Consider the following 144,179-nt stretch of genomic DNA (forward strand, 5'->3'; position numbering starts at 1 on the left):
GGTCAGTCTGATCTGGCTTAACCTCTCTAAGGTTCCTCGTCATGCCCATGAGTTCCAGATCCTATGGTTCCTCACTCCCTGCCTGCTCCTCCCCTCTTAGGGAGCAGGCCTCCCCCCAGGACCCCACGTCTGCCTGCTTCTGTGGATCTGAATACCCCTGCCCCTTTCTACCCAACACACTCCTGCTCATGCAGGAGGGCTCCAGGGTCAGCCACCAACAAGGCCCCCCGGCTCCCTGCTCAGCCTGAGCTCTGGGCCTGGTATCTAGGATTCTTCTACCTTTTGTGTGCTTCCATTACTGTTCCACTCGTCAGTCTGTCACAGGAGACAGTGATCCCAAGGACAGAGGCCGTCATGGAGTCCCCTGGCAGCCCAGTACTGCACAGTAGCTGTAACAGCAGGACCTGCAGCTTGGCTGTGCTCTCAATCAGTGAAGGAAGTCCTGCGAAGTTGGGGGAGGTGCAGACACAAAACAAATTTTTGTCCTTAATGTCCCCTAGGAGTCATCAGAATGGTCAATATTTCGCCACTGAAGTACATTTCTCCATCTCCATGGCCACCCTACACCACCAGCCCAGCGCTCCCGCCCCTGCCCTGCCCTGCCTCTCACCTGGACGATGCTCTAAGTGTCTAACTTGTCCCTCTGATTCACTCTTCGTGCTGCAGCCTGAGTGATCCTTCTAGAATATGACTCAAAGCGTGTCATTCTCCTGCTTCAACCCCGGTTCCCATCCCACCCAGGATAAGATCCCCGCGAAAGCACACGCGCCCCGGTCGTCCAGCCCTGCCTACCTGTCTACCAACACCTCCCCCTTTCCGTGCACTCAGCCGCGCTGTTTTTCTTTCAGATCTTGAAACACGGAGCTAGGCCATATGGTACCTTCTACAATGTAAAAAATCAGACCTTTCCTGTGGATGGAGCCCTTTGTGAGCTCAAGAAGCTCCCCCTTTTCCTGGGCAGATGCAGCCCTAGAACAGGGCATGTGACCTGGTGGGTGGCCTTGGGCTGGACCCCAGCCCCCAGACAGGGGGCGCTTGCATCACTGAGCCACACAGAGTGGCCCTGCTGGAACTACCTGGTTTCCTCCCACCTCAGGGCCCTTTTACCTGCTGTTGCCTCATTAAGCACCTCAGCTACGCCGGGGGCATTTGAAGAGAATGTTAAGATTTCTGGTGTTCCAAAATTCTGCACCCATTTTAACCAAAACCTTTTATCTCTCTTTATTTCACACTTTGGCCTGTTTATGTTTGTTAGTCCTTCTTCTTATTTGCCTGGTAAGGTCAAGCCAGCTAATCCTATTAATTCATTTTTTTAAATGTCACATAACGATCACTTGGTGAAGGCGATCGGAAGGGCGTGACAATTATCTAAGCTTTGTAACATCAGCGGTCTCAAACCAACAAACTATTTTCCCGCCTGTTACTTTGGGGAAAAGTTGACAGCCATAGAAACAGGGCGGGTTTCCTCATCAACCACCTCCCACGCTGACCACGGGTCGCTGCAGATTCCCTGAAGCGGCTGACATCCCCCCCCCCCCCCCCCAGCCTGGCTAGCTGGCTCAGGATGGGAAGGTGGGATTCAGGGCTCCATCCCCACCACTCTAAGATTCTGCTTCAGTAGGTTTGAAAGCAAAGGCCAGGAATCCCCACCCTCCCCCCACCCCAGAGATTCTGATAAACCAGATTTGGGGACTGCTGCTCTAAATCTAGGGCCCTGTTAAAAACGGACACTTCTAATGACACATCTTCAGAGGAATATGAAATCTCACTCACGTGGCAAGTGCTGGTGGTATCCAGCACCACTGTTCACGCGGTACCCTCGGCCGGGGGGCTTCCTTAGGTCAGGAAAAGGAGCAGGCGTGTGTGGTCAGCCTGCTGGGTTAAAAAGGAGTTAACAGGGCTTCCCTGGTGGCGCGGTGGTTGAGAGTCCGCCTGCCGATGCAGGGGACGTGGGTTCGTGCCCCGGTCCGGGAAGATCCCACATGCCGCGGAGCGGCTGGGCCCGTGAGCCATGGCCGCTGAGCCTGCGCGTCCGGAGCCTGTGCTCCGCAACGGGAGAGGCCGCAACAGTGAGAGGCCCGCGTACAGCAAAAAAAAAAAAAAAGTCAACATCCCTCATCAGTGATGCATGGGAGCTGGTGGAAAAATACCTGCTCTCCTGCCCCACATAGGCTGGCAGAGGTCCCCACCTGCCCACAGCAGTAACCCAGAGGATAACTCCATCTTTATTGGTTCCCTTCCCTCTCACCTGCCCAGCCTCTTCCTTGCCCTGCCCTCCCCTCGACACTCGGCTGTGCATTAGTGACCGTGTGAGTGTATTTAAGCGCACGTGCATTTTGAATGGGTGTACCTTACACTGTCCCCACGGTCACTTTCAGCAGGACCAGGGTGAGGGGCGTGAGGCACTCACTCTCAGAGGCTGAACCTGCTCTTATAGGAGCGGGACCCACGAGCACCTTCTGAAAATTTATGTCCTGGGCTGTCCTCCTTGCTCACCCTCGTCTCGCCCCGACTTTCAGGCAATCAGAATACACACATCAGGCAAAACCAGCCATTCCAAGTAGGTATTTTGTAGAGTGTGTTGTACTGAATGTTTCTTCATTGTTTTTCAGAGACAGTCACCCTCTAAATGGAGGACCCTTTAGCACCAAAACCCTGAGGCATTAGGCTCATTCTGCACGGTCAGAAGGCTGCTACGGTGATGTAAGACGGCACAACTCTTCTAGGATGATGGCAAACGTCAGCCTAAAGGCAACCTGGGAAGCCCGCCTGCGTTAGCCCATCGTCGCTGGAAGACTCCAGGTGGGCTTTAAAATTAAAAAATCCTGGTTCAGAGAGGACTGCTGGGCCTGCCGAGCCTAGCCCGGAGTTTATTAGCACAGTTAATATTGCATGCAAATAGATTTCCCCGCTTTGGTCATGCCAGTCCACTAATTCTGCCCCTTGTCTGCTGTATCTTTATCCCTGGCAGGTTAATCCTGCCAAATGCCTTCGCTGTAGCACATGTCACGCCGTGCCTATGGCCAACAATACAATTTTGCTAATCCTGTTTTATCAGCTTTGTGGCCCTGTCTGCTCAATCCGATGGTGGAAACGGCACACACGAGGTTTTCTGCCAAGATCTTTCTCCTGCTCTGGCACCCACCCCTTCCCTTTTTTAAAAAATATGGTTTCAATTAAATGGTCTGAAAGTCGGCCACAGTGCTTGGACAGCTGCCAATGCCAGTGTCTTTCAGACAAGGGTGTCAGGGCTCTCAGCGGGCCTCCAAACTCTTCACAGCAGCCTCACCCAGCCGTCAGCTGACTGTGCTAAACGGGAAGGGTTAAAACAGGAAAATCCGCTCAAGACTGCTTTTTCCTGGGCCTTGAAGATGACTGAATAGAGGGCATCCGTCTCAGCCGGTATTTCTGGTGTCACCGCTTACAGAGTCCAGTGGAATCATTCACATGAATTATTAGAAGAGGTGCATCCTTACCTGCAAACACCTTTGCCAGGTATCCACCTGCCACAGGGAAGAGAAGCATCTCAGGCCCCACGGTGTATCGCTCTTCTAGTCTGTGGCCTTGTAGCCAGATTCGCCCAGGTTCAAACCCCGGCTGGACCACTTCTACCTCTGCAACCTCAGGCAAAGTCCTTTCCTCATCTGTAGAATGGGCAGAACCTGCCGCATACGATCGCTTTGAGGGTTCAGGGACTTAATACACGCTAATCACTCAGAAAGGTGCCGGCACACGCAGAGCAGGCACTGGGTAAATGGAAGCTAATATGATCACAGACTGAAATTTGTCAAAACTCTGTCATTTACAGCTTACTGTAGCACACATGTGAAGTACACGGTCAAATTCCACATGGACCTGTCTTTCAGGGTCTTCAGATGTAAACTCCACTCTTTTGCCGGCTAGTACAGGAAACTGGCTTTGAGGAGCCCTTTCCTGTCCCCCATGCCACTGGTCTCTGTGTTACCCCTGGCAGCACTGGTGGGCAGGAAGAGGGGTTCTAGGTGGACAAGCACAGGATCTGTGATTAGATTCCCAGGGACTGAGTCCTAGCCTGTTACTATGCGACTCTGGGCAAGGTAGTCAACCTTTGAGACTTACAATCCTGACACTAGAAATGGGGGGACTTGGTTCTACATGGCAGGTGAGGACTAAGTGAATAAGCACGTGGGAGGTGCTTGGCACACTGCTAAGAACACAGTAATGGCCCCGTAATGGCCATTATGGTTACGGAGTCTTCCCGCAAGGTGCCAGGTTTCCCTCTTCATTCTCTATCCATCTGCCTCCTCGTCGCCCCTCAGCTTGCATGGAGATGTCGTGAGAATCACGTGGGATCATGCACGGAAAGTAGCATAGGGTCTGGCTTCCAACACAAGCTCAGGAGATGAGGCCACGTTCACTGTTGTTAAACCGTAGTTCTCCCTGGTTCATTTCTTACCCCAAACGTCCTCAGCTCCGCATAGCCCTTTTAGCATTAGTCTGCGCATTAGCCTTTAGTCTGAGCCCTGCTAAGACGTGTGAGTGGTTTGTAAATGACAGTGTGCACGTGTAGGTTTAAAACTGCCCTGGTATTTGGACAGCGCTGACTGCGCATTCTGACATGAGCGCTTAGACATTTTCGTGATGACCTCGAGGGTGGAGAATTAAACCTATTTGATACTGGATGTGTCAGGACAGGATTTTTGCCCCGGATGTGAAGAGAACTTTCCAACTGGGAGGAGCTGTATTATATGCTTTCCTTGGCAACCCAGCCACTGAACACACTCCTGGATCCTGCTAGATCTTCTAATAAAGTCTAATAATAAAGTAAGTTGAGAACTTACTTTGTCGTTGTTATCAGGCTTGATACTCCACATTCATTGTCTCGTTGAATTCCAGTTGAGGTGAGACGGTACTGTTTACTGATTTCCCACTTTAAGGAAATGGAGAAATGTAAGTGCTAAACGACTTAAAAAAAAAAAAAGAAAAAGGAAAAGGAAAGTAGAGGCTCGGAAATGACAATGAACTTACCGAGAGTTGCAGCTAGAAAGTGGCTGCAGAGCTGTGGTCTGAGCACAGGGCTGCTGGCTCTCCAGGCCACTAGGCTACATCATCCATCTTTGCTGTGATGCCGTTGCTTCTGCCGAGCATCTGAGTCCACGGTGGACCTCCTGAATTACCAACTCCCTTTAGCATTTATTTGTTCCAATGTACAGCTATGCCAAATGCAGTATTTTCCCCTTCCTTTTATTTTTATTCTTTATAAATCCTGTAATTAGGTTTTTTTTGGGGGGGGGGGCGGGATATGGCCAAAAAAACCCCTCGACTCCTTTTCTGCAAAAATTAGGAAATTCCAGCCTCTGGCATTTCTCTAGTGATTAGGAAAACCCTATATATCCTAAGCTTACTGCATAGATCTTAATCTGGTTTTCACTTGCCAACATCTTGAACAGAATGGGTTTGCAATACTTCACGCTAATTGAAACATGATGGAATCAGGCTATTTGCAAAAATGAGCAGTTCTGACCCTCTGGCCTCTGGGGCTCAGGTGAGTCCACCCAGGCACACCTGTGCACTGCCTTAGCGAGAATTCCTGCCGAGCGCAGCCCATCCAGCTCAGGTCTTGAGAGACCCCTGCTTACCCAGCAGAATGCAAACAGCTCTGAACTTTGCTTACTGGCTAAAAGGCAGCCTCCGCTTCCCACTGCTTTTCGGGCGGCAGGCTCAATCACACATCCCCGCTCATGATTAATCTCTCAGTGGCGAAGCTTCTCCTTGGGATGGATTGCTGTATCTGAGTGCGGTCTTCTGCGGGGAGGGGTGGGAGGAAAATAAAGGCTGGGAACAGAATAATAAGCGCCCGACGTCTGAGGAGGCTGCTCTGTGCCACGTGCTGCAGGAAGCTTTTTTCAGTGGTTGATTCACTGTCAGAAAATTCGCTTTTGCCGTGAATGCTATTTAGCATCATGGAGGAAGTTTATGATTTCTTCTTTCCTACTGCGTGAATCTGGTGCCTTAGTTAGGGGTGTGTGAGTGTGTGTGTTTCCTGTTCTTTTTTAGCCAAATCAAAGTTGGCTATTGTAAAGCAACCCTACTCTAACGTCAATTAATAAAAAAAAAAAAAGACCGAAAAAAGTTGGCTAATTCCTGCCTCTTTGGTGGTTCTAGGGTTGCACTCAGCACTCATATCCTGTCAGAGGAATAGAAAGTACTTGGGTTTCTTTACTCGAAAGGATTTCACCGTGACAATTTCATACAACCGACAGAGACCTGCTTTTGACTCTGCTCTCTGGACTCTGCTTTTCTAATTCTTCGCTGAAATTGAAAACGCTTGAGGGTTGTTGAATTTTTAAAAACACTGTGGTCATCTCAGTTCCTGGGTTTCTTGTGAGGGTGTGTGTGGGGGTGAGGGATGATGATAGGTGACAATTCCACAGGCATTCATCAGAGGAGGCTAAGGCTTGCGGCACTAAAAGCTTCCAAAAGGGTTGCCAGCTTCTTGACCTTCCCTGAATAATGCTGTTTGTTACTATTTTAGGAACCAAGCGAAATGCAGGAAAAAAAAAAACCCTTGTTTTAAAGAAACCCAGTAGGCGGAAGCCTCTGTTTATACAGAAACCACCTAAGGAGTGACTTCTTCAAGAGATCGAGGACTCCGTTACAAAGCACGTTTCCTTGATGCCTTGAATATCACGTGGGAGACGCACATACTTCCTTGCATGGACAGGCCCACTGTATCAAGAGAGGCACATCTGCATTCATCTCTGAAAAGGATTTCTTTTGAGAAAGCACCTCCCTTCCCTGCAAGACCCCGGAAGACATATTGACAAGAGCAGGATTAAGCCACGCTGACAATGGGAGGATTATTTCCTAACCTGGTGTGTGACAAATGCCTATTAATAAATGAACAAGACAGACCTGTCTCCATTTTCTCCCAAAGCCCCCTCACCCACTGACCAGAGCCGAGGCGTCCATGCGGTCACTGACGTTTCCTGTCCTGCCGCCTGCCCAGGCCCCAGGGAGGGTCCTTCTGGGCGCATCTGAGACCCGGGGGCCCGGGCCTCCAGCGCCTGGGTCAGGGAAGCTGCTTTGACTGCCTCCCGGCAACGCCCCTCTTGCTTTGTTCTTGGCATTTCCATTGACAGAGGACAAAATGCTTTCTTGTCAGACAAAAATGCACACTGGGGAAGCTTGCCCAAGCAGTTTTTCTCAGGGAAGAAAAGAAGTTGTTGTTTGAAAACCTTAAACTGGCATTGAGACCTCAGAGGCCTGACTGGGCAGCTCTGGTTCTCAGCAGACCTACTTTTTCTGTTTTGAAAGTCCTGTTTCCTCCTTCACTTCCTGGCTGTGGAGCTCCGGGGACATTCCCCTGCAAGGTTCTAAAGGCCTCTGTCACCACGGGTCTGCATTCTCCTCTCTCCATAAAAAAGAACAAAATAATGCCATTTGTAGCAACATGGATGGACCTAGAGATGATCATGCTAAGTGAAGAAATTCAGACAGAGAAAGACAAATATCATATGATATCACCTATAGGTGGAATCTAATAAAAAAATGGTACAAATGAACTTTTTTACAAAACAGAAGCAGACTCACAGATCTTCAAACGTGTGGTTACCAAAGGGGAAACATGGGGGGAAGTGATAAATTAGGAGGTTGGGATTAACGTATACACACTACTATATATAAAATAGATAAGCAACAAGAACCTACTGTATAGCACAGGGAACTCTACTCGATATTCTGTAATAACCTATATGGGAAAAGAATCTGACAAAGAATGGAGATATATATATATATATATATATATATATATATATAAAAATAACTGATTCACTTTGCTGTATACCTGAAACTAACACAACATTGTAAATCAACTACATTCCAATAAAAAAAAAATGCAGCAACTAATGTCCTAAGGAGCCCTTTGAATGAAACGGTTTAACACAGTAGCAAAGGGAGGTTCTGCTTCTGAACAGAACGATTTACCGCTACGACACCAAAAAATACTCAGGAAAAGATAATGAGGAACGGTAGGGGGTAGGGGGTTATTCAGAGGAGCAGGAAGGTGGTGTAGACCAAGGCAGAGGGTAGAATTCAAGGGTGGGGTGGGGTCCATGCAGCTTTCTTGGAAATACTATTTAAAAAACTTCCTTGTGTAATTATTTATTGGTGAAATTAAATGAGGACTACTTAGACAAATATTCCTGAGACCTTGCTCAAAGTAAAGGTATTGAAACCATAGGTATCGTAAGCATTTAAAGACAGTATGGTGAGAAGGGGTCCACGACACAGAAAAGATCAAGGACCCCTTCCCCCTAAGGATGTGGATGCCTTGGGAGGGTGGAGATCAGCATGGATGTAAAGACGCAGCCTCACCCTCAGCTGCTGCCGCCACCTGACCTTGCTGCATTCAGACAGTCTGGTAATACTGTCCACATGCTCTGGCTTTACTCTGTGCCTCAGTTTCCTTCTCGCTAAAGCGGGAATAACAAAACCCTTGAACCTCACGGTCAGACATCATGTGCCTTGCCCACGGCCACGGCTACAGCCAACTCAGAACCCTTATCATGAGGCCCAGAAAAAACCCTACTGACCTGTAGGCACTGTTGAGCCTCTCCGTCCTTATTCTGGATACAAAACAGGATGTCCAGCCTCCTTCATTCTGCAAGAAATGTCCAGAAAATGGTCACCCTCATAGATACTCTAACTTCAGACTCAGCAAAGGCAACCTTAGGGCTCAGCTGAATTTCTTAGGGACTATTGTGGCCCAAAGAAGATGCACCTTTATCATTGACCTGCTGTCTTAACTCTGGGCTGAACAACTGCGGGTGGACGTGGGTGTGCATGAAGGTGGGGAATCCTGCCAGCCTGGGAACTCACTGCCGGATTCTCTTCTGCACTTGCATATTTTTAAAGACAAAGTGACAGGGCACAGCTAACATTATCACAGCACCCTTAAGTGCCTCTTAGCTCTTGCTTGACGCAATGCTTCTAGTGACGTGCTTCCATGGGTCTTTTAAGCATAGGGAGCAAACGGACGAAGAGTTTCCCGTTTTAGGGCCCAGGCGCTCTCATCCACCCCACCTCCCCTCACCCCTATTCCACATTATTAAGGGAAAAAAAAGCAGGCGGGACGATGATGCAATACTCTTTAGACAAAGTACCAAGCCTGCAACCTAGCTGATGCCATTCCTTTGTCCTCTGACTCCCAGAAGCAATAGCTGTAGACCTGGAGGCTCTGGAGAAGGCGGGGTGGGGCTTTCCAGGGAGGCTCTGGAGAAGGCGGGGGTGGGGGGTAGGGGGGTGGCTTTCAAGGGAAGCGGAAGAGAATGGGGGAAATGAGAAGACCCTTTGCGAAGTTTGTTTTTTCAGCTGAAGATACATACACCTGACCTCCGTTCCCCTTGTCTTCAACAGGTACCAAAACGGGAGAAGGGGAATGGACCACGGTTTATGCCCATTTTGCAGATGGGGAAAACTGAGGCAATGGGGCCTAAAGCAAACTTTTCGGTGGGGGGGCAGCCTATCAACCTTTATGAAAATCACAGGTTGGTGGGGGCCATACATATTTGGTAAGTGTCTTTAACTTTTCTTCGAAGCAACTTTCATTTCATAGTTAATGTTTCTCATTTTCTTTACTCTTATGATGAGTTCAGACTAGCAAAGTGAAGAGGAGATAAAAAAACGAGGTGGCTCGTCTGGGCCACAGCATTTATCCAGACTGAGTCAGCGGGAAGTTCGGGGCAGAGGACTGCACTGCCCTCCAGAAGGACTTGGAGGGAAGGCTCGTCACAGTGATACCCAGAGTGCCAGACAGACGTTTCCCAATATCACTTCTACTGCCTTTTTCAGTTTGAATCCCCTGTTAATAGGATGATGGTGGATGGCTTACGGGAGGATATGAGATCATGACTTGCTTCTTCAGGGGGAGCCCTGGAGTCAGAAGGCAAGAATTGCCGTCACTTACCCTCACGTGACCCTGGCCACTTACTCATTTACCCCAAGCTTCAGCTGCATCACGTAGGACAGGAAACTGGGTTATCATGTCTGAGCAAGGCAAGATGTGCAAGTAATGCTTTGCCATTTGCGAAATGCTCCCCCGCATCCTCTCCCAAGCACGTTTAGCTATGAAACACTGCCCACCTTTTGTGGCTGGTTCTGAGTGTCTGACCACCTTGTACTCATCAAATAGAGGGCAGTGTGGCTGGAGGCCCGGGGGAACTCACCCAGAGACCTCCTGGGTACCTGGGGTGGAAGGGTAAATGTCAGTGAGACAGACTTCCAATGATTAGCCGACAGTTTCCTCATCCGTAAAATGGTGACAACGGCAATTCTCCTCCTTGGCCACTAGAGGGGATAAAAGAGAGAATCCTTGGGCTTAACAAACACACACAGCCATCATCATGAACAGCATCGGGCAGCTCACCCGTTGGTGCCCCTAACCCTACAGAGAGAGGCCCAAATACCGCAGTGGGCAGTTCCTACAGCCGGCTCTGCTCAGGGAGCCCTGGGGGAGTGCTGTACACGCTTGGCACACTCCTTCTAAATAATGCCTCTGCGCTCAGAGTTCATTACGCCGAAGATGACATGTTGGGTAGACCCATTGATGGTTTTGGAAGTGTTCTTCTCCAATATCAAAGATTAGGAAGAGAGAGAAAAAAGGATCAAAGTAGAGGCATCCAGTTGATTTATAGCCAAGACAGGCTACACAGTGTTTAGCTATAGTAAAAGCAAAGAAAAATAATGGAGTAAGGAAACATTATACAAATAATGTTGGTAGGAGAGCTGGTCAGCAACACTGAGAAAACATTTTGATGGTCATTAGGTCACGGTGCCACCTTGTCCCTATAAGCGAGCAGGACCCTATGGGGCCTTCTTGGGACAGACCCCGCCCCCATATCCTCTGCTGTAGCTCCTTTTTGAAGTACCTAGGTAACAGTATCTGCTACACGTTTCCTGAGTCGTTTTGCAGATGCGGAAACCCTCACGAAATGGAAGAAATGAACACATCCCCTCCGGAGCCTGGCAGAAGCCAGGAAATATGTGCAACAACGTAGTGCCTTTTTACTTCACCTCACCATCAACCAATCAGAGACTCGTGCATGAGCTGATTACATATCCTGGGACTCCCCTCCCTTGCCTGGCCTTTAAAAAGGCTCTGCTGAAACCCATCGGGGAGTTCGGGCTTCTCGCGCATTAACTGTCCCAGGCTCCTCGTCTGGAGCCTTGCAAGAAACGCTGCACTTTCTCTCAGCAAACCGCGTGTCAGTAGGTAGGATTTACTGCGTGCAAGTGAGTGGACCCAAGCTTTGGTTCAGCATCCCTGTCCGTGTCTTCTGCCACGCAGTGACCCCATCATCCCTACTGAAACATCTCAATGGCTGCATTCCCCTGGCATGCCCAGCCTACAGAGTTCAGCCTCCCCAGAGCTCTTTGGAGTAGGAGTGGCTGGTGCCCCCTCAGTAACGTGCTTCACAGGGCCTGAGCAGGGGGTGTCTTCTGAGCCTGTTTTGGGGACAAGGTGAGGAAGTGGGTGTGCAGGGCACATATGATAAATGCACTCCAACCCGCCGACCTCGCTAAGCCTTGGATGCCTTCCTTCGATGCTGTGCCAGGGACATTCTAGAGCCCCACTGAATGTAGAACCATGAAGGCCAACTTTCAGCCAACCAACAAAGCAATCTCTTAGAGCCACTTCCAGCTGCTTGAGCGAACACATTCCATCCTCCTTAATCTAATTTCCTTAGAATCCATTCCTACCTGTGTTCTTCAGGTTTTCTAAATTAGCAAAATCTTGCAGTTCTTTCGGGGGAACGCCCCTTCTGGCCTCTCCCCACGTCTGTGCTCTGGCGGCCGTGCTCTGGGGACTAGACGCTACCCTGTCCACCTCCTGAAGGTCTAGGCTGAGGCAGGACTCCTGGGCCCCAAATCTTTCTGCTCCCCCACTTACCACCTGTGTTTCTGCCTGTAGAGACGGTTCTCTGGGAAGCGGAATTTGCTGACAGAGATGCTCAACTCGATTTCGGTGTTTTTTGCCAGAGATTTTACTTTGCTTTTGAAACTGAAGAATCCTTTCGATCAGGAAGAAGTCCCAGAAGACGGAGTCTTAGGAAATGCCCAGAAGCTCCCTGGCCAGACAGGGCTGCTTTGCGGGGTTTCAATATTTACTGTAAAACTCCCACCTTGGTACTCTCTCCAGATGCCGAAGACCTGGAATTGTTATCAGAGACAGACTGTGAGCTCAGGTCTGCTGAGGAAGGTAGCGATGTTCTGGACCAGCTGCGGGCTTCTGGAAATGCTTCTGTGGCCGTAACCACGTTTCACCAAGCCTGACTGTGCCGGGTGGCCCGGGTGGCCCAGTGGCTCCACACATTTCCTGTCCAAGCCTCCCAGTAACCCAGGGAGGGAGGTATCGCCCCCTCTTATGGATCAGGAAGTGGAGACTGGGTCTCACCCACGTGCTTCCCCGACATCCATATGTGCTCCCAATGGCAGTGATGACAAGGCAGGGAGGTTGGTTCTGTCCTCCCCAGATGACAAGACAACAAAGCTGGATGGTGGAGGGGGGTGAGGGGAGGTGAGAAGAGAGAGTGGGGCTTCTGGGTTAGTCTGGGGGGATAGGACTTGTGCTCTGGCCATGGTCCTCCAGCCCCCAGACACTGGCAGGAAGTGTCGCTCTGCCTCTTCTCACAGACTGGCAGGTTGCCTACTCTCTATTGCTTTTCCAAATTCCCAGGATGCAGAAGGGAGACCAACTCAAGCCATTCCAATTTTACTCCTACTTCAGAAGCACCTCCTTAAATGTTAGCTTTGAAAAGCCTAGAATTGGCAGCAACATGGATCTTTCCGATTATCTAAGAGTTGAAAAACTCATGCTGCTTCTGAAATGTACACGAGGAAGTGCATGAACTTCTAGATGCAAAGCAACCCTCTGTCGAACAGACTCGGTCTCGGGCTCTCGGCCGCCATGTTAGATGCTTTCAGACTAATTACTGACCAGAAGGACACTAAGTTAAAAAAATTTTTAGAACAATTCAACACCAGTATATAAGTGTAATAAGAACTACTTCTTTGTCCAATCATCTTTTAGCAAGTAACTTCAATTCTAAATAATTATTTGAAAATTGTTGGAAATAGTTCCAAATAGTTGGAAAATTTCTCAAAGATAAGGCTTTGGTGAGAGAGCTGGGACTTTAGGTCAGACAGACCCCGTACGTGTGATCCTTCACTGTGTGGTGTCTTGGGAAAACCATGAGAGTTCAGTCTCCTCATCATATAATGAGGATGGTAACCCCTTCAGAGGGCTGTTGTAGGGATCAAACTAGGTAAGTATGGGGTACAAATGTTATTAACTAACAGTGAGAACAGTTGAGCCCAACACACCTCAGCTTTTATTCTCTTTGCCCCTGGGACTCTCACTCTGGTCACAGCAAGAGAATTTTCGCACATGTCCTAAGCATTCCTGCAAGAGTTTCCTTCTGATTCAGTGTCTTAAAAAAACTGCCTTGGACACAAAACCATTTGGTAACCAGTGATTCAAAAAAACAAGCAAAACACAGGTAAGCACCAAAGTCAAGTTAACAGCCTGGTCCTTGGTACTTGAAGGGAAAACCAATTTAATCTACTAGACTTTGAACACGGAGGCTTCCTTCACGATGATTGCTGGACAGAGTGTTAATTGTTACCTACACAACCGTAAAATTAGTCAGCAACTTCCAGTTAAGCTCCTATGCCAAACAATGAGAGAATTAGCAGAAACTAAATCCTCCCAATCAGGCTGAAGAACAGATGAGAACTAAGGACATGGCATGTGTCAGTCATGAAGAAGGTGAGGATTTAAATCCCTGGGGGACAGAATTCTGCCGGTGCTTCTGTCTTTATCCTGCTCTTCTGATACATCCCACACTGGGAGTTTACAATGCAAAGTTGCAAAGGCAGGGTTGTACGGGGAAATGAGAAATCACAGCTCGGCCTGTGGGTCAGCAGTGTCTGGTTTCTGTCGGGATGGAACCCAGCGGGAAGGGGGACAGACTCTAAAAGTACAGCTACTGAGACTCGGTTTCAACATCCCAGCTGAACCGCAGCCTTAGACGCCGCAGCGCAGCTGCTCACTTACTTTCCTTCCACGGAAATTGCATCTGCTCGACAATGCAACCTACATGCAAAGAAACCCTCCTCCAGGTGGAGGCTGCTTTGAGCCTAATTAACGACAACAGGTCATCTCAACGTGGCAGGCTGATTCTGTTTTGGGTTTACTTTCAATTTGGGTTGTCGTGAACCGAATCCATTGGGAAGGGATTACGGAACACTTCCCCAGCCCTCTCCACACACACAGAGCCTCCCACCCTTCCCCCATCCCTAGTCCTTGCTGCTGGGACTAAATCTACAAGCGTGCAAGTGCCATTAACTGACATTCATCAAAACACTCTCCATTGTTCGCAGACATGAGCGGCCGAGAGGTGGAAATTACTTGGCATTTCATTTTAATCTGTATTGAAGACTTGCCTGACAAAACATATTAAGTGTAAGAATTGCCGGCTTGGGAGTGAAGCTATGTTTACGGCCTGCCCCCATCTTCCTCTGCTAAAGGAACAGCAACGACACTTCCCCCATCCTTCCCTACCTTCTACAGCTTACCTGCCCCTACCCCGCCATCATCATCCACGAAACCTTAACACTGAATTTTCCTTGGCGAGTGCAGCTTTTGTTAGCAGTGCCTGTAAAACTGTAATCAACACCCTGTGCCTCTGCAACCAGCATCTGAGATTAAAAACAACAACAACAACAAAACCCCAACAAACTCTGCCTTTAATAGGGTGTTATCGGTGGCATCTCCCTCGGCGTGCTACCCTGTGGCCACGTAGCTGCAGACCACAAGGCTGTGTGCTTCTCCGGAGAGAGACTGTCACCAAACACCTCTGACAAGGAATGGATGCCATGCTAATGGATGCGCATAATTACCAAGGGACCCTGATTCCCCCTGCTGCATCCGACGGTTGCCGAATGCAACAGCGTACGTACAGTGCTCGCCATGCTAGCGCATTTTCTGGGGACCCTCAAGTTTACACTTTTATCGTTCATGGTAATTTCGCACGGTACTGAAAAACAAAAGTCATTAAAGTCTCTCAGGTGTGGAAGCCTGTTTATTTTTCCTTCTTTTTCGGGTCTCTTTCTAGATGAGGAGGCTGTTCTCGGGGTAAGGCACAAGGTGAGTGGTCCACATTTTCTATTGCTGTGGCTGGCCAAGTTCAGACCCAGGGACCCAGGACAAAGAGAAACGATGGCAGACCTATGGCACAGAGGGTGGGGGGCTATTATAGGTCAGCAGGGGACCGCAGGGACACCTGGGCTTTGCCCGTTTTATGCCTTCTTTGCTCAGGGGTCTACTGATGGTGCCAACTGGTGCTGCCAGAGCATGGGTGGGGTGCAGAAATCCTGTCTTATGTGTTTTACTGTGATGAAATCTGTGCCCTGGGCCATTCCGGAGTTCTGCTTTTGGAAGAATTTTGGATTTCCAAGCTTTGAAGTGTCACAAGCTCCCCCAGGCAGGAAGTTTGACATTTTGGCCTTGCTTTGTTGACCTTGGTGAGGGTTATGAGGGCCATGGTCTCTCCAGGGAGGCCTCTGTTGTTCTCCACCTTGGCTGGAAATACATCAGAGGTGTTCATTTCAGCCCTTTCATTGGGCCTTTGCCATTTCCAGGATTTGGGGAATCAGGCGATCAGAGCAGAGGAAAGGAGAGGAGACAGGTGCTTCATGTCCTCCCCCAGGGAAGGTACAGGCATCAAGGCCTCAGCCAGTGCTCCCCTGGAGGGCGCTCCCCCATCCCTTCAAACTGTGAGCCCTGGGTGGGTCTGGCCAGGGCTGCCCGCGCGGTTCTCGTGATGGTGTGAAGACCACAGGAATCCCGAGGTGTGTGCGTGGGGCGGCGGGGAGGAGCGGCACCAGGGGAAACCACTTCAGAGTGATGGAGAAGCCGCCCACCTGGGTGAAAGCCTGTGGCCTGGATGCCGTGGTCCTATCCCACCACAGGCATCAGACCTGCCTTGCTACCTCGCCCCCAGGTAAGCATCTTCGGTCAAGTTTTGGTGAAAGCGTATACGTTTTTTGCAGTGTGTGTGTGCTTTTCCATCATAGACAAGATAGAGCTGCTCACTGCTGAATTCATAACGTGACTATCTCAGGCTGACACCCCAAGAGAAGAATCCATTTTTTTTATGAGGGCTTGGAGGCTTGGTACCAGTCACGCCCTGAACAGATCCAGCCCTTCTTTCCTCTCATGCCCCATCCAGGTTACTATGATGCACCTGAAAAATTCATACCTTTGCAGCTCAAAGATGTGACCTTTTGAAAAGATCTGAGAAGAATAACACCCACCCCGCTTTAAGTCATCATTTCAGTCTGTTACCTTTGGATTTGCAAGATAAATACTATAAGAGACTTGCATATGGCCCGTTTTTAAGGGCAGATGTGAATGGAATGGTAATTACTTGCTAAGAGTCACAGAGAATCACTGGAATTAACCATGTGGTGTAGTCACATCGTGTCTAGAAAGCATAAGCAAGACAACGCTTATTCTACTAAATTTGTTGTGCATAGCTTTGATTCTTTGTCATATAAAAAGTACATTAGGGCTTCCCTGGTGGCGCAGTGGTTGAGAGTCCGCCTGCCGATGCGGGGGACACGGGTTCGTGACCCGGTCCGGGAAGACCCCACATTGCTGCAGAGCGGCTGGGCCCGTGAGCCACGGCCACTGAGCCTGCGCATCCGGAGCCTGTGCTCCGCAACGGGAGAGGCCACAACAGTGAGAGGCCCGCGTGCGGCAAAAAAAAAAAAAAAAAAAAAAAAAGTACATTAAACAAATAATAATGCTCTATTAGCTTCCCTTGGAACAAACGGAAAGTCTTTTTCTTCAGGAAGGTAATTCCGCAGATTATCAAATGGAGTCTTGTCCAGTTCCTTGACCCCTGCCTGTAAGATGAGGGCATCCAACTGAGACGACGACTGGGGAAGCCGGGTGATCACCCTCCCCATTTCCCACCGCCTTTCATACTGGCCTGTTTGATTCTCATCACGGTGCTTCCTGCCATCCGGAACTACGTCTTCCTGGCTTTACTCACTAGTACATCACGTGACTCTCCGCTGGAGCATAAGCCCCGTGAGGGTGGGAATCTGGTCAGACCTGTCACCTCTATCTCCAACTCCAAGAGCAGTGCCTGGCCTAGAGTAGATGCTCAAAGCGTGCTTGTTGAATGAATGAATGAATGAATGAGAAGCAGCGGTACTGTTCCACAGAGCTGACCACGCTCCCCTTGATCTTTGCAATCCCCCTGGCTTTGCACAGAGCGGGGCTGAGGAAGCAGTCCAGGAGAGTCTCATGGAAGCTGAAGGAGAGCAGGGGAGAACCTAAGCTCTGAATTAATTAAGCTAAGAGCTATAAATCAAGGAGAGGCACCAAGTTGCCATGGTTAAAAACCTCAAGACCCGGGTATCACGGCCTAGGGACGATTGCTGTGATGCTTCCAGTCTGCATTTTTAAGACCGGAAATAAGTGCAGAAAAACAGGAAGGGAAAGAGTTGTAGAAAACAACGAAGGTGAGGCACCAAGCAAAGAGTCACATAGCAAAGCCCAGAAGAACCGTGTGATTCTGTCCAGGATTTAAAATGTGCGTGTGCCTTTGGGTGTGGGTGAAACTGGCCCACCCCAGTGAAGGCCCTGGAGGACTCAGACACGAACCTCTTCAGTTTCAAGGACAAGAAACAGACCTTTGCCTATTTCTTCTTCCAGATCCGACCACGGGTAAACATAAACTCTCACACGCATGTCACGTATTTCCCACAAAAATTTCTCTTCACCTAACCCATCATTCAAAACCTGGGTGTGGCGTAAGTTTTGACTTGCAGACAAGTAGGCTATAGATTTAATTCACTGGCCTGAATGTGAACATCCCTTGTAAGTCTTATTCACTGGTTTCTCTGCCTTGCCAGTGACGTCTGCTTGTGATTCCCAGCCCTTCCATTTATCAGCCAACCTTTCTATAGTTAAGCAGCTAAAGTTGGTTATCAGTTTAAAAACTTAACTTGCTAATAACTACTAGTAATAGAAGAACATTACCTAGCTGAAATACTTTTGGTCATGTATGTGGCCTTTTCTTTCATGAGCTCTTACGTCTCTAAAACACTTAGAAAGGGGAGGGAAAAAAATAGGTTTTGGGCCGAAAGGGTTGCTTTCCTATTTTGGAATGAGTCCCTGGATACTTTGTTAGGAAATGCCTACTGTGTGCTGAGTGGGGACACGCCAGAGGGCTGAGGTCAGAGCCCTTGGCACATGGCAGGGCTGCCGGCCACGCCCAACCACAAGCCACGGTCGACCCAGCCACAATTTGGGGTGACAGGGCTCTGAGGTTTGCTAACCATCTTCCGCTGCATGATCCTCTTACGAATTTAGACTATTTAAAAGAGTATCGCAATTAATGATGGAAAAATAGGTCCTCATCTAATCATGAGGAAACGTCAGAAAAACCCCCAATGAGGGACATTCTCTGTTCTCTCTTAATGTGTCAAATGTGACAAAAGAAAGGCTGAGGAGCTGTTTCAGATTACATAAGAGCAAAGAGACATGACACCCAAATGCAATGGGCACTACTGGACTGGATCCTGGATGCACTGAAAAAGAAATTGCTTTCAAGGATATTAGTGAGACAGATGGCAAAATCTGAACATGGACTGTGATACTCCGTCAATGCAATCAACACAGTACTAATACAGCAGCATCAATACAATACTATTATATCAATGTTAAATCTCCTGAATTGGATATTGTATTTGATTATGTTGTCAGGAAATACAAGCTGAAATATTTAAAGATAAACTAACTCTCAAATCGTTTAGGAGAAAAATGTCTGTGTATATAAGTACGTGTATATGTGTGTGCATATATAAATGTCTGTGAGTGTGTGTGTGTATGTGTGTGTGTGTGTGTGTAAGAGAGAGGGAGGGAGAAAAGTGATAAAGCAATTACTAATCTGGGTCCAGACTATGTAGAATTCATTGTACTATTCTTACAACTCTTTCTTAAGTTTAAATTATTTTATTTTGGAGGGAATAATTTTTCATTTTCTTTTTCACCTTCTCTTTGGAAATATGTCATCTGTAAATACAGGCAACTGTGGGGCGTTTCTTCTCAATATTTTCAAGGAGGCGGAAAAACGTCATACCTGAAGTAACTGACATCACATTGAACGTCACGGTATTTCTTTAAACTCCAATATTATATAACCCCAGTAATTACTTCATGTACTACACAATCTTAAACTGTTTCTTAATTTTCCATCTTGTTGAAAAGCTGCTTTGGGAGGAAATATATTTTACTTTTATATGGAAATAGATAAAACAGATGGTTTATACATTTTTCCCCTTAGTATCGTGTGGCTTAATTAAAAAGGAAGGGCATTATGTGATTTAAGTCAAAAAAAATAATTCCTAGTAGTCACTCAAAGCGTCTTCCTGCCCCTGCCCCTACCTGGCAATTTCCGGAGCTAGGGGGGCTGGATGTCTTTGGGAAGCCACCCTACCTCTCATTTATGTCTAGTCATCAAGGGATATTCACTTTTAGCAAGCAAGGTCAACACAAATGTTGCGGATCTGACACTAAAACATCCTTTCTTCCATTCAAATGGCAGATGATCAAAAGGATACAAGCAAGAATATTTTGCCTGGCACACGGCCTAAAAGTTCTAAATTTATGTATTCTATTTTTGCTTCTTTCTCAAATTGGATTAGTTACTAGGCAACTGAAGTATTTAATTTCATTTGCTAATAGTTACATTTTAATAGAGGCAGCTAGCCTACATGACCGACGCTGCCAATACAAACACAGCCCCGGCTCCAGCCTTGTCGGGCAGTAGTACGCACCCCTTGATTCTGGTTGCAGACAAAAACACTACTCGTATTCTTGCCTTTTACTTATTTGACTTTTAAGTACAGGAACAGGGATGTCTATTTTGGAATTCTTTATAGAAAGGATATTTTAAGTGATTTGTTTTCCTCACTCAAAAAGCTACCTGTTTGACTCGCAGACATAGAGAACAGACTTGTGGTTGCCAAGGGGGAGTGGGGGAGGGATGGACTGGGAGTTTGGGATTAGCAGATGCAAACTACTGTCTATAAAATGGATAAACAACAAGGTCCTCCTGTATAGCACAGAGAACTATATTTAATATCCTGTGATAAACCATACTGGAAAGAATATGCAAAAGTATATATATATACGTGTGTGTGTATGTGTGTGTGTGTGTGTATATATATATATATATATATATAAAAAACTGAGTCACTTTGCTGTACAACAGGAATCAACACAGCACTGTAAATCAACTATACTTCAATAAAATTTAAAAAAAAACCCAACAAGCCATTAAAGAAAAAAACAAGCTACCTGTTTCTGGCATCCTAAATAAACCCTCTTTTAGATTTCTGGTTCAAGATGGCAGACTGAGCACATATGTTTTCTTCCCCTCAGCAAGAAGGAAAATCAATCCTTAGTAGCACTGAAAGGGCACCATCAGTGACACAGACATACTGGTAGGTGGGACAGGTTGATAGAAAACCTAGAGTGGGGAAAACTGCTACCCCAAACAAGCCCAGCACAGCAGCAGGCTCGGTGGAGTCTTCTCAAGGCTGTGTTGAACCCCTCCAAATTCAGGGAGAGGGCAGACCACGGGGGCACTTAGGAGGGAAATGAGTTACAAGATAGGCTCTAAATAACCTGGACCAACATGTCCTCCCCCTTCCCCCAGTGTGTAGAAGGCTGGATGCAGTGTGTTGTGAACGTAGCTCTTAAAGAAGGCTGGGAATTGGCCAGGGTAGGGGCTACCCTCCTGGATTCTGAGTCTAGAACATCAGGTAGGGAGTACGAAGCTCCTCAGCAGGCAGAGTCGAGGGTAAGGAGAGGAAAATAGAAACATGAGCTGCACAGAAGTCAGCTATGGGAAACTGCTTCACCTCAAGGCAAAGCTTCCCTGCGGGGCCCCATGAGGGTTCCCAGCTGGCCTGCCTGCTCTCTTCCTAAATGCCTTAAAGGGAAATCTGCTGTTACGCCCCCCACAAACTGACTTACGGTCTTAGCCATCCCTCCCATTCAGAAGAGGGATCTGCAGTGGAAACCAAGCATATGACTGCTGAGGAAACACGTGACGGTTACCAACATCAATCCACAACTTTCTGCATATTAAAGAACTAGGAGACATTTGAGGAAATATTTTCCATAATAGAGAAAGACGAAAACAACCTGAACTGGACTCCAATGCAGAGAATAGAACACACACACACACACACACACACACACACACACACACACACACACACACACACACACACACACACACACACACACAATTGTCATCTTCAGAAGGATACTGCACTGAGAAAACCCAGAGTAGGCTGTTGTGAAAATGGAGCCATTGAGAGCAAGAAACAGTCCTTGGAAGCTAAAAACGGGTAAAAATTTGCTCAAGATTTTGTCTCGTGGGAAGGGTAGGTTACAAATTCTGATTTAAATTACATTTTCCTATAAGTGATGAGAGTTTGACGCTCTGCTTTCAACAACTAAAGAAGAATAGGACGTAGAAATTCCAAAACACCAAAGGAAAAAAAAAAAAAGAAAAAACATTATGAGTACAACAATATCGAAAAGGGAGGCATGTTAAGTAGGAAATGAAAATAAATGACAGGGATAAGTTCAAACATACCAATATTTATAATAACTACAAACAGTTTAATTTTCCTATTAAAAGACAGACTTTGTGACGGGAAGTACTTAGAACTGAGCTTATGTTATTTACAAAAGACTTCAAATGGCACAAAACAGAATGACTGGAGATAAACCTAATATATGTTATCAAAAAGAAAGCCAAAAAATTCAGTCTTAATATTAGATAAAAATAGAATTCAAGGTCAAAAGCAAAGGGACTATTTTACATGGATTAAAGATACAATCTAGAAGATAATAGTCACAAAGCTTTATCACTGAACACCACAGCATGGAATTATGTAACAAGGGTTAGAAATGCAAGCAGAAACTATTAAATCCATGATCATGGTGGGAAACTTTAGCAGGTCCTTCTCAGAAAGTGATAGATCAAGTAGACAAAAAAAATAGGTAAGGATACAGATGATCTGAATACACAATCATCAAGCTAGATGAATTTCAAATTTAAACTCAGTTCCCAACTAACAGACAGCGTATGTTTAAATTTTCATGGAGCAGTTGAAAAAGCTGACCAATTATTTGGCCACAAATAAAATCTCAATAAAACTCCTGGAAGAGAAAGAGTACAGGCCTCTTGGAACTCTAACCCAAGAATTAATTTATAAAAGAAAATCAAGCAGAGGGGGAAGGGAAAGTTGGGGCAAAGTGAGAGTAACATCAACATACAGACACTACCGAATGTAAAACAGCTAGCTAGTGGGAAGCAGCCGCATAGCACAGGGAGATCAGCTCCATGCTTTGTGACCACCTAGAGGGGTGGGATAGGGAGGGTGCGAGGGAGACGCAAGAGGGAGGGGAAATGGGGATATATGTATGCATATGGCTGATTCACTTTGTTGTACAACAGAAACTAGCACAGCATTGTGAAGCAATACGCTCCAATAAAGATGTATTTAAAAAAAAGAAATAAAAATAAATTGGAGACCACGTAGCAATGAATGATCATGACAGCACTCAGCTCAAAATCAAAGAGGGACTCCATGTTTCACGTGCATTTGGAAAACAAGAAAGATTAAAACTGCACTGAACAATCATCTCAAGAAATTGTTTAAAAAGAGCTCAACAAAGTAGAAGAAAGGGAATCAATAAAGATAAAAACAGAAACTGATGAAACAGAAAACAAACAAGTCAGTTTCATCATTAAAACCAAAAGATGTTTATAAAGACCAACCAAAGAGACCAGGCTGTGGGGGGGGGAAAAAAAGTAAACAAAATAAAATGAGAACTAATAAAGAGGATATAACTATAGATGTGGATTTCATTTCAAAATTATTAGAGAATATATATGCAAATTCCAATAGATTAAAAAAATAAATTTGAAAATAGAAATAAAATGATTTTCTAGAACATATAAATGACTACAATGACTCAGTAAGAGGCAGGAAACCTGAAAAGACCAGTAACTATAGGAAAAGAAAATTGAAAAGGTAGTCAAAGTTTACCTCTTCCACCTCCAACCCCATCAACCAGGTCCCAGGACCAGATGGTTTTACTACTCACTCCTTCTTTTTTCTCACTTTTAACACCTTTAAAGTTTAAAGTACATGTTAATTCCTGTGCTAGACTGCTGTGGAATGTCGAAAATATGTAAAGATTCTCAATTTCTTCTACAAACCTAGTATAACCTAGATACCAAAAATGGATAGGATGGCACTAACGTAGCAAAGTACAGACCAGCAACTCAAAGTGCCTATGAAAGTCAGACAGGACATTGAATAAAAAGAAATTTAATATTTAATAGGAAATGTAGTAGGGATTAGAAGCACAATCTTATTAATGCATACGTGAGCAAAAATCCTAAATACGGTAACCAATCAAAATTAGTAGTGACCAAAAAAAAGTAAAAAAAAGAAAAATTAGTGTCTTAACAGAGTAATACACCATGACCTAGCAGTGTTTGTCCTATGAATGCAAGGAAGACTCAACATCAGAAAAATTTATTATAATTCTATTATTAATAGATCGGAGGAGAAAATCACATGATCATCTTGGTAAATTCAGTAAAGGCATTTAATAAAACTGCACATCCATTCTTAATAAAAATTCTTAATAAGTTCAGAGAAAACATTTATAAAGGATATAAACAGAAACCTACAAAACAATCTACTTAACACTGAAAGATTAGAAGCAAGAAGGATGGATGCCTGTCATTGTCACTGCTCTTCCACATTACACCGCTGGTCTTGGGCAAGGCAGTGATGGAATAGGAAGTGAGGTGTAAATTTTGGAAAAGAAGAGAAGAAAACATAGTTCTTTTCAAAGTATGTGACTGTTACCCTCCAAAATCCAAAACCATCATTTGAAAATGACTAGAACTATTAACATTGTTCAGTAAGGATCTCTTTATCTGTATCTCTATATCTCTACATCATGGAGATAGAGATATGAAAAGTGGAGAGAAGAAAGGAGACTGGCTAGGGACGTTGGGTGCCAAAGAATGACATGGTGGTGAGTTTCCCGGGTTGTCTTTTTGCCTCATATATTCCAGACTTGGAGGTGAAGAAGCCAACAACTTGGAAATGTCAATAGGTACAGACAAACATATTATAAAAAAAGCTGCTCTTTACAGCCAAAGGACCAGAAAGGGGTATCCTAGCAAGACAGAAAACTTTTAGACAGTAACCGATCTACTCTAGCCAAACATTGCAGAAAAAACTGGGACCCCACTCCAACCAGCAAAGACCAAGTGGGAAACCTAGACTTTCAACCAGGCCAGGCTGTGCTAGGTACCCCGAATATACCCCACCTCCACCCCTGCTAGAGCGGTGTCAGAAGAGGCTGAGTAGGGAGCCTGAACTTTCATTACCACCCATTAATAATGAAGTACACCTCTTCCTCCATGCTGGGGTGGAGTCAGGGGAAGGCAAGGACTTTCAGCAGGGGTAATGAGGCAAGCTACTCTCCCCAAACTGAGGTGCCAGGGCTGGCCATATGAAGAGCAACAAAAGGCACTCATATCCTTCCCAGACAGGTGATATCAGGTTTAGTGGGGAGTTGACACCTCCACTGCTGCCCAGAAGGAGCTCCTTCTTCCTTTGGGTATCAACAACAGAGGCTGAAAGGGAAACCTGGACTTCTACAATCACCTGGCAGTAGCGAGGTGATGCCATTCCTTCCCCTGCTGGAGCAGTGTTAAAAGTAGTCACCTAAAACAGAAAAAGCTTTGAATAAGATTCTGAGTCTCATAAAACCCAAAGTGTCCTGGTCTCAATCTAAACTCACTTATACCAAGAAGCAGGAAAATTTCAATTTGAATAGATAGACAGATAGATAGATAGATAGATAGATGCCAACACTGAGATAACAGAGATGTTAGGATTATCTAATAAAGATTTTAAAGCAGCCATCGTAAAAATGCTTCAATGAGCAATTAGGAACACTCTTGAAACAAAAAAACAACAGCCTCAGTAAAGAAACAGACTTATAAAGAATAATAACCTAATGGAAATTTTAGAACTGCACAATACATTAATTGAAATAGAAAGCTCAGTGGATGGGCTCAACAGCAGAATGGAGGGGACAGAGGAAAGAATTTCTCATCTGAAACCAGGGAGGTCAAGTAGAAAGCGGCACAACATTTTTCAAGTGCGTTTCAAAGAACTGCCAACCCAAAATGCTATACCAGTGAAAATATTCTTCAGGAATTAAGGGCAAATCAAAGCATTCTCAGATGAAGGAAAACTAAGAGAATTTGTTATCGATCCTATAAGAATGGATAAAGGAAGTTCTCTAAACACGGAAGAAATGAAAATGAAGGAAACTTGGAATTAGGATAAAAAAATGGAAGTAAAAATATGGGTAAATACATTATCCCTCTCCTCTTGAATGTTCTAAATTATGTTTGATGGTTGAAAAAATTATAGCACTGTCTGATGGGTTCTAAATGTAGGTAGAGGAAATAATTAAGACAATTATAAATAGGGGAGGGTGAAAGGATATAAAGGGAAGTAAGGTTTTTATACGTCACTCAGACTGGTAAAATGCTGATACCAACAGATGATAAATTACATATATACACAAGTACACACATATACATACATACATACAAGCTTGTAATACCTAGACAATCCACTAAAAAATCTATACAAAAACACACTCACAAACACTATAGATAAATCAAATGGAATTCTAAAAAAATGTTCAAGTAACCCACAGGAAGACAAGAAAAAGAAAATAGAGATGAAAAAGAGAGGGAGAAAGTACAAGCAGAAAGGAAACAAAATGGCCAACTTGAGCCCTAACATATCAATAATTACATTAAATGTAAATGATCTAAATATACCAATTGAAAGTCAAAGATTGGCTGAGTGGATAAAAGAACATGACCCAACTATATGCTGTCTACAAGGAACTCCCTTCAAATATAATGTTAAAGACAGGTTAATAGTAAAAGGATGGAAAAAGATATATTATGCAATCATTAATCGAAAGCTAGCAGGAGTAGTTATACTGATATCAGGTAAAGTAGGCTTCAGATTACCAGAGACAGAGATGAATACTACATAACATCAGAAGGGCCAATCAATCAAAAAAACAGAAAATCTTAAATGTGTGTGCACCAAACAACAGAGCTGCAAATATGATAACCAAAACCTGACAGAACTGAAAGGAGATACAGAGAAATCCACCATCAGAGTTGGAGACTTCAACATCCCTTTCTCAAAAGTTGATAGAAAAACTAGACAGAAATAAGCAAGCGTATAGAGGAACTCAACATCATCATCTACCAATAGGAACTAATCAACGTTTACAGAACACTCCACCTGACAGCAGCAGAATGCGCATTCTTTTCAAATGCTCACGGAAGTATTCAAAGAAAAACAATACCTAGAGCCAAACGTCAACAAACTGAAAAAACAAAACAAAACAGAAACCATACAGAGTATGTTTCTGACCACAATGGAATCAAACTAGAAATATTGTAAATAACAAAAAGATAACCGAAAGTTCTCTAAACACTTAGAAACTAAAGACTTCTAAGCGATCCATGGTTGAAAGAGGAAGCCTCAAGGGAAATAAAATACATAGAACTTAATTAAAATGGAAATACAACATATTAAAATCTGTGAGACACAGCTAAAGCAGTGCCAAAAGAAAATTTTTTAGCACTAAATGCTTATTTTAGAAAAGAGGAAAAGTCTCAAATAATCTAAGCTTCTACCTCAAGAACCTAGAAAAAGAGCAAAATAAACCCAAAGCAAGAAGAATAAAGGACATAATAAAGAGCAGAAACCAGTGAAATTGAAAATAGAAAAATAAAGAAATGAGAAACAAAAGTCTGATTCTTTGAAAAAACTTAGTAACGCTGACAAATCTCTAACAACACTGATAAAACAAAAAAGAAAGAAAACACAAACTACAAATATCATGAATTAAAACAGAGGCTATTACTACATACCCTGAAGATATCAAAAGGATAAGGAATTACTATGAATAAATCTACACACATAAATTTGACAACTTAGATAAAATGAACCAATTCCTCAAAAAATACAAACTACCACAAACTCACCCAATATAAAGTAGATCATTTGAATGGCCGTATAAGTATTAAAGAAATTGAATTTGTAATTTTAAATCTCCCAAAGAAGAAATTTCCTGGTCCACGTAGTTTCCTAGGAGAAGTCTATCAAGGAAGAATTAACAACAACTGTATATATTCTCTTCCAGTAAATAGAAGAGGAGGAAACATTTCTCATCTTATGAAGCCAATATTATCCTAATACCAAAACCAGGCAGGGACAATATGAAAAAGAAAACTAGAGATCAATAGCCTTCACAGAAATAGATGCAAAACTCCTTAACAAAATATTAGCAAATAGAATTCAACAATATATAAAGTAATTATACACCATGACCAAGTGGGGGCTTATTCTAGGGGTACAAGCCAGTTCAACATTCAAATATCAATCAACGTAATCCACCATATTAACAGGCTAAAGAAGAAAATTACAAGATCATATCAATTAGTGCATAAAAAGTATCTGTCAAAATTCAACACCCATTCAAGATAGAAACACTTGGAAAAATAGGAACAGGGGGGAACTTCCTCAACTTGAAAAAAGGCATCTACAGATTGTCGTAGAGTTAACATACTTCATGGTGAAAGACTGAATGCTTTCCACAGACATGAAACAAGGCAAGGATGTCTGCTTTCACAACTCCTGTTCAACACAGCACTGGAAGTTCTAGCCAGTGCACTAAGGCAAGAAAAAAGAAATTTATAAAGAACAGAAGGTAAGAAATAAAACTCTATTTCTAGGTAACATGAGATTACGCACAAAATCCCAATCAATCTAAAAACAAAACAAAAGAAAAATGAACAAATAACTCCTGGAACTCATAAGGAATTTCAGCAAGGTCACAGAATACTAGATAAATATAATAAATATACAAAAATCAATTGTATTATTATATGCTAGCAATGAACATGTGAACACCAAATTTAAAAATATACCATTTACAATTGCTCAAAAAAAAAGAGAAATACATATTAATCTAACAAAACCTGTACAGAACTTGCGTGCTGAATACCACAAAATGCTAATGAAAGAAATCAAAGATCTAAATAAATGGAGAGACATACTATGTTTATGAATTTGAAAATTCAACATAGTGAAGATGTCAAATTCTGCCCAAGTTGATATAGGTTTAATGTAATTCTTTACAAAAGCCCTCTACTTTGTAGCTCTAGACAAGATTATCCTAAAATTTTTACATAAAGGCAAAGGTAGTAGAATAGCTAAAACAATTGTGAAAAAGAATAAAGTAAGGATCACTCTGCCTGATTTCAGGACTTACTGTAGAGCTATTCTATGGTATTGGCAGAAGGAGAGACACAGAGAGCAATGGAAAGAATAGAGAACCCAGAAATAATTCTACATTACTGCCTTACTGATTTTTGACAAAGGTGCAAAAGTAATTCAGTGGAGGAAGGATGGCTTTTTTAGCAAATGATGCTGGAGCAGCTGGACACCCACAGATAAAAAAATCAACCCCCTGAACTTAAACCTCACATCTTATACAATAATTAACTCAAAAGGAATGACAGACTTAAATATAAAATGTAAAACTATCAAACTTAGAAAAAAACATGGGAGAAAATCTTTGGGATCTAGGGCTAGGCAAAGAATCCTTAGATATGACGTGACACCATAAAAGAAAAAAAAAGTTGATGATTGGACTTTAACAAAATAAAAACCTTGTGTTATATAGGCTGGGAGAAAATATCTGGAAGCCACATATTCCACAAAGAAGCATTATCTAGAATATACAAGGAAATCTAAACTCAATATTAAAATCTCAAACAATCCAATTAGAAGGTGGGCAAGAGACATGAACAGACAGACATTTCACTGAAGAGGATGCACAGATAGCAAATAAGCACAGGAAAAAACGTTCAACTCAACTTCCATTAGGGAAATGCAAATTGAGACCATGATGAGCTATCACTACACACCTATTAGTCCAGATGAAATTAAAAACTGTGACAGCACAAGATGCTGGAGAGGGTATGGGGACATCGCTCATACATTGCCTATGGGAGTGTGAAACGGTACAGATGCTTTGGAAAACAGTTTGGTGGTTCCTTCAAAAAATAAACACATATTTGCTGTATGACCCAGCAATTGTACTCCTGGGCATTTGTCCCGGAAAAATTAAAACTTATGTTCACACGAAAACCTGTACACACAATTGTTCGTAACAGCTTTACTTACAATAACCCTGAACTGGAAACAACCAAAATGTCGCCACATAGGTAAATGGCTAGACAAACTCTGGCCCATCCATACCATGGAACACCACTCCACAGATGGTCAGAATGGCCATCATCAAGAAACCTACAAACAATAAGTGCTGGAGAGGGTGTGGAGAAAAGGGAACCCTCTTGCACTGTTGGTGGGAATGTAAATGGATACAGCCACTACGGAGGACAGTACGGAGGTTCCTTAAAGAACTAAAAATAGAACTACCATATGACCCAGCAATCCCACTACTGGGCATATACCCTGAGAAAACCATAATTCAAAAAGAGTCATATACCACAATGTTCATTGCAGCACTATTTACAATAGCCAGGACACGGAAGCAACCTAAGTGTCCATCGACAGATGAATGGATAAAGAAGATGTGGCACGTATATACAATGGAATATTACTCAGCCATAAAAAGAAACGAAATTGAGTTATTTGTAGTGAGGTGGATGGACCTACAGACTGAAGGTAAGTTAGAAAAACAAATACCGTAGGCTAACACATGCATATGGAATCTAAAAAAAAAAAAAAAAAAAGATTCTGATGAACCTAGGGACAGGACAGGAATAAAGATGCAGACACAGAGAATGGACTTGAGGACACAGGGAGGGGGAAGCATAAGCTGGGACGAAGTGAGAGCACGGCACTGACATGTATACACTACCAAATGTAAAATAGGTAGCTAGTGGGAAGCAGCTGCACTGCACAGGGAGATCAGCTCGGTGCTTTGTGACCACCTAGAGGGGTGGGATAGGGAGGGTGGGAGGGAGATGCAAGAAGGAGGGGATATGGGGATGTATGTGTACATATAGCTGATTCACTCTGTTATACAGCAGAAACTAACACAACATTGTAAAGCAATTATACTCCAATAAAGATGTTTAAAAAAAAAAGGAACTAGCTATTGATACAACAACTTGGATAGATCTCAAGGACATGATGCTGAGTGAAAAAAAAAGCCAATTAGAAAAAGTCACATACAATATGACTCCATTTATATAATGTCCTCAAAATGACAAAATTGCAGAGATAGAGAACAGGTTGCCAAAGTTAGAGAGGGTGAGGGGAGAGGGGTGTGTGTGACTATATAGGGGTAGCATGAAGATCTTCATAACGATGAACAAGTCTTCGTCTTAAGTGTGGTGACGGTTACACAAATCTACAAATGCAATTCCATATGGTTGGTTTAGATAACGTCCTATGATATTGGGGGAAACTGGATAAAGGATGTACAGGACCTCTCTATACTAGCTTTGCAACTTTCTGTGAATCTATAATTATTCTGAAAAAAAGAGGGGTTTTAAAAAAATCACTAAAGGTTAAAATATAAGCTATCCAAAACCAGGGACTGCGACAATTCTTGCATGTTGTATCTTAAGCACCTAAACATTGCCTTGTCTATAGTAGGTGCTCAATTAATATTGGGGAACTGGCTGAATACTCATTTATGAGAGTCCCATCTTTGGTTTCTGTTTGTAAAGGCACATGATTATAAATGGCAAATGGTGGTTATTTCCAGAGATGGGGAGAGATGAAGCAGGGAGGACATGAGGAAAGGGAGATCTTCTAAACAATGCAGAAAAACACAGAGTAGAAGTCCGTTTTCCACTCATTTCTACCTCCATCATTCTAAAAGAGGATCTTTCTCATCTTAACGATTTTTAAAAACTGTAATATGTGCTTATTCTAAAAAAGCAAATAAATACATACATAAAGAAATATTCCCCATGTCTTCCTTCTACTGTCCTGACAGACGGCAAGTGGAGTAGTCTTGTGGCAAAAACACAGGACAGTGAGTGAGTTACGGCAGCAACCAGGCCAGGGGGCACCATAGTGTTTTCCAGCTATAGTTATCTCCCTGCTTTCCAGGCTGTCTCTGAATACACACTGGTCAAATTCAGGGTGGAAAATGCACGTTACATATGAAACAAGTCCAGGTGACTTAAAATATTCATGAATTCTTAGAATAGAAAAATTATATTATGTAAATAATATCTACCCATTTGAGAATCCTTCTCTCTTCCCAACACCCCTTGCCTTTCTGTCTTGACGCACAGCGCAAGGCATTTTTAAAGCACCAACTTGAGTGATAGTGGTCTTTCAACCAATTAATTGCCCTCTGCAGGGGGTGATGTAAATTCCCCTTACCATCAGGGAAGAAGCACTGAAATGTTATTTGTTATATTATGAATTTCCCTTTTAACTTCTGTTCTGCTAGATCATGGCTTAAATGTGCCTATTTTCGGGCAGCCTCGTACCCAAGTACAAAAAGGCCGCAGCAGACAGTGAACCCTTAATTAAATAACATTTTAATTTTACATTATATCATATAGTACTTCAGGCTTTTCGGCGTGTATTCACCTACGTCTCTTTGAAACCACATAATAGCCCTGTGAGGTAGGCAGTATAAAACAATTTCAAGAAATGAAATATTATACCTAACATTTCACGTTCAGAGAGTGCATGAGTCAGAAACTGAGCCAGAGATCTCGGCCTCCCATTATCCCAAGCTTTTATGTGTTCTAGAAGGCGTACTGGTGGGGAAATAAACACATTATTTGTTACAGCCTTATGAAAAAGGAATGCCTAATTGCAATGACTGTTTCACTTTGTTCTTCCTGTTTCACACAATGCCTCGACTTTACACCTGTTCTTCTCTCCTCAGATGTAAATTTTAAAAACTGGCAGACATTTATTAAAGCCCTACTTGTAAGAATTTAGAGACCCAATATTCTAGCGGTAGAAGGGCTCAACTCACTTTCTATAGAAATACTGCTGGGAAAATCCTAGAATAAAGGAATCTTCTCCCATGCCCCCGCATCTTTAATTTTTAAAAATTACAATCTTTTCAAAAGCAAAGCCAGAGCACATCCTTGCTTTTAGGAAAAAATCTGGTGAAGTACAACAAAATAACTACAATGAAATTGTGATGTCTTAGTGACTACTGTCAAGCAGCCGCATAGCACAGGGAGATCAGCTCCGTACTTTGTGACCACCTAGAGGGGTGGGATGGGGAGGGTGGGAGGGAGGGAGACGCAAGAGGGAAGAGCTATGGGAACATACGTATATGTATAACTGAATCGCTTTGTTATAAAGCAGAAACTAACACACCATTGTAAAGCGATTATACCCCAATAAAGATGTAAAAAAAAAAAAAAAAAAGCCAGCAGATTTACTAAGCTGGACAAAAGTGTAAAGGTCACATACTGCTTCAAGCTTTAAACGATCTTCTTGGTGAGAAACGTGACTATTAAAGGTTGTGTCAGCCGTGGAGGAAAAACGGAGCTGGCAAAATGACATGTGTCACACATACAAAAAATCAGTGGTGAAACTATAGCAAATCTGGAGATTCTGCTAAATAAGTGGGACTAGGAGGCAGGGCAGGCGTTATTCTGAATGACACCTTCCCCAGAGCTGTCTCGGGAGGTGCCCCGAGATCAGTGGCTCTCAAACTCGGCTGCACGGCGGATTCCAGGGGCGTGTTTGAAAATGCACAGCTGCCTCTGTCCCTCTGCCAGTTAGTCGGTTTAATTAGTGTGGGGCTGGTCCTGGGAGAGGGTTTTATAAAAGCCCTCGCCTCTAGACACTACTGATTGCGCGTCTTTTCCATACGCCTCCGCCCTGTGCCTGGCCCTGAGGTGACTGCAAACCTGGGGCCCCTGGAGAGTTGACAACATGGGAGCCGGAGGGCCAGGCTTCCCAGGAGGAGCAAAATGCACTGTGAAGCAGCTTGGGGAGCCCCGCACACTCCCTGGGGTTCAGCGTGCCTCTTGTATCTCTGGGTTATAACTCCGTGATCTTGAAGCAAAGTGGAAACCAGGTGATGTCCACTGTGTCTCGTGAGCGGCCAGCTGAAGGGTGGGAAATGTGCTAAAAGTGGGATCCTTGTGGTTTCTTTTTAATTTTTAGAGACCCCCCCCTTTCATCTTCCTTTGTAAGAAAAAAAAAAAAAAAGAACATGACCGTTGACAAGGGTTAGTAATTCATCACTACCCAATCTGGATTTGGGAAAATCAGCCTTATAATTACTCGGCCAAGAATCACATTTTCCCACGTTGACTGGCAAGAACATTTCCAGCGTCACAGCTTAGACACCTTTCTTTAAAAAAAAAAAAAAGTGACTCAGGATTAAGGGAGGAAACCATCCCTTTCTCTTGCTACCACTGGGAGTGAATTCTGACACTTCTGGTCCAAGAAGGAAAACACTGTGAACACCCCAGACTAAATAAGGTACAGTTTGCTGAACAGAAAGACACACGGAGAAAGGCAGTTAAACCATCACAGCTATGCATAAAAGGCTGCTGGAAAAATGTGCCTCGAGAGGCAAACTTTTTAGGCCTGGCCCAAGGAGGAACAGGAGATGAAGACCAAGGACCCAACTGCAGCAAGAGCACAGCGAGTCACATAACGTCGGCATCACACGGCTTAATTATGCAAGAGGGAGAAATTAAGCTTTTGATTAGGGCCTTCAAATACAAAGGCAGAAATCACCAAAGCTTTCATCTCTCCCGTGCTTTTTTTCCTCCCCTCTTCTCGGGCCTTTATTAAGAAACAGATAAGCAGAGAAATGCTGCGATCCTGACCGGCACCATTCCGGCTGGCCACTCGACTTGGGAGCTGCCCTCGCGTCTGTCTGATTGGCTGAAGACCCACGGAGCCCTCTAGAACTTGCTTTGCATCTACAAGGTGATGGGAGCACTTCACCACTGCTGATTTTACCTCTTCCAATTAAGTATTACTGTTGTAGTTCTTTTCCCGATTCATTATTCATTGAGCATTAATCCCCTTAAAAGTGGTCTTTGCAGGGAAACTTTGCTTTTTAAAGATCAGTATGTGTTTAATCAAGGGAGTGGGTCCCGGCTTTGCTGATGGGCAGGCAGCTCTATAGAGGCAAGCCGCGGGCCTCCCCACTTTTCTCTGCTTACACTGTCAGCCCCCCATCTCTGCCGCTCTATGAAATACGTTTTCTGCCTCTCTCAGCTAATAGACTCTTCAGAGATGGAAGTTAATCCTTGGGCGAAGCAATGTTAAACCGCCCAAGGAAGAATTAAATATTTCAGAAGAGAACATGGTAAAAAATAGCATGTGCTATTTTAGATTCTTTGAAAATTTAAGCAGAAGAGCAAAAAATAGAAAGCGGCTTGTCTGCAGTACAATGGCTCTAAGTTCACTTTCGTGAGATTCTTAATAATGTGGAGGGAGACCGGGAAAACAGCCATGTGCTTGGACGCAAAGAGGGGACCTGGCCGCTCCAGTCAGAGGGGGCACCTCACATTATTAAGAACCTCACAAAAGTGAACTTAGATCCACTCTACCAAGTATAAGGCTGTTCCGACCCCTTAGGTGTGAAAAGAACACTCAATCGAAAAATGGAGATTGACCTATATTTCCCTTCCCCTCGCAGTAACAGAGCGAAAAGCAAAACTTTCACCCTTGGGAGGCGTGGGCTCTGGTGTTCGATGCCGTGGGTTAGGATCCTGGTCCACAGTCACCAGCCCGTCAACTTGGAACATTGCTTGGCTTCTCAGCTCCTCGGCTGACGCCTCCGAAAAGCAGAAGTGCTAGGAGCCCCTGTGGGTGGGTAGCTGTCGGGGTGACATGTGACAGCGCCCTGTGTCTTGCTGAGCGGTGAGCAATCAATACAGGCTGGATTATAATGGTATGGTAATGAAACGGACTTAACCTGGATACTTTTTTTTTTTTTTTTTTTTGCGGTATGTGGGCCTCTCACTGCCGTGGCCTCTCCCGTTGCGGAGCACAGGCTCCGGACGCGCAGGCCCAGCGGCCATGGCTCACCGGGCCCAGCCGCTCCACGGCATGTGGGATCTTCCCGGACCGGGGCACGAACCTGTGTCCCCTGCATCGGCAGGCGGACTCTCAACCACTGTGCCACCAGGGAAGCCCCTGGATACATTTTTTAACCGCCGAAGTACAGAGAGAAAGCACTCTCGCCTCTGCGGACCGAGGAACACCAGGTAATTGTCAAAATGCTGCAATCATTTTTCTATCCTGCACTTTTATGATCCAATTTCTTGCTCTGCTCACAGCTGCTTTCCAGAGCCCACAGACTGTGGTTAAAACATATTAGCTGGAGTCCGATTAGCAGGCTTGAGTATGTGTGTATTTATGGGTAGCTCAAAGAGGCACAAGTGATGTGACTTCAATTGTTTTAATTTGCTAGGCTTTCTCTCCCTCTGCCTCGGCGGGGATCGCAAGAGACAGAAGCTCCCTGGCGCCTGGGGCTCCGCGTGCTTATGAAAGGGCCGGAGGGGAGAGCGAGGGCCGCTGTGACTGTGCCGCTGGCCTCCTGGGGATGTTCTACCCTGGAGGCTCATGCCACCCAGGCAGGGGCTCGTGAAGGTCCCGAAAGCACCTCCACCTCCAACACCATGCAGGTGTGGGCTCAGCGCTGCATCTGGCCTGGACTCGCCTTGGTTCCCACGTGGTGAGGGCAACTCTCACTGCTTCCAGCCTCTGTGGTTTGGGGACTGGTTTCGGGTCCCCAGGACAGGGGTCAACAACGGTGTGGCAGAAAGCCCAGGTAAGGAGCAGGGTCTCTCAAGGGTACCTGCTGGGGTTTCACTCCTCACTTGGCCTTGGGCAAGTCCCTTAGCCTCTCTGGGTCTCAGTTTGTCCATCTGTGAAATGGAGGTAATAAAACCTACCTTCGAGGGTGAGGAGAGGAACTGAATTGAGGATGCCTCCGAAGTGCTTCGTGGTTTAAGACTAGATATTGGCTCTGATGTTAGAAGATTTAGATGTCTAGTCCTCTCCAAGGCCACGTGGCCACACAGCTGCAGGCCCTCAGATGCCCCTGGACTGACTGACACTCTTCAAAGTCTTGCAGGGGGAGACTCCCTGCTTCTACCGGCAATATCCCACCCCCTGGAGGCTTTGCCCGTCTGAGTGCTACTGCCTCATTCCAGTCTTTTCTCAAATGCCACCTCCTCCTTGAGGCTTCCCAGGTTGCCTGCCAGCCAGCTCTCTCCCCTTCCTTTCCTGGCCTCCCGTCGTACATTATGAAGCCACGTGGCGTGCGTTATGGATGGACACGTGTCATCATGGGCCCCAGACACAGGGATTGTGTCTTATTTATCCCTCTGGCCTTTCCACTTCACCCCATCCATGGCTTGCACTTAATAGGTATACCCCATGCTCCGGCTGAACTGGAAGTTTGCTCACCTGAACTCAGCAACCCATCTTTCCGAGATCCCCGACTCAGGGTCTGACAGTTTATGTAGCAGGTGCCCAGCTCACTCAGACATAAACAAATGCACCAGATCCAGCCCCTCCCAGAACCTGACAAGAGCCCTGCTGCCGCGGGCACTGGGAAGGATGCCTGACCGAGAATCCCTCGGTGTCTCTGCAAGGGTGCACAGTGGCCCGGGGCAGGAATGGGACTTTTCATGGTAGGAATGTGTCTATGTCATAGAGAAGAACAAAGCTGATTCCATATTGACTCTATTCCTTTAGCTCTAACCTTTGTGTTCTGTCGCCTGTGCTTAGTCATGCTGACTCTGCACCTTTTGTAAAAGAAGTTGCCTACAGCCTGAAATATGCAGGACAGCCCATTCTTCAGGCTCTGACCTTTAAAGGTATAACACTTTCCCTTTCATACAGAGATAAAAAGTTGCAGAACAGAAAATAGCATTTGTCTTGTTGGAGGTTTATAGGGGCATTGTGACTGGACCTAGTGGACAGCTGCAAGAGCAAAGGAATCCAGCACTAAGAAGTTTACAGCAACCTCTCACACCCCCTGCCCTTTTAGAGTAAAAGAAGCCTGAATTCTAACTCTGGGAAGATGGTTCTTTGGGACACGAGTCCACCATCTTCTCGGTCTGCTGCCTTTTCGAATAAAGTTGCTATTCCTTGCCCCAACGAACTGTCCCTTCATTTACTGATCGACCTGTTGTGTGGCAAGCAGTATGAGCTTGGACTTCATAACAGCTAGACAAAAGCCCTGGAGGTAGACGTTTGTGAAGCACACAGGGGAAGGCACAAATAGCTAGTTCTCCCGCGGCACACTGCAGACACTGTTAGTGTGCAATGTTCTAACTAAGGGGCTGTTCAAATTTGGGTCTCCTGAACTTCCAGGAGCGCCTCTTGAATTTCCGCCGAGCATATCTGATGAGGGTGAAAGCTGCTCAGGCTGCCACTGACACTAGACAGGAGTGTTGGGAACCCGGCTTCTGGGGCCGGGCAGGCCTAATACCGCTGTTCCCAACTGAGTGCCCCGGATCAAAGGTACTGATCCAGGTATGTCCTGGGCTTCTCTGTGAAGTGGGGAAAGTGACATACCCCACCTCACGGAGTTGTCTGCCACATCAATGAGCTACTGCATGGAAAGCCTTGGTATAGCACACGGTAAGTGCTGAGTAATGATCACTGTTAGTGAAATATTGCTGCAGTGAGGAAACGATTCCACTTGGAGTGAGTTAATTTTCTATAATCTAGTGTGAACCAGAGATTACGGGTGAACCTGTTTTGCTTGGTGAGTTTGAACGGGTATGAAGAAATCAGGAAAGAGAGAAGAAAATGACGACTGGACCCAGGTGTATCCAGACCACGGCTGCCCGCAGATGCTGAAATCTGCTTTTTAAAAAGACAGTTCAAGAAGAGGCAGTGGAATGGGGTGGGGGTGAGAGCAGGGCTTGAGGGAGCCATTTGAATGGGTTTTTCTACCTCACTGACCTTAATTTTCAAAATAAACTTATTGTTTCATGACAATAAGTACATCCTAGCTCTCAGCTCATCATCCAAAGATTAGAACTAAATAATAACAGATAACAAGTGAACACCTGTTGTCCTGGGATGGGCTTACTCTTAGCCAAGGAGGGCCCTAAGTGAGGGTCTGAGAAATCTGCATCCTCAAATGCCCTGCGCTTTTTAAATCCAGTAGAACTACAACAGCCTCCTTCAGTTACTGTGTCAAACGGATGCTGGGGAGCTGCCTTTTCTGAGATTTATTGGTACAGTCAGAGGGGCAGGAGGCCAGCCTTGCACAGTGGTGTTTAGAAGGTGTTCAGAGGAGCTCATGAACTGTCTGTCTCCATCCACGGATGCAGATCAGCTCAAGAAATGGAAGAAAACCACTTTTAGTGTGTGCAGGGGACCAGGGGGAGAGGGGTGGTGGTGAAAAGTCATCAAGCTTACGGACTAGAGAATCATTTCAAGAAGAAGGAAGTGCGGCAAACCACTGTGGCCAATCTATTTAAGGTGCCACTGCAATTAACAGGTAATTTACAATGTGCAGGAGAGGTTCTGCCTCCAGAAGCACCTGCTTTTAAGCAGTACGCAATGTGTACACAGTGGAGAATATCTCCTGGAGATGCAGGGCTTTATATGTTCAGAAAGGTGGCGGAGGGTACAGGTGAGCTCACTGCTTTTTTTTTTTTTTTTTTTTTGGTATGGATGTTTGCAATCTGGTTCTCATACCTGTGATGAACTCACTGCTACTAATCACTGAAAAGGCCTCCCGGGACCTCAGTACCCACAGTGGCTCCAGAGACCATCAGCATCTCACTGAGGAGTTGGTAGAAATGCAGATCCTCGGGCCCACCCCTGGCCTGCCGGATTGGAATCTGCACTTAACTCCCCGGTGAGCACAAGAAAGCGGGAGGAGCCCGGCTCGAGGGCAGATTCTGATGAAGTGAAGAGCGGGAGACAGGCTGCCTCCTATCAGGCTGTTTGTTCAAAAATATATTCTCAAGCACCAGTTGGGTCAGACTTTCAGGGAAAAGCAATTAAGTGCAGGTAGAGTTTGGAAATGCTGGTTTCTGCTAATTTCGCTCATCAGTTGCTGGGAGCTCACTTTGTATTTTTCATCGCTGTTACTCAGTCTTCGTGGGTTACACATCCATTGCTTCTCTTCTCTTCAATGACGCTTTTTCTGGAGGGAGGACTGACCAGGGACGCATCCCTGTGCCTGATTATTGGACTCCAACCCACCCCTTTCCCAATTTGGTTGCTCTCCTGTCATCTTCTACTCCTCCCCTGCTCCTGGGTGTGCACAGCTCAGCTCTTAGCCAACAATCATCATCTGCTTAGGCTGTCAGCCTCCCTGCTCCCCTCCACTTCGGCTCTTACCATCTCCATTAACCTACCACTGTGTCCGCATCATCTCCCGTCTCCCTTACCCTGCAGCTTGGCTGTGGGCATGCCATGTCTTTTCCTTGCCCCTCTGGATCCCCTCTCCTCCCTTTGTTATCCAGCTCTGGGATCTGGGAGGCTGACACAGAGTGGGAACTTCATCAACGGCTCCCTTCCCTCCTGAAGGGAAGGCGAGGGAGGGCAAGATATCGATGCCCTGGGCTCAGCCTCTGCCGGGTCCCTTGCCACACCACTCTCTGTCTCAGGTTCTGGGAGCAGCTCCCTGCTCTGGTCCTGGCAGGCTGGCTGCCGCTGCTACAGACCCTGAGTCTGCACCATCTCCGTGGTTCTCCTACACCCTGCCCACACCTCTGCACACCATCCCTTCATTAAACTCTCCTCAAAGGACCCAGCTTGAGTAGACCATCTGTCTCCTCCCATGCCCCTGACCCGATACACACCTCTGCTACCCTACGCATCCTGCATTCTCAAAGGTCCCCACGGCCCTCTGAAAGACAAACCAATGGTGCCTTCTTTCACCTTCATTCTCTTGCTGCTGCATCTGAGAGATGGTTCCCCTTGGATCCAGCCCCCACCCATACATCACATTCAGGATGTCTGAAATAACTCATTTTGCTCCCCAAATGTGTTCCCCCTACCCCCTTCTGGGGGCATCGCGACTTGCCTGACCCAGGCTTCTACCCTACCATCACCTCCACTACCCTTCCCTACCTCTGTCAGGGAGTTTCAGAATCATCAAGCTGGGGGAGACCTGAGACTTCCTGGTCCATCCCAATGGGACACTGAAGCTTGGTGACCAAGCTGCCCAAATCTGACCTGGCTGTTTTAGGATGTCGGTCCTCAGATGAAAGGTTCAGGCTCTTTCCATCTCCCTGCCTCCCCTTTCCTGACATGGGTGCTTCAGGGTGACGGGCACCTCTGCTCATTCCCATCTCAAGTTCTTGATTCTCCCGAAACATCCTTCATCAGCTCCTTGATGGTTTGTTTCTCCAGCCCAGCCTCTTTCACTCTAAGTCATTCCACCCACTGGGACAATTAAGTCGTCTGAAAAATACCATTTTGAACATATCACCCACCAGCTCCTAAAAGCTCCTGGCTTCCCAGCTTGCCCGGGCACACAGTTTGGTGTTCTGTCACCTTTCCAGCCCTAGGACAGCCCGCCACCTCCTCTCTCCTGTGGAAATAAGTCCTCCCCCGAGGCTCCAGGGCGTGCACACTGCCACCCATTCCACCACACCCATCCTGCCCCCTACTCCTGTTCACGCTCTTGTCCCAAGCCCAGCATCCTTCTGGTGTTCAGATCTGGCTTGGGAAACCCTAGAGGGTTCTCTCTTTCTCTCATTTCCTACAGTCTCTTATTTTCTGTCCCATTTATCATTAAACAATTAGTCATGTCCTACTTCTGGCTGCCTTGATCAGCTATGAAAGACACACGTTTAACTCTTCAGCTGCCGCTACCTAATGATTCCAACTAGATCCGCAGTGCTCTTATCGTTGTGTATCTCTACATCTCTCTTACCATCTAGCAGAGTGGGATAGAAACGGGGGGCCAGAAAGACAGCATGCCACCCTCCTCCACTTCATGACAGGAGCATAGATGAATAAAAGATGGTAAAGCCCTCGGGGAGACTCTGAGTGCCCTGGGAACCAGAGAAGGTACAGTGACAGTCATTCAACTCCTGCTGTCCTCCAAACCATCTAAAATGAGGTCTCCAGTTTCTGTGTTTTATATAAATCTGGCCTCGTTACAGCTCATTAAATATATTGCAAACTCTACTTAAATAGAGGTTATGACATCCAGATGTTTTGCTCATCCAAAGATGCTGAAATGTTTCTATATTCTGACTGTCATGTGAGACCCTCACGTGAGACCAGTAACACTAACCCTGCTCAGGTACAGGCCCCGGCCCCCCACGCTGCCCATTGGCTGCCTCTCCTTACTATCGCCCAGGCTAACCAGCTCCACGCTGCAGCAAGACTGACTGCGTCATTCTCTATCACCTTGACCCTTCAGTTCCTCGAGGCCAGCCCCCGCCCCCCACCCCGCTGTCCCCTGTCAGGATGGCTCACCCCTCCCCCAACTCCTTTGCAGCACCCCTCTACCTAGCAGCCTCATTAACCCATCCGTCAGATTTTTTCGTAAATGTCACTTAGTACCTGTCTACAGGCCCTCCTGCTCACAAGACATAAACTAAGCGGCAGAGACTTTGGTACAATTCTCTCAGCATCTGGAAGTTCCTGCACATAGTAGGTCCTCAACGTGCCTGTTTCACTTGCCTCAAGATAAAACTGTAACACGGCGGAATTCACAATGAGGCAGCCATTCCACGTGCCGAAAAGTTCATTCTTGTCTCAAATTCATCTCAGCTATAATAGCAGGAAAACCTGCTCTGACCCTGCCGTGGAATCCTCAGCTGGCGAGGAGGTGACAGGCTGAGTGAGGGCTCCTGGCACCTGCAGTGGCAGCAGACACCTCTCCTCAGGCTTTTACTGGCCTCACCGAGGACACCTAACCACTGAGCAGCCTTGGAGAAGTCACCCAGATACTGGGCCTTGGTTTTCCTCCTCTTTTTAAAAATGGTAGTAAAATATATACATATATATAACATAAAATTGACTATTTTAACTATTTCTTTTTGTGTGTGTGTGATTCCTTTCGCTTTATTTCAATTCCTTCTAGTTCGATGTCATGTTATTTTAACCATTTCTAAATGCACACTTCTGTGCATTCTCATCTCTATGCAATCACCGACATCCACCTCCAGGACTTTTTCATCTCGCCAAAGTGAAACTTTGAACCCATTAAACCCGTTTCCTCTTCTCCCCTCAGCTCCTGGCAAGCACCCTTCTACTTTCTGTTTCTATGATTTTGTCTACTCTAGGCACCGTATACAAGAGGAATTGTACAGTATTTGTCCTTTTATGACAGGCTTATTTCACTTAAGAGGACGACCTCAATGCTCATCCATGTTGTAGCATGTTCCTTCTTTTTTTTTTTTTGGCAGTACGCGGGCTCTCACTGTTGCGGCCTCTCCCGTGGCGGAGCACAGGCTCCGGACGCGCAGGCTCAGCGGCCATGGCTCACGGGCCCAGCCGCTCCGCGGCATGTGGGATCTTCCCGGACCGGGGCACGAACCCACATCCCCTGCATCGGCAGGCGGACTCTCAACCACTGCGCCACCAGGGAAGCCCGTGTTCCTTCTTTTTTAAGGCTGAATAATATATTCCATTGTACGGACAGACCTCATTTTGCTTATCCAATTCATCAGTTCAGGGACAACTGGGTGGCTTCAACCCTTCCCCCGGCAAAATGTAGCAGGTGCTGCTGCTATGCTGCCCATATACCTTGACACTCGCTGGTGCCTCCCAAGGCTTCTTGCCCTGGATCCCCTGCCTGAGGCTGCAGGGGACAGGCTGGACGTGCTGGTACATTCACAGCCCCAGGAGCAGCCCTCATGGCCCTGGGAGTTGGTGGGTGAATGCCCCACCAGCACCCTCGCCCTCGGTGGCTGTACATACCTGCTCTCGAATGAATGCCCGCTGTCCTGGCTCCCTTCTCTGCCTGTCTCCTCTCTCCTCCCCGCACAAGCAGCGCTGCCTGGGCTCACCTCCCAGATAAAGCAATTGCTCCCGAATCTGCCCGCAGTATCCACCCCTGGGGGAACCCAAATTAAGGTCTCACTCATGCACAGAGGCCACAATGGAGGCGGCGCCGGACACACAATGTGTACTCTGCGGATGGAGAACCCCATTTTCACCCACAGGGGCAACGGTCCCTGCCCTGCCACCCAGCGGCATCTCAGGAGAGGGATCCTGACCAAAATCACCCCGGAAAGCCTCCTGGGAAACGAGTGAGGGGGGCCCTTTCTGCCTGCCCCAGGCTCACGACAGCGGCTGTCTGCTCCGGCGGAGACCAGCCAAGCTGCGCTCGGGTTCATGACGTCCCCACCCAACATGCTGAGTAATGTCTCCCCTGCACAGGGAGAGACTCAAGGGCAGTCCGGCCCCAAGCACATCTCACTCCTGCAGTCGGGAGCCCGCCTTCCTTTGGGGGCTCGTCACACGCTCTGTGCCGATGCCAGGATGTGTCCAGGCAGCCGGGGGAGGGGCTGGCCGGGCGGAGGTATGGGTCCAGACCAAACACCAAGCCTCGCCCACCGCAAGGGCAGAGGACTGGGTTTTCCTTTGGGTCATCGAAGCCTCCTGGCTGCCTTCCTCTCTCTTTTCAGCAGCAAGGCTCGTTCTGCGCCACTAACCCTTGCCTGCAAACAGAAGATTCAGTGACATAGCCCCTGGGCTCTGGAGACGCCAAAAAAGGCAAGAGCCGGGGGGCGGGGCTTTTAAAGCAGCAGCCACCCCCACCCCCACCCCGGGCCCAGCTCCAGTCGCCTTTATAATTGTAAGTGGACGTCCTGGCGTTACTGAGGTCACAAATCACGCTCCCCGCCATTCTGATTCAGTGTCTGCCTGTGGGAACATGACGGCTTTTCGCAGATTCAGCTGGGATGGACCCGCGTGGTTGCAGGGCTCCTGGCTGCTTGGTTTAAGAAACCACCACTGATTATAAAACGGAACTTACTAAATTCCACAAAGCCCACACGTTCCTCTAGTTCCTCTACTTCTTTATCCATGGACGACTTACTCCACCCTGCCCACCAAGGCCAGGAGCAGTCCCCATTTATTCAACAGGTATTTATCAAATACCCTCTCTCTGACCTATGGTACTGGGTCTGGGAGCGCACAGGGAAGCCTGATACAGGGAGGGGCGTGCCCTCCAGAGCATCCAGTACAGTGAGCGGTGGACCCGTCAGGACCCACAGCAGCGAGCGCTGACAATGTGTCACAGCTCTTCCAGACGCTTCCGTCTGTTCCACCCTCCAGCAGCCGTCTTCACATCAGGAGTGAGGAAGCGACGGGACTCCACTGTTTCAATTCACCCGGGGTCACCTGGCTGTCCAGGGTCAAGGCAGGGTCCCACCCAGACAGCAGGTCCCAGCACCACACTCTCAACCTCTGTGTCACATGGCGTCCCAGAAGCCCAGTCGAGGGGTGATCTTTGCCTTTTGCACGGTCACTGTCTCTGCATCTGTTGTCTCCCTTCTGAGCCTCAGGACAGAGCTGTCTCACTGCCACAGGGAACCCACATGGAAAAACAGACGTCTGCTCACCTTTTTGAACGGGCCAGGCTCTTCTGACCCCTGTTCAGAGCAACTCTGCATGAATAATGGCTGAAGTCGGGGTTTTGATGGAGAGAAACAAACCACAGACCTCTTATGAAACGTTAATCGGGACGTCAGGGCTCTGAGTTTTGATGGAGGCCTTCCTGGATGCCGAGGGCAGCCCCTTGACAAGGCCCTGCCATCTTGCTTTCATGAGTCACTGAAATAGCCTTACCCCATCTCCTTTGCCAAGTTACCAATGTTTCAAAGTAATGACGATCGCGATAAAATGGCCACAACAGAATACGTGTAGAGAAATATCCATGCACGTACGCAAGCCCCTACACTCACGCCTTGCATCTGGATTGTTTCAAAGAATCTACACATCTCTCATCAGAGGCAGAAAAGACGCGGACGTTCACACGGGGCACTGTGCCAGGTAGTCGGAAGGATGCAATGGTTTCCAACTTGAGGATCTCAGAATCTAATGAGAAAGAGAGACCACCAGAGAATTTGCTTTAAGATGCTATGATGAGGGCACTGGGTATCATGATAGCGTAGGGAGAGGGGCCACTGATCCTGCCAGGAGTGGGGCGGGAGCGACTGGGAGTCAGGGAGGGGCCCCCCAGAAGGAGACTGATGGTGGGGTCTTGAACATGAAGTAGCAGTAATTTATAGTTAATAAAAAAAGAGAAAAGGATGCAAAGCAATGCGCTAATGAGGAAGGGGCATTTCCTAGTCAGGGATGTGAAGGCAGGAGCTCAGGGTGTGAGCTAAGGAGCTTAGAGGCCTCGATCTGGACCCTTGCCCCAACCTGCTGGGCCTGGGACCTTGAGCAATTACTCCACGTGTCTCCTCACCTGCAGAATGCTGACTGCACACACCATCTCATTTAATCCTCACTACCATCCTTAGCCAGCCCCGTACCTGTTCAATCACCTGCTTATTAGAATGGTTCACGTACAAGTCACTTTATTTTCAACCACGACAATGTCACTTTGATCTAGCGAAGGCTGGGCAGTGCCCCTAATCCAGTGTCTCGGAGTTCTGCAGCATTCTGGGCTCCCGATCTGGGTCTTGAGACATCAATAAAAGATGACTCTTTCGTCTTCCTGTACCATGCTTCCTGACAGAATAATACATGAGAGTACATAATAGCTGACATGCTACCATGAACAGGAGGGGAAATTCAGCAGGCTCCGACAGAGCTCGTTATTTAAATGGTCATATGCTTTGCGGGAGGTACCGTGCGTTGGAATAGGATGGGGAGCTTGGCTTGAGGGAGAAAGAAATTTCCACCAAACCGACAGTTAATTGTAGTGAGCTGCAGAAAACCCCGAAGAGGAGCCCCTGTTGCAAGAAAACAATCCACAAATAAATTGCCAATCAACACAGCTCCAGGTCCACGGCAAAGTCCTCTTCCAAACGGCGCAGGAAAGGAGCGAGGGAAATTTATGATCTTTTTTTCCTGGGCATATATCCGCCTATATTTCTGACAAGTGGTAATGGAAAATAGGCTTACTGCATGCTCCTATTCTCATGGCTGTTGGTTCTCTGACTTGCTTTCTGCCTCTCCCTGCTCTGGTAACATTCAATCTATTTTGTGATGCTGACATGTCTAGTGACCCAGACTTGCATGAGGCTTGCTTAGAATTTTAACTACAGTTCTCTTCTTGACTCTTCCTGGCTTATCTGTTTTTTCAGTGTTCCTGGCCTCTGGTCCTTGGCACGAAAGAACCCAGAAGGCGGCAAGTATGAATGAGCAGTGGCCTTGACTCTGGCGGGACTAGGGACCAGAACCGTCCTCGAGACAGGCTTTCACAAAAGGAACTGGGGGGAGAATGACAGGGAAGGTACAGGAGAGTAACCGTGGTTTCGAAGGCACTGAATGCGAGGCTCCTAGAAGGTACCTTAATAAAACCTACAGAAACATGGTGATGGAGGAGAACCCGGCTTCTCTGTCCCCCGACAAGATCAACAGTTAGACAGCTAGCCATGAACAAAACAGCTCTGGGAGAGTCCAGAGTCCATTTGAGAAATTTTAACAACACAGTGCAACAAAAACCCTGAGGAGAACCACACAAAAGGCAAAAAAGAGAGCTTCCTTCTGCCTGCGGCATCCCATCCCCCGAAGCCGGCCCCAAGAGGGGATGTCCCAGCCAGAAAGCGTTCCCACACCCACCAGGAGAGGAAGGGTAGAGCAAGCAGCTAGTTTCCCCACCTTCTGGGGGCACTGTGCAAAGGTCTCGCTTTGGTTTCACCCTAGTAGGTACTTTCTAGAACCTTACAGAACCGTGCTTCTCAAAATTTACTGTGCACACGAACTCCCTGCAGATCCTGCTTTGGCAGGTCTGGTGTCTCAGGTTCTGTGTTTCTAACCAGCCCCTACGGACCACACTTTGCAAGATTCTAGGTAACCTAATTCAACCCTCTCATTTTCAGGTGACGACACTGAGGTCCAGAATGCGGCAATGACTTGGAGAAAGATGGTTAGAGAAAGAAATGAGTTGAGTCTAAAATCTGGGCCTGTGATTCCTAGCCTTGCGCCCTTTCAAAGGAATCACTTAAGTAAACAGGGACACAACAGGGGTGAGGGGCCTGCCCTCCCCTCGTATTCAGTCTTAGGTAGCATTTTACTTGGCTATGTCGCTGAGTTTTGGATCGTGGTAAGTGAAAGCCTAAAGTGGGAAATACAAACTTCAGAGTAACTGACTTCTCTGTGCTGAACCTATGTCTTTGTTGGGGCTCTGGAAGGAACCAAGGAGGGCTGATTTTATCAAGTACAGTGCTCTCAGGGCCATAGAAAAGGAGCTGTCTCCCGTCCCCTGAGGTCACACAGTAACAAGAAATTCTCAGATTCTGCAGGAATGCGAGGCTCCCGCCTTAATAAGAAGACATTTGATAACACTCTGCACACGCTTTAATGCGACCGCGTCTTCCTGATCTGGGTCACAAATAATCAGAGGGTTAGCAAGTATCAGCATCTGGAATACTCTGAGTGTCCCTCAAGTGGAGGAAGGACGGGTAGGTGAAGGGACTGAGACCAGTGGTTCCCAAATGAGCTGGCCTCTAGCTCCACGCACCAGTCATCCAGGAACCTAAACGTGCAGCAACTCCGCAGCGGATTCTAACGCCCGACCAGTTTGGGGGAAGAGCACCTTAGCTGACCCCTCAAACTGCCTTTCAGCCTGGGATGGTGCAACCACCTGAAACCAGGGCTGAGACCAGGTGGCTCGTGTGCCACCCGGCGAGGAGGGGGAGAAGGGCCCCTTCCCATTATTAACAAAGGAGTAATGGGGGGTGGGGCTTGGGTCCCTGCCCTCTGCCTCTGTTTGAAAAGGACCAAAGCCACCCAAGATAAAGAAGGGCCACTGACGAGCTGCCATCATTGTGAGAGAAGGGCGATCTGGATAGCTCTGAATTTCTCAGAGAAGAAAGGGAGCAAAACCGAGGCTGTGATCTCAAAGTGTCCAGGGAGGCGCTTCTAGAAAAGACGTGCCTTTGAAAAGCTCTTGAGAATCGAATGAAAAACATCTGACGTGCGACAGATCTCCTCTGAAAATGGGAGCTGCTTGCTGGGTGAATCCTGTGCTGGGGGATAGCATGGTTATGGGGATGGCGTATTGGGGAGGGGCGTGGCCCTCCAGGCTCCCCCACTGCCTGCGAGGGGGAAAGGGCAGTGAAAGAAGATTCCAGCAAATGAGCCTCCAGGGAGGGGTAGGGGGCATTATGGACCTGGTTCTGACCCTCCAGCCCTGCGCTTTGCCACGTGAATTGGCCGACTCCTTCCACTAAAGAGGGGAGGGGAGCATGGCCGTGCGACTTGCTTCGGCCAGGAGACCGAGGCGGAGTGACGGTGTGCAGTCCGGAGCTTAGATCACGGGGGGGTCTGACGTGTTTCCACTTGTCCTCTCTCTCCTCTGCCTTTGCCACGAGCAGAGCTTGCCTGGCCACCCAACTGGTCCACAGAGAACTAGAGATGTGCAGAGCACGGCCTCCCAGCTGCCACATCTTGAAGCACAGGGGCCCCGCCGAGCCAACCCTGCATCAGCTGAGCCCCTGCAACCCTGCAGACACAGGATAACACGAGTGTTGCTGAAGCTGATAGTTTCTGGGGCGGGTCCTCGTGCAGCCCTAGATGACCAAGGAGACAGGCAACAGGCAGCCAACGTACATCCTGCCAAGTCAGTGCTCTGCAGGGCAACTCCTTGCTCTGGAGGATAAATCACTGAGCCACTAATGGAGGGGACAGGACAGTGCCACTAATGGTCATCGCTGACTCCGATTTCGTGATCCCCTGAGTTTCAGCCCTTTGCTCAGATCCCTACACGTAATAAAGGAGAAACTGGACTTTTAATCATGGTGGTTGGCTGGAAAGTGTGACACTTTTGCTAATAATAAACACGCGATGGTTAACGCTTTACCGTGTCACACACCTTCCGCCCAGGTCCCTTGGTGCGCCATAAACACTTGGTCATTCAGCGTCTGGAGGCCTGAGGCTTCTGGCAGCAAGAAGAGGCAGCTAACTCCTGGCCTCGGGGACAGTTCCCAGGCTCCTGGGTTAATAGGTTTCTCAGAGGGAAGAAGAAGGATGAGGAATTACCCACAGCCTTGTTGGAGAAGGAAGGCATTGACTGTAAATAATTTCCTATCCATCCAACTGCTTGCCATGTCAGAGCCTGGCTTGGGTCTTAATCCGGCTTACTTTCTTTCTGACTGTGTTAACTTAGGAAAATCAAATTTTCAGAGCCTCGGTTTCCTCAGCATAAAACCTTAAGAGCTGCTGTCAGGGTTTTAGATAATAACTATGTAAGAAAACATTCCTGGCCTTATGATTACACAAGTAGGTACTCAAGGGTAGCTAGTTTCTTTGTCAGAGCACAGAGTTAAAGCAGGGTTGCAATGTGCCATTGCATAGGTTGTTAACTGCGCAAAAACTCCCAGCCAAGGAGGGACAGGGGGCTGAAATCCATCCTGGGCTCTGCAGGCCATGTCTTGTCTCCTGTGTGGTCTGTACCTGTCAGGGAAAAAGGGTCCCTGCTTATAATCTGCACAAAGGCTCTATGGCAGCCGTGAGGGCAAGCTCAGTGTACTTAAAGCTATGTTTGTGCTGAAACTTCTCTGAAAGACCGTGAAAAAAATGATCACCTAACTGGGTAACTTGCAAATACTTACAGAACTTAAAAAAGAAAAAAAAAAAAAGTCAATTGATTTTTGCCTTCACCCTGGAGACTTTGATTGAGTAGGTCTGGAGAAAGGCCTTGCAATCTGTATTTTTAGTCCAAGTCCCAGGTATCTGCACACACCACGGTTCACTGTAAGGTTTCTGGTCCCCTTGGTCCAGGCCTGGGCTCCCAGGAGCCAGGAACAGGTCAAACAAACAAACAAACAAGAAATAATCTCCAGCAGTTCGCGTTTAAATCTCAGAGTTAAAAATGCAGAATTAACCCCTGTGTCTTGTTAACAAAGGTTTCGGTCAGCCAGGACCTCCCAGAGGTTGGGGCACGGAAGGGGATGCACGGCAGAGGGGGCAGCTTGGGAGGTGGATCTCTGACCAGTAGCCTCTGATGCACACTAATGACAGGACAGAGCTCGGCCACCAAAGGCAATTACAGAGGATGAGACATCTCGCGCAGGCCAGCGAGTCGGGGGACCGCGGGGGGATCTTATTATCTCTCTGTCTCGCTTAATAGGAATTAATAGTTGGAAGGGGATAAAAGAAGGGTGTGTGAAGTGTAGTGCCAATGCAACCTAATATGCATGCTATGTTTTTATTTCAGAGAGGATAAAGGCCCAAATTTTATACTGAAAACAAATGTTAAAAATTAATTATAAAGAAGACACCAGAGGGCCTCAAGCCTGTTCCCTGGGTGACTGATTAAATGCCTGCCTCATTTAGACTGGTATAAACCCAATCTCTTGGAAGAAGACCAAAACTATTTGCCAATGTCCACAGAGACTCTCCAAGAAAACGATCCTGGTGCCAGGAAAGAGAAAAACATACTTGCCACTGCTGCCCGGAGCCAGCCACCGCCAATGGCATTGAATCCAGTCACGGGCAGGAAAGCTGAATGATTCTGCAAGGTCAGTGTGGGTGCAAAGCATCCTTCATCACCTGAAACTGACCATCGATGAACCAAACCAATGATGCTGCTTGGGCCTGTGAGAAAGTGGCCTGAGGAGCTCCTCCTCTCTACAGGCTTTGAGGGGATGGGGGCTTTTTTTTAACCCCTGGATTTTGTTGGGTTTCAGAGAATATCTTCCCAATTCTCGGAATGGGCAGGCTCTAATTGAAAACTGCTGAGCTAGGACGTAAGCCAACGACTCCATTATCTTTTGAATGTTAAAATTACATTTTCATGTATCGAGATGCTCCTATGTTGGGTACATAAATATTTATAATTGTTATATCTTCTTCTTGGATTGATCCCTTGATCATTATGTAGTGTCCTTCCTGATCTCTTGTAACAGTCTTTAAAGTCTATTTTATCTGATATGAGTATTGCTACTCCAGCTTTCTTTTGATTTCCATTTGCATGGACATGGGGGGGAAGGGGAGGGTGGAATGAATTGGGAGATTAGGTTTGACATTAACACACTACTATGTGTAAAACAGATAGTTAGTGGGAACCTGCTGTATAGCACAGGGAGCTCAGCTCGGTGCTCTCTGACGACATAGATGGGTGAGATGGTGGGGAGGCGGGCAGTGGGAGGGAGGTCCAAGAGGGAAGGGAAATAGGTATACATATAGCTGATTCACTTCACTGTATATAAGAAACTAGCACAACATTGTAAAGCAATTTTACTCCGATAAAAAAAAAGTGAAATTACATTTTAACGGCAAGATAACATTTTCCTTGTTAAAATAAAACTGAAAGATTACCAAAAAATGCTGAAGTCCCCCTTCAACACTCCCCACCCCACCCAAACCCTAGTTCTTTCTTTTTGCCCCAAAGGTAACCGCTGTTAGCAGTCTGGTGTGGTCCTCAGACCCACAGAGAACACCAACAAACAGAGGTGTTCTGTGTAGGATTTTTCCACTGGTGATAGCACACTGGGCATATTTTCCTGCAACTTGCATTTTTCATTAAATGACAAGTCTTGGAAACTGATTCATGTTGGTACGTATGCTAACCACAGCATAATATTCCAAAATACGCACACAATTATTCCATGTTCAATGGCAAAAACATCCATGTTTCTTAGGCTGTTCATAATAAGGTCTCAACCTACATTTTCTACTTTATTTCCCTCAGGTCCCCCCTACCACCTCCATGGAAACTATACTCAAACCAGAGAACCCACCTGCAGTTTCCTACGAGGGAGGGGCGGCATTTCAGCCGAGTCCTGTCTGCATCAGGACTGCCTGCACCAGTGGGCAGGCATCACACCTCCTTTATGTGCCCCTTGCACAGGGCCCTTACCACTTCTGCTGGGCAACTATTTCCACTGTCCCTTCTTAGTAGCGAGCTTTGTAGGAGTATGAGTACGGACCAGGGATATAGTCGGTGCTCAACAAACTTTTGTTTTTAAGAAAAAACAAACAAAGTCTTACTGATTCTCTAAACTGCTACGGGAGGAGGATAGAAAGGTCCAATAGAAGTTGGACTGTGGATACAACATTTTCCTTCTTTCCATCATCCATCCCTCCATCCATCAATCTAACCTCTATCCATCCATCCAGGCATCATCCATTCATCCACCATCTGTCCATCCTTCCGTCCATCCATCCATCCTCCATCCGTCCTCCATCCATTCACCCATCATCCATCTATTCTCCGTCCATCCATCATCAATCCAACCTCTATACATTCATCCAGCCATCATCCCTTCATCTACCATCTATCCATCCATCCATTTTTGCTTCTTTTTCTTTTATGCTTCCTTTCACCTCTCCCTCCATCCTTCCTCTTTGGTGGCAGCTATGAAAATGTGCCTTTCAGATCTCTAATTATAGGGAGCATATTGATAACCCGCACTGTGGGTTAATTCACGAGAAGCATGAGACTGTGCCTGCCACACAGATGTCTGGCACCCCCTCGGCCACTGCTGAGGTACGACAGTGTGGTAACAATGGCTCACGTCTGCTGGGGCGCCTCTCTGAGCCATGTCCCAAGGGTGCACCATTCCTGGAGTCCTCACGCAATGGGAGAACGCCTTCCACTTTTGTTTTATCCTGCTGTGACCCGGGATTCGATCGTTCCTATTTTAGAGTCAAAGGAAGTGACCGCGTGGAGAGACCCGCGCTCGGCGCCCACACGAGCCCAGATGCTCAGACCTCTCTGAGCTCCTCCAGCCTGAGGCTGCGGGGGCCAAAGAACAGCTGAAGAGCCACTAGAACAAAACTGGTTTCCTGATTCTTCTCAACTCCGTCTGGCTGCCGCTTGTCTAGGAACATACAGTATGCCCAGTACCTACTGAAAAAAGTTGGATTTTAAAAATTTTCTTATAAATTTATTTATTTTTAAATTTTTGGCTGCATTGGGTCTTCGTAGCTGCATGCGGGCTTTCTATAGTTGTGGTGAGCAGAGGCTACTCTTCGCTGCGGTGCGCGGGCTTCTTCTCACTGCGGTGGCTTCTCTTGTTGTGGAGCACGGGCTCTAGGCATGCGGGCTTCACAGTTGCGGCTCATGGGCTCAGTAGTTGCGGCTCATGGGCTCTAGAGCGCAGGCTCAGGAGTTGTGGCACATGGGCTTAGCTGCTCCGCGGCATGTGGGATCTTCTCGGACCAGGGCTCTAACCCGTGTGCCCTGCATTGGTAGGCAGATTCTTAACCACTGCGCCACCAGGGAAGCCCCTGGATTTTTTTTAAACCAGATTATGCCCCATAGCAAAGATGGGCTCCTACTCCTTAGAATTTTCTAGATTCTGAGATTCCACAGCCTCCTTGGCACACCCTCCTTCAGTTCTAGACAAGCGTTTACGGCCTCAGGTTCTTTCACCCAGTCTAAGAGCTCTCCCTTTCCAAGTATCAGTGTGAACAGCGGTTCCCCAACCTCAAAGGCTGGATCGAAGCCTCTGCCTTCCTTACTGTGTAAGTTCCCATCACTTACACACTGATGCAGCCATCGCCTTCTTGACTGTATTCCTGGAGGAAAGTGAGACCCTGGAGGGCCAGAAACAGGTGATGGCACTGTCAAAAAGTGGGCTAGAGACAGTGTGCAGGCTGACTCCTCAGAGGTCGGGCTGCAGGCACTCTGTCAGGTCAGCTAAAAACGGCAGATGCACTGTATGTGTACACATACACACGTGTACACACACACACACACACACTGGAATACTACTCAGCCATAAAAAAGAACGAAATAATGCTATTTGCGATAACATGAAGGGACCTAGAGATTATCATCGTAAGTGAAGTGAGTCAGACAGAGACAAATATATGATATCACTTGTATGTGGAATCTAAAAAAAAAAACAATACAAATGAACTTGTTAGGGGAAACACTGATCGAAACTGCCCACCCTGGCCAGGCAAGATAGTAGCCACTTGCATGAGTTATCTTAACAACGGGAGGTCCTGATAAGGAACGCGGAACTAAAAAGCTACCACCAACCAGAAGAATTTGGGAAAGTTCAAAAGGAGAGAGGAGATGCCAGCCCGTAAGTCCTACCAACCTCCCAGAATCCTTCTCTTGCCTGAGCGATGTGCACACCACCACGAAGGACTCTGAGTCAGAATAACTGGCCAGAGACAGCCCGGAAATTAACCCCATCACCATAAAGCCCGAGACTGCGAGCCACGTGAGCCTGGGTTCCCTTCCCCTCCTGCTCTCCACCTGGGAGCTCCTCCCAGTAAAGTCTCCTGCTTTGTCAGCAGGTGTGTCTCCCAGGACAATTCATTTCTGAGTGTTAGACAAGAGCCCACTCTCGGGCACTAGAAGGGGTCCCCTTCCTGCAACAAACTTAGTTACAAAATAGAAACAGACTCACAGACATAGGAAAAAAACTTACGGTTACCAAAGGGGAAAGGTGAGGGAGGGATAAATTAGGAGTTTGGGATTAGCAGATACGCACTGCTATATATAAAATGATAAACGAGGTCCTACTGTATAGCACAGGGAACTCTATTCAATATCTTGTAATAACCCATAATGGAAAAGAATCTGGAAAAAATATATATATATAAAATATATGAGTTATCTTAACACGAGGTCCTGGTAAGGAACACGGAACTAACAAGCTACTGCTCGTTATATATATATATATACTATATATAATATATATATAACTGAATGACTTTGCTGTACACCAGAAACTAACCCAACATTGCCAGTCAACTATACTTCAATAAATTTTCTTTAATTTTAACAACTTGAATCCAACAATAAAAATATAACATATCATAGAAGAGCAGCTCCATGTAAAGGAATGGCCAGCCCTCTCTGGACTATCACCCCCAAGTCTATCCTGCTCACCTCTTCCGTCCTAGCTTCCCTCGGCTTCCGGGACTGACCCTCTCTCTCAGACAGCGGTGGCTGCCCTCTGTGTCTGCCCACCCTTCCAGGCCTCTGCAGATAGATCATGCCTTGTGTCCCCATTTCCCAGTTTCCCCTACATTTATTTTTGGGAAATAGGCTTTTAAAAGCATGTCTGCTTGTCAGCATCCCATCAGCCGTCTTCCTGGCTGGTTGCTTCTTCTTTTCTACATTTCTACTCATATTCTCTATGACAGGGACCCTGTCCCCACTGCTCACACGCCCCCTGTGTCTCCCACCTCTGCTCCTTCTAATTCTCTCACTGCCTGTTTGGCACACTTGCCCTGTCTCAGACCTCCATTCCCATCTTGCCTAAGTGGACAGGTCCCTGTGTCCAGTATAGAGCTGTCTGTCCAGGGGGCAGCCCTGCCACCATCCTGACTGTGACAACCTGACCCCAGATCCAGCTGAGCCCCTAGGCAGCTCTCAACACACCATCCACTTTCAGGGATGCAGTCATCATATTTTAGCAAACAAGTGCCTGAGGGCCAGCCTGGGAGTTACTGGGCAGGAACCAGCCGTTTGAAAGGACTGAAACAGACACAAACAAGACCTACCCAAAGTGTTTTAGCTGACGGAACTGGCGAATAGAGAGGGTATGTCTGCATATGGAGAGAAAAACTAATTTCCATCCATTTTGTTTTTCACACCCCAATAAATGAGCCATGGGTGCTGGCAATGATAATAACACGGAAAGAATGAAGGTTAAACCAATAAATTTCACTTTGAAAAGTCAGATGAATATTAACTATATTCCTATTTTAATGATTCGAAGATAAAGTAGAATCTAGGAGAGAATCTAAAGCAAATAGTCATTTGTGACTATTCCATTTCCAAAGGAAAAGGTAAACAAAGTTTTTTTTTTTTTTTTTTTTTTACAGAAGAATTAAAATTCCCCGTAAGGGCTAACTTACTCTTTTCATTTTTACTTCAAGTGTACAAGAACACAAAAAAGTTACTCTGATCTCGATGTGGAAAAGACAAATTATTTCAAGTTCGTGTTGCCTTTCAGATTGTTGCATAAGCCCCTGAACAATTTGCAGGGTATAAGGGGTGGCATCTACCACCACCCTAACACCCAGGAAAAGTCCTACCCCTGGGACTTCCGTGGTGGTCCAGTGGTTAAGACTCTGTGCTTCCAATGCAGGGGGCTTGGATTCGATCCCTGGTGAGGGCACTAAGATCCCGCGTGCCACGCTGGTGCAGCCAGAAAGAAAAAAAATTCTTTTAAATAAAAAATAAAAATATATATATAAGAAAAGTCCTACCTCCGCCTTGTATTTTATTCATCTTTGAAAAGACTAAGACATCACAAATTCCCCAGAGCACGAGGTGACAGCTCCGTTTTGCCCTTGCCCCGCCGTCGTTATCGTTTCAAAATGACTGCATTTTAAACGTGGCTTTCTCTGTCAGCTGAATGAGAAGTTCGATTCTCCCCACTGAGAGATGAGGCTACCCAAAGAATCACCAAAATGTGGTCCAGAAGCCTCTGCTGGCAGCACAAATGAGCAGCCCTTGCCCGGTTCCGGGGTGCACCGGGATCCGGCAAGAACCAGCTCTTTCACTTTACAGGCAAAACCAAACTGACCGTCCTTTACACATGTCAAGTAGCATGATAATTGATTCAGGCAAGCTTAAACCCCCCACCTTCCCAGGCCACCAATTATTGCTGGTTTTCTCTTTTCTTTCCATTAACTCTTCTCACAGTGACCCTCCACCCAAGGGCTGGCATTTCTCCTCGTGTGCTTCTTGGGGAAAGTATCCCTCCCTCTTCTGAAACAGCATCCTTCGAAACTGCAGGCAACGGGTTTCTAGGATTGCTATATTCCTGCCAGGGAAGCGAGAAGCTTAAGTGAGCTCAGACCTTCACTGGTGTGGACTCACATCCTTCAACCTGCGCACGTTTTCACAGATGAAATGCAAGCCATCATCGTCTTGGCAAAGGGGCATCGATGTTATCCCTGTTGTCCCATTAATCATACTTAATGCATGCGTCTAATAGTATTATCTTTGCTCCCAGTTCCAGAAGCCTATAATTTAACCTGAGCACTTTTCCCCAAAGTGTGAATCAGGTTCATACACTATCTCTCTCAACCTCCTTTGTGTTTCTAAATTAGAAAACCAAAATGTCACTTTTCTCAGATATGATATACTCTCAAGGTCAATGTAAAAGAATAAGGCAATTAACTTCCTGGGTAAATTGCAGTATGGTGGGAAAAACACCATACCTGAAAAAGTGGTTAAAAAAGAAAACCTTTTCTACAAACGACATCCCTTGCTTAAGACCAAAATGATGAATGCAGGTCCCAAGGCTCCTATGAAATGAACAACGGAGAAGGAGTCTGCACCCCGATCTGCCGCCAGCTGGCCACAGCAATGTGCTGTTTTTATGCTGCTGGGCACAGTGACTGGAGTGGTTGCTGAAGCAGATCTGTGGCTAGTTTCTTTGCTTTTCTTTCTTTTCCTCCCCTTTTGATAACTTCTTTCAAATTTTCTTTTTCTTTTTTTTTTTGCGGTACGCGGGCCTCTCACTGCTGTGGCCTCTCCCACTGCGGAGCACAGGCTCCGGACGCGCAGGCTCAGCGGCCATGGCTCACGGGCCCAGCCGCTCCGCGGCATGTGGGATCTTCCCGGACCGGGGCACGAACCCGTGTCCCCTGCATCGGCGGGCGGACTCTCAACCACTGCGCCACCAGGGAAGGCCCTTTCAAATTTTCTAATAAAACAAGTTCCATTTCTGAATTTCCACTGGGGCCATTGTGGTCTCACAAATAATGGGAACTCTATGCAGTGACTAAATACACTGAGTTCTGTTAGCGAGTCTAGTAATTATGAAGAACCAGACCTACACAGAAACAAAGACAGGGGCAAGGTTCCAACTAGTTGCTCAAATCTTGTGAGTTTTCTTCCACGTTTGATTACAGTTGGGGTTTAAAATTTTGCTGTCTCCTCCTTCTGCATAAATAAAAGTGAAAACACATTTTTATTTGTACATTTCTTTACAAGAGTCACATTGTGACTCCAAGGTTGAAAACATCTGCTTACTGTATTTGACTGAATTTCTGAACCACGGTGTGGGGCACACTGGGCTGGTCCAGAGCCTTGGAGTTCCCGTAACCACAGAGGTCAACAGCCTGCCAGTGACTGAATTTCCTAAAACCTGGCCAAAGGCGTCAGTGGTTCTGTGGAAGAGCTTGACCTCAGACTACAAGATAGCCTTTGGAGCACGGCTGCACCTGGCAGAGCCAGGTGTGCCCCGAACGCAGGCAGGAGGCGCTCCCAAAGCAGTTTCACATCAAGGTGCGGGCTGGTCCTATCACCTTAACTCGCTTCAGAAACAGGAGCGGGGCACGCTGAACTGAAGGGCTATGCCAGCATCATCTCTTCCCAGGCCCCCGGGTGGGCACAGGTGTGTCCGTGTGGCTGTGACGGTGGGTTCTCATTAGACTCTGGGGAAAGGCAAGCCTGTGGCTCAGAGTCCCCCTTCAGTGAAGGCCCCTGAGGAACTGGCCGTGGCTTCTAAAGAGATATGGATACACACACTCAGGCTTGGGCAGCAGCTCCCCCAGGCATGTGGAGGCGTTTTAAGAACTCTCCCCAGCTGCTCCAATCCCCAGTTCCCCATCAAGTCACTCATTTTCATTGCTCTCCAAACCCATCTCCCACCAAACGTCTAGGTATTCTCCCCTCCCATCAGTGATGGTCTCCCCTCTCATTCCAATCTCCCTGATGAGTCCCACACTTCCTAAACCAGCTGTGAGCCTGCCTGAACACACCTCAAAAACAGCAGGCTCGGGCTTCCCTGGTGACGCAGTGGTTGAGAGCCCGCCTGCCGATGCAGGGGACACGGGTTTGTGCCCCAGTCCGGGAGGATCCCACATGCCACGGAGCGGCTGGGCCTGCGAGCCATGGCCGCTGGGCCTGCACGTCCGGAGCCTGTGCTCCGCAACGGGAGAGGCCACAACAGTGAGAGGCCCGCGTTCCGCAAAAAAAAAAACAAAAAACCGCAGGCTCTACAAAAGTCCCCAGCTTCTGCCACAGGGATGCCCTAGGCCCCAGCCCCACAAAGGACTGTGCACAAGTCTCCTTCCCACTCCTCTGGGGTGCAAGACAAGCAATGCTGAAAGCAAGGACGGTGTGGCTGGAGGACATGACCATGGTGCCAAGGACTGGAGAGGCTGCATGGGGACCATAAAGAGAACAGACACTGCCTGCCCGGTGGCACTCTGAGCCCACCTTTTCCTGTGATCGCCAGTTGCAAATCTTCTCAGCCGTTCTGCAGGCACTTTTCTAAGCTCTACAGCCTGGGTCGGCAGGGCCACACCCTCCTGCGGCTTCCCCAGGGCTGTGATGAAAGAGGCAGAGTGACACACAGCCACTCACGGCTCAGTCTCGGCACCTGGGGCAAAAGCAGCCCACGGCTGGTTCCTGCAGCCCCAGCTGGCAAATAAAACCTCCGGGACTCAGATGAGCCCAGCAGGGTATGCAGGGGGCCTGTGTCTGCTGGGAGGTGGTGGGAGGGGCCCAAGGGAGGGAGACAATCACGCCTACCCCTGGGCCCCCGCCGTGCACGAGGTCTGAGCAAAGGGAACTGGAGAGCGGAGCTTTGCAACCAGCTCCACATGGCGCTGGCAGGCTCTCTTTCCCCATGACTCATGCCGCTTCACTCTCAGGACTTCTTAATGTCTTTTATCTGCCACAAATGTTCTCATCAGGGAGCTGGTAGGTGTTAGATGTTCAAGCAGACTCAGGGGTGTGAGCACACACACGTACACACACACACACACACACACACACACACACGCCATCTTCTGAAAAGCACATTTGTCTCACTTAAAAACAAACAAAAACGACACACCTGCCTGCCTTAAAGGACTTCTCTGGGAATGGACAGCGCGGCTCTGACTTCTGAGCTCCCGTTTCACTGCCTCGAAAGGGATGAGCAACTTTCTCCTCAAAAGGAAAGCAACACCTTAGGCCTAGCCCCACATCCCACTGGAGCAGGTACACTGGCGGCAGGGAGGTGGCAAAGCGGGGAGGACAGAAATGAGGACAGGACAGCAGACATGCGGGGCTGAGCAGATGTTGCTGATGCTGCCCTACCTAAAGCCCGGGCATCAGGGCCGGCCTGATGCAGGACCACTGGGGCAGCGGGGGCAGGGAGAGCTGGAATTCTCTGCAGAAACGGTGAGGCGAGAGCGAGAATGTCAGTGAAAGCAAAATGTGATTCCAACGCTCTCTATTCCCTCCCTCGCCTTTAACAATTGATCACGTAAGGTGGTTTCCCAAATTTTCAAGTCACGTTTAAGATACTCTGAGAAGGCCATCTCATCTGAAAAGCCTGAAGTCGTCACCTTCTAGGACCCCAAGCAAACGAACAGATCCAACTCCACTCCACAAACCCTCTGAGAAGAATAAGGAACGGCCCTTGGGAAGCTGATGGCTTCGGGAGGAAGGAAGGCAAGTATAGATCCTTCTCGACTTACGATGGGGTTACCTCCCTATAGGCCCATGGCTAAGTTGAAAATATTGTAAGGTGAAAAGCCATTTAATCCACCTAACCTACCGAACATCACAGCTTAGCCCAGCCGGGCTTAGACATGCTCAGAACACTTCCAGAAGCCTACAGTTGGGCAAAATCATCTAACACAAAGCCTGTTTTATAATCGAGCATTGAATCTCTCATGTACTTGATCGAATACTGCACTGAAAGTGAAAAAGAGATGGGTTGTCTGGGTACAGAACGGTTATAAGTGGACTGGTTGTTCACCCACACGAGCGTGTGGCTGACTGGGAACTGCAGCTCGATGCCCCTGCCCAGCATCACGAGAGAAGATCGTACCACCTATTACTAGCCTAGAAAAGATCAAAATTCAAAACCTGAGGTCCGGTTACTACTGAATGCGTATGGCTTCCAACCCAATGTAAAGTCAAAAAACCGTAAGTCTAACCATTGTAAGTTGCGAACCATCTGTATACGAAACCGCAGAATAAGGTAACTGATATAAGGGACTTGCCTGGCGGTCCAGTGGTTAAGACTCCACGTTCCCACTACAGGGGGCACGGGTTCGATGCCTGGTCAGAGAATTAAGATCCCGCGTGCTGCGCGGCGAGGCCCCCCCTCAAAAAAGTCACCGATGTAAGAGTGGTGCCCAGAAGACGTGATGGAACACATATGATAAACTATGTTTGACAAGGGAACCAGGGAGAGAAAGCCCAGGGAGGTGGCACTTGGGCCTCACAGAAGGGCCTGGCAGGGGAAGGCAGAGGGGAGTGCTGGCGAGGGCCTCCAGAGATCTGGGACCACCAGGCAGCCCACGACAGGCAGGCGTGGGGCAGTCACCTGAGACTGGAAATGGGGCTGGTGTGCCTTCCTGAGACCCCGTGGGAGTGGATGGTGGTCAGGTGCTTCCTGGAGTGAGATGACGCCTCCAGTGTGGGAGGGGGCTATGGGGGGAGGGGAGAGGAGGTGGAAGGGAATGTTCAGAGCTGAGACTCATTGTGAAGGCAGAATTCACCGACCAGGGGCTTGAGGGACGAAGGAGACAAAAAGATGCGTCTGCCAGTGAGAGGCAGAGGTAGGGGGCTGGGATTCAGGGTACCACAGACTCTGAGGGCAGGGGGAGGAACCAGGGCGGGAAATACACAGAGAAAAGAGAAGCATCTTGTGTCTTCCCGTTTTGGAGCCCCCTGTCAGGAGACAGCTGCCTTCTTTGCTGCGCCCTGCACACCTCAGTGAGGCAAGGGTCAAGTACGGCGAGAGGCCAACACCAGCCGTTACAAACAACACAGCATCATCCAATGGGACGGGGCCGAAAAATACAGGCTAAACGTGAGGTTGGAACAGGGACCTATGTGCGGTCGAAGATGAAACGGGGGCACGAGAGACCACTGTAAAAGCCCAAGAAAACTGAGGGGCCCTGTCACCTTCCTGCCTCGGAAGGCTGACACTTCGGCACTGCCGACGGGAGGGCAGTTCAGAGGTCTAGGAATGCCGGTTCTCTCGTCAGCAGGCAGAGGCACTGCTGTGTTGCTCTGGTCCCGGAAAGACCAGGGAGGATTAAGGAAATGGGGTCTCTCTCCAGGAAATACCAAGCACTTTACAAGCCTTATTTTCAGATTAACACACGGATGCTATCACTAGCACTGATTCCCAGCAGGACGGGTCTGTCCAAGCTCGCGTACTCCCCGTCCGTTTTCTCTCTCTCACCTCTGCCGCCCTCCCACAGATGGTCCTTACTCCTCCATGTTGAAGCCACAGCTCCACAAGGCATCCTGCAGGGGTCCCGAGCCACAGCCCTGGGTCCCCAACTCCCTAACCCCCATCAATCCCCAGAACCTCCACAGTGGACCCCGAGGCACACGACCTTCTCAAAAGAACCCAGGGCCATGATGTGAGGGGATTATACAAGATAAAACGACCCAGCTTTTTACCTCGCGTTACAAATTGTACTTAAAAAGGGGGAAACGCAAGACATCTTCCAAACGCGCTCTTCCTGGCACTGGCGGAGCTTCTGCCTGACTCACCCTGCCTGTCTTCTTTGCCACAGAGGGAAGGGAGGAAAAGTGAGGAAAGACCACAACTGCACTTCACAAAGAGACTTGGTTTACTTACATAAACACGTACTTCTGAGCGCAACATGTCATCAATTCCATGACTGCGGGGTATTCTATCTTACGTTAACTGCAATTAGGTAAATCCCGCTTGTCTTAAGAAATGAAATGAAAGCTGAAAGAGTGCAGAGAGACAGTCTCTCCCCAAGGCTACAGTGCGCAGAATCCTGATGTCTCAAAACAACTCACAGTTTCAGGAAAAACAACCCACTTATCCTATGGGTCTATTTGAAACCTTCTCCAAAGATCTATATATTTGCTTAATCTGGTGACCCATCTGGGACTTTTCTCTACCCTCATCCTTTACCCAAAACATCACTTTTGGTGCTTTTTGAGGGAAAACATCTAGCTGCTTACAAAACAAACAAACACAAAAGAAAACAAACAATACTTATAAACTGCTCATCGGGTACTGAACAAATATCTACAATACCAAGCAATCTCAGTGCCACGCTTGTTTTATTTTAGGGTGTCTTGGAACTAGTGATTGCTTGTATTGTAATCAGTTACATTTCATGTTCTATCTCTGGAATTAGATGGTAAGGGATTTGAAGCAGCAAGGGAGTCTTTCCTTTCCACAATCTCCCACATGCTGGCCTTTCGTACCACGGAGTGAGTTTCTGAATGAACAACGCACAACTGAATGAGCGGCCGAGTCAGTTTACTGCAGCTTTGTTAGGACCAGCTATGTTGTTCCCTGTTTTATGTGAATGAACATCTTCTCAGGTTGGGGGCAGGGGGAACGGATGGGTGGATTTGGAAAAGACTGGTCAGGAAAGATGGCAAACGCATGACACTTGAGCCATTCCTCCTCCTCCTGCCCTTGGCAGACACTAATAATCAATTACAGACTCTCTGCTGAGCGTTGATTAGATCTCAGATTTCATCGTGGATGCCAAACCCAATCAATTGCAGTAGCCACCCTAAGCGCCATGTAGTGACAGATCTATTTGCCTTCTCTTTGTTAGATCCAGATTTTTTAAAGCATCACTTTACTAGAAAAACGAACATTTCTCTGGTCTTAAGGTCACTTCTTTATTTTTAAACCCCTTCTTCCTTCGTGTGCTGATCTTTCCCCCTCGATAGCCTACCTCACTCTGTTTAAACAGAACTGTGTGTGATAATCTAGCTGACTCTCCTTGCGTTGCCCTTTGTTCCTGTTCTCCTAGATCAAATGGCTAAATGTCCTGGACTGGGGGGATGCACTGGCCACCTGAGAGCGAAGACGTCCTTACAAGGGGAGGATTAGAAAGTGACAGTCAATGAGGTTGATGGGCGAGTCTTGGGCTAAAAGGTCCTTCCTACAGCAATACGCTGTGTGCTGGTGGCACTGTCCCAGTGAGGGAGAGAGGACAGAGCCAGCGTGGTGTACGTAACTTCGGGGTTTCTCGGAGGGGACTGTGACCCCATGCCTCCAGGGTGCAGGGAGAGGACTGGAAGGGTGGGCCCTCGGGCTGGGGGAGGTCCTGCATGGGGGAGAAAGGAAGACAGGCCTCCTCCGTCTTTTGGGAGCTGGCGGGGTGCCCAGTGGGTGGCGCCTGTGGAGGGATGGTGTCTGGTGCCTATCCAGGGTCCACTTTTCCTTTTCCCTGTTCCGAGTCTCTGAACTGCTGACCTGGGTTTAGATGCGGCAGGCTGACTGCGGCTGTGCTCGGGGAAAGGGGTGTGAACGAAAGGAGAAGCAGGGCCACCCAGAGGCAGCATCACTGCCAGGGAGGCTGGTGGTCCTGGCCTTGCAGGGGGGTGAGTTGGAGACAGGCAGGGACCCTTGGGAGGGCAGGGGTCAGCGCACAGAATCAGCACCCGGCTCAGGCAGAATGGATCTGCGAACCTCCCAGTGCGGTCCCAGTCTCGCCACTGGGGAAGCTGGTCAAGTGGCCTGGGGTGGGTGGGCCTAGGAAGGATGAGGTTTTGATTCTCCCCCAGGCTGGCGGGCGGCATGGCATCTGCCCTGTACACTCTGCATCTTGGGTGAGAGAATGGGTCCTTGCTGGGCAGACGCTGCTCTGGGCATGGGAATGGTGGCCCAAGGCGTGGGTGGAGGAAGGGCTGCTGCTCGGAGCCCGTCCTAAACCCAGAGCTCTCCCTGGGCTCCAGGCACCCTGGACCACAAACGCAAACGTTTTGGCCTGAGAGCGTTTAATAGCAGACTGAACTCGTTTGGATAAACAGAGGTCTCCAGTTTCTCCCTCTGTGGGTGTCCTGTGGTCACCATTTCCTCCGCTCTCCTTGAGGGGATTAGGAACGCACTGATAAATTAACACCAAGGGTTGCCACCAGTGGAACTCAGACCTAAGTCCTGGGAGAGGGGAGCCCGTACCATTCTCCTGTGTGGGCTTCTCTCTGGCTCCTGGCCCCTCCTCCTCCTGTCTTCACCCCACGAGGCCTCTTCTGAAACCTGTGCTGGGGGACCGAGACACCCAGCTTCCCCGCACTCCACATCCCCTTAGACCTGCAGGCTCTCCGTCCTCCTCTTATTCCCCAAAGCAAGGAGGAGCCCGATAAACAGATTTAGAGCGTGTTATCTAGGAAACCGGGCTGCATTTGCCTGGTTTCTTTGCAGCTCAGAAGACATACAGTCTCTACCCTGTAAAGAAAAATCGAATTGCATTTTAGATCATGCTTCCGTTTGCTTCTCTGCAAAATAAGATCCACGCAAGTCTATAAGCTCCCCTATAGTCCTCAAATTGACTGCACACCCCACACGCTACAGAAGCTGATGAAAGAAAAAAAATATATAAAACTGACCCCAAGCTCGAGACTAAACACGCTTCCGCAGCCGCAGATGCACAGGCCTTCTTGCACCAGCAGCATCGCGCAGACAGTGGGGATTTGTTGGGCAAAGTCATATCAGACTCCAACCGGGGGCCCCCCTGCCCCCCACCCAGCTCTGTCCTTTGTGCCAGCGACAGTGCAGATGTGCTGACTGGCGACGGGTGGGGAGAGCAGCCCCATCAATGCTGGAGATGTCTGGGGGTATGCTAAGGACTAATTCAAAGCCGGCAATGGCTCGATGGAAAGCCCTTTGTGATGGGCCCCTCCCCAGGGGCTGGGATGTAAGGACCAGGCATGAAGGACCCATTTCAATTCAACAAGAATGTACTGAGGTCCCACCAGGTGCAAGGCACTGCGCTCAGCCTGGGGAGAGGCCGGCCGAGAGGGACAGAAGACAGACCGTGGTGTCAGGGCTGCAGTCAGTCGAGCCCCTGGCATCGAGCTGCACCGATTGAACAGTGGGGATCTTTGCACCCATTGTCCCCGCACGTCGAACTGCTCACCCGAGTCGGGGGAGCTGGGGACTCAGAGTCGCTGAGGAATAAATGGGCACGCTTTTGCTTTCCGCTCGGGACAGTCCGTTCTACAGCAGCTCGAGGTGACTGACTGCCCCTCTGCAGGTGGCACCCAGGGGGTGCCAACGTCCCCGCCCAATGCTTTCTCCCCTACACTCCTGCAATCTCACTTAGCACGGTCCACAGAGCACCCAGTGACACTCTCCCCAACCGCCCTTGTATTTTCACACGTGTATCTCAGCGGCTTAACGATATGTTGATTTCTGAGTGGAACTGAAGATGATCTTTGAAATTGGATTAAGCATTTCAACACTTGCGAGTTAAACCATCCTTGAAATGTGAAGACTAAAAAATGATATCTAATGGGTTTGTGGATAAAATTCCCTTAAACGGAGGAAAAAGCTTTCTGCCATGAGCCAAAAGGGTCTTTGCACAATGATGTGTAAAAATAGCCGTGGCAAAAGAAGTCAATGAAAGTATCTACCTGTTTACTCTGGTTCAGAATTTTATGCAAAGGCACAAGTGGGCCAAAATCATAAGTGAAATTTTATCCCCCAATCAAATCCTCTTATAAAAACGATTACCAGAAGATCTCCGTTTAGCAGTGCTAAGCCTCAGTCAGTACTGTGATGCCTTCATGTTTTAGCGTAAGCGACGAACCCAGACGATCTCCAGGAGTTTGGCACTGTGGGGTTTCATCTGTATTCAAAGTTCTTATCTCCAATGGAGAGATTTGTGGGGGAAGTCCTGATCAAACTAGACAGCTCTGCCTACAGAACAGCAATCAACTCAGATGCCAATCTGGAAGATCCTTCACAGAACCAGAGTCTGAGCTACTGAAAAAACTTTAAACATGCAGGATGAACAGAGTAGATGGTAGAAAAGCTACCTTTCATTTGGGAGAGAGGGAAACCTAGGGTCAGACACTGCTGAATTCAGAGGCTGATTCCTGGTGTTCTCAGGTGAGTCCTTCATTAACAGGACGCCTCACCCAGGTGTTGTAAAAGCCCCAACGGCTGGCTTCAGGTGTTGGTGGGGTAGGTAGTATATCCTGGTGGTAGCTCTGGGGTGACAGACTGACGGCAGGTATCACCCACGGAAGACATTACTAGTTCACTCCTCATCTGCGCCCATGGAAGACATTACTAGTCAATCTCATGCAACCTCATACCTCTCAACACTCAGGCAGCAACTTACCTCAGTAAGGTCCCCCTACCGTGACAAGGAAAATCCCCCAGCCCAAACCCAGAAAGCAATTTCTTCATCTATAGCTTTCAGACCCGGAACTCAAGGTAGAGCTGCTAAGGAAACTGATAACAAAAGTCTTATGCTTAAAGACAGCATTCAGATGGCTCCCAGCAGCCACGTCTAGAATTCCAAGAATGGACTGGTATGAAGAAGGCTAGCTCAACAAACTTGGTAAAAATACCAGCTAAACCCAATACACTGGGCCCTTTGTTTATCTGGGCTGTTCGTAGAGGAATGTCCCAATTCAGAAGGATTTATAAAGAGCTGAAATGACCATTCACCAAAGACGCCTTGGGTTGCTCTGAACTGATGAGCAATGGAGGGTCGGCCACGACCCAGGACTGATGACACGGGAATTATCTGGAAGCCAGAGTCTTCCTGTCAAACTGCATTCCAACGATAACCAAGTCACAGAGGCTGTAAAGTCGCTTATGTGATGGCTGGATCACCTGTTCAACCTCCATCACAAGCCTCTGTTGGCTCATAAAGGTGGAACCCAGAGACCTCTGTAACGATGGAAGAAAACCCTGCTGCCTCTTTAATCCTGGGAACTAGACGCTTAACAGAGGGGTAGGAATCCATGGCTGTCCACAAACATGTCTGCGCTCTTAACTAACCAGTGGACAAGAAACGTGGTTACCAAAATCCGGAGAGGTCCCTATAGTTCCTAAGCCCTCCCCTGCAGAGGTGGAGGAGGTTCTGCTGGTTAGAGAAAATCGGCAGAGAAGACGGACGATCAGAAGGGGACGATCCACAGCTAAGCTTCCGAGGCACGGCGCTATATCGGGCAGTGCCTTGAAACTAATAAGAGTTCATCAAATGTTAACATTTCAAGAATCCGATTTGCTTTTAAAAATAGCATTGTCAGGTCTATCCATATAATCACATCCCTTGCATCCCGATGAAGTGTTGGAGTGGGAGAGAGGGGGTGACTTTTGGTGACTGCCAGGGAACTTCGTGGAGCCGGCAGCCTGCTTTGTCTATGCCATCGCCCACAGGGAGTACCCATGAACCTTGTCCTGTTAATAGTGACGGCAATTACCAAGTACCTTTGTGCTTTACTCCCCTGCCTAAGATTTTACAGTTCTCTCTGCTGGAATCTAAGGATACCCACAGAAATATACTTCACTTGTCAATGTTACTGTGCCTGTGATTGGGGTGGGGGGAGAGGAGCAAGAATTTCCTCTGAAGCAGGACTTTCCTGGTGGTCCAGTGGTTTCAGACTCCGAGCTTCCACTGCAGGGGGCACGGGTTCAATCCCTGGTCAGGAAACTGAGATCCTGCAAGCCGCACTGTGCGGCCAAAAAAAAATTTCCTCTGAAGCAGTCGGAAATAATATCTTGATGGAGAACTTGGAACTGGACAGAGGAAGCTGCTGCTTGGAGCAGCTGTTTATAGCTCAGCCCAGGGAGCCCAACGTCCCACCTGGCTGGGAGGAATTCCAGGTTCAGTCAAGTCTATGCATCTTCCAAAGGCTTCTCACCTCAATATGGTTTTCCAGGGTGTTATTAGTGCTGGAAAAAGAAGGCATTTCCTGGTCTATCATGGTGTGTGTGGAGGCTGTATTTCTCACTGCAAAGCATGTGATGGGTTTTTGGATTTATAGAGAAATGTAAGCAACAAGGGCGTACTTTCCAGGGTCTGAGTCTCAGAGCTGAGAAGCCAAACCGCCACCAATGACCTTCATGATCATTACCCTGCGCCCATTGTCTTATTCTCACCTCTCTGACAAGGAAAAAAAATACAAATGAAGCGAAAACATTGGGGTTATAAAACACTGTTCAACATACCCATAACTTGGGAAACCAAAAATGAGGCATACACTTAATAGACAAATTTCTGAAACATGCAGCAACATATTAATGGTGGTCCCCTTTACCGCCTTCCTCTGAAGTTCTGCATCATGTACAATCATGGCATTGACTGTGTTGTACTCCCCCTAGAAAGTTCTTCATTCTGTTATGCGCATACAGAGGCTAACAAGAGAGTATTTAAAATATGACCGCTCACACCTAGATTTTTGCAGGAAATAACCCAAGTGTTATTAAGGGCCCACCAACACACCATACAATGCTGTGAGGGAAATTACCGTACTGGATTTCCACAACTGATGCTTACTTTGAAATCTCTTATCATTTTTATCCACTCAAGTGAAAACGGACACTCTTTGTTCTAGATTAATGGGAGTTAGCTAACACAGTAGCCTCCAAACTCTGTTGAGCACACAACCCCAAGAGTGAAAAAACAAACAAAAAACCCCCAAAAAACCCCTGTGATCCTGCCACGGATAGATGCATATTCATGAAGCAGGCGTATGCACTACTATCCTAACATACTGGGCCCATGAACAACTGTATGAGAACAGAACTTTTCTAGTCTACTGATCTGCATTTTTCCTGCACCACAGTGGGTTATATCTTGTGTGTTCCCACTTTGGAGAGCTAAAGTGTAGACAAATGAGAAGAAAGTGGTCAGCATGACACGGCTGATGTTAATTTGCCACCTGGGAAGCTCCATAAACCTGCCACTCAGGCCTCTCACACGCAGCCCAGCCATGCACTGAACACCCCCAACAAGATGAGCCTCGACCACCTGTACCTGGTAGGTCACCAGCAGGAACTCATTTTTCCATGGGCTGAAAAGTCCCTTCCCACAGCAACATTCACAGAAAGCTCTGCCTGGGGACCTCAATGCAGCTGGCTGAGGCCCAAGGAACTTCTGAGAATGAAGCATTTCCCTATTTTTTTCAGGTGGCTTGTCTACAAGATGATGAAATAGAAAAGCTTCAGTGATTCTTTTTCTGCTCGGAAAGCTATAAATACAAATAGATAGCTGTCAAGAGTAGTCATATCAGAGGTTTTGGAATGTTTTTAAAGAGCTCTGATGTTAATTAGCACATTATGGAAAGTCAAAAAACCCTGGTGCAGTGCTGCATCCAGATCTGTCTTTAAAATAGTCAATAAGAAATGCTGAGAATGTGTGTGGTTTTCTATTTCCTCCACACAAGTTCTGAGTGGCAATGGGAGAGTTCTTTCAAGTTCAGATCTGGGGGAGGAGTGATGGAGATTAGAAGTTAAAAAAAAAAAAAATCAACCCCGAACTATGTGAACCCAAAACAAAGTCTCATAAAATGTTTGCTAACCTCAATTCCATCTTTGCTAGGTGGAGGCTCTGAACGGTCTCCAGGATTTGGACCACCTGGTCTAACATCCAAAATTAGCAGAAAGCAGGAATGCAATACCTCTGCTGAGGAATGAATGAATGAATCATGAATGAATAAACAATCCCCCAACACTGTGAAGTACATCACCGAGGTGTAGGTCTCAGCCTGTATACTCTACTGATTTGTTTTACAGACACGGTAGCCTTCCGGAGGCTAATTTTTTTTCTTTCTTAAACTACATACTGAGAACACAGGTGAAATAGAGACTCCTGGCCTCCAAGAGCTCGGGGAACAGTGAGGATGAAAGACGATCAGCACAGAAGGTCAATTTTGTGTGCTCTCTTAAGAGTCTGAACTGCAGGAGGTCGTGGATGAGCAGAAAGCCCTTGGCTTGAAGCTGCCCTTGGGCTGGTGGCGGTGGGTGAGCGGAGCTGGACAACAAGGAAGGTGGTGAGGGAGGGAGGCTCCCAGCACAGGAAGCAGCTCCTGCGGACGCGGGGAGGCAGGGCAGAGGGTGTCACTGGGGAATGGTGCCAAGTTCAAGATGCTGAGGCCTGGAGAAGGCGGCTGACTGCCTGGGAAGCACCCTGCAGTAGAAGGCATTTTCATTTTATCCTGCAGGCAATGAGGAAACAAGCTGATTTTAAGTAGGACACAGACTTCTTTGGTATTTTTTGAAAACATGACTGAATTTGAACCAAAAAAAAAAAAAAGAGAGAGCGCTCTAACAATGTGAAAATATCCAAAAATAATGCCTGAGCTCAGATATGTTAAAATATCACTTTTGTTCTTCTGTATTAAGACCCCTCAATTCCAAATCATTAATAATGGGGGCAGAGTACCTTTTGACTGATCAGAAGGGGGCCTGCTTCACGGAGCAGAGCTGAGCAGAGCAACCTGTATGCGGTGTACATCCCGTGGATGTCTGTTATGTTGAACGAGATAAGCTTAAGATTCAGGTGGAACCAAGTGAAAGGGGTCCCATTTTTTATACATGTTATAACGGAGCATCCCCTTGAGAAACTACGGCCGCCTAGAAATGTGTGCTGGACAATGTTTCAATGGAAACAACTGTATGCAAATGACGACTGAGTTTTATCCGGAAGGATACAATGAAGATGTAAGGTGACCAGTCTTGCTACGTTAAAACCCAGAAAAATAAGAAAGAACTTTATGCACATCCACGACGTACCACAAAAACGATGTCTCTGGCTGCCTCTGTCCTTTACAGGCACCCAGGAGAAGGGAGGAAGATGCTCAGGAGAGAGCGTGGTACGGAAATGCTGATGCCTATTGGCTGGAAGAAACTGCCCTCAGCCATCCCAAGCAGCACGATCTCATGACGCTACGAAAGGAGGTTGGTGTGTTGGACTCGGGGTGGGTGAGGCTGGCAGGTTGGGCATGACTGGAAGTCAAAACAAGCTCCAGCCTGTAGAAGGTAGGAGGGTAACAGGTAGGGACCTTGAAGATGGTGTTCTCCAAGCTACAGAAAGGGCCCAGTTCTGTGAAGTCCCTACACCAAGAGGGGCACAGCATCTAGGGCTTGCGGGGAGGCCAGAAGGGAGGGGCCGCCCATGGCGGGATCACCCCCATCATTTAATGTGCGGTGGGCACACGGCCACAGGGGCACGAAGGTTATGCCGGTATCACAGAAAGAGAGACGCACGGTGGCCCGTGTGGAGCTGAGCGCGCCGCCTCTCTACACAGCTGAGAAACCAACGTCGCAAAGCCAGAGGATCATCGCGCCACCCGCCCTTGGGATGCAGAGCAGCCTTTGCTCACCAGAGGAGCACCCCGGCACCCTCAGGGGTGGGCGGGCAGGAAACATCTCCTAGCACTGCACACCCCCTCTTTCCTGCACGCGTCTTGGGACCTGCCCCCCTCCACGCCAAAGGTGCTGAGGCAGACCTGCAATCGCAGAGAACCCCGCTTTCTCCGTGAGGCTCGGACCATTAACATCGTCATTGTTATTGCGAGACGGTGTTCGTTAGCGAAAGGTGCTCTTCGGAGGAGCAATTTTGATCTGAATGAGCAGAGACACACATGACTGGGAACAACCTGCTTGATTCCCTTCTTGGCTGACCTCTCCTGGCCTTCCCCAACCTTTCCTGCTTGTGATATGTCACCGATGCCTTGCTGCTTTGCCATCAAACGCTGGCCCTGAGGTCAGGCTTTGCTTTTACAGAGCTGCTTTGTGGAGAAATAAAGGTCTGATCTACCGCCGGAACCGAAGCTCCCACCTGTGCCCTGTAAGAAGCAACTCAGAGCGGCTACAGAAGGTTGACACAGGAAAGGGCTTGCCATCTGGCTGAGGAATCAGGATGGGACAAAGGCCCAGCGGAGGGCCACGGATTGAACTGAGGATCCTGACCTGCCCGGAAAGGTAGACGCTAGTCCCAGAGGCCACCTTATCCAGGGAGGGATCCCCACGTGGTAGGAGGGGTAGGTAAAAGGGGGAGACTTGAAGTCTGTGAGTCAAGGGCCTACAAAGGTTCTCCAGCCTGACCAAAGCAGCAGCTGAGTACCACAACTGGAAAGCCCCTTACGAATAAACAGGCAGCCCCTTCATTTTATAGATAGGTAAGTTGCCTCCTACTCTGGGCCTCCGTTTCCCTAATGTGACACCATAAGCGAGCGATCGGGGCAGAGTACTGGGCACAAGAATCTTGGGGTGTCCTGCTTACTAAGTGATTCTTGTTCCCAACCCACCAAGCTGCTTCCAGAAACGGATAATCACTTTTCACCTCCCAGCTCAGAGAATGCCTTAAAACACATTCAAATCGTATGCAGTCTAAAAGCTTGATGACAAGACTCTGATTTTGGCAAGCGATGTGGAGAGACGGTTCATAAAAGAGCTCATTCAAATAGCCAATAAACACAGGAAGAGACGCTCAACCTTAGGAGCTGTCAGGGAAATGCAAATCACGGCAACACTCAGCTGCCACTTACCACTCTTGAATTTTTACCCATCTGATAGGTGAGAAATCCCCTGGGTCCGGAGGGGCGTGGCTGCAAAATCACTGGTGGAAATGCAAAGTAATTCAATCCGCTTAGAAAGCAATCCGACGACAGATTCCAGCTGAAAGAACACATTCCCTCACACTTAAGGCTCAAATCTCACTCCTGGCAATCTTTTCTTTGGTAGACACTGTTGGGTTGGTTTCCTACTCAGCACTCGCTTCTTCCTTCCTCTTTCTAACAGAATGCCAGGCTTCCTCAGTATCCACCTCTGCCCCCATTCAACTCACCCAATCCCCACCCATAGCTCCTTTCAAGGACCCATGAGGTCCAAGAGTAATCCCATCTTCCTTGCCTGTGAGCGGCTCCAGGACACAGGCCTAGGCCACATCAACTCTTGGCATTCTCCTGGTCCCACGGCTTGGTCCAGGACTGGACAATGTAACCTACTCTGGGCCAATGGGACTGAAGCCAGAGTTTTCTAGGGTCTTCTGGAAAAGAGGATTCCTTACTCTTTGGAGACATACCGGAAGCCTCTCTCTTCCTTTGGCTGTTGTTACATGCAGTGGCGGGCCAGAACTGACGGCACCCATCTCGCTTTCAGTCTAAGAATAAATCACAAACATGGAGGAGGACAGGGGCCTGCCTGAACCACATCTGCCACTGACCTTTCTTGCCAATGAATCTCTTCTGTTGGTTTTCTTTGCAATTTATGAAGTATTTTAAACACAGAGAAAGGTATGCAGAGGATAAGGGAGAATACATCCAAGGGCCCACAGCTCCGATTTCACAAACGTTCACATTTTGCCATATGCTCCCGTTCTGCGTGTTAAATCAAACTTTAGACACATTCGAAGTTCCCTTTGTAGGTTTCCCTGACTCAGTTCCTCTGTCTCCCTCTCTAAAAGCAATCGCTATTCTGAAGTTAGCAGCTATCCTTCCCTTCACCTTTTAATCTTTACATTAGGTATGTAGTAGATTGAACTACATGAATTGGTCAATATGGACCATTTTTACCTATGTATTGATATTTTATCTACATATACCTATTTTATATGGCTCAACCTAATACATTTTTTAAGAAATGGCATCACTGTATACATAATTTAGCAACTCTAGTCACCAACATACTTTTGAAATGTATCCATGTTGATCCCTGTCACTTTAACTGCCACTCAGAAGTGCACTGACTGCATGCGTCATAAAGTCGTTTTCGTCTTTTACAGATGGGTGTTTAACTTGTTCTCCTTTTCTTTTCTTTTTTTCTTTCACAGGTGCTGCATCTCCTGGTGCTCACGGGGAGTCTCTTGAGGGTAGAACACTGAAGTGGAGCTGCTGGGGAGGGGCAGGATCTCGAGATTTACTAGGTGCTGTCTGCATTTCCAGCCCTGCCATCCAGTAAGACAGGTCCTACTTCAAAGCTTCCTCTCCAAAGCTTGCTCCTTTTGGCCAGCCTTCAACATTTGAGCTAATCTGTTGGCTGTGGAACGGTTGCCTTTTGAGGTTTTAATGTGCATTTCCCTCATTACTAATTGAGCATCTTTTCATATGTTTATGGACTATCAGTTTTCCCCTTTCTGCAAAGAGCTTCTCCCTACACTTTGACCATCTCTCTATTGGCTTGTTAGTGGTTTTCTTATTGAATGCCAGGAGTTCTTTGGGTAGGCTGAATTAGTTCCTTGTTATGCATTGCAAATATCTCCCAATGAGAGGTTTGTTCTTCCCCCTTCTAAAAATGGTTACTGCTGTCATTCATGAGTTTGAATTTTTGTGCTGTGAGATTTATCAATTATTTCCTTTCTTCGTTTGTGCTTTTCTGTGTCTTGTTTAAGAAATCCTCCCCTCACCTCAACACAGTAAAGGCCATATATGACAAGCCCACAGCTAACGTCATACCCAAAGGTGAAAATCTGGAAGCTTCCCTCTAAGATCAGGAATAAGACAAGGATGCCCACTCTCACCACTCTTATTCAACACAGTTTTGAAATCGTAGCCAGAGCAATTAGGCAAGGAAAAGAAATAAAAGGCATCCAAATTGTAAAGGAAGAAGTAAAACTGTCATCATTTGCAGGTGACATGATATTATATATAGAAAACACTAAAGACTCTACCAAAAAACTGTTAAACTAATAAACGAACTCAGTAAAGTTGCAGGATACAAAATCAATATAAAAAACTCTGCTGCATTTCTATATGCTAATAATGAACTATCAGAAAGAGAAATTAAGAAAACAATCCCCTTTACAATTACATAAAAAGAATAAATACCTAGGAATAAATTTAACAAAGGAGACGAAAGACTTGTACACTGAAAACTGTAAGACACTAAAGAAAGAAATTAAAGAAGACACAAATAAATGGATATTCTATGTTCATAGATTGGAAGAATTAATACTGTTAAAATGTCCAAACGACCCAAAGCAATCTACAGATGCATTTCAATCCCTATCAAATTCAAATGGCATTTTCACAGAAACAGAACAATCATAAAATCTGTATGGAACCACAAAAGATCTCAAATAGCCAAAGCAATCTTAAAAAGAAGAACAAAGCTAGAGGCGTCACGCTCCCTAATTTCGAACTGTATCACAAAACTATGGTAATCAAAATAATATGGTATTGGCATAAATACAGACACGAGATCAATGGAACAGCATAAAGTGCCCCAAAATAAACCCACACACATATGGTCAATTAATTTATGGTAAAGGAGCCAAGAATATACAATTGGGAAAGGGCAGTGTTTTTGATAAATGGTGTTGGGAAAGCTGAACAGCCACATGCAAAAGAATAAAACTGGACTACTATTTTATACCACACACACAAATTAACTCAAAATAGATTAAAGACTTGAACGTAAGATCTGAAACCATAAAACTCCTAGAAGAAAATATAAGGTGGTAAACTCTTTGACATCTGTCTTAGCGATGATCTTTTGGACTTGACACTGAAAGCAAAGGAAACAAAAACAAAAATAAACCAGTGGGACTACATCAAACTAAAAAGCTTATGCACAGCAAAGGAAACCATCAACAAAGTGTAAAGGCAACCCACTGAATGGGAGAGAACATTTGCAAATCATTTACGTAATAAGAGGCTAATATCTAAGATATATAAAGAACTCATGCAACTCAACAGTAAAAAACCAAACAATCTGATTAAAACATGAGCAGAGGATCTGAATATACATTTTCCCAGATAGCCAAGGGGTACAAGAAAAGGTGCTCAACATCACTAATCACTAATGCATTGGATTTCAAATGCAAATCAAAATCACAATGAGATATCACCTCACCCCTGTTAGAATGGCTATATATGTACATATACACACACACACATAAATGAAGACAAGAAGTAACAAGTATTGGTGAGGATGTAGAGAAAAGGGAACACTTGAACACTGTTGGTGGGAATGTAAATTGCACAGCCATCATGGAAAACAGTATAGAGGTTCCTCAAAAAGTTAAAAATAGAACTACCATATAATCCAGCAATTCCACTTCTGGGTATTTATCTCAAGAAATGAGAACACTAACTTGAAAAGATACCCCCATGTTCACTGCAGCATTACTTAAAATAGGCAGGACATGAAAATAACCTAAATGTCCACTGATGGGTGAATGAATAAAGAAAACATGGTATGTATATATACATATACACACTCTCACACACAATGGAATATTATTCAGCCATAAAAAATGAAATCTTGCCATTTGTGGCAACACAGACGGACCTTAAGAGCATTATGCTAAGTGAAGTAAGTCAGACAAAGAAAGACAAATACCATATGATCTCTCTTACATGTGGAATCTAAAAAAAACAAAACCCCCACAAACCCCCGCCCCCCAAAAAACTGAGCTCATAGATGCAGAGAACAGATTGGTGGTTGCCAGAGGTTGGGGGGAGGGGTGGGAGAAATGGATGAAGGAAGTCAAAAGGTACAACCTTCCAGTTATAAAATAAATAAGTCCTGAGCATGTAACGTGTGGAATGGCGACTATATTGTATTGCATATTTGAAAGTTGCTAAGAGGGTAGATCTTAAACGTCCTCATCCTAAGAAAAAAAAACATTGTAGCTATGTATGGTGCCAGATGTGAACTAGACTTATTGCGGTGGCCATTTCACAATATATACAGATATTGAATCATTGCATTGTACACCTGAAACTAATATAGTTTAAATATCTCAATGATAATAAAAAAAAGAATGTGAGATGAGGTTGTCTCCAGCGTCCCTCCAGCTTTCAAAGCCAAGCGTTCTTGGATTTAAGGATAATACTTCGTTACACTGTTGCTAGGGCTGGTTCTCAGCTGTTTTAGCTATGGTGGAAAGTTTTAAGAAAGAAACAGAAAAAGACTGCCCTGAGGTCATAAAGATAATTTGCCTGGTTTTCTTCTAAACACTGAAAAACTTTGTCTTTCATATTTAGGTCTTAGATCCATCTGGAATTTATTTTTGTGTGAGATGTGAGAAAGCGACCTCAGTTTACATTTCCCTGCATGAGAAATCAGTCATCCTAGTGCAGTATATTGACTTGGCTTCCTTTCCCACTGATTAATAGCTCCACCTCTGAACTGTAACCCTGATACACACTTAGACCAAAGGGACAAACTAGAGAACACAAATACATCTCTGCAAATACCACGTTATTTTAATAACTGTATCTTTCCAAAAAAACCTCTCTCATTGTGCAAGGCTGCCTTCTCTATTCTTTGTCTTGGGTTTTTCTTAGCCCTTTACCCTTCCACATGAATTTTAGGATCAGCTCATTAAATTCCGTGCAAAATTTTATCGAAGCTTTTATTGAAATTGTACTGAATTAATATATTAATTTGGGGAAATGGATATGTTAATTAGTTGGTCTATTTAGCCATGTCCTTGTCCTTTGATAGTTTTAAAATTATTTGCATACACATCTCATACGTTATTAGATTTATTTCTGAGCTTCTGAGTTTTTGGAGTTAATGGAATCTTCTAAATTTCACTCCCTACTTAGAAGTTGCAAGTGCTCAGGCATGCTACTGAATTTGTATTCAGAAAAGTTTCCGAATTCATGGAATAGTTCTAATTGCATAGATTTTCTTGGATTTTCTAAATTGACTACCTTAAGGATTTCCAAAAACTGATACACTTGTTCTCATTTCAATCCTGAATAGCCCTTATTTCTCTTCGGTTGCATCTTAGTGGCCAGGACTGCTAGTAGAGATGTCAAAGAGAAGTGATCCAGCCACTCTGTGGGCCAGCAAAGTGGTACAGCCTCTTTGCTGTATTTCTGCATGTAACATTTCTACAGGGTGTTTACTGCAGGTTTTTGACAGATGCCCTTTATCAGGCCGTCTATTCACACGGGTCAAAACATTTTCAAACATTGGGAATGAGAGTAGAATTTTTGATTTTTATGCCTTAATTGAAATGCTTGAACTCTTTTTCTCCTTGGATCTGTGACTGTGGTCGATTCTAATAGACTTTCAAATGTAAAGCCATCCTTGCATTTTCTTGTGTCGATGTATTCTTTACTAATAAGTTGCGGCATCCATTTCACTTACGTATTACCTGGGATTATTGTATCACTTTTACTGTGTTTATTAAGCTCTTCCTTTTCGAGCCAGTTTGAGTCAGGTCTCCTCTTCCTTACAGCAGAAAGGGCTCTAGCTGGCACAATCCCACTGAAATGAAAGCCGGTGGGCACTGCTATAAGCACACGCACGTCTACCACAGCAGAGGCTGCTCAGGGAAACACGCTGCCTGTGCTGTGATACACCCATTCCCGTGGAATCTGCCGCCACCGACAAGGACGGGTTAGGGTTAGTAATTCACTGTAGGGATCAGCCCACTTCACGAAGCGACAAAAGTAAAACGCAGAGAAGCACATATAGGATGACTTCACTTGCCTCAATGACCAAATTATGTTTTCTCTATGTTATGCATATGTGACTATATATCTGTGGAGAAAAGTATGGAAGAGAACGTCCAGGCTCTTAATGCTGGTTGTCTTGGGAGTGGCAGATAAGGGAGAGGAGAGAAGGGTTGTTTAAAAAAAATATGTCCACAATGAAAAAGATCACACAGAACGTATGATATGATTCCCTTTGTGTAACATTTTTTTGTTTTGTTTTGTTTTGTTTTTGCGGTCCACGGGCCTCTCACTGTTGTGGACTCTCCCTTTGTGGAGCACAGGCTCCGGACGCGCAGGCTCAGCGGCCATGGCTCACGGCGGGCCCAGCCGCTCCGCGGCATGTGGGATCTTCCCGGACCGGGGCATGAACCCGTGTCCCCTGCATCGGCAGGCGGACTCTCAACCACTGCGCCATCAGGGAAGCCCTGTGTAACATTTTTTTAATACTCTTCTCTAGCATCAGAGATTTTTAGAGTCAATTGTATTTATGGAGTGAGAAAAAGTTTAAAGATTATTCATAGTAGACTATTACAAAAGATGCCCGGGAAAGATACATTTATTTGATTTCATCTGAAAACATTACGTGCGTGTCAGAAATTACCCTCATTGAAGCCAAACAGCTCAGATACCGTAACAGTATTTGCCAGTTGGATGGCTCACACCTGCAGGGCAAGGGCAGGGGCCATAGTAGGAGCTGGAAGGGGCTTAGGTGGGCATGTTCCACACTGACCCCGCAGCACCCCAGGGTCTGTATTCTAGCAGCCAGTTCAACAGATAAGAAATGTTGACATTTTATCCACTTCTCAGAGATGCCACAAGCCAAGAGGGAAAAACCCTGAGCTGGTTTCTCATCAACTCCAAGCCCCAGGCAGGAAACACAGAACACTGAGGAGTGGACCCATTTGCTCCTGGCATCTTCTCTTCTCCTTGTTTTTACAGCAGAGGAACACTGGAGATGGAAGAACTTAATTTTTTTCACTGGCTCCAGAGGGAAGTCACTTATCCTAAGAAAAGGACTTAGAAGGACGGCAAGGCTGGAGTGGCTGCTGGGAGTAAGAATACGACACCACCACCAAGCGTCTCTGTGGACTACCCAAGGACATCCATCCGCCACTAGTGACCTTCTCTCTCTACAGTTTCTTTGTAAGGAAAATGATGGACTCAGAAAACATTTGCTAGCACTTGCTCCGGGCCAGAAGCTTGGCTAAGCACTGGGGATCGGCAGGCCCTGCCTTCCAGGAGCGTAGAGTCTACTGAGAGATTCCACCATTTAAGCCAAGGTTTTAAGTCCTCGAACAGAAAACTGCAGAGTAGTATGAAAAACCACACATAGGATAAAACAAAAAAAAAAAAAGGGAAGAGGCTTATCTCTAGATAAAATGAATCCAAATGAATTTCACAGAGCAGCATGGCTGAAGTCTTCTGTCAAGAACGTGGGCAAAAATGTCTAATACTGTGGAAGTTGTGAGGGAGAGAGAAGGAAGGAAAAAAATGGAATGAAATAGAAACAGGAAGAGGAAAGTAAAACCCAACAGTTATCCCCCATGGCATTGGGCACCACTGTAAATGCTTTGCATCCATTCACTCATCTACCCACAGCCTCCCTGAGGTGCTATGATCATCCCTGTCAGCTCCACGGAGAAGGTGGGAAGTGGCTGAGAGGCACAAAGGGTTAAGCAACCCCCTTCAGCTTGGTGACCTCTCAGCCACCAGCTCTACTTCCTCAGAAAGAACCCTCGGAAAGCGACATTTTCCCAGAGACGCGTGGGTCCCTTGGGTTGGAATGAGGGAGCTGGTCTAGAAAGAGTGTCTGCGTGTCCAGCCGCAGACTGAGCTGTGTCGGTGCCCAGGGCAAGTCGATGAACTGCCACCGGTTTAAATCCAGGCTTTAAATAGTGTTGAGCATTTCTTAGAGGCAAGGTTCCCTGCAGCCCCGAGGGAGTTTTGCAGAGGATGGCAGTGGCAGAGATCAGCGTCTCCTTGAGGGTCTCCGGGAGCAGCAGGTGGTGGTTGCCGTCCTCCTCACCATCATCAGTGACCCTCATACAGATTGAGCGCTTTCCCTGTGCCAGGCGCTGCTCTAGCATTTAACATTCAGGCTCACCAAGCTTGGAAGCGAGTATGTACTGTTATCAGGCCCATTTTGCTGATGAGGCCCTGGGAAGTGAAGCAACTCACCCAGACGTACACGACCAGGGCTCGAACCTGGCTGCTCTGTCCGAATGACTAGGTGTGGGAGGCCTCACTGCCATGCAACTCTGGCCTCAAACCTGCACGCCCCGCACAGCACACCAGAGCCCTGCGATTAACTGGCCTCTCGCACTCTGGACAGCAGTTCATTGGCTATCTGTTGTGAACCTAGCCTGCTCTTTGAGAGATCTGGGGGTCCTCACCTCAGCATACCCCAAATGGCATATTCCAGAATTCCTTCCCACCACATACACAGAGGACATTTCTTTCCATCTTGTTAAATTTCCCTACAGTGGGAATGCACTTGGGGGGCCATCCAACCTGACTGCCCTTATCTGGCTGTGTCGGGGGGAGAAGGCAGCGACTCTGGCCTCACCCGTCCACCCCATGTGTGTGTCCACTGACCCGATGAGATGCAACCTAGTCCCGAAGCAGATGTCCTTGGTTCCAGTCTCAGGCCTGCCTTTAACAGGCCATCTCCCCAGGGAGACGACGCAGGGCTTAATTTCAGCTTCGTAAACTCAGCAGGTTGGACAAGATGGCCCAGAAGCTTCCCCCTCACGTCCCAAATCTCAACTGTACACCTTAACTGAGGCCTTCTCTCTCCACGCTTTGGCAGCCAAGTCTGAAACTTGTTCGCCAGTTTTCATAAGCCTCTGTCTTCAGGATTGCTCCTCTTCTTGGTAACAGAACTGGAGAAAGCCAGAGTGGGGGGATGGGGGGCATGAGTGGGTGGGTTATGGCTTGTAACGGATGACAGCCCATAGTGCTCTCTAGCCCTGAGCAAAATGTAAGAGCGAAACACAACCCAAACCCAAAGCAGCAGTGACAGTTCTCTGCCGACTTTAAACGCAAGCTCTAACCGGCAGAGCCAGTGCTGTCGGTTATTGATCCCTAATCTTAGTTTAAAAGGGAGGAACAGGGCTTCCCTGGTGGCGCAGTGGTTGAGAGTCCGCCTGCCGATGCAGGGGACACAGGTTCGTGCCCCGGACCGGGAAGATCCCACATGCCGCGGAGCGGCTGGGCCCGTGAGCCATGGCCGCTGAGCCTGCGCGTCCGGAGCCTGTGCTCCGCAACGGGAGAGGCCACAACAGTGAGAGGCCCGCATACCACAAAAAGAAAAAAAAAAAGGGAGGCACAGACAAAACCGAACCCAGTGGCTCTGTGTTCTATCGAAGGATGTTGGCAGCTCTTCCTTTTAATTATCTAAGAGAAAATATCACAAACAGCCAAAGCTCTGGGTGCAGGCAAGCCTGGGATCCAATCCTGAGTCCGCCCTGACTCTCTGCGAGACGGGCAACCAACTCGGGTGCTCAGAGTCTCAATTTTCTCAGCTGGAAACAGCAGCATCTCCATCACAGGATGCCCACGAGCATTCAATTAAATCATACATAACAAGTCCCCAGTAAATGTGTGTTTGTGTTTGAATACTCACAACCAACCTAGAGCAAAATTAATTTTGAGAGATCTATAAAAGGAGCCTTTAAACATGACCTAATGCACAGGCTGTCCACATGTAAAAATGTACACTATAGATCTGTGTGTTTTACTGTACGTATAATATACCTCAATTTTAAAAGTTACAGGAGAAGAAAAGGGCCATTAATAATGACATTTACAGAACCAGTCTGCATGCTAGTGAAAACTGGAAACAAACATCCAGCCGTAGGTGAACAATGAAATAAATTCAGGTACCTCCACATGGTAGAATACTGTTTGTGTACTAAAATTATGTTTTCAGAGATTGTTTAATGTCATGAGAACATTCTCAAAATAAAATGAAAAGTGGGAAGAAAACAGGATATGAAAGCTGTGTGTAAAAAAAAAAAAAAAGAAAGTTGTGTGTAAAATAGAATTCCAATTTATAGCTTACATCTGCACAGACCAAGGCTAACGAAACCGATGAAGGTGTTATCAGTTGTCATCCCTGGGGGTACAACTGTGGCTGGTATTTATTTTTCCTTCCTCATTTTCTGTATTTTCTAAATTGTCTAAAGTGAACATATATTACTTTTAGAATCCGAGAAAAAAACCACAGTAAGAGATAAATGCATGCCATAGAGCACTTATAAGCGGTGACATTATGGAGATAAGGCTTCCACGAAGGTACTGCACTCCCAAATGGGCGCGGAGGTTGTTGCAGAACAGAAAAACTTCGTGCGTTCTCATCACCTGAGAAAATAGAGCCTTTGACTCCAAATCCAGGCAGAAAAGCTGGAAACTGGGTTTTAAGATGATTAACCAAAAGCCCAAGGCTTCGCTTAAGCACTCTGATTGGGAAATCAGGGACAACAGGGAAAGAGAGAAAAACCTTGAGGATTATTTCAGAACTTCAAGCCTTAAGACACAAGCGAAGTTTCTCAATGAGAAAGACCTTGTTTCTAAACAATTATTTTTCGGTGACACGGAGACTCAGTCGGGAATCATCTTACTGTTTTATTATCATTATTACGATTGTCATATTATTTTGTAAAACAGTAAACTGTCTGACATGTGAGGATGGCCTTCCATTTTGGAATTGAAAAGATGAGAAATCGGAGTTTATCTCCAAAGAAAAAGATTATTAAATCTCTGCAACGATGAGGACTTTTGCTGTGTGGGTTTTTACACTTGCATCCTTCCTCTTTTAAAAAAAGATGTAAAACAGAATATCATCTTTGATTTTTGGTCTTTATCTCAAAGTGTCTAATATTCCTGAAGGGATAACATGAAAGGAGGCCAGAAAGTGAATTCCCTCTTATCCCAGCAAGTGCTCCATATGACACTGGGGGAGGGGGGTTATTTAATTATTGAGGTGGAGTGGTTTCAAAGGGAGGGTGGATTGAGGAGAACCAAGGGCACTGCCAGGGGATGGGCATCCCGGTCCCTAAAACCTCCTGAACTCCTGGGACAAAGCTCAGCGTGCAGCGCTCGGCCACCCCTGTCCACCAGCTCTCCTCGAGGGCACTGCCAGTGATGCTGTGCCCACCCTGCCTTCACCCAGATGTCAGGTCAGACTGAGACCCGGCCAGGAGCTGCCATGGGCTTGAGAGTAGACTGCATACACCCCAGGAAACGGGCAGGGATCCCAAGATGAGGGTGGGAAAGCGAGCACAGCTGGGCAAAAGGCAAGGGGGACACCTCAAAATTCCAAGGACAGGGCAGGAAAGGGACCCCAGTAAAAAGGGCCAGCTATGCCCGCTGACTCTCCAGACAGTACCTGTGCAGGTAACAGAGTGTGGATTTTAGCCAAAGGCTTTTGATCTTTTCACAGTTAACAAGCTGGACTGGGGTACTTATTCCCTGTCAATAATATCTCAATAAAGCTGGGAAAACAAGACAAAAAAAAGAAGTGTCTTTCAAGTTGAGATCTGAAGAATGAGAAAAGAGGGGCAGGATTTCAAGGCAAGATGTCCTTGGGGAGAAGCAGAGTTCATCCAAGGAAATGAAAGAAAGTGGGCAGAGGTCCAATGGTCCAAGGCCCTGGGAGCAGGGTAAAAGATTTTGGCTTTCCTTTTTAAGGTAATGGAAAGCTTTGAAGAGACTGCTGGCTCAATTCTCCCAAGAATAGTTTATGATTTGTACCATCCTAGATGCACCAGAGAACAGTTAATTTATTACGTTATAGATGCCTTAAGGGCTAATACTTTCAAGGAACTGATTGAGAAAGGCTGCCTCAGACTGTATTTCAGTAAACTCCTTTTGTTATTTTAGTAACCATACCCCTCATTCGGGGGTCTAAGGCTGAATCTGCTTTAGGCAAACCTCCATTCATCCTGGGGCAGACAGAAGAGCCTACTGGTCACATACACTTGGGTTGAAATCCCAACTCCGGCTCACAAGCTGCATGACCTTGGGCAAGCCACTTAACCTTCATGTCTCAGCTACTGCAATACTTAACATCATTACCTACTTACTTCTTCCAACAACCCCAATCAATAATTCATATAAGGAGTTTGCCACATGCTTCATCTGTTGACTGGGCATGTACTACTATATTATTATCATCAAATAGTATTTGAGGAAGGACTTCCCGTGTCATGTGAGCTAGAACTGCACTCCTATCTCCTTAGTCTGTGTTCAAGGCTAAGTTACAGTCTCCAGTAGGTGAAAATAATTGGGGATATTCTTTTTCAGGGACTGGTGTTGGTCAAAGTTTTCTGGGCATTCTGGAGGAGGGAGGCATGATGAAATCCCCAACTTGGGGCTCAGCTACAGGCAACACGTAGCAGTCTCTCTTGGGGTTTCCCGGGAGCCACCGCTGTACGATGTGACCAGGGAAAGCCCATCCTTGCTACTTGCTGGGTTAGATGGGCCCTGAGCCACCAGTTATCTCTTGGGAAGTATCTTCTGTAGACATTTCGGACCAATATTATTTTAAGGGTCATCTGAAAAGTGGCAGAAATCAGTCAGGCATTATTCTCTCCATGGACCAAACCACAATGCTTCTCTACCCACTTTGGTCAAGAAAGACAGGAAAATCAGTCTTGGATGTGTCCCAAGCACCTAGAACAGTGGGTGTTCCATAGATATTTGTTAAAGGAAGGAAGGAGTTGGGGGTTAGAAAATCTTTCCTGGCATTTTGGTGTGGGAAAATGAAGCCTGAGAAGGGGATTCTACTGGGAACAGTAATTTTTTAGCATCCTGGGATGTGTGGGCAGGGTCCACCTCAATCTTCAGACTTTCAGAAGGAGGCTGAGAGTTAAACCCACTAATTCAACATTCTAGTCTGTCTCATTTCATGGCTCACAGGGCCCTTTCCCACATGTTCTTTCAGTTTCTGGAACAACTCTGAGAAATAGATGTTATTACCTTCTTTTTAGGGACGTGAAAACTGAAGCTGAGAAAAGTACTCAAACCACGGTGCTAGTCCCAGCCCCTAGAGCAGCTGTTAAGATGCAGAATCCCAAGCCCCAGCCTCAGACCTACTGAATCAGAACCTCAGATCTGGGGAGGGAGTGGCCTGGGGATCTGAATTTATAATAATCACCCCTGGTGTTCTCAGTGCAGCTCAATTCAGGAACCACTAGGTCCCTGGGTGATCACAGTGCTGGGAGCCCCACCTGATACTCTCCTCCTGTGTCTTCCCGTTCATCTCCCAGTGTCCTGTCCCTCGACGGACCATGAACTATTCTCATCTGCTAACTCTATCTGGGCCAGATTTTAGACCACCATCCTGGGAACCAAGCCAGCAGATGGACTCATAGAGTCTGTATGGGGCAACCTAAGCCAGCCTATCTTTTTCTCCTCCCATAATGCAAATTCGTAAGGTATTTCATTCAATTACACTGATATCGGTGTGAATTTTAAAATGATAACCGAGAAGAAGTGATGGATTTTAGAGTGGTACTGATGGATTTTAGAATGGATTTTAGATCGCGCATGGCCAAACGATCAAATGGAAGAGGGGCAAGGAAGTCAACCATTTCACATGCAAAGGGCCTCTCAACAGTGCCCAGGGCCAACCTGCCTCCTTCTGTTGAAAGTGACTGGGAATAACGGAGAATGCATTTGAATGAATTACTCAGTGTGGTGGTCCGGTCTGTGTATTTACACCTATGTGTTATGTTATTGGTAATTATGCACTTCTGGTTTGAGGACCAGTTAACAGACACCTTTCCACATGCTTGCTTCTCCTTCTCACTTCTAGGTTTTTAGAAAATATGGTTAAGAAAACAAAGCAAAAGGTGAAAACACTTGACATAGAAAACACAGGGACATTTCCTCAAATAACATGGAGGATAGAGTCACAAATAAACTGGGGCTATAAAGTCTAGAAAAGATGAAGAGTTGGCCTGATCTACAAATGATCGTTAGCCTACTTGCAGATTTTTATTCAAAAGATGTCAACTGCTAATTTTCGGCAGAAACACAACACAGTGCTGTAAAAGTGATGTACATGCCTTGGCAGAAGGAGAGGGAGAAGAAAGACCTGCTTTTGCAAAATCTGACTTGATATGTTAATAAGCAAGAGAATAACAGAATTGTGAGCAAGATCTTAAAGGTAATGTTAAAGAAAAAAAACCTCAGAAGATAGCCAATAGAGTCAAATTCCTCCAAAATACGGGGTAGTGGGATATTCAGATCTATAGGATTGAAAGAGGCCCAAATGGAAAAAACAATGTGATTTTATAGTCCTCTCTTCTGGGCATGATGGTATGCCTAGGAGAAGAATGACTGTTCTGGTCACTCATGCCCCAATAAAGACCCTGGTACCTTCCATCAGAGTCGAGGACAAAAGTTGGGAGATGTGTTTCTCAAAGTGTGACTCTGGGGCTTCCCTGGTGGCACAGTGGTTGAGAGTCTGCCTGCCGATGCACGGGACACGGGTTCGAGCCCTGGTCTGGGAGGATCCCACATGCCGTGGAGCAATTAGGCCCGTGAGCCACAACTACTGAGCCTGCGCGTCTGGAGCCTGTGCTCCGCAACAAGAGAGGCCGCGACAGTGAGAGGCCCGCACGCCGCGATGAAGAGTGGCCCCCGCTTGCCGTAACTGGAGAAAGCCCTCGCACAGAAACAGAGACCCAACACAGCCAAAAATAAAAATTAAAAATAATTAAAAAAAAAAAAGTGCTCTGTAAACTTAAAAAAAAAAGTGTGACTTTGTTTTGCATTAGAAATCCAAAGTCAGAAGAGATACCAGGATGATCTATCCCTCGCCTAGTCAAAGGTTCTACCTTCTGCAAAGGAAGGGCCTGGAAAGAAGCAATACTTTATTTTCAATGTCAATTATTTTGCCTGATGTTTTTATTCCTTGGTTTTGTAAATACCATCAAAAGCATATAATTTAAAGCTACCTCTGAAGTGTTCTTTATTCTGATGCATCTGGGCTCTGTGTGGACAGGAAGAGCATTATCTAGCAAGTTAGGGGTCCTACCCATTGAAGGACACTGGCAATCCCCCCAAGTGAATGCTGAAACGGGAAACTCTGAGGTGTGCCAATCTGTCATAACCACTGGCTTCTCGGTCGCTCACCGCCTACCTGGAGCACCCGGGGCAGGAGAAGTCACTCAGCATTTCTCAAAGCTAACATCACCCTCCAGTTCCAACTGTTCTGCAGCGATGCAATGGACTTTAAGAAGAGATGGGCTAATGCCCATGATTGTAGATGCCCAGAACAAAGGGAAACCCATGTCAGGCCTAGGGAGGGCAGTGGGAGTTAAGGGAGAGAAGGAAAGGAAAGACAATAGTGCCTCCATAGTCTCTGACTTAATAGAGGCAGGGAGAAAACAAAATGGCAATTTCCTCTATTCAAAGGTGCAATACAATAGCCAAGACATGGAAGCAACCTAAATGCCCATCGGCAGATGAATGCATAAAGATGTGGTACATATAGACAATGGAATATTACTCAGCCATTAAAAAGAACGAAATAATGCCATTTGCAGCAACATGGATGGACCTAGAGATGATCATACTAACTGAAGTAAGTCAGAGAAAGACAAATATCATATCACTTATATGTTGAATCTAATTTTTTTAAATGATACAAATGAACTTATTTACAAAACAAACAGACTTACAGATATCGAAAACAAACTTATGGTTACCAAAGGGGAAACGCGGGGCGGGGGGAATAAATCAGGAGCTTGGGATTAACATACACACACTACTATATATAAAATACATAAACAACAAGGACCTATTGTATAGCACAGGGACCTCTATTCAATATTCGATGATAACCTATATGAGAAAAGAATCTGAAAAAGAATGAATATATGTATATGTACCACGGAATCACTTTGCTGTACACCTGAAACTAACACAACATTGTAAATCAACTATAATCCAATAACATTTTTTTTTAAAAAGGTGCAATAGAGAAGATGGGCCCTCCCCTGGATCCACCCCACCGCGGGTCCTGTCCTCCTGTCCTAACGACTGCTATGAAAAGAATAATTACACTTGATATCTGCTGAGCGCTTACTGGGGGCTGGGAGGTCTCGGCACTTTAAAACGCTATCGTGTTTAATCCTTAGAATACCCCTGGGAGGTGGGCACTATGATGACAGAAGGGAAACGGGGCTGAGAGGGGCAGGAGCATTTGTCCTGCTCACAGGGCTGGACAGGGCGGTGTAGAAGTTCCATCTCTAGTGCCTCTGTGGCACTGGACCACAGAGGTGGAATCCTGAGGACAGAAGGAAGTCCACGTAGCTGGCCTAAATGCCAGGGCCAGCGTCACAGGCAATGCCTGTAGTCAACAGAGCAAAATGAATTAGTAACACCTGGTCATAGCCTCCCGGCACCCTTGGGTGCCCAGGTCACTTTGGGAGACGTTAAGAATTCAGGGAAAGAAGAAAAGGCCAGGACAGAGGGACTCAGAGGAGGGACTGAAGCTGTTGGCAAAGGCCTGAGTCAAGAGCCAGGAGAGTGTGGTCACGAGGGGAGGTTCAGAGAGCCAGCCTGGATGTGGTTCACCTGCACTCAGCTCTGCCACTGACTGCTGTGACCTTGAGCCAGCTATTCAATGTCATCGTGCCTCAGTTTCCTCATCTGTTCAATGGGGATGATACCTCATAGGGTTGCTGGGAGGGTTAAATGTTTAGATTTAAAACTGTAAGTCCTGGGCTTCCCTGGTGGCGCAGTGGTTGAGAGTCCGCCCGCTGATGCAGGGGACACGGGTTCGTGACCCGGTCCGGGGAGATCCCACATGCCGCGGACCGGCTGGGCCCGTGAGCCATGGCCGCTAGGCCTGAGCGTCTGGAGCCTGTGCTCCGCAACGGGAGAGGCCACAACAGTGAGAGGCCCGCGTACCACAAAAACAAAAACAAAAACAAAAACAAAAAAACCTGTAAGTCCTTATTCACTGTTAGCTGTTACCAAATCACCTGGGTAGTACAGCAACTCACTGAACAAGATTTTAGCTTAGGAAAAGATCACCAAATCGATGGCACCTTCATCAGCCTGAGTTTCCCCCAAGACCATTGCCTGCGACAGGACTTCGCAGGAAGACGGTTTAGCAGGAGTGGGACAGGAGGTCAAGAAAGTACCGGGTTGGCTGGATCTTACAAGGACAGTCCAGGGAACCTCAAGAAACACTGGCAGAGGATGAAGGAATGGGGAAAGAGATCTCCGCCAGCCCTCACCCTCGTGGACAACGTGCTATCAGGGGGCTGGAGAGGCAGAGACCCCTCGGACAGGGCATCCCTGGCTGCTCCAGCAGGAAGCTGCCCACAGCTGCTTGGGACCAGGCTCTGCAGTGGCTGCGGCTAAGAGGGTTCAGAATGGTGCATAACGTGTCCAACGTGTTCAGTCAGCAAATCCATACTAAGTCCCCGCTGCGTACCAGGCAGGGAGAACACAGCAAAGAACAAGCCAGGCGAGGTGTTTGTTTCCTCTTCCACTGACGTGAAGGAGATGACAAGAAGCGAGGAAACCACAAGTCTGTTCTCTATGTCTGAGGCGGGGTTTGGGGTCGGTAGACGCAAACTAATACATTTAGAATGGATAAACAAGGTCCTACTGTATAGCACAGGGAACTATATTCAATATCCTGGGATAAACCATAATGGAAAAGAATATGAAAAAAGAATCAGAGACTGGCACAACATTGTAAATCAAATATACTTCAATTAAAAAAAAAGAAGCAAGGAAAATTAGTAATTTTAGATAGGGATAAAGTACTTGGAAGAAAATAAAACGGGCTAACAGGATGAGGAGGAAGGCTTCCTTTAGACAGAAAGACCAGGAATGGCCTCTCTGAGGAGGTGAAATTTGAGCTGAGGCTCCAGTAGCAAGAAGGAGCCAGACAGAATGCAAAGGGCCAATGCAAAGATCCTGAGGTGAGTTCCAGGAATCCCTGGAGGCCTGCTGGGAGGAAGAGTGAGCTGGGGGACAGCTGGGAGATGGGGGAAGGGCAGGCAGGGGCTGGGTCCTGAAGGACCTCGGAGGAGGCCAAGGTGTAGAGCCTGGATTTTATTCTGAGCCCACTGAGAAGCCAGTGGAACATTTTGTAGGCAGGGGAATTCCGTGATCTGGTTGCTGTGTGAAGAAGGAGAGCAAGATAAGAAACTGGGAAATGAGTAGCTGCTGGTTTTGTAGGTCAGAAGTGGCTGAATGCTGGCAATTTCATCTGGTTCACCCTGATTCCTGCCCTGTTAGATTGTCATTGAGAACAAGAGCAGTGTCTTAATCAGGCTCTGGTGGCCGCTACCGCCATGAAGTCTTCCATGGGAGTACCAGGGACAATGGCCCTGAACCAGGAGGAGGAACTGAACCTCCCAGGTGGCTGGAGGTGGAAGCACAGCAGAGGGGTCTCGCTGTGTCCCTGCAACCCACACAGTGCACAGGAAATGATCCGTTACTGTTTCTGTTCTACCATCTTCCCAGGTACTGAGTTATTTATGCTCTGCCAACACACAGCACGCTCACCACGGATGCCCTTGACCACCTGTGCTTATCTGCTCAATCACAGACACAGAAAAGGGAGGGCCTGAGCCATGGCGCTCCTCCCTGGTTCTTATTCCTCCTACTGCCTCTAGCTGCTGCTGTTTTTTCTTTCTTTCTTTTTTGCGGTATGCGGGCTTCTCACTGCTGTGGCCTCTCCCGTTGCGGAGCACAGGCTCCGGACGCGCAGGCTCAGCGGCCATGGCTCACGGGCCCAGCCGCGGGGCATGTGGGAGCTTCCCGGACCCGGGCACGAACCCGTGTCCCCCTGCATCGGCAGGCGGACTCTCAACCACTGCGCCACCAGGGAAGCCCTGCTTTTTTTTTTTAATTTTTATTTGAGTATAGTTGATTTATAAGGTTGTGTTAGTTTCAGGCGTACAGCAAAGTGAATCACTTATACATTATATATATATATATATATATCTCCATTCTTTTTCAGATTCTTTCCCATATAGGTTATCACAGAATATTGAGTAGACTTCCCTGTGCTATACAGTAGGTCCTTATTAGATACCTGTTTTATTTATAGTTTTTTTTTTTGGAAGAAGGGAAATTCTTCAGAGCAGGAGAGCGGGGTCTGGGTAAGGGGTGACCACAACCACTGATGAGCGTATCTGTTCCGTACAGTGACAAGCCTCCATCTGCATCTTGAACAGGTCCCAGGCTTAAGGATTTTGTGGTTAAGCAAACTGCAGACTGGTGAACCGCCAAGCCTGATTTAGCACCTGGACCAGATTAACACATTCCTATGCTTCTGTGCATCCACCTTTTACTTTGGTGCCTGGGACGCTCACTTCCACAGTGGTATGAAGGTGATGCTTTAAATTCTGTGTGAGAAGATGGCACCAAAGTTTATCTTGGGGCTGTGTAACGGATATCTAGTATCCAGTAATTGCCATGCATTTTAAGAAATTTCATGAGGCTACCGTTACCACTCTTCGTTTCCACGACCATCAGCCGTCTAGTAATCAAACAATACCTTGACGTTACTGTACACTTTGGTTTTTCTGTTTTTATCCTTGAAGCACAGAGGGAACGTGCTTATTTAACCCCTCAGCCATCTGGAGACTGTTATGGAGAAATCCTCTGGGGCAGAGACAATGAAACTTCACTGTAAATCAAATCCCACGTGAATCATTATTGATTATCAGCCAGGAGGGCGCTGTGTTGGGGATAAAGTTTGAAGAAAGGGCAAGTACTTTCTCTTTGAATCTATTAGAAATTGGTTACTGAGGGCCTCTGGGGCCTGCCCAGAGTCATTCTTAATTTATTCTAAGATCCGTTGGGTTTGTTAACATTGGTCAATCATCTAGAATAGCAAAATAGGCCACTGACCTGAAACAGAGAGCTTAAAATATGTAAATTATATAAAGATGAAACCACTAAGGTATTTTACTGTCTCCCTGGAACTGAGTTCTGCAAAAGTACACCAAAATCAAGTCCTTTTCAAGTACACAGAAGACGTGGTTTTTTGGAGGGGATCATAATGACCCCAAAATGATAATGTTAAAGGGAGCCTAGAGACAGCTTTGTCCCAAAGGTGGTTAGAAGTCAAATACTGGCTACAAAGGGAGGCCAACTCTACCAGCACAGGCAGGCTTTTTCATTACGTCTAATTTCTCAGGGGAATTCAACACATCCTAGTGGGGTAATTGGGACATCCCAGTTACCCCAGTGCACAGGAGATCAACACCGACAGCCAAAGAATTCCACCCTACTCTGAGCTACATTTTAAAAACAAAGAATAGATTTGTGTGTCAGTAAATATCGACACACATAATCTCTAATACTCCCCAGTCATTTCATTCCCGACATCACCCTTGATAAACAAGAGATGACCAATGGTATCTGCAAAGTGGAAATGACCTTTCCCCTGCTTCTGATTCAATCACGACAGACCAATACAGTATCATTTTGTCCAGGTACAGGCTTTTATATTAAACAGTTCCCTTTCAATTATTCACCAAAATAAAGGGAAAAATACATATGTGAATCCTTGAATCAATCCAATAGGTTTGCCTCAAATGTTTCTGATACTGAGGAATATTCCATTTGCTGTTCTTTCTTGGGACAGAAGCCTAAACAAACCAAAAAAAAAAACCTTTCTTTTTTTTTTAACTTTTATTTTTTTATTATTATTTTTTAATATTTTATTTATTTTTGGTTGCTCGGGTCTTAGTTGTGGCACGTGGACTCTCTAGTTGAGGCACACGAGCCCAGTAGCTGGCTGCAGTGCGCGTGCTCAGTTGCCCTGTGGCATGTGGGATCTTCGTTCCCTGACCAGGGATTGAACCCTCATCCCCTGCATTGGAAGGCGCGTTCTTAACCACTGGACCACCACGGAAGTACTGAGGGCTTTTGAAAGTACTCTTTCTATTCATCAAGAGTTTCTGGCAGGGAAAAGGTCACTTTCCAGGTTAAAAAAAAATCACAACTAGCGATCTGATGGTAATGGTCTTGAATGGAGCTTGAAAAAGTTCCCTGTAGTCTTTGCAGTGAATTGAAAGAAGACTGCACACTTGTTTGCATGTGTTACTATCTAATAAACGTGTGCTTGTATGTGTGTATCTCACAGAAGCACAAGAAGATTCAGACCATCAGTAAAAGATTTTATACACCATCACCATCCCCAGGGATTTAGTGCCAACTCCACATACAATGAACAAAAGGCCACGCAGACAGTGCCACGAAAGGGGGGTGGTGGTTATTACTGTGGTGGTTATTATTTCAAGGCGGAGTATCTCTTTGCTCAGGGGGAGTCAACCCAGCTCACTTTAATTCTTTCCTTCTTTACATTCTCGGTGGTAAGTTTCTACTGCCCCCAAGACCTCAGAAAGATCCATGTACTGCTTAGGGGACTAAATGTATTAAGTTGTTACATATTCATTCTGTGTTCGATAACACCAGAGCCGGGGCTCACAGACAATGGTAACGTGCCTCCTGTAAAACAGGCACAAAGACACACCAAACACGCTCACGCCTACTTGCTAGAGTCGCTCCCGTAAGCTTAACAGTCACATCCCAACTCATCTCTGCTGTTACTCGTAAAAATGCAGCCTCACGCCATCTTCAGAATATCAAGTCTATAATTACTTTTCAGCAATCAACGCATGTCAAAAATGTTTGTAAAATGGATAAATAATAAGAACCTGCTGTATAAAAAAATAAAATTCGAAAAGAAATGTTTGTAGTAAAGATATAAGATAGAAACACTTATATTGCCTAGTTAACATTTGGTCTTCTCATTTTTACTGAACCCCTCCAACATGAATATGATGCCACCAGGAAAAGCCTGTTTAAGAATTGAAGCAGAAGAAAAGCTTTGGGGCCCCTTTTCATGCTGGTTACTTATAAGTTATTGATCTGGGGTGGTTTCTTTCTTGCTCTCTCTCATAGAGGCAGATGCTTCATTCGTCTCACCTAATGGCTGTCGTTTCTACCCATGGATTAAATCATACGTGTGTATTGCACAGTACATTCATCTATTTTATGTATAATATGAATTGGCAGTAGATTGAAAATTTAGATCATTTTTAAAAGATTAAAATAGGTACATCAAACAGAATATACAATGAGTCTGTAGAAAATATAAACCCCAAACAAGTGTTCCTATACTTTAGTTATTCATTCTTACACGACTCCTTCCCCCTAAAATACAATAAACGCATACTTTTTTCTAGAGTTTAAAATCAGAATACTATTTCACGGGGTGAAATTTTTATTGCTGTTAGATCAGTTATTTCCATTAAGGAAATGTATAATGATTTAATCACTAACAATACAAACATCTTTTGTTAGAAGCACATTTTACATTGATTAGAACTCCTTGGGTTGAACAGGCTTTTAAAGTACTGAATCTAAAAACAGTTCTATCAGGGATCTGTAGAGACATTTTTGCTAAGTGTTCACTGGCCTAAAAATATCTTTTAGAAACAATTTAGCTAATTTGACTGGCGGGTTCACATGAACATATTGACCCACAGACTGTGATTTCCTGTATGACAGAACCTACCAAATTAGTAACACAATCCAGGTCAAGTTTATAGGCATAATAGAGTTCCTGAAAAATATAAGCAGGTCTGTGGAGATAATTTTGTTTTTTTAAATGATGGGGTTATGTATGGATGAGTAGAGGGCTGGGAGCATGGAAAGATGAAAACCACAGTTGAAGAGTTGACGTGATGTCTCCCTTTTCACTGCAGTCTCCTTTGTAATGAAAGGCAACATTTCTTTTCATGTACCTTGATGGGAACATGCTGTTGACCGTTTCCCAGAAGTAACAGCAACCCTGGAATCATCCCCAAACTGAAATAACACACCACACTGTCCAGTCTTGACCACACACCCCAGAAGAAGTTACTTCTCAAATGTTGGGCTTTTAAAAATAACTGCATGCTTTACTTACAAACACTAATATTGAATTCAGTGATTCCTCCGGGGGGCAAAAATGCCATGCCTAACTAGCTTTCCATAAAACAACAAAAGTCAGTGGTCACTAGGTACAAAATGAAGGGGTGGGGCGAGGTGGGACGACCACCTTTGTCTTTCATCCTTAGCAACGAACATGTCTGGGACGCGCAGACGTCTCCACGACTTCAGGATTGCCTAATTACTAAAATAAAACACACTTTACACATAAATCAATAAATCAACCTGCAATGGCAAGACTGGTAGCCGGTTACTAGACAAAATGAATATGCATAAGCACCACCTCCTAGGAGAGCTTCTGTGCCAGGGCGGATCACAAAATCTAAAAGGACGGTTCCAGGAAGGCGGCCGGCGATGCCCCGTGAGAAATGACACGTAATTTTACCCGCCAGAGAAAATGCCCTGCCAAGAAGTCGGGGGGAGGGGACGTGCTCAGCCCGCAGGCGCCCCGGTGAAGACCCCTTACCTTGGACAGGGGTCGGAGCAGGCGGGCAGACGGCTGGGTCCCCGCCGGCCCGGAGCGCACCCGGCCCGAGCCGGGCGAGGACCGCGCACCCAGCTGCCGCACCGAGCGCCACTCCACTACTCACCCCGTCGGCGTTATTAATAGATGTTAATGGCTCCCTCAGATCCAGGAGAAACCTCTTTCTTTTTGTTATCTGGAAATTCCAAGGTTAAAAAAAAAAAAATCCCAAAGCAGCAGTGGGCTCCCTGGTGCCGTGGATGCCAGTCCGCATTCCGCCCCCAGCCGCCTCCACCCTCCGAGCCGGCCCCCAACTTGCTGCATCGGCGGCCAAAAATCAATCCGAAGCCGGAGCGATCGGGCGCGCAGGCAGACAAAGACTTCACCTCGGGCAGGGCCGGAGTCTGGCTTTGCTTTGAAAGCAGTAACCTTGCCAGTGGCATTACAGAGAGGGGTCCTACACGTTGTTTTTCTCCAGAGGATTCTTCTATGACATCCAAAAATACTCAAGTCCTGACACCGTCCCGGACGCTGTCCCTTTACTGTGGGACAATCACGTCCCATGACCTTCCAAAAAAAAATTCCCAGTCCCCTTTGTGTGAGGCCAGAAAGCACTTGGCAGTCTCCCGGCCCCCATACTCCTGACACCCTGTGTTCTTTCCTGACACACCCACCCTACTGGCATCCAGTCCCCAAGGACCTTCCTCTCTTGCCCAGGAACAGCCTTCTAGGGTCCCTTGGGTTTGGGGAGGGAGAGGGGAGGGAGGGAGGGAGAGGGGAGGGAGGGAGGGAGGGAGGGAGGGAGAGGGGAGGGAGGGAGGGGGGGGAGGGAGGGAGAGGGGAGGGAGGGAGGGAGGGAGGGTGAAAAGCGGGGAGGAAAAAAGGAGGAAAAGAAGGAAGGAAGGAATTAGGTTTAGTTCATTCAGAGGTGTCATAGTTAATATCAATCAACTTTTGCTGCTTTTAGTTCCAAGACAAACTATGTTACTGAATAGGTGAAAAATTAAAAAAGAAAAAAAAGTATCCGGTGAGATTTGGTCTGAATGCACTTTAGCGGCCGACATACAATGCACTGTCGTGTCTGCCCCTTTGGCTGTGTTACTTAACCCCCAGATGAGCCAGACCATCTAGGTTTGTCACATACCAAACACCCAGCAAGGCCTGCCATATTGGTGACTGAAGCAACCCATGTTACCAATTCAGCTGGTATTTGCCAGAAAAGTATGTCGTTCACCTCAGCTAAGAACTCGCTAATTTTACAATCTGTGATAAACCAATCTGTGGAGGTGGGCCGTGGGTAGGGGACTAGCTGACTTCCAACTTTCTTGACACTCAGGATCTTCCACGCTTGGAAAAGGAGGCCACCTAAACTAACAGCCTTTGTTTCTTCATTGTGTCTTCCAGTTCTTGGTCCAGAAATCGTCAAAGGACCTTTGTAGTTAACACAGAAGCATATTAAACATGCCTGTTATGAATTTTAATTATTTTAATTAAGTTACCTTTTTCTACTTCTTAGTATTCATTCACATCTATATATATAACTTTCTCCAAAGTAATAAAACTCCATTAGTACAATTACTATTTTTCAGTAAATCTGATTTCCCTTTTCACCATGACTCTCAATCAGTGAGAATTAATGGTATAATAACTATAGAGGTTGCAACTGAAGACACAAATGAGAGAAAAACTGGGAATTTCACTAGAACCTTGGAATAGTTTTATCAATTCCTTATTCTCTTGCCCTTCTCCATCCACGGGCCCCACAAAGAAGGACAGGATAAAACGCGATAAAGGTTCAGAATAATGGATATTTTGAGAGAGACACACATACTTCATAACAGCCAACATTTCTTTCTCTTTTTTTAATTGGCTTTTAATGAGCAGCTGCAAAAGTTCAACAACCTATTAACTACTTCAGGGTCTGCTTTATGAGAAATGTGATCCGCCTACACAACCCAGAGCCCTGCAGATTCCAGTAAAGAGGGGTAATACAGTTTTAAAACTCAATCAATATACCAAAGTCATTGCACTGGGCATGCATGGCCTGGGAGGTGAAGGTGGTAGGGAGAGCGAGGTAGACTGAGATTCACCTTCTTATATGCAGATAAAGAACTGCAGCTATTTTCTTGTTTTCACCCAAAGAATGAAAAATGTCATTAATTCCTTCAAGACATACGCAAGCAACTGGCTTTGTTGCTCTTTCTCCCTCCCTCCCCCTCCCTCCCTCTCTCCCTTTCTCTCTCTCTCTCTCTCCAGCTTTAGAGAAAGGCAGCGGTAAGATTATAGCAGCGATGGAATCACAGGGTCTGGCTATATTAGCAGAATCACAGACAGCACTAGGGCGATGTCTTCGCTCTCCAGCTCTCTAATTATTTACCCAGATCAAGCCTGACTGCTGGAAAATCAGCTCTCTCCAGGAGGTAACCAAGCTGAAAGGTTCTTTTCACTGAGAAATGATGGGCTGGTGGCTGGCATCCAGCCTACTGGCCAGTGCGCCCTTGTGGGCAGTGTCACGAAATAAATACCCAGGACCACACCATTTCCCTCCTTCATCCCCAGGAAAGTATTGGTCAGTTTCAGAAAATCAGCAGAGACGAGCATGTCTGCTGTACAGAAAACACACAAAGATTGAGCCCCTACAAGACACAGTTCTTCAGAATTAATTTGGTGAAATGAGGGACGGAGCAAGCTGAGGTTGCTGGTATTTAACAGTTGGAGTGTCCGTGCAAAGTCCCTACATGCAGACAAAGCCGATTGCTTCATTGTTCCCACTGACGGGTGGGTGCTGTTTTCTCTCGCGCAGGTCTCCAGAAAACAGAAACTGTTCGGGCAACATTTATGTTCTCATTTGCTTGGGCTCTCAGAAAACAGCAAGCCACTAGCCCTCTGTCAGCTCCCATGCTCCTCCAAAGCTTTGGGTCACTCTCTTGACTCCACAGAAGAAAAGATTTTTAAAAAATCAATTGAAATCAATCTCATTTATATTTGTCTGTTTCTAAAAGCTTTGTTGGAAGCGTCACAATTCAAATGCTTTGCACTTTCTTATTTGCTTTCCTCGGACTGCAAAACTACTGTCTCACACATGCAAATTTTTAATTTGTCAGACCCACGATGGGATGGATCACCTTCAGATTCCTTTATTTTTCACTGCTCACAGACGAACATGGCTGCCAGCGAGGATCTGTCTGAACGTGAACGTGAACGTGAACGTGGGGGCCTGGCACACACATCACCCCTGCTCATTTACCTACGCACTTCAGAAGGTGCAATGTCAGGGTACATCCACCAAATCTATAACAGGTCTGGGGAGACAATGTACGTATTGTTGACTGGTATTTCAAATTTATGTTGTGTTTATTCTAACGCTATAATCAATTTGTATTCTCCACATACACAGCCACCTCTTAATAGTACATCTGAGGATTCTTTTTCCCTGCCTCTCGGTCAGGAGTGGAATTCCAAATCTGCCGTGGTTAGACTGCCGATGTTTAAAAACAAACTTCCTTTTTAAAAATCCCTCTTTTGGACAACTGGCATTCTAACTTGAGCTTGAGAAGCCACGGACTTTTATTCCCGCATTCAACATCCAACCGAGCTACTTCCTTTGAGTTCAGCTGGGATTTGTAATATATTCATCAAATTTCTATCATGAAACATTTGCATCAATATTACAGTTTTCTACGTTCAGGAGAAGGGGCTCAATAAATTCATTATTTAGAAAGTAACTAAGTATGGGTCTGCTAAAAGTCTATATCAAGTTTCTTATTAGACACCATAGAAGCACACCAAGAACCAAGTATTAAGAGAAAAATTAACAGAATTTTGAAGAGGGTATAAACTTAACCAGCTGGGATGATGGGGTCATCTCTATTTCCAATACAGAAACCACTGCTCAACTGTCTGGTGATATCATTTAAAATAGGGAAAAGTTGATCTTAGTAGGAGGGAAAAAAGCCCTTACCCCATCTCATGTTGACAAGTTGTTTTATAGGAAAAAAGAGAATCATTTATATTAAATTATTATTCATTGGGAGAATACATATTAATTATAAACAATTTCCTCTTTGGTATTGAAAAAAAATTTAGATGGAATGTAGAGGAATTTTCCCCAAGTTCTAAGAGAAAATAATAACCCCAGAATTCTCATAACCATCACACAGACTATAGACTACAGTGTCCAAATTTAGAATTTTTTATCTTCTATAGAAAAATGTTTATTGTAGTGATTGGAGTTTAAAAAAAGCCCCTCTTTGGACGCTAGGGACATTTCCACTGCTCATAGGGTTTGCAGCTGTTTAAACATTTTGAGCTTTTTGTCTCAACTGGATCTGGCTCTACTCAGACCAAAATCACTGTTTTATTCACCTGAGTGCAGGGCAAGTTCCATTTTCCTTCCTGGGACTACTGAATGGTCCCCCCTCTATTTTTCACCCAACAATACCAGATATAAAGTTATGGGAGCATTGATACATACCCCTAAAACAAATGGACTACGCCGGGACCACCCCAGCCTGGAGAAGAGCCATTTGATTTGCTATGGACAAATTATTTCAGGATGGAGAACCAGCATAGTCGACTGCATGGGGGCATCCCTGGAGGAGTGCAGACCACCTGTGACAGCTCATCTCACAGCTGATGAACTGAGCTTTCCTCCTGGTCTAGATTCCCTTTCCTTGGCCTTGGTGCTAATCTTTATTGGCTGTGTGTGACCCCCATGTTTTCATGGAGGTGGTCCAGTTGGACCACGAGTGCTTCGTGAGTTGCTCATGAGGAATCACAAGATAGTAATTCTAAAAACCAATACTACCTCATCGAGTTACGGGGCCAGAGTGGCCTAAGTCATTGAAGTATCAGTGTTTGAAAGGAAAATGTAGTAGACCCGAATGTAGCTGGCATGTATGCAAACTTGACATGGCAGCACTGCAGCATGTGAGGGTAGGGGGCTGGTCTATTTTGCAGAAGAGGCAAAGCGACAGGAACGAAGTGACACAAGAAGCTCTTGTCCCAGTCCAGGGTTATGTCCACTGAATCAGGGTGTCTCCCTCAAGAGTCTGAGCTCTGAATGTCCAGCTAATACTGGGATGGGATGGTCCCCTGGTTTTTTTGGGAAGCAAGGGCCTCTTGTTACTCTCTACCACCTTTCAACCCTAATTCCCATTCACCTTCACCCTAAAGGCTACTCCCATCCCCTGCTCAGGCCAGCACCATCAGTATCAGGAGTGCTGCAGTTGGAGCCTGGATCTGAGACTCCTTTATTTACATAAGCGCAGGTAAAGGTGACCCCTGTGTGATGCCACCCTCTGGCTAGGATTCCATCCGTGTGGAGAATGGAGCTTGAGTCTGTCCGACCAACACCAGCATCTAGAACTGGGGCCTGTTCATGAGCAACAACTGAGACATGAGGGTGCGACTGGTCTTAGCCAAGGTCAAGGTCAGGAACCACCTCTGCTTCTAGTTTTCTGAGTTCTTTGGTCTTTCCCCTTTGACTACCATCTTACAATCTTTCTATCATGGCCTCGCTATTACAGCTGCTCCAACCAAAACCCCATTTTACTCCAACTGTCATCATCTGTGAAGATCTTGTAACAGGGAAGAATAAAGCTGACCCCATATTGGATCTGTTTCTTTTACTGGAACCTTTGTTTTCTATTGCTTTTGCTACAAGTTAATCACTGAAGGGATGTTGCCTATAAGCTTAAAGCATACATAATGGCCTACCTCGGGGAACCCTGCCTCCCCTGCCCCTGGTGTTAAGCTAAAACACCTTTGTTTAAGCTCACAGGAAACATCCTGACCAGGCCCACCTGTGAATGGCTGCAGGGAAAGAAGAAACGAACATATCCTCTCTGGAGTCTGGCCAGAACCAGGAAATATCTGCAACAACTTATCACCTCCCCCTCTTTGTTCTATAATAGAAACTAGCAACCAAACCCAGGCAAGATGGTTCTTTGGGACACGAGTCCACACTCTTCTTTGTCTGCTGGCTTTCCAAATAAAGTCACTATACCTGGCCCCAACAACTCGTCTCTCAGTCTATTGGCCTGTCATGCAGTGAGCCGTATGAGCTTGGACCGGGTAACAATCTCACCTCAAAACCCTCAGCTGCTGATGCGGACATGGGCAGGGGCAGGTCCTGTAGCGGGAGGTTACAGATCTGACTTTTCTTCCCACCTCGCCTCTCTGTTTTCCTGCTGCTGTCAGTGCGCTGTCTGGAGACTGAGCACACCTGACCTGTTGTCAGACCTCAAGAGCTCCAGATGAGAAGACTGGTCACGCCACTTACATGCTGATGAAAGTCAACACTTTCCTGGACAGACCCAGACAGTCCCCAGATTCTCTGGGGGAAAGACGGTCCACCTGGCTTCACAGACCATCACCATATCTGAACCGTCCTCACTGAGGGACCTCGTCTTGGCCGTGAACTGGAGATAAAGGGATTTGATCCCATTATGGCATATAGGGTTTGCACACTTGCTTCTTTCCAGCAGTTAGTTCCTCTCAGGCTTGGCTGATAGGCCAGGCATGGAACGGAGAGGGCAGCATCCAGCTTCTCTGAGCCTCAATTTCCTCATCAGTAACATGGGAAACGTGCAACCAGCCTCACAAAGTTTGGGTAGAGATGAACTGAGATTACGTGTGAGAAATCTGGCACCGAAGGCAAATCGTTGTTCATCCTCTCTAACCTACCCAGGATTTCGGCCACCAGGAAGTGGTCACCATCTTTTTCCTGGTGAGAAGAGACCTGTCCTCCAAGCTCCCCAGAAACATGTGCCACAGCTGCCTTGGGGAGCCCCTGGCCGGCTGTCAGGGAGAAACGGCAGGTGGGTGGTGGGCAGGGGGGCTTCTTTCTCCACCTGCCTGTACCAGCCCTGTTACCTCCACCAGGTCCTCCTGGCTTCTTAGCAGATGGATTCCCAGACATTCCTGTCTTTAGACTCTCTCGGGTTTACCTCTCCGTCCACCCAGAGCCACGGCTGTAAGGTCACCCTAGAGGTGAGCGACACACACACAACCCTGCCAGTATGGCCCCTACCAGCTAGTGGGGGCGAGAGAGACAAAGCAGACCACGGAAGCTGCAGAGCATTATGAAGAAACACAGGAAGCTGGGGCGGGTGCCTGGCGAGAGGGGAACAGGAGACATAACACGATCAGAGTCGCGTTTCTCAAGCCCACCCTGGATGCTGTATGGCCGGAGATGGAGCAGAAGCTGGGGACAGGCAGACCAGATGCAGACGGAGGCCGGGGTAGGAGCCTGAAAAGGGAGGTGGTGGCCTCTGCTTGGGTGGTGACTCTGGGGATGAGGTGGGTGTGGGCGAGAGGGAGACAAAGGTGCCAGCAGGCTTGGGGCTTGTGCACTCAGGTTGCTGGGGCTCCTGGTGCCTGGCAACTACAGGGGAGATTTTCGGTCCCCTGAAATGCACCCACATCTTGGCCATGAGGCTAAGAATATCCCACAAGGGAACATCTGAGGCAGGGAGGGTTGGGTGGGGTCCCTGAACCACACCCCTTACTGTACATAATGGCCTGAACCCTTGGGCCACCATCTGATGTCTGCTTCATACGTGGCACTTGGATGGGGCAGAAAGAAGTACCTGTGAGAAACCTGAGTTGGCCCCCAGGTCCCCAACTGGCCTACAGAGGACCACGCCACTGGATGAAGCCTTAGGTTGGGATCACAGGAGGGGTTCTCTCAAATGGGACAAGAGTCATGTAAACATGTGTCTTTCAAAATGACAGGGAGGTAAACTGGAAGATTGGGGTTGCCATATACACTCTACTGTATATAAAACAGATAACCAACAAGGACCTACTGTAGAGCACAGGGAACTCTACTGAATACTCTGTAATAACCTATATGGGAAAAGAATCTAGAAAAGAGTCGATATATGCATATGTATAACGGATTCACTTTGCTGTACACCTGAGACTAACACAACATCGTAAATCAACTCTACTCCAATAAAAATTTAAACATAAGTAAATGGAACTTGAAAACAAACCAAAAAATACAGGGAGGTACACAATGGCAGGTGACACTCCCCTTCCCCTCACCCCTGGCCTAGGGAGCCACAGGCAAAAGCAATGAACCAAGTAGAGACAGACACACAAAGAATGGTGTCACTCTGATAGGACAGTCATTCTTCCCAAACTGGCGCCAATCCCTGACCTAATCTTATTCACCAAGAAGCAACAGCACGTCCAGAGAGCGAGCTGACGGAAGACAGCCCAGACCCCGGGTGGAGCTCGGCGTGGCACAGATGCATTAAATAAACAGTAAATCGCATCAACTCCCTGAATGCTGTGATGTGAATCTTCTGATTTTAGGATGGCGCCTCACTAGAGCTGTCAACCGTCTCTGCCTCTATAAAATACGAATTACTACTGCTTTTCATTGGTTGCAAAATATCCCCAGCTGTTCCAAAGAGTGCTTTCCAGAAACCAGTCAGTTTTCGCTGCAACAAGGCTGAGCCCCTAATACATGCCAGGCGTGGTTCTCCGGGCGCTACACGTACACACTAATTCGATCCTTGCATCCACCCTGGGAGGCAGTACCGTTATTTTACAGATTCAGAAACTGATACACAGAGAGGTTAAGGAACTTGATCAAGGGCACACAGCAGTGACCGATGGCACAGCCGGGATTTGAAGCCAGGCCGTCTGAATTCAGGCCTGTGCTCCATGGTTCTCATGAACAGTCTCAGGAGCTCAGCCCTGTGCTGAGGGCTTCAGCCACTCACCCTGCCTCTCTTCTCCCCCAGCCCTGAAGCCTGTGTCCATCTACCTTGGTTTCCCATCTTGCTAATGTGGGTACCCGGGGGGATCAGGGCTCACAGGTATTGTGCGCCCCTGAGCAGGAACCCATGCCCTATTTTTTCAGCATTTCCCTAGCTAAGGTTTAGGCTGCCCTGAGACAGATGTCTGATTATTATCTGGGGTAAAAAAATTCAGGGTGGATACTCCTCAGAAGCCAATACCCATAGTTGAGAGCATATGGTTCTAAATTTTGCAGAGACAGAAATCTAATATTGAAACAAAAAGTAATTCTGCAAGTCTTTGAAACACTTCAAAAACTGATCTGCAGAGGCAGGCATAAATCATTGTGAAGGAAACTTTTCTTCCTAATAGGAAAAAAAAAAAACCTAAGGGGGAAAAAAAAAGTTGAGGAAATGACTCACTGATGTGTATGGAGGCGAGAGATAGTGGGCCCTGAGGACGGTTTACAGAAGCCCGGAGGCCCAGCTGGGAGGAGGAAGCTGGGAAATGAGGCCCCTGGAGCACATCTAAGCTTCTAACTCGTTCCTTCTTTTTCTTCTTCCACAGCTCACGATTCAGAAACACCTGGGGAAGGTGGGGAGCTGGGCCTGGGAGCCTGGGCTCAGGCTGCTCAGAGTCCAGGCCTTGGAGATGCAGGACAGCAACAAGGAGTGCCTCTACCTCTTCCTAGCTGTGTGACCCCCAGCCACTGGCCTGCCCTCTCTGAGCCAATTTCTTCATTTGCAAAATGGTGACAGCAGTACCTACTGCATGGGTGGCCATGAAGATAAAAGAAAGCACCCACACCAAGGGCTGAGGAAACACTGCAAAGGGAGAGCTAACAACGGCAGTAATAATAAGGCTGGTAAATCCCTTTCTGTCCTGGACCACGGTGCTCAGGGCCCAGGTGGCCAGTTCAGGTCCAGCCCCGAGGGACAGAAAGCACATACCTTGGACATTCCCGATTCAGATGATGTCCCTGGAGCTTGAGCCAACTGTGGGGCGTGATCCTGAACTGAATGGGACCCCCGTCTCCTCACTGGGCCCTCGGGTCAGAGCAGGTATTGCAGGCCTGGGGGGCCGGGAAGAAGTGGCCTGCCTCGGTGGTAGGGCAGGGTTGAGGGGTAGATACAACCAAGTAAAGAAGGCTTTCCAGGGACGTTGGATCTTCCTGCATGTTGGACTAGCTCCAAAACTGTGCCGTGTCTCAGTCAAGACACCTCCTTCAGGCCAACCTGGGTGACCAGGTTGGGTGTCTGTGGGATCCCCTCACTGGCTGATGGAGCATTCATGCCAACGACCAGGGTTACAAATAACCATCGTCCTTCCCATGTGGGGCTCTAGTTTCCAATCCTGGGACCTTAAATCATGAACCAGCCTGCTTTCTCTCTGATTTGCCTGGGTGGGTGGGAACGGCTCCCCACCGCCCACACGGGCTGCCGCGTCATCCTGCAGAGGGACCCTGGGCCGGCTGGGCTCGTCACGTGCTTGCGTCCAAGAGGCAGCCCACCACCTCCGCCAGCCCACAGACTCCACGACGCTCCGCCAGCGTCGCCCGCCCACTCAGCAAACTCAGGAGCCAACCCCGGGCTGTTGGCCCAGGCCATCGCGCTGCCTGGGGACAATGAACCCTCTCGGTGTGCTTTACATCGAATGGCCGAATAGCCTTCTTAAAGCAATGCCGCTTGACCATTCTCAGGTACAGTAACACCTATCAAGAGAGACACAAATGGTGCTAAAGTGAACGACGGGGCCATCCTCGCACATACAAGGACTTCTCTGTGCAGGCTGGTTGTGAGTTGTCCTTTTGCAGCGCCTTGATCGTCACCCAGAGATTGACAGCAGAGCCGAGAAGGCGCTGGCCGTGTTCTCGGGGAGGTGTTCCCAGAGGGGCCACCCAGAGTCACCCACGTCCTTTGAGGCTGTGGCCCTGGGGTGGCCTGGGAAGCTGGGGTGCCCGTGTGCTCCTGGCCCTGGGGGGGCTGCAGCGGGGGAGACCTGCGCGGGGAGGGGGAGACGGCCTGTGTTCTTTCCCCTAAAAGTTTGCCGAAGGGACTCTTGGCTGAAGGCCAAGTTTGGAATGTGCAGCAGCTCGTCCTCATCCTCGGGCCACAGTCCCCTGGGGGCTCGGCTGTGGTTTCTCCTCTAGGGCTGAGCCCCAGTGGACCCCTGGCCTGACTGTGGGTATAGCCACTGCCGCAAAGGTCTCCACGCGGTGGGTGAGGCTCACGGGTGGGACAATGACAAGGCCCAGGGGAGCACCAGCCGGGAGCACCAGTGTGGCGGGATCAAGAAGGGAACGTCCCCGACCACGGCCCGTGGGGATCTGCAGCGCTCGCTGCGCAGCCGCTCCCCTCTGCCCCGCGGCAGTGCCTTAAGTCCCACTGCTCCGTCTCTGCCTGTCCCACCTTTACATCCACCCCACTCTGAAATACTTGACATGTTTGTAGTTCCTCGAATAAGCCCGGCCTTCGCACCCTCCCTTGGGCCTCTGCGTGCATCTGTGGCCTCTGATGCCCTTCTAGTTCCTCCTCCTTCACTAAGATTGAGCTCTGGAAGCTTCTCCAACTTGGCCCGGCTGGATGAGGCCCTCAGCATCTTGGCTCAACCCCTCCCAATGTTCCTCCTGATGGGCTGCCAGCCTTTCTCCCCACGGCAGCAGGTGGCAGGAGAGCACCCTTCATCTCTATGCATTTGTCCAGAGCAGGGGCCTGGCTGTCCTCTCGGTCCCCGGGGGATCTCCCACAAAAAAGCGGGGAGGCGATGGCTTCGAGGGTCTGGCTCAGCCATTTGAGGCTACCCTCAAAGCAGCTGCGCAAGAAAGGGGCTCAGGATATAGCCAGGTGGGCTAAGGCAGAGACAGGGGTAGAGGTGGGGTGGGGACAGATGACACAGGGAGGGGGCAACAGTGGGAGGGTTCCTGGCATCCTTTTCCCTCTACTACAAAGACATGCCAACTGTGTCTCAAAATTCTCATTCCTTCCAAGAAGACCAGGGTGGAGAAAAGTGTTTTCCCAAAGTACCATCAAGGAGCTGGGAGGCTGCTCTGAGAACGAAGGGATGAGTGAGCAGCTCTGATGGGGGGTGGGCGGGGGCCAGCGTGGGGAACAGAGTTCCCTGCTGGGAGGATGACGCTGTGTGTATGTGTCTGGTCAGTGGGTGAGGGGTCCAGCACGTCCACGCACAGGGGAAAACCAAAGGCCTGGTCACTGCCAAGGGCATCTAGTCAAGAGCACTTAAAAATGCCACAGGCACCTGGGCGGGAGTATGTGATGCTGGTAGAGCTTTGCAGGGGGGCTGTCCTTGGATGTAGGGACCGACTGTGGCTGCAGGATGGAGTTGGGGGTGGGAGCGGGGACCCTGTGAGCAGCTGCATATGAGCCCGGGCAGAGAACCAAGAACCAGAGGTGCAGGCAAAGGTGTGGGGCTTTGGGAATGAGTGGTTTGGCCAAAGGCATTGAAGGAAGCTTGCGGGTGACCTGTGAACCAGGCCTTGAGGGAGGTATAGATCAGCAAACACGGGAGAGGGATGAAGAACAGGGGGACCACGCACTGAGGCCTGGGCTGCAGGGCACAGAGGACCCAGCTAGCAGCCTTGGGTGGCCGGGGGCCGTGAAGGCAGGGTTGGGTGGGTGAGGGAGGTGTGGACAGCCCTTTCCTCATCAAGAAGCCCTTAGGAGCTTTGATGTGAGTTCTGTGAACTGACCTATGGTTCCACAGCTGAGGAGGGATAACTGGACAGGAGAGCCATCTAAGCAGGCAGAGGCCAACTCAGAGCCTTTTTGATCAGGCCGGGCATGAGACGGCGCAGGTCTGAACTCGGTCAGCATCAGAGTGACCAGAGGACGTTGCAGGGGGACCAAGGCTGCAGGACTCAGGAACAGCACTGGGGTGGGGGTGGGGGGGGCGGGGGAGGAGCAGCTGAGGTTTGCACCCTGATTGCCAGGGAGCAGGGTGGCATGGGGAAGGGGACTTGGCCCACTTCCACATCACTGAAGGACACACCCGGCCGGAGCTGCAAAGCAGGCTATGGAAAGGTCACCACAGGCCCAGAGGTCATTTGCTCGATGGGCGGAGCAGAAGTGACGAGACTGCAAAGAAGGCAGGAAAAGGTGAGGGGCGAAGATGCTGAAAGCCAGCATCACATTGAGGGTGGCTGGACGCATAGCAGGTGTCCAACAAGTGAATACAAGCTAAGGGGGGCAACCCCGCTGAAACTCCTCCTGCACATCCTGAACTCCTCCGCAATGGAGCCAGAGGCAGGCTGCATCAGCAGCGCCAGCGAAGCTTGACACTCGTCAGTGTCCAGGCCCCACCCCAGAGATTCTCACTCAGTCTGGTGGGGAACCCTGACGGCAGCATGTCTTGAAAACCCCCTCACCGTGAAGACGGGGTTGAGAGAACCGAAAGAAACGGTCTAATTCTACACATGAGGGGTGGGGCTCAGGAATTTGCTTATGAACATTTTTTTCCTGAAGAATCTCCTAGGTGATTCTGAGGCAGGACCAGATTGGAAGATCCTGGGTCTGGGGGAGACGGTGGGGTGCAGGCTGGGAGCTTCCAGAGGACAGAGCCGCTCACCCACCTGTGCCCACCACAGTCAGGCTGGCTCTCCCCACACAGATGGAAGCCTCCTGGGTATGCCGGGCAGCATGGGGTCCCCCTGGGGGCACAAAGGGGATGGTCACAGCTGCAAGGCACACTTCACCCCCTTTCCCTCCCACTGGCCTACCGCTAAAGTCTTAGGATGGTGGGAGCCAAAGAGACCAAGCTCCACCAGGACAAGTCCACTCACCCAAGGACTCTGTCCCAGAACAGGCTCTGAAAAGGTCACCGTCAATTCAGTCAGAAGACCCTCTCCATTTATAGAGGAAGCTTTCACCGCCTTTAGGAAGAGGCCTGTCTGCGGGATGAGTGAGTTGTCATAACTTCGTAACAGGTCTCGCCTTGACTGAGGGGGTCCATACCCTTAAGCGCACTGGAGGTAAAATCCTTCCAGACACAGAGACCCCAGTGTAAGTAGACGGTGAAGCTCTCACCACGGACAACAGGATACAGTGACAAAAAAACAAGGAAGAAGTGGTGGAAGAAGCTTCTATAAGGGCAAATCCAGACTTTTGCCCATAAACCTCTTATCCTAAAGCCAGAATTCTAAGAGGACCTCAGAGGTACAGTCACAACCAAACAAAGTAGCCAGGACCCAGAGAGATTCTGGGACAACAGAGAGACTGCCCAGTTGGGGACTGGGTCTCAGAGAAGCAACAAAAGTCAAACTCATGGAAGCAAAGAATGGAACAATGGTTGCCAAGGGGGCGGGGGGAGAATGGCAAGTTGCTAATAATGGGTATGAAATTTCAGTTATGCCGGATGAACACATTCTAGAGCTCTGCAGTGCAGCATGGCACCTACAGATGACAATACTGTACTGTACACGGAAAAATCTGAAGAGGCTAGATCTCATTATAAGCGTTCTTATCCCAATTAAAAAAAAAGAGTAGTAACAATATCATGCACTGGGCCCCGAACTGGGAGGACTCAGTTCTATTTAAAAATGTGGGGAAAAGAATCTTAAAAAAAAAAAAAAAAAAAAAAAAAAAGAATAGATACATGTATATGTATAACTGATTCACTTTGCTGTACACCTGAAACACAACATTGTAAATCAACTCTACTCCAATAAGAATTTAAAATAAATAAATAAATAAAATGTGAACATAAGACAGCAACAGCACAGCCATGATTTGCCTGGCAGCTGCACGTGGTGAGCGCACAGTGGTCAGCACTGACCCGTCCCCAGTTTCCGGAGTGTGCATGGCCCTTCGCTCACATCATCCACAAAGAGGACTTTATGCAAAGCTGACTCACTTTCCTGACTGTCAGAGGCAACACTGTTCAATATATACAGCCCCCAGCTACATGTGGCTTTTTAAATTTACATTTTAATTAAAATTAAGTAAGATTTTAAAGATGCAGTTTCGGAGTCACACTAGCCACCTTTAAGCGCTCAGTAGCTACATGTGGCGAGTGGCTCTGTACTGGACAGTACAGACAGCAAACGTTTCTGTCATCACAGAAAATTCCGTCGGACAATGCTGCTCAAGAAGTCTGCTCTATAAGGGATCCAGTCAGCCTCATGTTCAGAACTAGAAAAATTAAGAATGATTAGTCATCGTGGTCACTGGTGGCGACATCCCTGGACTATCACAGAAGAGAATAAAAAGCAGAAAACCCTGGAATTCGGCTGACTCTCCTGCCTTTACTGACATCTCTAAAGAAACAGGAACTCTCACCTCTATGCATGTTCACTTTGTGCTGGTGTTTTGTTTTGGTTTGGTTTGGTTTTTATTTAGCTGTCAACTTAAATCCTTGCCTAACGAGTGTCTGTCTGTCTGCTTTACTCCAGCATCCCAGCTCTGCAAATCCCGGGTAAGATACATCTCCTAAGGAGCGTTCATAAAGGCCTGAGGTAGAGCTTTGCCCAGGCTGGAAATTCACGTCCTCCAGGTTATTTCCACAGATTGTATGAGAGTGGAAAAGCCTGACAATGTGGATCTCTAGTAGGTTTCATATTTTTAAGTCTTATCTTGAACGCTTACCTTTTACTTTTAACGATACGAAAGAAAAATGATTTCGAGTAACTTGTGGAGCGGTATAGGTGTGTTTGCAGGAGTATAAGAAAAGCATGGCGATGAAACAATGATTCTGAAGAGGGTGTGGCCAGCTTGCTGGGGAATAACATCAATTTCAAATTCTTGGCTTGGGAATAGAATTCAGAGGCTGGCCACTCCCTCTATTTGGCCGAGACAAAATCAAGTCCATCAGACGATGGGTCTGCATGTCCACACTTGTCAGTGTGACCAAAGCCCAGTCTTAAGGGAGGCAAGGGCACACCAAGATGAAGAAGTTTAACCTGAAAGTGGGATTAACTGGTTTCACTTGATTTTTTTTTTATTTTTAAAAATGAGACTCTCATTCCTTAAAGCTACCCTCCTCCACTCAAAGCACACACACCAAAACCAAAATAATCCAAAAACATCATCACACATTACGCTTTCGCCAAATTCAGGCATAACCGTGGTGGATCAGCCTATCAGTAAGAAAATGACTTTTGCCACAGCATTATTTCAAGCCAGCACTAACCTGGGGAAAGAGTTAACCCTAATTTCTTTAATGTTATAGGACATTTGGTTATGTCAATTTCTTAGTATTGTTTCCAGTTAAACTGGAAAGGTTTAGGCTTGTTTGAAATGGTATATATGTTTAACTATTAATAAATAAAGCATAACAATATAAGTGTTTTTTTTTTTTCTGCGGTACGCGGGCCTCTCACTGCTGTGGCCTCTCGCATTGCAGAGCACAGGCTCCGGACACGCAGGCTCAGCGGCCATGGCTCACGGGCCCAGCCGCCCCGCGGCATGTGGGATCTTCCCAGACCGGGGCACGAACCCGTGTCCCCTGCATCGGCAGGCGGACTCTCAACCACTGCGCCACCAGGGAAGCCCCAACAATATACTTTTAATGAGTATATTATATACTTACATGACATACATAGAATATATTATTAACATATCAATAAACATTTGGGCTGGCCAAAAAGTTCGTTCGGGTTTTCCCGCAAGATGCTGCTGTAAACCCGAACTTCTTGGCCAGCCCCACATAAGACGTCATCAGCTGACTGTGAGCCCCAAGTTATCCCCTCTCATATGGGGGATATGGATTTTTTTGGTATACAATCTAGTGATTCATAATTTTTAAAGGTTGTACACCATTTAAAGTTATTACAAAATATTGGCTATATTCCCTGTGTTGCACAATATATCCTTGTACCTTATTTTATACCTAATAGTTTGTGCCCCTTAGTCCCCTATACCGCCCCTTCTCCCTTCCCTCTCCCCTCTAGTAACCACTAGCTTGTTCTCTATATCTGTCAGTCTGCTTCTTTTTTGTTGTGTTCACTAGTTTGTTGTATTTTTTAGATCCCACATACAAGTGATGTATACAGTATTTGTCTTTCTCTGTCCAACTTATTTCACTGAGCATAATGTCCTCCAAGTCCATCCACATTGCTGCAAATAGCAAAATTTCATTCTTAAGAGGAACATGGGGGTCTAATAAACCGAACTTGCTCAAGGCTCAGCAGAAGTTCTATGCCCTAAGCAAGTGGTTTGAGCATGAGCAATTAAACCTGAAAATAAACATTTTATTAAATGTAAAACTAGATTTATTAAAAGTAATATATACCAAACTACTACTTCACTGATAATTGAATTAATACACTGTAATCTGTCTTTACTTTGCCTCAACGTGTTCTTTACGAAAGTGAAAAAACACCAACTTTTAAAAATGCGTATTATCCTTAATCCATCGCATCAGCCTCGTTATTTAAATCATTGTTGAAAGAAAAAGTCGTCTCACTACTGTTCTTTTAAATGAATACAACTTTAAATGAGCTGCTTCTAACAGAAGAGAGCTCTGACTCTGCCTTCTGAAAATGTTGCAGTTGCAAGAAAACAAACATCGAAGAGTTCCAGTTACTTCCTAACGTTCACTTAGCGTATGCAGAAATCAAACCTCAGAAACTGTAATGTCCCTTCTGTGAAACGACTGCCAATTCAACTCGGTTTTCAAAAGCTGTGTTGAATAACGATTTTTAAAAAGCAATGTAAAAAAAAAAATGTAAACGCCTTACCAAGTACCTGGTGAGTATACTGATGTTGTTTTTAATTCTACTGACATAAAAGATATGTTCTTCAACTTGTTTTGTCTTTAAATATTCTCACTGTAATATGGTAGGAACTGGTAAGAAAGCAATCTATTAAACCTAGGTATTTATATTACCAACACATAATCTTGAATATCTTTTAATCAGAAAACAGCTTGCGTAGCTTCTTCTTGGTCCCTTTCATTTCCTCCCTTCATTTTATTAAAATAAATCAGTAAAATGATCCAAAATTTAAGACAACAGCAAGGCCTGTAAAAGCACATTTCAGACTTTGGGAAATTTTTTCCTTCCCATTCTCTCTGCCCTGCGATTTCATTTTTCCCTTTTGTTGGTGACACCCAATAAGTCCAAGTTTTAACATTTGCAGACATTCATTTCTCTGTAGGTTAAAAGTTAATAATTTATTCGAATAGCTAATTCCCGAGTTTAAAGTTCTCATGTAACGTAGTTTTTGCTAAAATTTCAGCAGCATAATTCCCCAAGCTTAAACTATTGAATGTGATTGCCTCTTTGTGCAAGAAGCCGCATACTATAAATAGTTTCTAACTGTCATAAAACAGTATACATATATAAGCGACTATATAGATAAAAAATTTTACTCATACAAGATATTGCTAAAGTCTATAGCTCCCCTATAATCATATACTGTTGCATCTCTGCAACTGGCGAGTTCTCAGATAATCCCATTTTCTTAGCAAACTTTGCATGCTCTCTTACTGCTAATCAGAAACCTTAAAAAACAAATCAGAAGCATTTTAATGAAGTAGATGAAAATAGGCAAAAGTTCTTGAAGCCCTACAGAAAAATAGCAGATATGATCAGGGCCTGATGTCACGTCTTTTATACCCTAATAGCCTCACTTGTCCTATTTTCACACACTCTGTGATAAGTAGGTTCTTCCAGTTGTCGGATAAGACCTGAGATTTAAAAAGTGAAAACTCTGCCATAATATGCTTTTAAAAATCTTGAATACCGTAAAGGAACTGGAAGAGACACTTGTCTAGAACGTGATTTAGTTTTTGCCATAAAAAAGCAAACTAAAACCTGATAAGCAGGACATCCCTGGTGGCACAGTGGTTAAGAATCTGCCTGCCAATGCAGGGGACACAGGTTCGAGCCCTGGTCCGGGAAGATCTCACATGCCGTGGAGCAACTAAGCCCGTGAGCCACAACTACTGAGTCCACATGCCACAACTACTGAAGCCTGCGTGCCTAGAGCCCATGCTCCACAACAAGAGAAGCCACCGCAATGAGAAGCCCACGCACCTCCATTAAGAGTAGCCCCCGCTCGCCGCAACTAGAGAAAAAGCCCGGGTACAGCAATGAAGACCCAACACAGCCAAAAAAAAAAAAAAAAAAAACCCTGGTAAGCAAAAAGCGCATTGACTTCATTCACTTATAGGACACCAAGAACTCCCGACGGCAGGTAGGCTGCACCCCAGCCGGTGGACTGGGAAAGTGTAACATACCCCACACCGTCTTGGGGTGAAGCAGGATGACAGCTCCTACAATACCCCATGTTCCCTCTGGGGCCAGATTCCACACAGACGACCAACGGCAACAGAGTCAGAGAAAAGCTACAGAAAGTAACCAAAAATACCACTTTCCCAGAAATACTTGCCATCACAATCACTGCTCTATCAGGAAAAGAGAATTTGAAGAATTACCCCTAAAACTGTGAAGTTGAGATTCCTTTACTTATCATTCAATAAGAAATTTAAAAAGGAAAAAAAAAAAAAAAAGATTTCACTTTCCTAACGCATGGCTACTCCTCTGCTCAGTTGTTCTTAAAAATAATTTATGTAAAGCAGGATTTTCTCTAAATATACCGTGCTCTCCCATGTACACATTGAAAATATTTGCATACAGCGAGTGTATGCACTGATACACACATGGTGAAAAGTTAAAAAATATGGACTGCATAAATCAGGAGCTGATTTTAAATATACACCAACTTAAACAGATTTGTTTGCAATTTCTGAATTCCTCAGGTAGAAAAGATCTTTCTCGCTGGCTGCGATTCTAGAAGATGTTTATACTCTAGAGGGTGTGCAAAAATGCTTCCCCATATAAACAAAGAAAGAACGGTCCCAGGATCTTGGTATTCTAACCTTGCCTTTGCTATCAAATATCCACCCCATGAATGTGCGGAGACTGGTGGAATCAGTCTGTCATGCTACAGTAAACATGATATTTTGTGTGCTGCCCAAGATATTTTTTTTTCTCACGAATATAAGTCGCCTGCCATTTATTATGAGATTTTTTTTCCCGATTGACACCCCATTATGTATATTCAGTCAAGCTCAAACAAGATTTCAAGTGATCAATATACTATTTGTGCCAAAAGTCTATTAGCCGCTCTAGCAATAAACTCTGCAGCAAAATCAAAAATGGAGAAATATTTAGTGAACTGAATTACACGGAAATCCATGTTTGGGGCAAGGAAACAGAGACAGGAGGCAGAAAAGCAAGGGGAAGAGAAGGCAGCAGAGATGTTTTTCCTAATAAAAATCAGCTTTCTAGAGCCTGACCGCTGATGAAATGCATTCAATGCCTAAAGGTTTTTCCAAAATAGCTTAAATTACATGTGGAGGTCTCTACAGAGGCAGGTAAGGATCTTCCCCTGGGTCCCTTTCTGAGAACAGAGAGTAAGGAGCCATCCTCAGGAAATCTGTAAAATCCCCCACCATCCAATGTCTTTGTGGAAGGAGTAATGGCCTCCTGCATATTTTAACACTTGCCATTTTATAACTGACGTGTACCAGATCCCAACAGTGTGACCTTCATCAGCTGAGCTAAAGAAGCATTTTGCTTAATGGACGTGGCGGGAAAGCTAGCTCGATAGCAGCCATAGGATTTCTTCTGGCACAAAACAATGCTGCTCCTGTGTGTACCTACGTATCAAAATCTGTTTGCTTGAGCCAGGAGAAGATTAGAATAGGCAGGGCCACCCAGAAAGATGTGACATCTGGGGAAGTGTCAGTTCAGTATTGCCCAGACACCAAAGGTACCTATTCTATTGCCAGGAAAATAATGGGGTGAGGAGGAATAGAGAAAAATACCAACGGACGGCTGTCTTGGCAGTTGTATAAAGTTACATTGCTGTACAGTGAACAAATGTTGGTCTAAGGTGGGTATCCCTCCACCTACCCAAGGGGATGATATCACCTCCTCCTAGCCTTTTACTTATGAGGCTAGAGTCTTGGTCAGAAGGAATGAAAATGGGAAGAACTGTTCTGCATAGAGCTCCAGAATTACCAATGTTTGATTATTTGGTTTGCTGAACTTACATTTTGAACCACTCGCAGGCAGAAGAGCAGAGTCACCATCCACTGTATCAAAGGAACACCTGTAAGATCAACATATTTAGATCATTAGCAGTCTGGGTAGTTTCCACATTCCATTAGTAGCAAAGATGATTTACCATAATTTGACCAAAGGAGATGCATCCTGAGCTACATCTGGACAAAAGCTATTTCTCGTGATATTTCTAGTTCTAAAACCTAGAGCATGACTACTTTTAAATTGGCAACCTAAAGGAAGACACATTGTAAAAAATATACTTTACTCATAATAGGAACTATTGTATGTGTTCCTTGCCTCTTCTTGAGGGTCCTAAGCCCTAAGATACCCAAGCAAGGCAGAATCAGAGCCCAACATCCACCAGGGAAGAAACAAAAACTCTCCCCACTACCTCAAGTCTCTGTAAAATAAGTAACTGAATAATTCTAAATAGCAATTCTAGTTTGTGTAGGATGCATGCGTATGTGGCAAACTGTGCATACCAAAGTGTATTCTTTCATTCTGCAGAGATGAATGTGCAAGTATTTAATGTCACATAATTTGAAGAGCAGCGATTTCCAAATGGTTTTTTAAAGGCAACTCCCTACGAATACTCAACCCAACCCAACAGTCACGTACCCCCAAACGTACGAATTTTTCATTTTTACATAAAGCCAAAGATATTACTAAGGTTACTAATCTTACAACTCCCTGTAATAAGTGGATTAGCAAAGCGTGTTCTCTTTTATTTCCTTCAAAAATACACATAACCTCACATTCTCAAAAGGGAAACAGGTAGATTTTTGGAGGCCAGCTCTAAAGGAAGTCAGATATCAGACAGCTCTCTCCTTCCTCTAAGGCTCTCTAGGGTCCTAAACAAGCTTGGTGTCCATTAACACTATCTCATATGGTGAAAAGTGAGATTTGTTGGCGGGCCAGAGAAGCCCAGGTGTTTATGCAGACAGCACATTCACTTCACCGGGAGGTGGGTGTGCTGGAATGCTGCTCATACAATGCTGTGTACACATTTACTGCCGGAACTCAAGGAGGTACTGTTCTCGAACCTTCCTGCACTGCAATTAACTATGCAAGTGGGCAGAGCTAACTTCCACAAAATAATCGCTGCAAATCTTAGGACAAGTCCCTCTTTGAAACCAGGCTACCAGGGCGCCAGTGTCTGAACAAAGCACCAGAGACGTCCTCGCAATTGGATTCTTGAAGCTGCAGATGAAATCTATTTTGATTTTAGAATGACCCGCAATCACAGGCAATTTACCTGATTGTGTGTTCCTGGTGAAATCGCAAAGTCTTCTAGGTGCTAGGATTGATAGGTGTGGTTTGTGGATTTAAAAGAGGGGAAAGATAGTATTAGAAAGAAAGGTAAAGAGCGGAAGGTGGTTTCAGCAGCTTTGAAGTTACATTCGTTCCAAACAGAACATGCAATTTTCACCTGGAGTCTCACTTCAGACTGGAATAACTATTGATACAGTTATTCTGTTATATAAATGGTCACCACATCCAGATTTAGAAGTGCATTAATTCACTCCAGCCATCAGGGAAAAAGTAAAATTTTCTCTTCTTCAAATGATTTATTTGCCTTTAAAAAATGGTAACATCAAGTGGGCGTCCTTTTGAAATTTCTTTTTCTTTTCTTTTCTTTTTTTTTTTTAAAGAAAAGGGAAGAAGAAAGTCTTGGTATCTCTGTTCCTCATGGTCAGACTCGCTGTCTGCAGTAGACGATGCGGGTTAGCATGGCTAGGACAATAATGAATTGTGAATTTATAATGAATGCCTCTTTCTTCAGAGCAGCTCAAAACATTGTCTTTCCCATAGATTTGAAATAAGGTTTGAAATCTCCTCGCCTTGTTGCAGAAATGGCCTTCGTCTAATCTGACATGACACGACTGGCTTCCGACTGAAGGACCAAGGAGCGGAAGGTAAACTCATTCATCTGTTTCCTGCTGCCATTGTGCATCTCTGTTCTGAGATGCCCAGTGCTTGTCTATTCCACAAGCAGGTTTACTGCCTGAAAATGAAACCTCTCTTTCTAAAACACTTACTTTTATAAAGAAATTCTATTCAGAATACCAGAGCAAAAATAACTCTTTTTGGCTTCACTAAATGCTTTGATATTTGTCCTTCCAAGCACGTCTTTTAACCCCAGCATCTTAAAATTGGGAAGCAGCACCCACTTCAGATCCCTTTTCTATCCAAATCAACCTCTCAAAGTTAAATGGATATTTTAACAAGCTGACAAGTGAAACCACATAACACGGTGCTTTTTCAAGACCTCCCTATGGATTAAAGCCTAACCCCCCCCCCAACCTTTTAGTAATTATTTAAACAAACGTTAACACCCAAGTCTAGAAACTGCCTCTCTGTGCACCACTGCAATTGTTGAATTCCTTTCCTGGCCTTTCATGCAGATGCTCAGAAACAGGGTGGGGCTCCCTGGTCCTGCATGCCACGTTAAGGGAGTCTGTGCTGCAAAGAAAACTCAATTAATCATTCATTGTCCAGTTTTTCGGCATCCTTCACAAATACCTTTGAAATAATCGTGTTGGTAGGAACGCCACTATTTCTAATGTCAAGATTTAGGTGCAAATCTCTGGTGTCAACCCAAATGTTCTGCGCACAAGCATGGACGACAGGTACTGAAATGAAGGTGACAAGTCAAGGAATCGGGAAAAACCTCCCCGAAGAAAGGATGTGAGGAGGAGACGAGTTTTTCTGTTTATGGATATCTGTGTTAAAGATTTTATTTTCCTTAAAAAAAAAATTTTTTTTTTTTTACAGGTATAGTTATTTAGATTGTATAAGTAAAACCCAACCCTCCTAAGCCATGCTGGTTTCCTTATGAGTCAGCAGGCCATGAGCAGTTCAGACAGTTCAGCCCAGAGTAAACGGGCAAGAGCTGTCTTTGGACACACCCATTTTGCTAATCCTGACTCTGATTTTTTAAAAAATCGTCGTTATGCTACTTGGTGTCTGACCGCAGAACTTGCATCAAAAGCTGCACCCTTCCACCTCCACCTACAAGGACTCAGGCTCCCATGTGGGATCACTTCCCTTCAGCTGTTTTACTGAACACAATTGCATTGGGGCTCATTTCTTCCTTGATGGGCAACTCCTGTTTCTTTTTCTCTCTAGTCTGCATGTTATCAGCTTGACATTCCCTTCAGATGCGTATGACAAATCAAATTGGCCATCATCACATTCATCGAAGAAGGAGTTTTCTATTTCCAAGGACTGGTTTCCTCCACTCGTCTTACAATCATGGACACACCAAAAAAGCCCATGTCTTGGGTTGGCTTTTTTTTTTTTTTTTTTTTAAGGGGGGAGGGTGGCAAGAGATACTGAATAGATACAACTCACTCTAAGGACAGAAAAGCAATCAACAGCCAGAAAGCAAAGGGCACAGTCTTAGAATGTGATTTTAAAATACCTGGTGCCTACACCTTAAACTTGAAGCATTTATTCAAAAATTATCACTAGCTTTGAAAAACTTTACCAAAAAATGAAGTGAATTATTTTCATTATTTCATTATTTCCCTGTTCCATGTCTTTTTGCATGATTCAGCACTTCTAATACACAATCCTGCCAAGAAGTTAAAAGGTAAATGGAATATTTTCTGGGTGCCTTGAAGCCTCATACACTCTTTACTGAAGCCACCTGCTCTCCTGCTACTACAGGAGCGTATCAGAAATACGGAGGTCACCGGTTTGCTGCTGTAACACCCAGTGACCACCTCGGAGCAGCGCAATTTCCCTCTTGGGTATCTAAGTGGCTTTGGGGGACGGAATGACCCGCCGCAGAGCCTTCGCCCCATCTCGGGCTCACCCTACTCGCCCGGGAGCCACGCACACACAGGCAAACTCGAATGCACCTGTCTAACCCCCATCAGCTGTAGCTACACCCTCCACCTGATGTGTCTTTTCAACCTTTGTCAAGTATCTCAAGACAAGATTTTCCCGAAGCCCTTCCCCCCAAATCTAGGTTTTCGCTGGAGCCCCCAACCCGCAGGAGCAGCAAGAGGAGGCCGAGATGGAGAGGGACCTCGGACTCGCTCTGCAAACTTAACCTGCGCATCGCACGGACCCGCGTCCTCATCTGAGGACCCGCACGTCCCCCTGCACTCTCCCCGCAGCATCCCACGCCCACACCGCACACTCACCTGACGGTAGGCGAGCCGCGCGCCACCGCGGTCCAGCCTCCCGTCACGACCTCCGCGGGCGAGCTTCCGCGCTGGGTGCCGGGGACCGCCGGCCGGCTCCGGGCAGGGCGGCGGGACACTGGGAACCGGCAGCAGGAGTGCGCCCGGGCGGGTCCGCGCCGAGCCCGAGCGAGCGGGCGAGCGGGGCGGGAGGGGCCATTTGTAAGCGAGCAGACGCTACCACCGCCCCTTACTCGCGGGGGGCGGGGGCGGGCGGTCAGGTGACGGCGGCCCACCCTCCGCCGCCGAGCCGGGTGGTTCCTGCCCAGGAGGAGCCCCCTGGCGCGCTCTGATTGGAACTCCCGCCGCAGTGGCGGGGGAGGGGGACACGTGACAGCCCGGCCCCGCGGCCCGGCGCGCCCCACCCACGCTGGGCACCCCATCTTCCTCCTGGAAAAGCCGGGGGACACAGGGAAGGCGGGGGAGCACACGGGGTGCAGGAGAGCCTACCAACCCTTTTTGCCGCCGCCCGGGGTGCTCCCGGCCGCTGAACCCGGAGAGGAAGGGTTCCCGTGCGGCCAGCCGGCCTTCAAGGTCCTCCCACGCTGCCCTGGACCGCAGTACCCTCCCCCACAAGTCCGGGCACAGGCACTCGGTATAGACCATCGCCACTCCATGGATGCCGGTGGCACTTAGGAGTGTGTTTTGTTTTGTGTTTTTCTCTTTGCACACCGGCACAATGTGCCAGAGAGAACCCACGACGAGGCATTGCAGACACCGCCCAGCTCGGAGGCCCGGGAGACCCCCGGGGATGTCTGATGGCCCCCGAGCTAGTCGCAGAGGGTCTCGGGGCCTACTTCCTCTGGAGGAGGAAGGGGCGCCGCAGGAGCTGCAAGTCTCTTACCCTGCCTAGGAAGCAGGCCGGTGGAGGGGGGGAGAGGACGGCCATCGGGGTGCGAATCCAGCTTCCAGCCTCTGGGAAAACGTTGCTAATAATAAGGGTCAAATTAAAACGACTAAGCTCGTGGTGCTGGCAGCGACGCGCCGCACGGTCGTGGGAAGCCCGGCTATTAATCACCCATAACCAGCATTGCTTTTCTCACGTGGGAGAATGGGGCCGTGGGAAAGCCCCCGGAGTTGCGCGCTGTTCTCAAGCCCCAGTGGTTCCGCAGAACGAATGGATTCCGCAGCCTCTTCCCCACCTCCCTGAGGCCCTCTCACTCGGCTGCACCACCCGAGAAGGCAGGGATTCGGAGAAAATGCGGTGTCACGTTCCCCACGGTGCCCGCTGACGCGTCTGCGCCAACTCCTGCAACACGTGGGGACCGCGAATCTGGGTGCCTGCTCCCCACTTGGGTGGTTATGTGGGTATAATTATACGATAATGTGTTATAACGAGACTGGAGGAAGTCTGTTTTTACATTGGATTCTCTCAAACTTTTGTCCAAAGGAATTTCGTACTCTATTAGGGCGGGGAATCGGTTTCTAGCCGAGGTCACCGCGGCTCTCAGCGGAGTCCAGGAAACCGCCGGGAGGAAGACCGAGGCCCCTTGTCTCTGGATGCTGTAGCCTCTGTTCGCCACTTCGGTCAGCCTAGCAACCCGTCTTTCGCCCTTGAGGGCCTATTCTAACAGGAATGTGACAGTGTGGAAGCCAGGGAACCTTGACCCATTGGTACCTGGGCTTCGCTGGGCATGGAACAAGTGGTGAGCAGGTTTAACCGTAAAGCTTCTGGCACAAAACCTAGGTAGGGAACCTTTGAGGAAGCTGAGAATATAATCATTGTAAATTGGGTAGGGAAAGGGGGAGAAGTATCTGTTCTAAAAATAAAAGCCTGGCGGCCGTTACGTCCCCCCCCACCCCCCCGCTTCTCCAAACCACAGAAGGTTGGGGAAATCGCATCAGTAAAGTGTAAGTCCGTCGGGAAAAAAAATGCTCGGTTAAAAATCAACACCTCTTTAATAGGAAGATGGGTAAGTTTTACATTTCCAGGTGTTAATGATACCACCACATTAAAAGGTTGATTGTGACAAGAGAATTGCAGCGCACAGGACGCAGACAGCATTTTCACAATCGAAAATCAGCAGTCTTCCTCCTCGCATTCACCCCCATCCGGCCGACTGGGGACCGGGAAGCTGTAGCGCAGGGTAGGCGGCGGGACCACTTGTTGCGGCACCGCCAGAGGAGGTAATTTACAAGCGGATCTGCGGATCTGGCGGAGATGCAGTTAAAATCCTTCACCGGGATGCGGACGCTCCAGAAGCCGAGGCAGGCGGTGAGCACTGACTCAGTGCCTCGAGATGCGTGTGTGTCTGTGTTGTTGTTGTTGGTGGTGGTTTTTTTAAACTAGAACGCTGGACCATCTTTGCCTGAAATGCTTTGTCTTGCACGTCTGGGAATTTACTTTGTGCTGTTAAATGCTTACCGCGCGCGCGCGCGCACACACACATACACACACGCGCGCGCACGCAGGGGGTCGCCCCGCATGGGGGAAGGTGAGTGGCACAGATGCTTCGGACTTTCATGGACTCTGCCCTTGGGAAGCAGAGCGAGGGGGACGGCCTCGAACCTGAGTCAGGTAACTCGGAAAGGTCCTTCTCCCGCCGCTCGGGGAGTAGGGAGCTGGGGACCGAGGTACCGGGGCGGTCCAGGTGCCCACACAGCGCCCGCCACGGTGAAGGGCAGAGATGTCGGGAGGCAGCTCGGACAAGGGCAGGCGGGTTCTCGATTCATTGTCTACCAGGTCACGCTCTGTTGAGAAAATGCGCGATACCCGAAGGGGGAGAGGGAAAGAGGGGGGGAGGGGGGGAGAGGGAGAGAGGGGGTGGAGAGAGAGAGAGAGAGAAAGAAAGAGAGAGAGAGAGACCAAGTGTCCGTGCAGGGCCGACCCGCTCGCCTGGGGAGGGGGACGCGAGGCTCGTCCCCACTCGGCTCGCGCGGCCGTCTCACCGGCGCCGGGCGGCCACTGAGACATTGCCTTCAGCGTCCTCCGGTGGCATCCTCCCGGGTTTGCGTAGCAAAAAGCCGAGGACTGTGGGTTTCGAGTGACCACGTCTTAGGCCCATAGAAAGCTGCCTCTGGGGTCTTGGGGACGGAGAGGTTAATAGAGTGACGAATTTGTCCTGGTTTTTCACATAAAATTAGGCTGGTAATACCGAGCGCTTAGAAGACTGCTAAGAATTTGGAGGTGTGTGGGGTGAGGGCGGGAAGGGGTTAATGCTAGGTTTAGGACTACTATGGGAAATGCCCAATTTAAAGATCTCCCCATCTTGGGTCGCGCTCTCGGAAGCTCAACCCAAGTGGAGGCGCCGCTGCGCGGGCGGTCACCTCCCCGCGTTATGACACCTGGCGGTACCCTGCAACTCCCACGTCCCCGCGGCCAACCTCTCCGCGCCGGCCGGAACCAGCAAAAGTCTTTGCCCGCCCACGCCCCTTTAAACGGACTCTGCCTTTTCCTTTTATTCGGAGGACAGGTTAACGCCGACACGGACCGCAGTGTGGCCCGCAGGCACCACACGGCCCGCCGCCGCCTCCCCCGCGCCGGGCGGGGACTGCGGAGCTGCTGCGGCAGCAGGGCCAAAGCCTTCCGGTGCCTCCCGCCCCCTCCCCCCCGCGGCCACACCTCAGTCGCGGACCGCCCCCAACCATCCCCGCCCCCCTTCCCTCCCCCGCGCGCTCGCGGCGCCAGCCCCGCCACCGGCGGATGGCAGCCAGACGCTGTGTGCCCGCGTTCGTGTGCTGGCATAGGGAACCGCACGCGACGGCGACCCCACCACTGCCCCCAGCTCGGGGTCCACCCATGTAGAACCCACCGGCCCTCGCGGGTCCCCGGAGCCAGTCTCCGGAGCTCGGCTGCGGGTGCAGTTCTCCGAGCCCCTCGGCGCTCCCACCAGGCTCTGTCCATCCCAGTCTTTCCCCCATGCCAGGGTGTGGCAGGCAGGGAAGCCCCTTCGTCCCCGCCAGCGCTCCCAGACATCCCCGGACAAAGCCGCCAGGCTTCCCGCACCGGCGCGGGAAGGAGGCCGCCCGCAACGGGGAAGAGAGGCGCGCGGAGAGCGCCTCCAGGCGCCGGGCCTCGGTGCGGTCCCCGCCCCTGGCCTGTCAGCTGGGTGCCGGGCTGGGGCTGCGAGGGGCGCCTGCACGGGGCGGGCGCCCCACCCGCGGTTCCTCCAGCGCCGGCACCCGGTCGCCGCGGCGCCGCAGGAAGGAGGCCCAGCTGCGCGGGTTGCTCCACACCCACGTGCCTCGCGTGTGCGCGCCCCCGGCCCGCAGAAGCTACCCGGCTGGCGCCGCCGGGATTTCTGGGCGGCCCCACCCTCCCCGGCCGCCACGCTTCGCTCCTTGCGTTCGGAGTCTCCTTGGCGTCTCGGCTACAGCTTCCAAAACCGGGCGCCGCCTCTGCCAGCCGGGCTGCCCAGCACGCCTGCGGGCCGCTACTCAGAGGCCGCACCTTCCGCGCGCGTCCCGCACTCACCTTTTCCTGTGCAAGGTGGGGTTCAGTCACTGCACCCCGGCTGTTCAGCCACCGCCCACGGCCTCCTGGAGAGTGCAGCACGAAGGCGTTCCTGAGGCGCCACCACCCTCCTTAAACCCTTCCCTGTCTTTCAGCACAGCACCTTCGTCAGCTGGCCACCCTCCCCGACAGTAGGGAAGGCATAGCTCTCCCTCTGCTTTCTCTTTTTTCACCATCACACCCGTGCCCACCTATAGACACACACACCTGAACACCACGAGGCCACGACCAAGATCGCTCTCCAACTCCTAATTCCAACACTATGCAGTGCACATCACGTAGCCGATAGCAAGGTGAGGGAGTGGCACTCAGGAGCTAGGTGGTTTCTCAAAAATTATGAAATAGATTTCTGCCCCTGGCCATGACATTTTTAAGAGGATTATAATTTATTTTAAAAAAATAAATAGCCCAGAGGAATTCACACTTTTAAAATAATATTAAAGTAGTTTGAGATTATCGTAGATTCACGTGAAGTTTCTTAAGAAACAATATAGAGAGATGTTGTGCTCCCTTCACCCAGTTTTCTACAATGGTAACAATTCCCAAAACTGTGGTACAATGTCATAACCAGGATATTGGCTTTGATCAAATCCACTGATCCTATTTAGATCTGCCCAGTTTTACTCGTACTCGTGTGTGTAGGTATTTAGTTCTATTCAGTTTTATCATATGTGTGGGTCCAGATCCACTATCACAGTCAAGGTACAGAACCGCTCCCTCACACAGGATCCCTCTTGTTGCCTTTTTATAACCACACTTGGGGGGAGGGGTGTCTGATAACCACTAATCTGTTCTTCTATAATTTTGTCATTTCGAGAATGTCATATAAATGGTACTATACAGTAATGTCATCTTTCTGGACTGGTTTTATTCACTCAGCATCATTCCCTTAACATTCATTCAAGTCACTGTATCAGTAGATTCTTCTTTTTATTGCTGGGTGGTATTCCATGGAATGCAGCTACCACAAAGGTAAACAGTTCGTTTAACCCTTCATTTGCTGAAGGACATCTGGGTTGTTTCCAGATTTGGGCTGTTACAAATAAAACTCCTAGGAACATTTGTGTACAGGATTTTGTGTGAAGATAACTTCATTTCTCTGGGACAGATGCCTGAGAGGGCAATTGCTGGGTCATATGGTAAAGCATATTTTTAGTTTTGTAGGAGACTGCCATACTCTTTTCCAGAGCGCCTGTGCCAACAGCAATATATGAAGGATTCAGTTTCTCCTCATCTTCCACAGCATTTGGTGGTGGTATTATTTTTTATTTTAGTGATTTTGATAAATGTAGTAATATTTCATTGTGGTTTTAATTTGCATTTTCTTGATGGCTAATGATATTATTTTTTATATGCTGGTTTGTCATCTCTATCCCCCTTTTTGTGTGTTGTCTGTTCACATTTTTTGCCCATTTTCTAATTAGAGTTTTTTGGGGTTTTTTTACTGTTACGTTTTGAGAGTTATTTTTTTTAAAGCACTTTATTGAGGTATGATTGACATACAAAAAGTTGTGCATAGTTAATGTATACAACTTGATGACTTTGGAGATAAGTATATACCTATGACACTCTCAACCACAATCTATGCCATAAACATATCTATCACATCTAAAGGTTTCTTCCCACCTTCTTTTTTATTATTAGTTTGTGATAAGAACACTTAAATAAGATCTACCTTCTTAGCAAATTTTTAAGTATATGACACTGTATTGTTAACTATAGGCAATAGATGTATACAGTATATATGTTTAGATACTAACCCTTTATCAGATACATGTTTTGCAAATATTGATATTTTCTCCCATTTTGTAGGTTGTCTTTTCATTTTGTTGATTGTTTACTGTGCAGGAGCTCTTTAGTTGGATGTAGTCCTACTTGTCTATTTTTGCTTTTGTTACCTGTGCTTTTGGTGTTATATCAAAGAAATCGTTGCCAAGACCAATGTCAAGAAGCTTTTCCCCTATGTTTTCTTTTAGGAATTTTAGGGCTTCAGGTGTCCTGTTTAACTCTTTAATCCTTTTTTTTTTTTTTTTTTTTTTTTTTTTTGCAGTACACGGGCCTCTCACTGTTGTGGCCTCTCCGGTTGTGGAGCGCAGGCTCAGTGGCCATGGCTCACGGGCACAGCCGCTCCGCAGCACGTGGGATCTTCCCGGACTGGGGCACAAACCCGTGTCCCCTGCATCGGCAGGCAGACCCTCAACCACTGCACCACCAGGGAAGCACTTTAATCCTTTTCGAGTTAAATTTTGTGTATGGTGTAAGGGTCTGATTTCATTCTTTGTGTGTGGATATCCAGTTTTCCCAACACCATTTATTGAAGAGACTATTCTTTCCCCATTGTGTATTCTTGGCACCTTTGTCAAAAATCAGTTGACCATATATGTGTGTGCTTATTTTTCTGGTTTCTCTATTCTGTTCCATTGGTCTATATGTCTGTTTTTATGCAAGTACCAACAATAGTGTTGACTATTTTGTTTACTGTAGCTTTGTAATATATTTGAAAATAAGGAAGTGTGCTGTCTCTGGCTTGCTCAAAATTGCTTTGGCTACCTATTCAGGATTTTTTGTTTTCTTGTCTTGTAGTGTCTTTGACTTTGGTACCAGTGTGACGCTGCCCTCATAAAATGAGTTTTAAAAGTGTTCCCTCCTCTTCTATTTTTTGGGAAGAGTTTTAAAAGGATTGGTATTAATTCTGCTTTAAAAGTTTGGTAGAATTGACCTATGAAAGCATCTGGTCTGGACTTTTCTTTGTTGGGAGGTTTTTGATTACTGATTTAATCTCTTTATTTGTTATAGATCTGGTCAGGCTTTCTATTTCTTCTTGATTCAGTCTTGGTAGGTTGTGTGTTTCTAGGAATTTATCCATTTCTTCTAGGTTGTCCAATTTATTGGCATGTCTTTTCATCCTCTTCACATGAACTTTTGCAGAGCAAAATCTTCCAATTTTGAAAGATATAATTTATCATCCTTTCATTTTGTGGATTTTGCTTTTGGTACCAAGTCTAAGGACTTTTGCCTAGCCCTCAATTCAGAAGATTTTTCTCCAACTTTTAAATAAATTTTATAGCTTTACATTTTAAATTTAGTTCTGTGATTCATTTTGAGTTAATATTCCTGTAAGGTGTGAAGTTTAGATTGAGATGTATTTTTGCCTATGGTACCAAGTTGTTCTAGCATCATTTGTTGAAAAAGCTCTCATTGCTTCATTGAATTACTTTTGCACATTAATGAAATGTTGGTTGGCATATTTGTGTGGGTCTATTTTTGTGTCCTCTATTCAGTTCCATTGATCTATGTGGCTATCACTTTACCAATACCACACTGTGTTGACTTCTGTAGCTATGTAGTAAGCTTTAATATCAAGTAGAGTGATTCCTTTCACTTTATTCTTCTTTCTTAAAGATTGTTTTAGCTATTCTAGGTCTTGTTCCTTTTCATATAAATTTTAGAATGGGCTTTCTGTAACTACCAAAAGAAAAAAAAAACCACCTTGGTGTGATTTTGATAGTAATTGCATTAAGTCTATAGATCCTTTTGGGGGGAATGCTGACATCTTTTCTATGTTGAATCTTCTAATCCATGAGCATGGTATATCTATTCCTTTACTTAGGACTTCATTGATTTCTTTCAGCAGCATTCTGCAATTTTCAGCATACAGATCCTGTTCATGTTTTATTAGATTTATACCTAAAGGTTTCATTGTCTTTGGATCAATTGTAAGTGATATTGTACTTTTAATTTTGGTTTCCACATGAGCATTGTTAATATAGAAATGCAATTAATCTTTGTGTTTTGATCTTGTATCCTGCAACCTTGTGGAATTTACTTATCAGTTCTAAGAGTTTTCTATGTGACCGTTATGTTATCTGTGAGGAGGGCCAGTTTTCTTTCTTTCTTTCCAATCTGTATACCTTTCCTTTCTTGCTTTATTTCAGTGTCTAGAACTTCCGGTACTGTGTTGGATAAGAGTGGTGAGAATAAACATCCTTGTCTTGTTCCTAAACTTAGAGGGAAAGAATTCAGTCTTTCACCTTCAAGTATGTTTTTGTAGGGTTTTTGTAGATGCTTTTTTATCAAGTTGAGGTAATTCTCCTCTATTCCTAACTGGTTTAGAGTTTTTTACAATGAATGGATGTTGGATTTTGTCAAATTGTTTGATATCATCATATGATATGGTAAATTCATATCGCTGATTGGTTTTTGAATGTTGTACCAACCTTAAACACCTGGAATAAATCCCACTTGGTCACAGTGCATAATTCTTCTTGTACATACTTTGATTCAATTTGCTAATATTTTGGTGAAGGCTTTTGCGTTTAATTTCATGAAAGATATTGATGTGAACTTTTTTTTTTTTGTACCGCATTTGTTTCATTTTGGTATCAGGCCCTCATAAAATGAGTTGAGAAGTACTCCCTTCTCTTCTATTTTCTGGAAGAGATTGTATAAAATTGGTGTTAGTTATTCTTTGAAAGTTTGGTAGAATTCTTTGGGCCTGGGCATTTTTTAATGAGTTTTACTTACGAATTTAATTTCTTTAATGGTTATAGGACATTTCAGGTGATCTATCTCATCTTTGTTGAGTTTTGGTAGCTTAGGGTTTTCAAGGCTTTGATTCATTTCTTCTAAGTTTTTTCATTTCTTCTAATAAGTTGAGAATGAAGTTGTTCATGGTATTTCACCTTTTCTTTTTAATGACTACAGCACAGTGATATACCTAGTTTCATTCCTGACATAGGTGATTTGTTTCTTCTTTTTATTTTTGTACATCTTGCTGGGGGTTATCAATTTTATTGATTTTTTGAAGAACCAGCTCTTTGTTTCATTGATCATTCTCAATTGTGTTCTTATTTTCAATTTCATTTATTTATGTCCTTCTATTTATTTTCTCCTTCCTTCTTCTTGCTTTACTTTTCTAGCTTTTTGAGATAGGAAGTTACATTACTCATTTGAGACCGTCCCTATTTCTAGTGTAAGCATTTAGTGCTATTAATTTCTCTCTTGGAACTGCTTCAGTTGTGTCTCACAAAGTTTGACATGTATTCTCATTCTCACTCAGTTCTATTATATTTAAATTTTATTTTGGGAATTCCTCTTTGATCCATGTTTTTTTCAGAAGTGTGTTATTTAATTTCCAAGTGTTTAGAGATTTTTTTCTGTTATTGATTTCTAGTTTGATTTGATTTATGGTCAAAGAATACACTTTGTATGCTTCAATTCTTTTAAATTTGTTGAGGTTTATATTATGAGCCAAGACATGGTCTATGTATCATGGGCTCTTGAAAAAAATGTGTATTCTGCTGTTGTTGGGTGGAGTTTTTCATTAATGTCAATTAGATCCTATAGGTTAATGATGTAGTTGAGTTCTTCTATGTCCTTAATGGTTTTCTGGCTAGTAGTTTTTATCAGTTACTGAGAAGGGGATACTAAAAGTCCCCAACTTTACCTGTGGATTTGTCTATTTCTCCTTTAAGCTCTATCAGCTTTTGTGTCATATATTTTGAGGCTCTGTGGTTTGGTGCATATACATTTAGGATTGTTATGTCTTCCTGGTAGATTATCCTTTTCATTACATGAAGTCCAGCTTTGTCTCTAGTAATTTTCTTTGTTCTGAAGCCTACTTTGGTATTAATGTAGCCACTCCTGCTTTTTAAAAACTTAATATTTGAATGATATATATTTTTTCATCCTTTTAAATTTCAACCTTCCTATATCATATATTTGAATATTCATGCACTTTTCTAAAGCTTTTTTTGGCAGTCAACTGTTGAAATTCTAAAAGTTATTTTGTCCAGTAAAAAGTTTATGGTTTCATGGCATTGGATTTGGCAATGATTTTTTGGTTATAACACCAAAAGCACATGGAACAAAAGAAAAATAGATAAATTCACCAAAATTTAAAACTTTTATGCATCATACGATACTATCAAGAGAGTGGAAAGACAGCCCGCAGAATGGGAGAATATATTTGCAAATCATATATGTGATAAGGGATTATATAAAGAACTCCTACAACTGAACAACGAAAAACCAAGTAACCCAATTCAAAAATTTGCAAAGGACTTGAATAGACATTTCTTTAAAGAAGACAAACAAATGGCCAATAGGCACATGAAAAGATGCTCAACACCCCTAGTTATTAGGGAAATGCAAATCAAAATCATAATGAGTTACGACTTCATACCCATTAGGATGGGTATTATAAAGAAAACCAAAAACAAAACCCAGAAAATAACAAGTGTTTCTAAGGATATGGAGAAATTGGACCCTGTGCATAGCTGGTGGGAATGCAAAATGGTACAGCTGCTGTGGAAAACAGTTTGGTCATTCCTAAAATGTTAAACTTAGAATTACCATATGAAGGAGCAACTCCATTTCTAGGTTTACACCCAAAAGAATTGAAAGCAGGGGCTCAAACAGATATTGCACATCAGTATGCATAGAAGCATTATTCACAATAATCAAAAGATGGAAACAACTCAAATGTCCATCAACAGATTAGCTGATAAACAAAATGTGGTATATACATAAATGGAATATTGCTCAGCCCTAAAAAGGAATGAAATTCCGACACAGGCTACAACATTCATGAACCTTGAAAATATTACGCTAAGTGAAAGAAGCCAGATACAAAAAGACAAATATTATGTAATTCTACTTATATGAGATACCTAGAGTAGGCAAATCCATAGAGACAGACAGTAGAATAGAGATTATCATGGACTGAGGAGAGAAAGGTATAGGAGTTATTGTTTCATACGTAAAGAGTTTCTGTTTGGGATGATGAAAATGTTCTGGAAATGGACAGTGGTGATGGTTGCACAACATTGTGAATGTACTTAATGCCACTGAACTGTACACTTAAAAATGGCTAAAATGGTAAAATTTACTTACCACAATAAAAATTTTCCAAAAAAAGAGAAAAGCTTATGGTTTGATTTGTCAGAAATATTTACCTATGCTACAAAGGTGTTTCTATACAACTTGCAAAGGCTCACTGTCAAGAGGTCCTCCCCACCTCTCTCCCCACTCCAATTTTGTTATTGTTTACTTTTGGTGACCTGAATCTGTTTCACCCAGGTTTCCTTGCTGCGTCAATTAGAGGGTATTTTTTTTCCACCCTACATGACAGAAATGAAAATAGCCAAGATATATTGATGCTTCTGGCTCAGGAAGTATCTTCTCCTTGTCTCCCCACTTATATGGTCACTGAAGGCAACACTGACCTTGGCAAACAGTCACCTTGCCAGTCCCATTGACTTGCCTCTTCAAAGACAAATACGAGAACTAAGTGAAACCTGCATGACTTCTTATTTTTCCCCCAAGTTTTTTTTTCTCTCTGAACCTTTTTAGCTTTCACTATTATGGTTATAGCATCACAAATATAAAATGCCTGTATCACTCCTATCAAAAGGCTTAATATTTTAGAGATGTTTTTTTAAAAAATGATTGTTCTCTGCCCCCAGGATTTGCTACATATTTGTAGGGCCCAGTGAAAAATGAAAATGCAGGCTCCTTGGTCAAAAAATAAGAACTTCCAACTGGAGAAACCAGTTAATTAAACCAAGTGCAAGGCCCTTCCAAGCACAGGTCGCGTGCTGCCTGTCCATGTCAAGAGTCAACCCCACCCCCAAATGACTCTTGGGAAAACGTTTAAGTCAAAAGAGCACCCTGAGTACATTGAGAAGTTATGTGTGGGTTGCATTTTTATACACAAAAAACACAAACAGGAGGCAAGTCTTCCAACCTGCCATGTTGTTAGTCCCTCACAAGCAGGGTGTGCTAATAAGTAGTCCCTGCTGAGCTCAGAGGCAGCACAATGAAGTGAAAAGTCTACAGAACTGGCCAGATAAAAGACTCAGTTCTTCATTTCATAAATATTTATTGAGCACCAACTAATGAACTTGGCTCTGGGCCAAGTTCAATTACCTAAGTGTTCTATCTGCCCTGGGCAGATAGATCTGTCACCCTGGGCATTTCAGTCAATCTTTGATACCTTGGTTCCCTGGGTTGTTTGATGGGAACAAAAGTATTGCTCATCCGAGAACCTTCAGGAAATAAGATGACTCCAGAGGTTTAAGTTGAAATACTAGTTATAGTCATTGGTTGTAAGATTTTAATAATGACATCTGCTAAAAGTGACATTATCAAAAATAGAGAATGAAGATAGATTATAGGGTCTCAGAGTAGCCTGTGATTTTTTTCTTTCTTAGCTTTCTTTTATCTGAACCACTCCATGGGAGATTCCATTTCCAGAAACCATAACCGGGTCCTCCAATATCTTCTATGAATCTACAGAATTTCATCCTTGAACTTCAAAAACACTAAAACCAATAATGAGGAACTTTCTGGCATACCTGGCTTTACACAACTGATGCATTCCTAAAAAAAGAGTCAACTGAATTGTTGGAAACTGAATTATATTTGAAATACACTAGAGAACTTGGATATTAAAAGAAAACTTCCATTGGATCCTTTTGTACAACAAAGAATAATTTGTATAAAGTAAAAAATTTCCCCTAATTTGCTTGATGTGAACACTGAGGCTTAAGCACAGAGAGTTTTGTGACTGTGGAAATGGAAGCCCATTTAGACTGCACAATGGTTCCCCATCTTCCTTTTCAGCTCCAAGGATGTGCAGGTGTAAAGAAGAGGTGGAAAGTGTGGGAGGATGTCAGCATCCTTTACCAATGTTCATAATCCATTTCCTACCTGAATGAAAAGTGTTTTCCTAAGCACAGGAGGACAGTAGGACCCAGAGCCTTTGATGGGATCAACTCTGATGTGACAATGGGAGCACTTTTCAGGAAACACACTGTGAAGAATAACAACAAATATCAATTAAACTCATAATTTTAGTCAGCTGGTGTGAGGTGTGGGGTGAGGGGGTTCACAGGTCATCAAGCCCTTGGCTTTCAAACTGGAGCAGCCAGGTAGCTATCAAGTGATATACAGATTCTGAGACCCCACCCCATTCCAGAAGGAACAGGGACAAAAACCGTATTTCCCCCGGTCAAAGGGATGCTCACTGGTGGTAATAAGGCAAAGTGACCTTTGGCCAAGAAGCTTTGGAAGGGATAGAAGGGGAAGCCGGACTGAGGGCAGAGAAAATATGATTCTCCCTCCCCCCCACCCCGCCTTGGGGTACACATCCTATATAGTCCTCTCCCCTTGATTGTGAACAGGACTTATGAACATGATGGGATATCACTCCCATGATTAGGTTCTGCAGTATAGCAAAGATGTAATTAAGGTCCCTAATCAGTTGACTTTGAATTAACCAAAAGGGAGAGTCTCTTGGGTAGACTGATCTAATCATGTAAGTCCTTTAAATCTGGGGCTAGAATCAGAGACAGAAGTCAGAAAGATTAAAGCTACAGCAGATGGCTTCCTGCTGGCCTCAAAGAAGATGGAAGCCATCATGAGTTCTACCCCTGCAAGGAATTAAATTCTGCCAACAAGCTCAGTGAGCCTGGAAGATGACACCAAGCTCCAGATGGGACCACAGCCCTGGCCAACTCCTTGATTCCACTCCTAGAACACAGGATCCAGCAGAACTGTATCTGGGCTCCTGACTAACAGGAGATGTTAAATTTATATTGTTTAAGCCACTAAGTTTGTGGAAGTTTGTTACACAGCAAAAGAAATCTAATACACTAAGATACTTCTATTTGGAATAAGGAAATTTTAGAAGAAAAGAGAGATGGGAGGAATTTGAATTACAGAGAGCACCAAGATGGACCTAAGTCTGCTGAGGCCTGTGATGTTTGTGAGCACTGGGGTTTAGGTGGTCTACTACCTGAAACACATCAACCAATATCCCCTTTGAACAGAGAATTTAGGCATGCCTGGGGCTGCCTCTGGAGCAAATTACAAATTACTTCCCTTGGAGCAAATGCGTGCTAGTGAGTCATTAAGGACAAGTGATGTCCAAAGGGCACATTACTCCTCCATCTTTATGAATTTCAGGAAGAATTATATCTATTTCACCATCATTATTCAGTTAAGCCAGAAGAGAGACATGCTTAGAACAAAAATGATTTGATTACTTATTCTGATTACCTTCTATTCACCATGATGGTGAAGGAGAGATTTCCTGCTGTAAGTAGTACAAGATCACCGAACACCAACATCTAACACTGATACATGCAACTGGCAGCAGTTTATTAGTCATGGAAACTCAGTGGAGGAGGACACCACACATCACATAGGGCCACACAAGGGCTCCGTGGGGGAGCAAGTGAACCTGGAAGTGGGGTGGGGTAGGAGGCAGCCTTTGTAGTAACTGGTGGTTGGGAGTGCTGCCTGGTTCTTGCAGAAGGACATGATTGGCTTGTTTGAATAATTCCACAGGCTGACAGGGAGGTGAAGCCCATGAGATTGAGGACTAGGTGGGGTGCAGCTGGTCTGGCTGATAGAGGAACTAGCCCAGAGGGAAGCCTTTCCTGCTGTGTGGGGGGTGTATATCCAGAGAGAACAGGGGAACTCATAGAGCCCTGTGCAGCTCAGAGATGTCAGGGAGCAATTGAAGTTTGAGGTCTTACACTACATAACTAAAGGCTCCTAAACCTAAATTTAAAATGAGATCCGGAAAAATTAACCCAACAGATATAGACAATAAGTGTGCATATCTTTCTACCTTAATCTAGTGAATACTGACGTCAATTCCAAGGAAGTGAAATAAAATTGTTGATTATTTTTCTATTTTTGCCACAAACAATTAAGATTATATATGTGGATCTTAGAAGTTAGGTTATCAGTTATTTTACTTACAATGTCTACTTTCAAAATTTATTCAAATTCATAAGAGGGTACAGCAAATATGCCAGATAGAATAGGAGAAAAAATTATCAATAGCTTTCCTTTAAACCAGCAATAACAAATTAAAGAATGAAATAGGAAAAAAATCCCAGTTACAATAGCAATGTAAAAAATAAAATTTTTTTTTTTGCCCAGCCACTCCATGACATGTGGGATCTTCCCGGACCAGGGCACAAACCCGTGTCCCCTACATTGGCAGGAGGACTCTCAACCACTGTGCCACCAGGGAAGCCCAATAAAATGTTTTGAAACAAATCTAAGAGATGTAAAAAATCAGTATGTAGAATATCATAAAACTTCACTGATATATTTAAAGGATGTGAATTAATGAAGAGACATACTCTGTTCTTGGATAGGATGCCTTAGTATAATGCAGATGTTTGTTTCAATGAATTCGTCTGTAAGTTCTATATAGACTCAAACAAAAGCCCAACAGGATTTGTCCTAGAATTTGACAAGCTGATTCTAAAATTAATCTGGAATGGAAAACGAATAAAATAGTCAAGGCATATTTTTGAAAAAGAAAAATAATGAAGGATCCCAAATATCAAAAGATACTGTAAAGCTTTAGTAATTAAAAGTGTGATATTGGTCTAGAAATAAACGAATTAATGGAATATTTAAGAGTTCAGATACAAATTCATATATTTAAGAATTCTGTATAAGAGAAATCCAGCATATTTAATTCAGTGAGGAAAGTATGGACTACTCATGCTTAAGATAATTTCCTAACCACCTGGAGAGAAATAAACTTAGATTTTATCTCTTGTCATAACAAAAATATTTCAGGTGAATTATGAAGCAATTCTTAGATAACTATGGAGCTATGAATTAGAATGTTTATAGCTTTGGGAGTAAATTTAGCATTGTTAAGCAAGAGACAAAACATAAAATATTGAAAAATTGTCTGTATTAAAAAACTACAGTGTGATAAAAGATGTTATAAAAAATTAAACTGCATGTTATTGACCTGAAAAAATTGCAATGTATATAACAATGAATTGATGTAGAAGTATATAAAAAATTACCAATCCAAGAAAAAAGTCAACACAGCCCAATTAAAAATGGGAAAAATATGAATAGACAGTTCACAGAAAAGGAAAGACAAATGGTCAATAAACATGTGACAATGTTCAATCTCAACAGTAGTTGGGAAAATAAAAATGAAAACAATGAAATATCAGTTCTAACCCATCCAATTATTTATATGTTGATAAATGTCCTGAATGGAAGAGGGTAAGAGAGAATTGTGTACTCTTGTACATTGTTGTTGGGAGTGAATGTTGATAGCTTTTTTTGAAGTCTATTATGTATTATGTTTTAAAATTTAAAAGAGAAGAAATTAATGAAATAGAAACTGCCAAAGAATAGAATAAATTAACATAGCTGAAAGTTGATTATTAGAAGATATCAACAAAACAGCTAGACAGTTCAAGGAAAAAAAAATAAGAAAGAACACAAGTTACCAATATCAGGAATGAGAGAAAGGATATTGCTACAAGACCTAAAGGCATTAAAAGGATAATTAAAAAATAAAAACAATTTTATGCCAATATATTTGATAAATTAGATAAAATGGATAAATTCCTTGAGAAATACAAGTTACCAAAATGGACACAAGATGATAGAGAAAATCTGAATAGTCATATAAATAAATATAACTTGAATTAATCATAAAAAACCTCCCAACACATAAAATTCTAGGCCCAGATGGTTTCACTGGGGCCCAGATAGTTTCATTGGTGAGTTATATCAAACATGCAAGAAATAACACCATTTTAATCAAACTCTTTCAAAAAATGGAGGAGGTAATACTTTCCAATTTATTAGTCTAACAGAATCCTAATAAAAAAAATCTCACATAGTTATTACCAAAAAAATTACAGACTAATATCCCTCATGAGTACAGATACAGATAAAATATTAGCAAATTGGGCCCAACATTATACTAAAAGAATAACATATCATGATCAAGTAATGTTTATCTGAGGAATGCAAGGTTGGTTTAACATTAAAGAAAATCAATCAGTGTAATTTACTGCATTAACAAAATAAAGGAGAAAGCTCATATGATCATCTGAATAGATACAGATAAAGCATTTGACAATAGTCAACATCCACCCATAACAACAACGCACAGCAAGCTAGGATTAGGAAGTTATCCCTCAATCTGATAAAACAAACCTATTGAAGACATATAGCCAACATCGTGCTTGATAGTAAAATTTTGAACATTTTCCCCAAGACTGGGAACGAAATGAAATGCCTACCTTCACCACCTCTATTCAACATTGTACTGGAGATGATAGCCATTGCAACAAGTGAAGAAAAAGACACAAAGATTGGAAAGAAAGAATTAAAACTATCTCTATTTATAGATAACATGATTTTTTGGTATAAAGTTCTATGGATTCCATAAAATAACTATCAAACTCGGAAGTTAATTTAGTAAAGTCACAGGATACAAGGTCAATATACCAAAGTAAATTGTATTTTTACGTACCAACAGCGAACAATTGGAAATGAAATTTTTAAAAATTAATTCCATTGTTTAAAAATATTAAAGTAAAATATTTAGGATAAATTTTAACAAAAGCTATACAAGAACTTTAGACTAAGAACTGTAAAACATCCTGAGCTAAATTAAAGAAGATCTAAATAAATGGAAAAATATATCATGTGAATTAATTGGAAAATCTACTGGTTTAAAATAGTAATTATTCTTAAATTAACCTACAGGTTTCTCTCTGTCTCAATCTTAATCCCAGCAGACTTTTTAAAAAAGAAACTGACAACTAGATTTTAAAACTTGTATGGTAATGCAAATGACCTTGAATATCCAAAGCAATCCTGAAAAGAAACAACAAAGTCAGAGCATTTGACTGTAAGAGTTACTATTGTGCAGAATGGTGCTGGGATAAAGGTCAGCAAATAGATCAAAAGCACAGAACAGTGAGCCCAGAAATACATCCTAGTTTATGCAATCATTTGATTTTTAACAGCTAAAATAATCCAATGTAGAAAGGAAAATAAATTTTTCAACAAATTGAGTAGGAATAAATGAATATCCATATGGAAGGAAAAATGAACTACTATTTCTACCTCACTCTACTCCAAATTAATTTAAGATGGCTCCTAGACCTAAAGATAAAAGCTAAACCTATCAGTTGTTTACAAGAAAACATTGAAGACTATCTTTGTGAATTGTGGTAGAAAAAAGTTTCTTAGGCAGGTCACAGAAAGCAATAACTATCTTTAAATTGACAAATTAGATTTCATCAAAATTGAAAACATCTGCTCATCAAAAGACATCATTGAGGAAATAAATAGGCAAGCCACAGACTGGGAGAAAATATTTGCAAAACATGAAACTGACAAAGGCCTGGTATTCAGCACATGCAAAGAATTTTGACAACAATTAAGAGACAAATACTTGAGAAAAATGGGCAAAAGTTTTGAACAGATACCTTACAAAAGAAAATGCTATATGGCTCCCATAAGGACTTGCAAATGCTTGATGACAACAGTCATCAGAGGCTTACAATTTAAAACCACAATAAGATACTACCACACACCTCTCAAATGGGTTCAAATTAAAAAGTAACAATACTAAATGTTGGTGAGAATGTGGAACAATGAAAATCCTTACAAAAAGAATATATGGAGTATGACTTCATTTGAATGAAGTTCTAGAACAGGCAAAAGGATGGAAAACTATCAGAAAAGTAGCTGCTTCTGTGTGTGTAGGGGTGAGAAGGGGCATGAGGAAACTTTCTTGGGTGCTGTTTACGTTATATATTTTGAAGGAGTTTGGTGAGACACAGGCATACAATTTATCAAAATTCCATGAACGTTCATTTAAGATCTGAACATTTTCTTACACATAAATTCGACATCAAAAGAAATCAAAACTCTAAAAAAACATTTAACACTAGTCAACTATATGCAAGTTGAAATAGTTAGGGGAAAGTGTACTGATTTCTCAAATTTACTTGTAAATACATCAGAAAATTAGGTGGATTAATGGACTGATAGAGGAATGGGTAGATACATGATAAAACAATTATACAAAAATGTTAATGGTAGATAGTGACATACTGGTGCTCCCTTAAATTTATTTAATTTTTGCTGTTTGTTTGAAAGTTTTATAATAAAGTGTTGGAAAAAAATAGGCACACCCTTTGACCCGCTCCATTTATGTCTAGGTATTTATTTACACTTTAGACATGTACCAAAAGTCATACGTAAGGTTAGTCACTGCAGTATTGTTTGTAACAGCAGAAAAAAAAAAAAAAAAAAAATCAAAAAAACGGTGGGGTTGGGTGGGGCATGTGAATGCCTATGGTTAAATATACTATGGTATATCCATAAAATAGAAAACTATGTAAAAGCTTAAAAAAAGAATAAGGTAGACCTATATGTACTGATATAGAAAAATCCCAAGGTATATTTTAAAGTAGAAAAATAAATTATAGAATAATATGCATGGTATGTTCCCTTTTGTGTAAAATTTTAAAAATTAACAGTTAACATGGCATATGTATAAATATATACATATATAAATGCTTAGAAAATGGTCTAGAACAAGAGTTGGTATGTTTTTCTGTAAAGGGCCAGATAGTAAATATTTTAGGCACCGTCACTTCTGTTGCAACTAGTGAATTCTGCCCTTGTAGTGTGAAGGTAGCCATAGACAGTACATAAAGGAATGAGCTTGGCTGTGTTCCAATGGTGGTGGGTCAGATACAGCCTGTGGTCCATAACTTGCCAATCCTGATCTAGTAGTGTGACTGATTGCAAGGATGCTCCCAATTCTTCACCCCTTCCTGTATCTATACGGTTTGCTATATATCTTTGTTTTATCCTCTCCTCCCGACTCTGAGCTCAGACATGTGATTTGCTTTGAATCAATGGGATGTTGTAAGTGGGACACAGTGGAAGCTTTAGAGACACTGGTACACTGGGGCTTGCTTGCTCTTGTGCCTCTTCCATCACTTAGAGAAGATGCCTAGGCTGGCCTGCTGGAGGAGGAGAGACACCTGGAGAAGTGTCCAGTCTCCACGGTTGTCCCAGCTGAGGCCACCCTAGATTGGCTGATAGTCAGCTGACCCTCAGACTTATGGGCAAACCCAGGCAAAACGAATAGAGCTGCCAAACCGACCACACCAGACATGTAAGCAATGCATGCCTACTGTTGTGTGCCACCCAAGTGTGGTTGTATAGCATCAGTTAACTGATACAGAAACAAAACGCACCCAACTGATAGCATGACTCTCTTTGAGAAAGGGAGAGGAATAGGGATGGCTTTTGCAACTGAAAAAAAATTTTTTAGCAAAGAAAAACTGTGTAGTGAAATTCCAGAATTCAGAAAATCCAAGTTCCAGTGAAGATTCTTTGGAAGGTCAGGCAGAGGCACAGATACAAGTAAAGGACCAAGGTCTATTTGCCGTTTCTTTTCTTCTATCTTTAATATCTTCCTATTTTTTTTTCTTGATCCTTTGCCTATAAATATGTTCGTCTTTTGTATGCTAAAAATCCTCTCTTGCCCTTCTAACCTTGGTTAGCTTTAGAGCTCTTCTTTCTTTTTTAAAACTTAATTTTATAAATAACACACATGCCAATAAAAATTCACAGTACAGAAAGCCCAACATAAAAATAAAAGTCTTCTTTCCTGCCCACCACCTTTCTACTAGTACTGCTCCCTGGGACCAATAGCTTTCAAATGATTCTGCTTCTGCTTCTTTTCATTTTTTTTTTTTTTTCTGGTAGTTATCCACATTTTTCTAAATCACTGCTTATACCTCTATTTTTGGACTTGTATATTTTGGACTCTCTGTAGGAAAGATACGGCATTTAGCTGATGTATTCTACCCCTCTGCCCTCACCCTGCCTTCACACAAATTGTCTTTTGAAATTTTTAGTTCTTCTGTTTTTATATATGTTATGGCTTTAAATAATATGCTAAAACATCTAGTTCCTTTATTCATAGTGGCTTTTACATTTTTATCAAAGTAATATGACCACCCAGTTAAAAGCAATAGCCCAGTCCTTTCCACCTTCTGGGCCCCACCTTAATTCCTCCAAGTCAAGCACTTCTAAATGCCAGATGTATACACAAAGCCCCCGGGGCTCTATTTATCTATCATCTATCTATCTGTCTGTCTATCTATTTATTTGCCGTGCCATGTGGCATACAGCACGAGGGATCTTAGTTCCCCGACCAGGGATTGAACCCGTGTCCCCTGCATTGGGAATGTGGAGTCTTAACCACTGGACCACCAGGGAAGTCCCTGGGGCTCTGTTTAAATGTAAACCCTAATTATAGGTCTATAGGTGGGGCCAAGGCTCTGCATTTCTAACAAGTTCACAGGTGATGCTGTTGCTACTGGACCATGGACCACACTTTGAGTAAAGATGTGTAGAGGCTATAGCAAAGGATCCTCTTAGTCATATGGGCTTGGAATCTGAGGCAGAATTTTAGTTCTTTTGGGGACTGAGTTTCAGACAAGGAATAGGAGGCCCAAATCCAGCCTTTGGGACAGGGCCAGTGTGACAGGGAAGCTGAGGGGGCAGTCTGTGTCCTTCCGAAGCCTGGTTCTTTATCTGGACCAACAGTTCCAAAGTCTTCATTCTACTTAATTCCTGGCAAAAGTATCATTACACAAACACCTTCCTGTTGGCCTGGTTTGACCAACTTGACCTCCCTAGGTGCAGAATAATTTCCAAGTTCCAAGGCAACACTTGTAACCTAAGGAAAACAGAAATGCTGTTTAGAGGCAGGGGCTCTTCTCTTACTGTATTAGCTAAATCTCTCTCCTCTCCATCAATCTAATTCCCAGCTTCTACCATTAGGTCATGGTATATAATTATAGCATATCAAAAATTCATATATCTAGCACTCTCCCTTATGGCCATCTTCTATAAAAATAAGTAAATAAAAACTCTGGATGGCCATACTAGAACTAAAATTCTGCCTCATACATTTGTCTTCGTTTGGTTTCCCCAGAAGCAGATTCTAAGACAAGGACTCAAGTACAAATAGTCTATTTGGAAGGTGGTCC

At 45.8% G+C, this 144,179-nt stretch overlaps 2 long non-coding RNA genes across 3 annotated transcripts; both read right to left on the reverse strand.

Moving 5' to 3' along the window:
* Window positions 1–8,521: 8,521 nt before the first annotated feature.
* LOC137233087 (uncharacterized) lies at window positions 8,522–117,691 on the reverse strand. The gene is made up of 4 exons (XR_010947289.1): window positions 117,639–117,691; window positions 11,930–12,189; window positions 10,206–10,326; window positions 8,522–8,641 (listed from the first exon to the last, which is right to left on the reverse strand). It is a non-coding gene; the product is annotated as an uncharacterized lncRNA (long non-coding RNA).
* Window positions 117,692–123,724: 6,033 nt separating this feature from the next.
* LOC137233088 (uncharacterized) lies at window positions 123,725–126,479 on the reverse strand. Of its 2 annotated transcripts, none has more exons than XR_010947291.1 (2): window positions 126,259–126,479; window positions 123,725–124,535 (listed from the first exon to the last, which is right to left on the reverse strand). It is a non-coding gene; the product is annotated as an uncharacterized lncRNA (long non-coding RNA). The 2 variants fall into 2 exon arrangements; XR_010947290.1 differs by lacking the exon at window positions 126,259–126,479 and adding an exon at window positions 125,597–126,221.
* Window positions 126,480–144,179: the final 17,700 nt, after the last annotated feature.

The sequence above is a fragment of the Pseudorca crassidens genome, chromosome 10 (genome assembly GCF_039906515.1).
Source record: "Pseudorca crassidens isolate mPseCra1 chromosome 10, mPseCra1.hap1, whole genome shotgun sequence".
NCBI classification, from domain to species: Eukaryota; Metazoa; Chordata; class Mammalia; order Artiodactyla; family Delphinidae; genus Pseudorca; species Pseudorca crassidens.